Source organism: Brachyhypopomus gauderio, chromosome 6 (genome assembly GCF_052324685.1).
Source record: "Brachyhypopomus gauderio isolate BG-103 chromosome 6, BGAUD_0.2, whole genome shotgun sequence".
Taxonomy (NCBI): Eukaryota; Metazoa; Chordata; class Actinopteri; order Gymnotiformes; family Hypopomidae; genus Brachyhypopomus; species Brachyhypopomus gauderio.
In genome coordinates, this window is record NC_135216.1 from 33,071,064 (window position 1) to 33,215,242 (window position 144,179).

Below are 144,179 nucleotides of genomic sequence, written 5' to 3' on the forward strand. Positions count from 1 at the left end.
TTTGGTGTGAGTGTATCACAGTGGTTTTACAATGTTTTATTTTTATTTTGGCTTTAAGCTTTTTGCCGTGATATTTTGTGTGTGCACAGCTAGTACAGTCTGAAGATCATATTGTAGCGTCGGGCCAATGGGGGGTGCCGGAGAGTGATGCCAGTACCCATGAGCCTCTTCGGCTCCAACGTTGTTGTGTGTTCATGTATGTTTATGCTTATGTAAGGTTATTAGTAAATAGTGTTTATTTACATTGTTAGTCGAGTCATTCCTGTTTCCATTATGTATTTGTGTCTCTCCTAAGTTTACCCTCCGTGAGTGTGTGATACCGGTACACCTGTGATTTACCTTGTGCTTCATGTACAAGTTCTAGCTCAATAAAAGCTCCAGTTTATTGCGCCTACGTGCGGCAAACTGTCCTGAGACAAGAATAAAGCCTGTCATTCTTTATGAATGGACTTGTCTGCGACCTCTCTCTTCCACACCATGCCACAACTGGTGTCAGAAGTGGCTCTCCGCGGAGAGCTATTACATCTATCCGGAGAGCTCGAACGGCTAGAAACTGGAGCGAGAGAGAAGCGATGCCTCGCCTCGACCAGCCAGCCTCTGGATGTAGAGAAACACCTGCCAGAGGGTGCGACGGGATGTGGGAACTACCCGCCACGCGCGCGATGGTGCCTGAAGCAACGGCGACCGCTGCAACCACCCCAACACACCGGCTGAGCCTGCCCGGCTATGGCGGCGAAGCGGATTGGGCGGCGTTTGAGGCTCAGCTCGACGCCATTGCTGGCTACGAGAATTGGTCCGAGGCTGAGACGGCAGTTCAACTATGCTTGGCGCTCCGGGGGCCGGCGCTCAGGGTTCTGGTCGGGCTGCCCACTGAAGCCAGACACGCGCTAGCACCGCTCAAGGCAGCGCTCCGGACCAGGTTTGGGCAGCAGCCAGATGAGTCGACAGCAAAGCAGCTTTTGGTCGGATGCTAAATGGCCAATGGCAGCGGCCGGTGTCATTGAACCTTCGAATAGCTCGTGGTCCGCGCCCGTAGTTCTCACTAAGAAGGACGGTTTGTGGCGTTTTTGCGTTGACTACCGATGTTTGAACGCGGTCACTAAGCACGACTCGTACCCGATGCCACAGGTGGACAACACTCTCGAGCGGTAAGTGGGCTCGGATTGGTTTAACTCGTTGGACCTGCGTAGCGGGTACTGGCAGGTCCCCTTGGACGAGACAGCGAAGGAGAAAACTGCTTTCTCGATCGGCACAGGTCTCTGGCATTTCACGGTTCTCCCCTCTGTAACGCGCCAGCCACTTTTGAGCGCCTGATGGAGCGAGTGTTGTCTGGCGTTCCGAGTAGTAAATGCATTGTGTACGGATTACGTTTTGGTCCTTGCTGCAGGTTTTGAGTCTGCACTGGCTAGCCTAGAGTTAGTTTTGAGCCTCGTGGAGGGTGTGAAATTGTCCCTTAACCCAGCTAAGTGCAATCTCTTTGTGAGCGGGGAGGGCATATCTACTGACCCCAGCAAGACGGCCGCTGTTCGGGCATGGCCCACACCTCGCATGGTGCGATAAGTTTGCAGCTTCCTCGGGCTCGCATCTTACTACCGCTGTTTAGTGAAGGGCTCCGCGGATATCGCTGCCCCTCTTCATCGCCTGACGAGTGGTGGCGGTGCGAGGTTTAAATGGTCCGACGACGCTGAGCATGCCTTCTGTACCCTGCAGCAGAGATTGTGTAGTGCGCCTGTCCTGGCTTATCCCTCCTTCTCCGAATGGTTTATTGTTGACACTGACGCGAGCGACCACGGGTTAGGAGCCGTACCGTCACAGTCCCTATGGGGCTCTGAGTGTGTGATAGCGTACTTCAGCCGCCGCCTGGACAAACCCGAGAAGAACTATTGCGTTACGCGTCGCGAGCTACTGGCCGTGATGGAAGGGTTGCGGCACTTCCGGCCGTACATCTACGGCGTGCCTTTCTTATTGAGAACAGACCATGCGTCGCTGCAGTGGTTGCTGAACTTCAAAGAGCCAGAGGGTCAGCTAGCGAGATCGTTGGCAAGGCTACAGGAGTTTAGCTTTGTGGTCGAGCACAGGCTGGGCTGAATTCATGGGAATGATTCGACGACCGTGCTCCTCTCTTGATTGCAAACATTGCCAATGCGCCGAAGAAAAGGCTGAGACTGTCGATGTGTGCGCAGCAGTCGGTCGGGGTGCTCCCACCTCCCCTGTGTATATATATAGCTACAATATAGCTACATAATAGGCAACGCAATTCTATTGATATTTCATTGTGGTTACTGACTAGACATCGGTGGATTTATTTAATTGCCCACACACCGGTATATAAATACTGGTTTTATGTACATCTTTAGTATTATGCCTTATGTCTGATCATATTACTTTTAATATTTGTTACCGAATAAAATTATTTAAGTGTGGAACAGCTTGCCTAACTAATTTATTTGGGTATCTGTGGCGTGGGAACCTCTACCCGGTCACATATATATATAATATAGTGGGCCAGTTTGTCAGGAACTCCTGGGCCACTTTTTCTCCCCAGTCCGCCTCTGAGGGCACCTCAGTCATGGCCTCAGGCCTGGGAATCGAACCGACCTCCCTTCGGTCACAAGACATTCAATTACCTTTCAGTTAATTTGTCAATTTTACCATACAAGCTGCCAACTTCACATTAAAGACTACATAATACTACAATACTTTTGATATTTCAATCACATTTAAGTAAAATAACCAATTTCCCTCTAAATATAAACCATTCTTGTGTAAATAACATTCTGTCAATTCTTTCTCTCTACGTTTGTACATGGGGAATTATTTAGTTATGATACAATGGCTTCATCTGAGGACACGTCTTCCTGGTAAACTTTTATACGTGACAAGGTTTCTGTATTTTCTGATTAATTTTTTGTTTGTACACTTAACACGAAACTCATGTTCCCTCAATGTTAAACCTTTATCATTAAATAATGTTCTATAATAAATTATTATTATTTATTAATATCTGCAAAATATTTTAAAATAAGATGTGTGCTACCTTAAATGGCCACTCTTTCTTACATTTGTTTCCATCTCCGTTGGCATTTCTAAGCATAGCATGTGATGCTTTTTTATGAATTTTTAAACTTCCGGTCTCAGTTCCATCTTGACGTTTTTTTGTTTTTTTTGTTCACATACCTTCTGTTTTCTGCCGTCAGTGACATTTGACCGAGGGAACCGTCACTGTGCTTATAATAGAGTTACCGAACGTACCCCCCCCCCCTTCCCGTTTTACACCCATCAAGACATCATTTGGTGTCCATTCCAAAGTCAATCATTTTAACACCCCACTCGCGTGTAGGGTTTCCAGCGTGCTACAGAAAACACATGTGGGCTGTCGTCTATGCAATAGGTTTTCGCGTTTTCCGTAGTTACTGTGTTTATTTATCCTTAGATAGTTTTACTGGCACAGAAGAAAAGTTGCTTTATGGTTGAGAATAGAGTGACTGGCCCTACAGTTCCAGCTGGGCTCTTTGTGTCAGTGCTCACGCGCTCTAATTCATTCGGATCCGTTGCCAATATTCCTCACCAGCCAGACTAAAAATACACTGTTTCACACGCCCTGTTAATATTTATATATGTACATACATAAAATCATTTTCGTAAGCCGAACATTGTAATTGGCTTACGAAATAAGCCCTTTCCCATAAAGGGCCATTCTGTGAACGATTTTCATGATTTTTTTATAATAGATATAAAAACGTAATATTTAACAATACAAACTTGTACATAACGTGTATTGGCGCATATACCTGCCTCTGAAATGTGGATAATCTGAAAGAAAATGTCTGATCCTGTCTACAAAATTAGAGAATCACTAGAACTGGAAAAAACGCTACAAATACTGCAACGACTGACACCAGCTTACCGTCATTTCATGGCCCGTGACGCCGGACAGAAGAACTCATTCCGCAGCGATGACATTTGAACGTTGACATTTGAGTGTTGTATGTTATGACAACCGCATAGAACAACACCAAATTCATGTGTTCAGGAATATAGGTAGGTTACAATACACCACGTCGCTCTGCCATATGCAGAGAAGTAAAAAAGGTTTTAAATACATACGAGGCTGAAGTTGGTTACTTATTCGCAGTTTGAGATTCGTTTGGTTACTTATTCGCAGCTCCTTATTCGACGACTGAAGTTGGTTCCTTATTCAAAAAGGGTGTGTTCACGATGTGTTTGCTGCGCACTTTGTTTAAAAGCGATAGATTAAACAAACGAGCGTAGAAGAAAACATTTAAGAGGTTATTGTTTCCCATACTGATTTTGTGAATGTAGAAAAAAAATAAAAATTTAATGAAAGCATTCTTTTTGTAAATGGTTTCTATTTCAAGTTGTTCCAATTGTACGCGATTTGTACATGATGATTGAATTCGTCAGCATTTCTAACGTAAGGAAACATATTCTTAGATTTAAAACTAAAAACACAGAAATGCTGTTCTAGAACACAAATTAATCTCTTCATTTAACATCATTTAATACCTCAACTCTAACTCGAAACACGGCATATTCAGTAGGTAAGCGCACAGAAAGCGCACTGAAATGGTTCAGAGGGGCAATTTCAGAGGTCTGCTGTATGCCTATAAGGCGTCGGGCCAGACAAATAACACATGCATCATACATAACTAGTTCCTATATGTATGAGGAACCTGATTTTGGCCTGGCCCAGAATCATTTTATGCCTCAAATCTAAATGGAAAAACGACATATTGAGTAAAGTGCATAGGTGAAATGGTTCAGAGGGGCAAGTTCAGAAGCCTGCTGTATGCCTGCAATGTCTTGGGCCAGGCAAAACTCAATTGCATCATTCATAACCAGTTCCTATATATATGAGGAACCTGATTTTGGCCTGGCCCAGAATCATTTTAGCCCTCAAATCCAACTGGCAAAATGGCATATTGACTAAGCGCATAGGTGAAATGGTTCATGAGGTGGATTTCAGAGGCTTGCTGTATGCATGTAAGGCATTGGGCCAGGCAAATAACATATACATCATACATAACACTTTACTATATGTAAGAGAAACCTGGTTTGAGCCTGGCCCGACATCACTGTAGCCCTCAGATCTAACTGGCAATATGACATATTGTGTAGTTTTGCACAAGTGAAATGAAACAGTTCAATTGCAGATGCTTGCTGCTATATTCCTCTAATGTCTCAGGCCAGGCAAGATATATGCATCATATTAAACATGTGCCTATCTATTGGATGAACTAGACTTCAGTTTGTATAATAGTTAAAATATTATATAATGTTAATAGTGCAGTCTATTAATATTGTATTTAGATGTAACGTAGCTTGCGCTGCGTAGCGAAGGGATGGACACAAATGCTGAGAAGAGCGAGATTTATTAAGGGAAATTCCAAAATCAGGGTTGAAGAGGATAGCACGGGTCAAATCATTGAGGGAGTCCGAACATTGAACAAGCAACGACATGGTAACAAAAGGAGTACTCACAGAAACCAGGCAGGGAAAACGGAACAGGCTGAAACAAACGGGGAAACGCGAATACACAAACAAGAGAATACAACTTGAACAGAGAATACATGTAGCACAAAACAACCGATGACTAGACCTGGGAGATACAGGGACTAATATACACAGAACTGAGAACAAGGAACCGGTGATGACAATGACACAGGGGTGTGGTAATTAACAGGGAATCACAGAGACAAATGAGCAGGGCGGGATGAACAGGCAAGAAACACAGACATGAGGGAACCCAGAGTGACAGCTATGAGAGGGGGCGTAGCCCTATGTGACATTAGAGAAATTTAACCTACATACTTGTAGGCCTTATTCATGTAGAGTCACACAAATGAATTCTCAGACATAGAGACCAGGTTTTTCCCTAAAAGAAAATCATAACTCCACCAAATTCAATTTCCATTGGTATATTCAATGCCTTTTTCAGCTCTGGCCAGGAATAGCCATCTCTTCTCAAGAATCATATTTGTTTTAATTATCTTTGTAGATCAAAGCACATTTTAAATATTTAAGATTGTTTAGATATTCTCTTTAATAATGGTGTTTTAGACTGACAGGTGTATGTCAACCTGTTCTTATGCAGCACTGGGAAATAACTGCCTGTTAGTTATGCGTCTCTTTTTTCTGGCCCTGTAAAATAAATGAACCACTACCATTATTCCTTCTAAGGCTTCACACGGTGCAACTTTCAAGCCAGGTCTTCAAACAGTAATCTACTGGTGATTCCTAAAAGCCAATTAAAGATTGGCAAGGGTGCTTTTAGCCACGATGGCCCAAAGCTCTGTAACTCTCTTACTGAAGAGCTCAGAGGCATTTCATTCCTGCACAGCTCAAAAACTCTCAAAGTCTCAAAACCTTCCTGTATAGATTTGCATTTGGTTAAGAAACTCTAACTCAGTTCTAATTATTTTAATAGTTTTCCAGATTATTATTATCTTATTTACTTTTCTTTTTTTACTTTATTTTATGTAGTTACATTTTATGTTATTAATATTTATTTAATATTTATTTATTACATTATTATTATTATTTTATAATTTGTCATTATTTTATTATGTTTGTTTCCTTTTTATCTTCTATTAACATTTTCTTTTTGTCTTTTCTTTGCTTCCTTTTAATGTTTGTTTTTATTTATAAAACAAATAATAATCTATACAAATAAAGCAAATAATAATCTATACAAATAAAGATTATTATTATTATAATTTTGGTTACTTAATACATACCTAAAACTAAACTATACTTGCTTTGAGGATTGTAAACCTCCATCACCTTTCATGTTGCACAAAAATTATGCTGCATGAACTAGTTGCATCATCTTAAATAAGGAAATATGTAAGCCTCCAACTTGCTTCTTAAATGAGTAGCAACCCATTAAATGAATCAAACCCATAAGTAAAATCCAAATGTATTGCAATGACAGGAATCACTAATCAGTGATTATCTCAATGTTACATTGTAAGATTTCAATTGAATGCCCCCCCCCAAAAAAAAAATCTTTCACAATTAAAACCAAACCCAATGAAAGAAGCAAACCAGTGAACTTACAAATAAATATAGTTGTTCAAAGAATAAAAAATTAAATTATTTATTAAACATTTTAAGGAATAGAGCTTTACATTGCTTTAGTGACCAAAGTCAACAAGATAACAACAACAACAACAACCAAAGTCAAAAAGATAAATAATATAAATAAGTTGAATGACTAAATAAATAAATGATGTTTAATACAGTGCTAAAATATAGAAATAAATATTAAATATTACAAATATTACTAGTGTCACGGTGAGGGGGCCGGGTCGCCACCGGAGGGCGTGCATCCCGGCCAGCAGCCGATCCCAGCACACACCCCTGCGCACGCAACCACTCCCACCATCACATTCACCTGAATACTAAACACCTGTACACAATTATGAGCTACTGGCCGTGATGGAAGGGTTGCGGCACTTCCGGCCGTACATTTACGGCGTGCCTTTCTTATTGAGAACAGACCATGCGTCGCTGCAGTGGTTGCTGAACTTCAAAGAGCCAGAGGGTCAGCTAGCGAGATCGTTGGCAAGGCTACAGGAGTTTAGCTTTGTGGTCGAGCACAGGCTGGGCTGAAGTCATGGGAATGATTCGACGACCGTGCTCCTCTCTTGATTGCAAACATTGCCAATGCGCCGAAGAAAAGGCTGAGACTGTCGATGTGTGCGCAGCAGTCGGTCGGGGTGCTCCCACCTCCCCTGTGTATATATATAGCTACAATATAGCTACATAATAGGCAACGCAATTCTATTGATATTTCATTGTGGTTACTGACTAGACATCGGTGGATTTATTTAATTGCCCACACACCGGTATATAAATACTGGTTTTATGTACATCTTTAGTATTATGCCTTATGTCTGATCATATTACTTTTAATATTTGTTACCGAATAAAATTATTTAAGTGTGGAACAGCTTGCCTAACTAATTTATTTGGGTATCTGTGGCGTGGGAACCTCTACCCGGTCACATATATATATAATATAGTGGGCCAGTTTGTCAGGAACTCCTGGGCCACTTTTTCTCCCCAGTCCACCTCTGAGGGCACCTCAGTCATGGCCTCAGGCCTGGGAATCGAACCGACGTCCCTTCGGTCACAAGACATTCAATTACCTTTCAGTTAATTTGTCAATTTTACCATACAAGCTGCCAACTTCACATTAAAGACTACATAATACTACAATACTTTTGATATTTCAATCACATTTAAGTAAAATAACCAATTTCCCTCTAAATATAAACCATTCTTGTGTAAATAACATTCTGTCAATTCTTTCTCTCTACGTTTGTACATGGGGAATTATTTAGTTATGATACAATGGCTTCATCTGAGGACACGTCTTCCTGGTAAACTTTTATACGTGACAAGGTTTCTGTATTTTCTGATTAATTTTTTGTTTGTACACTTAACACGAAACTCATGTTCCCTCAATGTTAAACCTTTATCATTAAATAATGTTCTATAATAAATTATTATTATTTATTAATATCTGCAAAATATTTTAAAATAAGATGTGTGCTACCTTAAATGGCCACTCTTTCTTACATTTGTTTCCATCTCCGTTGGCATTTCTAAGCATAGCATGTGATGCTTTTTTATGAATTTTTAAACTTCCGGTCTCAGTTCCATCTTGACGTTTTTTTGTTTTTTTTGTTCACATACCTTCTGTTTTCTGCCGTCAGTGACATTTGACCGAGGGAACCGTCACTGTGCTTATAATAGAGTTACCGAACGTACCCCCCCCCCTTCCCGTTTTACACCCATCAAGACATCATTTGGTGTCCATTCCAAAGTCAATCATTTTAACACCCCACTCGCGTGTAGGGTTTCCAGCGTGCTACAGAAAACACATGTGGGCTGTCGTCTATGCAATAGGTTTTCGCGTTTTCCGTAGTTACTGTGTTTATTTATCCTTAGATAGTTTTACTGGCACAGAAGAAAAGTTGCTTTATGGTTGAGAATAGAGTGACTGGCCCTACAGTTCCAGCTGGGCTCTTTGTGTCAGTGCTCACGCGCTCTAATTCATTCGGATCCGTTGCCAATATTCCTCACCAGCCAGACTAAAAATACACTGTTTCACACGCCCTGTTAATATTTATATATGTACATACATAAAATCATTTTCGTAAGCCGAACATTGTAATTGGCTTACGAAATAAGCCCTTTCCCATAAAGGGCCATTCTGTGAACGATTTTCATGATTTTTTTATAATAGATATAAAAACGTAATATTTAACAATACAAACTTGTACATAACGTGTATTGGCGCATATACCTGCCTCTGAAATGTGGATAATCTGAAAGAAAATGTCTGATCCTGTCTACAAAATTAGAGAATCACTAGAACTGGAAAAAACGCTACAAATACTGCAACGACTGACACCAGCTTACCGTCATTTCATGGCCCGTGACGCCGGACAGAAGAACTCATTCCGCAGCGATGACATTTGAACGTTGACATTTGAGTGTTGTATGTTATGACAACCGCATAGAACAACACCAAATTCATGTGTTCAGGAATATAGGTAGGTTACAATACACCACGTCGCTCTGCCATATGCAGAGAAGTAAAAAAGGTTTTAAATACATACGAGGCTGAAGTTGGTTACTTATTCGCAGTTTGAGATTCGTTTGGTTACTTATTCGCAGCTCCTTATTCGACGACTGAAGTTGGTTCCTTATTCAAAAAGGGTGTGTTCACGATGTGTTTGCTGCGCACTTTGTTTAAAAGCGATAGATTAAACAAACGAGCGTAGAAGAAAACATTTAAGAGGTTATTGTTTCCCATACTGATTTTGTGAATGTAGAAAAAAAATAAAAATTTAATGAAAGCATTCTTTTTGTAAATGGTTTCTATTTCAAGTTGTTCCAATTGTACGCGATTTGTACATGATGATTGAATTCGTCAGCATTTCTAACGTAAGTAAACATATTCTTAGATTTAAAACTAAAAACACAGAAATGCTGTTCTAGAACACAAATTAATCTCTTCATTTAACATCATTTAATACCTCAACTCTAACTCGAAACACGGCATATTCAGTAGGTAAGCGCACAGAAAGCGCACTGAAATGGTTCAGAGGGGCAATTTCAGAGGTCTGCTGTATGCCTATAAGGCGTCGGGCCAGACAAATAACACATGCATCATACATAACTAGTTCCTATATGTATGAGGAACCTGATTTTGGCCTGGCCCAGAATCATTTTATGCCTCAAATCTAAATGGAAAAACGACATATTGAGTAAAGTGCATAGGTGAAATGGTTCAGAGGGGCAAGTTCAGAAGCCTGCTGTATGCCTGCAATGTCTTGGGCCAGGCAAAACTCAATTGCATCATTCATAACCAGTTCCTATATATATGAGGAACCTGATTTTGGCCTGGCCCAGAATCATTTTAGCCCTCAAATCCAACTGGCAAAATGGCATATTGACTAAGCGCACAGGTGAAATGGTTCATGAGGTGGATTTCAGAGGCTTGCTGTATGCATGTAAGGCATTGGGCCAGGCAAATAACATATGCATCATACATAACACTTTACTATATGTAAGAGAAACCTGGTTTGAGCCTGGCCCGACATCACTGTAGCCCTCAGATCTAACTGGCAATATGACATATTGTGTAGTTTTGCACAAGTGAAATGAAACAGTTCAATTGCAGATGCTTGCTGCTATATTCCTCTAATGTCTCAGGCCAGGCAAGATATATGCATCATATTAAACATGTGCCTATCTATTGGATGAACTAGACTTCAGTTTGTATAATAGTTAAAATATTATATAATGTTAATAGTGCAGTCTATTAATATTGTATTTAGATGTAACGTAGCTTGCGCTGCGTAGCGAAGGGATGGACACAAATGCTGAGAAGAGCGAGATTTATTAAGGGAAATTCCAAAATCAGGGTTGAAGAGGATAGCACGGGTCAAATCATTGAGGGAGTCCGAACATTGAACAAGCAACGACATGGTAACAAAAGGAGTACTCACAGAAACCAGGCAGGGAAAACGGAACAGGCTGAAACAAACGGGGAAACGCGAATACACAAACAAGAGAATACAACTTGAACAGAGAATACATGTAGCACAAAACAACCGATGACTAGACCTGGGAGATACAGGGACTAATATACACAGAACTGAGAACAAGGAACAGGTGATGACAATGACACAGGGGTGTGGTAATTAACAGGGAATCACAGAGACAAATGAGCAGGGCGGGATGAACAGGCAAGAAACACAGACATGAGGGAACCCAGAGTGACAGCTATGAGAGGGGGCGTAGCCCTATGTGACATTAGAGAAATTTAACCTACATACTTGTAGGCCTTATTCATGTAGAGTCACACAAATGAATTCTCAGACATAGAGACCAGGTTTTTCCCTAAAAGAAAATCATAACTCCACCAAATTCAATTTCCATTGGTATATTCAATGCCTTTTTCAGCTCTGGCCAGGAATAGCCATCTCTTCTCAAGAATCATATTTGTTTTAATTATCTTTGTAGATCAAAGCACATTTTAAATATTTAAGATTGTTTAGATATTCTCTTTAATAATGGTGTTTTAGACTGACAGGTGTATGTCAACCTGTTCTTATGCAGCACTGGGAAATAACTGCCTGTTAGTTATGCGTCTCTTTTTTCTGGCCCTGTAAAATAAATGAACCACTACCATTATTCCTTCTAAGGCTTCACACGGTGCAACTTTTAAGCCAGGTCTTCAAACAGTAATCTACTGGTGATTCCTAAAAGCCAATTAAAGATTGGCAAGGGTGCTTTTAGCCACGATGGCCCAAAGCTCTGTAACTCTCTTACTGAAGAGCTCAGAGGCATTTCATTCCTGCACAGCTCAAAAACTCTCAAAGTCTCAAAACCTTCCTGTATAGATTTGCATTTGGTTAAGAAACTCTAACTCAGTTCTAATTATTTTAATAGTTTTCCAGATTATTATTATCTTATTTACTTTTCTTTTTTTTACTTTATTTTATGTAGTTACATTTTATGTTATTAATATTTATTTAATATTTATTTATTACATTATTATTATTATTTTATAATTTGTCATTATTTTATTATGTTTGTTTCCTTTTTATCTTCTATTAACATTTTCTTTTTGTCTTTTCTTTGCTTCCTTTTAATGTTTGTTTTTATTTATAAAACAAATAATAATCTATACAAATAAAGCAAATAATAATCTATACAAATAAAGATTATTATTATTATAATTTTGGTTACTTAATACATACCTAAAACTAAACTATACTTGCTTTGAGGATTGTAAACCTCCATCACCTTTCATGTTGCACAAAAATTATGCTGCATGAACTAGTTGCATCATCTTAAATAAGGAAATATGTAAGCCTCCAACTTGCTTCTTAAATGAGTAGCAACCCATTAAATGAATCAAACCCATAAGTAAAATCCAAATGTATTGCAATGACAGGAATCACTAATCAGTGATTATCTCAATGTTACATTGTAAGATTTCAATTGAATGTCCCCCCCCAAAAAAAAAAATCTTTCACAATTAAAACCAAACCCAATGAAAGAAGCAAACCAGTGAACTTACAAATAAATATAGTTGTTCAAAGAATAAAAAATTAAATTATTTATTAAACATTTTAAGGAATAGAGCTTTACATTGCTTTAGTGACCAAAGTCAACAAGATAACAACAACAACAACAACCAAAGTCAAAAAGATAAATAATATAAATAAGTTGAATGACTAAATAAATAAATGATGTTTAATACAGTGCTAAAATATAGAAATAAATATTAAATATTACAAATATTACTAGTGTCACGGTGAGGGGGCCGGGTCGCCACCGGAGGGCGTGCATCCCGGCCAGCAGCCGATCCCAGCACACACCCCTGCGCACGCAACCACTCCCACCATCACATTCACCTGAATACTAAACACCTGTACACAATTATGTTTGCTCTTTTTAAGCCTGCAGGTCGTCCGGTCCAGTGCTGCACATTGCCGTTACGAGCCGTACAGGACCGTCAAGCTCTGCCTGAGAGTGTCAATTGCCTTGTCTTTTTCTGGGTCATCTCGTTGGCTAGGCTTTCGTTTGTGTTGTTTTATTATGGAGAATAAAACGTTCATTCCACCTGCGTCTCCAGCTGCCTCTGTTTCGACGTCTTCGGCGTCACAACTACAGTCTGTACCATCTTCTAAAAGTCATCATAAGAGTCTTTCATTATTTCACAACAAATTCTAAGCTTCATTTTGTCTCGAACATTTGCCAAAAACAAATGCATGTCCTCCATTTCCTTGAAAACAAAGGAAAAATTCACAAGGATGTCAGCTCTGTCATCGTCACTGACGATCTCTTCCAGCATGTCAAACTTTTGGAGAGCCTCTTCTGCCTCAGTTCTGCTCATGTGTAGCAATGGTGGTGGTGCAACCTCTCCCTTGAAATGGTGTTGGTTTTCATTATACCAACTGTTTGCCTTCAAAATTTGTTGGTATATGTTGTGATTCTAGAATGAGAAAAATAGTACATATTTAATTTGGGCAATGTACTTAAAGCAGCTCAAAATGGAAAGTACATCAATACACAAAAACACATTTACCATGTGTGGCTCATCTGTGTTTCTCATCTGTGGATTATCTACATCAGCCTGTTGAAGAAGACATATTTTTGTTAATATATATTTTGTTATATATATGTTGAAGAAAATATTTTTTTTAATAAATAGAATAGTTTCGAATATTTATAATTTTTTGCAAATATAGGTCCTTGTAGATCATATAAATGTTAAAGGTGTATTTATGTTAAACTTGTGATCATTCAAGTCCATCCAGCCAACAAAAAACTTTGCCATCACACAATAGCAAATATACTATTCCTTATTCTAAGGTTATTTCAGGTTACTTAAATACTCCAAGCTATGTTTGTCATAGAAGGCTGTAATAACATATATTTGCATGTTGCCTTGTATTATTTTGTAATATAATAAATATGGGTTAAGGAAACTATTATAACTTGGAGAGTTTTGTAGTATACTTGCATTTCCAGTGGTATCAGTGCAAACCATTGAGATAGGTTTTTGATAATCATGTGACAGAATTAGTCTGTGATATGCATACAATCATAACTTACTCGAATACACAAAAGATGGCCTAACTGGCAGTCACTGCACAAGATTCTTTGCATAACCGAATCTGTCGCTTTAACTTCTCCATGGCCTGGTCTACTCAGTTCTTCAGCACCATCATAAAGATACCATTGATTGTCTTCATGAAGTCGATGAAAACAAATGAAATGTACTTTGTTCCTGACGTAGTACGTTATTGCAGCAGGCTCGTACCTTTTTTTGGAAGACAAAATCACCACAAAGTCAAGTCAATCTGTCTTACTGTGCTTAATTTTTACAACTTTAAATTAAACAACTAACCTCTCTCCTAGAACTGTTATGGATGATGGCAAAGACATTGGATGAAGAACTGATGGCAAAGGTCCTGAAGTGGTGGTTACCATGGAGCTAACCATTAAGCATGGCAGGCCATTAATGAAATGCCTGGAATGTGTAGTTCTCACTCCCATACACGCCTCCTGATTTTTGCTGAAATACATATTTAATAAAGTTTTATACATGTGTGATATATGGTATTAGCAATATTTATTATATCTGTAACACTAAGACTTTAGAGAGATACTATTACCATTTTGGTTAGTTAAAATTTAGCAATAATTAAAAAAACAAACACAAGAAATCTTACTTTTTCCTTCCACATTCTCTTTGGCATTCTTCTGTCCAGGAATCAAATGAACTCTGCAGAGCCGTGAAGTTATCACATCTATAGACAAAAAACATGCATTTAATATACTTTTTTCACATTTAAAATCACATTTGTATTTTAAGAATCAGTAACAGAATGAAATACTGAATACTCACGGAATTTCTACAAGATTTGTTGTTCTTCTCAATGATGGCAACGAACAGCTCTGGGAAGAGCAGCTTATTTCCCACTCTGTTGCCTGGAGATAATCAAGGCGGCATGATATGAAGTCCTCCTCTGAGCCAAAACAGTCCCAATATTTCTTTCCTTGAAATCTTGGAAAGTTGCTAAGCCACACAAGTTTTCCCTTTGTCCACTGCCTCTCTGTGAAATAACCATGGACTTTAAGGAGGCAATCAATCCATTGGTCTTCATGGTGGTGTACAACGTTTGGATATTTTGTCATTGACAAGTGAATAGTGTATAAAAGGTTGTCCACAGTGCATGTATTGGTCAGTTGGACAGTAGTTTTCTCCAATTTACCCCTGCCAGACCAAGGAGGGCAATTTTTGGTTGTTTCTGCTATGCTTTTTGATAGTGGGGCAGTGAAGTATTTAGAGGTTTTTTTGGGCCTCTTTTGCCATTTTTCTTCTTGACTGAGGGGCTCCTGAAAGACGTCTTCTTCAGTCACAACTGCCTTTTGCTCTTTCTTGTTTTCTGGTTTTATTTTCTTTTGTTTTTTGGGAATCTTCAGTGTCACCCCCCGTACTCTACCTGCTACAAACTCATTCATTGTCTGTAGGAAGTCCCCAGGTCGGCGATGTAACTGGCTTCTTAGAACAACTCGTTTTGTTGTTCTAAACCAGTTCTCCACTGTAGCATTTGTATCGCGAGTTTTGCTGAAGCTTTGTAGCATCAGTCCTGACCAAAGTGGTATGGTGCCTGTGTAACGTTTCAACACATTCACCAACTCAGTGCAGAAGTTTGAATTTTCAGAAGACGTTTTATTGTCTTCCTCTCCCTCACATCTTTGCGCATAATCATACTGGAAAATGCTGGCCAGTATTTTGGTGAAAGGTGAGCTTTTTGTGATCCCCAACTCCACATCTTCATGTTGTTCTGCATCTGTGCAAGTGTCCCCCTCATTTGGGCTCAACAAATCTGTTGACTGTGTTTCAATTGCTTTCTTCAGGGCATTTACAGAAGTCTTGTATTCATGTGTCTCCTTTTTTGCCATAAAAACATACACAATTCTTCTGAGAAGGATCTTAACTTTGGTTAGTGATCCTGTATTTAGCAGAAGTGCAAAGGAGTAGAGAAACAGGTCCTTGCTTGATTTATTTGCTTTTATCTTTGCAGTCTTCACAGATATCAGTTTCATCATATGTGCAGAACAGATATGGACCACAGTGAAGTTGCTCAGTTCTTTTCCCTGGCAAAATGAAAAGCATTTTCTTAGGTAATCCTGAATGTTACACTTGTTAAAAACCTGTGTAACTGCATGTATCATAGCCCAGCTAAAATCAGTTTCTACCTTTTGTGGTTGCAGCTGAATCCTAAATCCATTGAAAAAATCTCTGCTCAAACAAGCTAACCAGTTCTGTATTGTGGGAGTGCTCTGATCAGAGCTAAGCATCTCTGCAACTGGAAGAGTGGTTTTTGTTGTGGATTGTGTTGATAAACACAAGGCATAGTACAGAATGTTATTCTGGCAGTAACTTGGCTTTGACACAACTGTACCTGTGGCATCCAAGTAAAGAAGGCATGCCTCTGATTTATGCAGGTCTCTCAATAGATGGAGTTGGGCATCAGTGTAAATGTGTATCACAAAAGGAGAAACACTTACATATTGCAAACTGCTGTGTTTGGTGATTGCAGGAGGTTTTGACGCATTTTGTAGTCTCTGTAAATACAGACATTCCTGGTATTGGTCAGGATCATAGCGATTTTGAAGTTTTTTCTCGCTGGAAATTTTTTGAAGAACATAAAGTGATGGGACATCTGTTATGTTTCCATGGGATATTCTGTCTTCATCAGCAAGTGCAATTTTCTTTGTGTGCACATGCATTGGTGTAAATTCTCCAAGTTGTGATTTTAATTGTTCTCTGTCCTGATTTTTGCAGTGCCGGCGATGGGATTCCCCAGAAGAATGGTGAATATTTCCTATCACCATAACCCTTATGGCAATTTTGCTTTGGTTCTTCTGTGGCCTTTTTTTAAGCACAAGCTTGTAAGAAGTGCAGTTTTGGAATTTACACAGAGCTCTTCCTTGCCAATATGGGCAGTTTTTTTTCCGTGAAAGGGATTTTCGAACTCTATTGTACTTAAAGGTCAAAACACAAAATTTGTTCACCTTTGAAATTTTATAGGCAAGGATGTCTGTCCATGCACCCTTAAGAGCATCATGTTGGTTATCTCCTTCTGGCTTTATTGCCTCCCATTCTGTTGGAGACAAGGCAATCCAAAAGTGTGACGAACACGTTGGTGTGACACTTGACGTCTCATTTATATTTTGTTTGTCACCATCATCATTTTCATCACCAACTTCTTTGACATCACTACTGTCATCATCACCATCATCGTTGTCATCATCACCATCATCTTTGTCAACATCACCATCATCACCATCATCATCAGCATCATCGTTGGCATCGTTCTCATCACCATCATCATAATCGTCATCATTACTGTTCTCACCATAATTTTCAGCTAGTTCTGCATTTCCATCCGTCTGAAATAATCGCTTCCGTGCGTTACTTGTATGTGGGGTTTGTTTTTTTTTCTTTTCTTCCTCTGAGCATTTTGGACAGTGCCATGGGGAAATCACACTGATGTCCTCTATGCTTTTAAAACCTACACACATTGGGTGAAACCAGTCTTTGCAACCATCACACTGTGCATATGGTTCATTCGGGTCATTTATCTTTTTACAGACACAGAAAACTGGCTCCAAATTATTAGAAGAAATAGTTTGTTCCTTGTCATTAAGAGAACTTTCCACAAGATCGTCTTTGTTATCTGAAAAGACTGCTCTGGATTTTAAATGACGCCTGTCCTCATGCCAGATATGATAAAGCCATTTTCTCGTTAGCAACCTGTTGGTTAAAATGTTAGCTGCTATCGTTCCCCATACAGAATTTGGATTTCTGTATCCTTCATCATCCAAAACTCTGAGATGTCTTTGAAACAGACTTATCACTTTCTCCTCAGCTTCATTTTGGTTTTTAAAAAGTTTCCACGGCATGACAAAGTGAACAATTGTCCACCTAGGATACTCGATAGCCAACGTCTTTATGATCCGTCTGAGCTCAAACGCAAAACTTTATAAATAGAAATATTCCAGCTTCCAGTCAATAAGAATGGCATTAAAAATTGCAATACGCTATCTGGTCACACGCTCACCCATTCACGGTGCCCTGTTTGTTTTCGTCAGCGAGCTTTTTTGTTTATGGCCCCCTTGTCGTCACCGCCCATTGGTGCCCAATGACGCTCTTCGCTTCTCCGTTATCCCGTCTCTCATTTGCTGTTTACTGTTTATGTCTTACTGGTTATTGCTTGTCACTGTTTTTGTGGCATTCAGTTTTCACTAAGTTTTCAAGTTTCAAGTTTCGAGTTGTGTTTTAGCTTGTTAAAAGAGCTTAACGTACTTGCGACTCGCGATTTTGTGTACTTCACTACAATCCTGAATATCTATCTATCTATCTATCTATCTATCTATCTATCTATCTATCTATCTATCTATCTATCTATCTATAGGTGGGGGGGCACAAATGGCTTGATAACTTGGGTGCGGGGGGTGGGGTGTCAATCGTTGACCGGTTGGGGGGGGGGGGGGGTGTTGGGGGTTGGTGTGTGTGTCGAACATTGACTGGGGGGTGGGGGGGGGGTGGGTAAGGAGTTTTAGCGTGAGAACTCGGAGCGGTCGTTTTCTGCGCTGCGTGATCCTAGCGCTTGATTCGTCGCTATTTAAATATTTGCTTTTGAGCGTAAATACTGCAGGGCACCAAAAGTGTCTTTTGAAAAAAAAAAAGGGGGGGGGGGGGTACGTCCGTCTGTCTGTCTGTCTATCTATCTATCTATCTATCTATCTATCTATCTATCTATCTCAAATCAATCAAATCAAATCAAGTTTTATTGGTCACACGCATGATCATACTTTGTACAGCTCAGGAGTAAAATGCTTTGTAGACTGTCCGTTCACATTGTAGGGAGAAAGAAATGGCGGGGGGGGGGGGGGGAGAGAGCAGCGTTATCAACAAGATAGAATAGACTTTTAAATTTGAAAATATAAATATAGTGCAAAAAATACAAAATATATGTGCAATTTAAATGTTCAATTAAAAAATGTGCAAGTGTGTGCATTAAATTAAATTGTTCATTAGTGCATAGTGTGTATTAATGTCTTTTAATGTCTTCTATCTATCTATCTATCTATCTATCTATCTATCTATCTATCTATCTATCTATCTATCTATCTATCTATCTATAAGCCTACCTACCTACCTAAAATATTTGATACAAAAAATCACTAGGCCTTTCATGCAAAGTGCACAAAACAGGTTTATCTGACCTGCCATGACTGGCCTGCCATCAGTGTGCGCTTACATATTGCCAGTTAGATTTAAGAGCTAAAATGATGTCGGGCCAGGCCAAAATCAGGTTTCTCGTACATATAGTAACCTGTTATTTATGAAACATTTGAGTTTTGCCTGACCCAAGACCTTACAGGCATACAGCATGCCTCTTAAATTGCTGCTCTGCATCATTTGACCTGTGCGCACCACTCGATGTGACATGTTTCCGGTTAGATTTGAGAGCTAAAATGATGTCGGGCCAGGCTCAAACCAGGTTTCTCTTACATATAGTAAAGTGTTATGTATGATGCATATGTTATTTGCCTGGCCTAATGCCTTACATGCATACAGCAAGCCTCTGAAATCCACCTCATGAACCATTTCACCTGTGCGCTTAGTCAATATGCCATTTTGCCAGTTGGATTTGAGGGCTAAAATGATTCTGGGCCAGGCCAAAATCAGGTTCCTCATATATATAGCAACTGGTTATGAATGATGCAATTGAGTTTTGCCTGGCCCAAGACATTGCAGGCGTACAGCAGGCTTCTGAACTTGCCCCTCTGAACCATTTCACCTGTGCGTTTTACTCAAAATGCCGTGTTTCAAATTAGATTTGAGGCATAAAATGATTCTGGGCCAGGCTAATTTCAGGTTTTTCATACATATAGGAACTAGTTATGTATGATGCAGTTGAGTTTTGCCTGGCCCAAGACATTACAGGCATACAGCAGGCCTCTGAACTTGCCCCTGTGAACCATTTCACCTGTGTGCTTAACTACTCAATATGCCATGTTTACGGTTAGATTTGAGGCATAAAATGATGCTGGGCCAGGCTAAATTCAGGTTTTTCATACATATAGGGACAAGTCATGTATGATGCAGTTGAGTTTTGCCTGGCCCAAGACATTACAGGCATACAGCAGGCCTCTGAACTTGGCCCTCTGACCCATTTTACCTGTGCGCTTTACTCAATATGCCATGTTTCAAATTAGATTTGAGGCATAAAATGATTCTGGGCCAGGCTAATTTCAGGTTTTTCATACATATAGGAAAGAGTTATGTATGATACAATTGAGTTTTGCCTGGCCCAAGACATTACAGGCATACAGCAGGCCTCTGAACTTGCCCCTCTGACCCATTTCACCTGTGTGCTTAAGTACTCAATATGCCATGTTTACGGTTAGATTTGAGGCATAAAATTATTCTGGGCCAGGCCTAATTCAGGTTTTTCATACATATAGGAACTAGTTATGTATGATACAATTGAGTTTTGCCTGGCCCAAGACATTACAGGCATACAGCAGGCCTCTGAACTTGCCCCTCTGACCCATTTTTACCTGTGCGCTTTACTCAATATGCCATGTTTCAAATTAGATTTGAGGCATAAAATGATTCTAGGCCAGGATAAAAACAGGTTTTTCATACATATAGGAAAGAGTTATGTATGATACAATTGAGTTTTGCCTGGCCCAAGACATTACAGGCATACAGCAGGCCTCTGAACTTGCCCCTGTGAACCATTTCACCTGTGTGCTTAACTACTCAATATGCCATGTTTACGGTTAGATTTGAGACATAAAATGATGCTGGGCCAGGCCAAAATCAGGTTCCTCATACATATAGGAACTAGTTATGTATGATACAATTGAGTTTTGCCTGGCCCAAGACATTACAGGCATACAGCAGGCCTCTGAACTTGCCCCTCTGACCCATTTCACCTGTGTGCTTAAGTACTCAATATGCCATGTTTACGGTTAGATTTGAGGCATAAAATGATGCTGGGCCAGGCTAAATTCAGGTTCCTCATACATATAGGAACTAGTTATGTATGATACAATTGAGTTTTTACTGGCCCAAGACATTACAGGCATACCGCAGGCCTCTGAACTTGGCCTTCTGACCCATTTCACCTGTGTGCTTAACTACTCAATATGCCATGTTTACGGTTAGATTTGAGGCATAAAATGATGCTGGGCCAGGCTAAATTCAGGTTCCTCATACATATAGGAACTGGTTATGAATGATGCAATTGAGTTTTGCCTGGCCCAAGACATTGCAGGCATACAGCAGGCTTCTGAACTTGCCCCTCTGAACCATTTCACCTATGCACTTTACTCAATATGTCGTTTTTCCATTTAGATTTGAGGCATAAAATGATTCTGGGCCAGGCCAAAATCAGGTTCCTCATACATATAGGAACTAGTTATGTATGATGCATGTGTTATTTGTCTGGCCCGACGCCTTATAGGCATACAGCAGACCTCTGAAATTGCCCCTCTGAACCATTTCAGTGCGCTTTCTGTGCGCTTACCTACTGAATATGCCGTGTTTCGAGTTAGAGTTGAGGTAATAAATGATGTTAAATGAAGAGATTAATTTGTATTCTAGAACAGCATTTCTGTGTTTTTAGTTTTAAATCTAAGAATATGTTTCCTTACGTTAGAAATGCTGACGAATTCAATCATCATGTACAAATCGCGTACAATTGGAACAACTTGAAATAGAAACCATTTACAAAAAGAATGCTTTCATTAAATTTTTATTTTTTTTCTACATTCACAAAATCAGTATGGGAAACAATAACCTCTTAAATGTTTTCTTCTACGCTCGTTTGTTTAATCTATCGCTTTTAAACAAAGTGCGCAGCAAACACATCGTGAACACACCCTTTTTGAATAAGGAACCAACTTCAGTCGTCGAATAAGGAGCTGCGAATAAGTAACCAAACGAATCTCAAACTGCGAATAAGTAACCAACTTCAGCCTCGTTAAATACATTGACATCAAGTTTTACTCCAGCTATTATTGTAACTACCTTGATATTAAAACTATTTCCAACGAACCCTTAGATGTCTCGGCACCGCTGACACAGAAACTGAAAGTATTATCGCGAGACCCCGTGCCAGCATCTATTTAAATGACAGTCTCATGTAAGCCAATCTCAACTGTGTGGCAGCACAGAAGAGTGCGAATCAACCTAAGTGAGTTGAAAGAAACTGTATTACCTTTTAGACATGAATTAATGTTATAAATAGTTTAGTAATGGGTATCAATGAGCCCTGCGTAAAATCCTGTTCAACATGGAATTTTAATTTTGAATCTTTTGTACTTTTACTAATATTGTACGTTGTGGCATTTTATTCGAATTAAAAAACTGAATGTTAACGGCCGCACAGAAATTATTTTAATCGACGATCAGAGTCCGAGTGATGTTTTCTTTTGAAAAAAAAAATCCCAATTACATCCGTCGGTGCGTACGGTGAGTTTTATTTTTAAGCGGTTTATATTTGTTTTTATGCCAGTCGTATCATTTTATTTCGTCGTATGTACCCCCCACACTTTAAAGGCCGGTCCTTGAAAATATTGTCTGACATGTAACCGGTTCGTGGCGCAAAAACGGTTGTGGACCGCTGATATAGACTATTCAATGTTCTTACGATGTTTCCATGTAAACTATGCTGTTTAACGGTTGCTTCTTCTTAAAGTTTGCGAGTAGTTTGCAGTTGCAGAATAAAAGCAGACTAATGAAAGAAGGAAATAAATACTCAACATTACCTGTTGAATAAAAAATTATGTTTCTTCTTCTATCAGGTTAATATGATGTGCATCTTTTCATCTGGGTAAGCAGGCTACTTAAGATCCCGATCAGGTTTTACACAGAAGTAATAAAGGAAATGTATTCTAATAATATATTTTGATACAGTAGGTCTTGTCTTCTCCACAGGGCGTTGTTGAAGGATACAGCCAAGGCCGTTATCATTCCTCTGAAAAATGGCATCATCTCCGTCACCAGAATCTATGAGTCCCTCATAGATGCAGATGTAGATCCCATTAGTGGACAGTGCTCCAACTACACCTCCATCAGACAGCAGATAGTGCAGACCCAGCAGAGTCTGGAGGAGTCAGAACAGGCAGCCAGTACAGGACTGAGGGGTCTGGATCAACACCTTGAGAAACTTACAGCATATGAGAGAAAACTTCAACAGGAAATAAGAGATACAGAAACTACCTTATGTAACTTCAGAACAGAGCAGATGTCTAATGAAAAGTTACTGAATTACTCTAAAAGTGCTTTAGAGCAGGCCAGACACAATCTGGGCTCAGCTGAAGAAACTAAACGCAATCAGGAGAAGAGGAGACGTGATGCTGAGATAGTAACAGGAGTTGGAGCAGGATTGTTCGCTATACCAATTATTGGATGGATTGCTGGTAATAAATACAGTAATTATTAAATAAACTATAATGCATGAAGATTAGATATTTATTTATTTTTAACAAGACTACACTTAATATGTGAATGTTAGGTTCAAATATTTCTCTCTGTTTAGGGGCTGTCATGGTGAGTGTTGGTGCAGCAGAAATGTCTCAAGCGTCAGAAGCTATCAGAGTGGCAGAAGAGGAAGTAAGAAATTCTGAGTCCCAAGTGGAAACATACAAAAGTAAAGTGTCTGACTATGAACATGAGATTTACCAGTTGGAGCTCAGCATCAGACGGAAATATGATGAGTTGACGCAGATCCATAAAGAAATCCAGCAGGTGAAGGAGAAGAATAAGGGTGTAGCTGAGTTCCAGTGGAAAGTTAGAAGAGTCGTCCAGTTACTGAGTGACCTGAGTGGGAAGAGCAGAGTAGTTGAGTGTCAAACTCGCAGATTCATCCTCCAGGAACCAGTGATGACGATGATGGAGGAAGTGATGAAGGCAGCAGAACAAGTCACAGGAAATGAGCTCCTATGTACTGAAGATATACCACAACTCATCTGGACCATGAGAGAGACTTACCAAGTCTGTACCTTATACAGTAACAATGAAGAGGAAGACTATTACTGACAGATATGCAGTATAGCATCTGATCTGTTAAGAGCTCATGTAAATATCATCGCTATATTATACAATACACATAAGCCCAGTTCAGTTACTTCATAGTCAGATATGAGTAGGACTATTGTTGTGATTTTGGGTTTATTTTTGCTTAGCAATAGCACTAGCAACAATATATTTTGCTTACCTTTTAAACATAATCTAGGAATTAAATGTAACTACTGTTTTAGATGTGTCTGAGCTGTGAACCCTGAAAAAGGCCTTGCGAAATCATACTGTGCAAAGAGTGAAAACGAGAAGATGATTGCACAAGCAGAAGTGATGACCTAACAATGCTGACACGGGTGAAATACAGGGGTGGAAAGTAACAAATTACATTTACTCACATTACTGTAATTGAGTACTTTTTATGAGTAATTTGTAATTTTCTGAGTACTTTTTGAAATATGTAATTTTTACTTTTACTTGAGTACATTTTGACCCAAGTAGTTTTACTTTACTACATTTGAACACCCTCACATTACTGAGTAAAAAAATATTGATGGTGAAAAATTAAATGCGGGCAGAAATTTAAACTTCTGAGTCCCAGAACTGAAGGCCAATTGCGTGGCCTTGCCTTGCGCGCACCCTTTCCATTGTCTCATAATCAGGTCATAATCTGGTGCACTTATTTCCAAAAGGATGAGATTGTTCTATCTATCTATCAGGTTCTGTGGGATCCTGTGGACATTTTTATTGTGAAAAGTGGAATCCTGTGGGCACTGTATTTTGAATAGTTGGATCCTGTGAGCACTTACTTTTAAATTGTGGGATCCTATGAGCATTTTTTAATTTTTGATGTGGGATCCTGTGCGCATTTTGTTTTATTTTGAGATGTGGGATCCTGTGGTCATTTTATATTTTATTTTGAAATGTGGCAAACTGTGGGCATTTTATTGTGAATAGTGGGATCCGGTGGGCACTGTATTTTGAATATTTGGATCCTGTGAGCACTTACTTTTAAATTGTGGGATCCTATGAGCATTTTTTAATTTTTGATGTGGGATCCTGTGGGCATTTTATTGTGAGTAGTGGAATCCTGTTGCATTTTAGTTTGACATGTGGGCACTTAATTTTGTGTGCATTTTGTTTTTTGAATAATTTGTAATTTAAATTTCTTTATTCTTATCATAGTGTTGTCCGTTGGACAATAGGACTGAAAATTGTTTGCACTTTATGGTACAGGTTGTGACTGTCCTTGTGCTGTGAGGAAGTATGTTCCTGAGCCCAGCTGATCTTTTTGCAAGTGTGGATGTGCACTTAAATATACTTTGAAATCGATTAAAACAACTGGTGCTGAATTTGGTTCATGATTCATCCATGCATTAAATAACTGAAAGTAACTAAGTAACTTTTACTCAAATTACATTTTTAATGAAGTAATTTTGTACTTTTACTCGAGTAAATTTTGAGATGGGTAATTTTACTTTTACTCTGAGTAGATTTTAGGCAAAGTAATGATACTTTTACTCAATTACAATTTTTCAATACTCTTTCCACCTCTGGTGAAATATGAATGTATGACATCCTGATGTATGGTGACCGCATGGCGACCTCAGGTCGAGCAAACAGTCCAGAGACAGGAACCATATGTATAAGAAATGTTGGGTTTGGGGCGTGGAGAAATGGTATATAAAGACTGCTTGAACCAACACTTGTTGGATCTCTCTGATGCAAATGTTAGAATGTGGGAGATCCCCAGAGATATCTCTGTTTTAATAAAGGCCTTTTTGGTATTGCTATAATTTTGGTATGTGGTTCCTGCTATCTCTTTCCCATCAAACGAACACGCTGGGCTATAGTGGTTGATAGAAGTTTCCAGCCCATAACACTATATACACAGAAAGCTAACTTTAAGGCATAATTGACAGCTGCAGTGTATCATTAGCAGTAATATCTGACTAGTCAAACTAGCATTGCAGTTCTCATCTTAACTATGCAGCTGAAAGTGTAACCTTTTATATTAATCTGTTAGAATTTCCTACAAGGAGAATCTCTTTCTGCACATAGGACTGGTAATCATGAGTTATGTTATCCTGTCTTTGTTTTAGCCTAGCTAGCCTAGCAACAGATTTCCCTGTTCTTGTCTATACTGTTGTATTGCTAACTCTGCAAAACATACTATATATCTGGTCTTGAACATATTGTATGATATCCCGAAACCCTTAACTCAGACCATGTGACCCGTCTACCTTCACACACACTTCCCATTTTTCATTGATATATAGTACGTCTCTTTAACGTGCTTGTTTAATAAAGTTTTAATAAAGTGTGTGCTTGCTTCTGTGTGTGATCGACGTGTGTTCGAATGCACCCCGGGTCCTGAAGTAAGAACAACCAGCACCCTGAGAAGTGATGGTGAGACCACAATGCAAAGTTCATGATGTTTTCTTGAAGACACAGTGAGGAAATAGAACCCTTAAATCTGTTTTTATGTTTATTTAAATATCAACACAACCTCCACATTTGATCATTACAACCCAGCACGTTCACTTCGTTCGCAGGACGCAGGGTTATTAACTGTTCCTAGGATAAAAAAGATCTCAGCAGGTGGAAGAGCCTTTTCTTTTAAAGCTCCAAAACTGTGGAATAATCTTCCTGCCTTTATTCGGGACTCAGACACAGTCTCAATGTTTAAAACTCAACTAAAGACTTATCTGTTTAGTTTGGCCTTTGAATAATTTGTTACATATTTACCACATCACATCTTTCTTCTCCGAGGTTCACCTGAGGAGTAACACTGCAGTTGGAGCCTACATTACCGGTGTCATCGCTCCGACACGGAATGAAAACTTGGCGTTCATCACAAGACATTTATACTGACAATATCAACACCCAGAACTTTAATTCTAGTTACCTTATACTTAACCTGATTGTGTAATTTGTTTATAACTTGTGTATTTATCTGTATAATTTGTTTTTGTGTAATTTGTGTGTTAACGGGCCGCCCAATGGAGGATGGGTTCCCTTTTGAGTCTTGGTCCTCCCAAGGTTTCTTCCTATTCCCCACCATCTAGGGAGTTTTTCCTTGCCACTGTCGCCTTTGGCTTGCTCATTAGGGATTTGGACCCATAGTATTGTTAACTTTGTAAATCCTGTAAAGCGCTTTGAGACAACATGTGTTGTGAAAAGCGCTATACAAATATATTTGATTTGATTTGATTTGATTTGACGCGAGTGAGAAGGCAGGATGCCAAGACTTGCCTGCTCTCACAGATGTTTATTAAAATATATTATAGCAGAGATCGCTATTCACACATTTAACACACAGACTATCAACATCTGACAAAGAACGACAAGTTACACACTTAAATACAGAGAAAACAACAATCAACAAGTGCAACATATAACGAGACGAGGGGCAGGTGCCGACATAGTAGAGCCACACACACACAAACAAAGAAGTACAAATACTTCGTTACCATACTTGTCACAGTACGGCGGGACCCCTACTGGTCGCCCCCATCTACAGCAGCAGCTTGTCCTGTGGGTGTGGTGTTGTGTTCGTCCCTCAGGTGGGCGGAGCCCGCGACCCGTTCCACCTGATGGTCGTTTGTTTGTCTATATATGTCTTGTCGTTGTACCAGTTGACCGCTGGTTATTATATCCTTAATTCGGATCAGTTCACGGGTTTTGGTTTGCGCACTTTACATATTAAACCACCCTTTTTCCCTGAGACTTGGCGTGATCGCTTCCATTTATTTTCGCTCACCCTACCCATCACAATACTTAAGTAGAAATTTTGGTTATTTATACTTTACTGGAGTAATTCATTTTCAGCTGACTTTTTACTTCTACTCCTTACATTTTAAAAATAGCCTCGTTACTGCGATTTCATTTCGACTTGTTTTTTATTCGTGTCGACTTGTTTCATCGTTTAAAAAACCCCTATCCTGACTAATCGCACCATCCGGATAGAGTGAATTTGATTGTGGTTGGATGAGAAGTATAAACATATAATATTCCGACATATAATATTTCCTCTTAGTGAAATACTCCTATCCTCTGTTGCTCGTGCCCGCGGCACTTGAGCAGCTGAGGGAGGTGCGGTTCTTCACCAAACTTGATCTATGCAGTGCCTATAATCTCATCTGCATGTGCAAAGGGGATGAGTGGAAGACCACCTTCAGTTCCATCTCTGGCCATTACCAATTCCGAGTCCTGCCGTATGGCCTCACCACAGTGCCCTCGGTGTTCCAGGAATTCATTAATGAGGTTCTCATGTAATTTCTGGGCAAATCTGTTGTTGCTTACATCAACGACATTCTGATTTATTCCAAGACCCAGGACCAACACGTTTGTGACGTACATGCAGTCCTTGGCACTCTCTTGTGCAATCCGTATTGCAAGCTTGAGAAGTGCAAGTTTCACCTCTCTGAGGTGAGCTTCCCATGTTACATCATTAGGCAAGGCTTTATGCATGCAACTTGGCAAGGTGGAGGCAGCGATTGGGTGGAAACGACCACAGACGCGCCGTGAGCTCCAGCAGTTCCTGGGGTTCGCCAATTTCTATCTGCGTTTCATCCGGTTACTAAGTGACCTGGCTAGGCCTCTCACTGACCTGCTCCGCGGAGGAGCCCACAAATTGAGATGGGGCGATGAGGCAGAGAAGGGTTTTGCGGCCCTTAAGGAGGCCTTTTCATCTGTCTCTATACCGCAGCAACCTAATCCAGATTACCATTTCTTTCTTTCATGGTGATTACCGACCACAAAAACCTGCGTAACACCAAAGTATCTGCATAACACCAAGAGGCTCAACTCGAGGGAGGCTTGGTGGTCACTCTTCTACCGGTTTGCGTTTACCATAACGTATAGGCTGGGATTGAAGAACACTAGGGCAGACGCGCTCTCTCGACAGTATGACTGTCTTACTAAATCCACCGGCGAAGAGCCAGTCCTCCCTCCTCAATATAACACCTTGAATATTATAACACCTTGAATTCCTGTGTTAACACCCAGAACTAAAGATGCAATATTTCAGAAATCTTTGTAACTCCAAATCTGAACTGTACACAGAATTGGAATTCAGCCTACAGGAACCAGCTCGGTGAATGCAGTCTAGAGACACCAAACTTGACTACCTTTCAACCAAGGAAAGGATAATTATGCGTGGAACCAACATCCAGCTTTCCAGCCTCATGGAACCAGGACAAAGTAGTTCTGAATTGAACATTATGTGATCGGTGGTTGATATAAAGACACAAATCGTGATCTTTCATGTATTCAGCATTAAGTAATGTTATCAGAATCTCTGTGGTTATATAATCACACCACAGTGATGCATATCCATGTATTACTATAATTTCAGTAGTTAGATACACCCATCTTTGTAGCTGTGAATTGTATTGTGAAGGCATGCATGCATATATATATTCCTGTGTGTTATGCTGTTTAGATATGCATGCTCATTAAGTTCTGTGTGTTAAGGTCATAGAGACCTGCATATTCTCATATCCATGTACTACATTATTAGAGATCTATCAATACACTTGTAGTACAGTGTAAGGTCTAATTAAGATTTATATATATATCCGAGTGTCAACATGTAATGTGCTATAGTAGGCATATACATATACATGTATTAAGTTGTGTCACTTACCAAATGTAACCATGTTCATATGTTCTTGTGTGACCTCATATTCATACCTGTCTATGCATTATGTGTCATTCAGTGTCCAGGAGTGGAAATTAAGAATGGCGCAAGGTATAGGCTGGTAGAATCAGATTAATACTTATTTAGGCAAAGCATACAAGTCAATTTATTTAGGAATAAGAGAATTCCAATTGTCTTGAAATTGTAATAGTCTGCTTTTGTCTCCCATTAACTAAACCTATGAGAGACGGGCAGGGTCACAAACCCCCTTCTCTCCCTCTTTTCCCTTCTCCTCTCTCTCTCCCTTTCTCTGATTACCTCCTGTCCGGGCAGAGATTATGCATATTCAGGAATCGGAGTCCAATGATCACCAGAATAGCAACTCATGGGGAACTACAGTCACGCCCCTAAATGTTGCTTAAAAGGTGTCCCTCGAGAAGTGAATTCTAGTAGTGATGGGCAAAACAGTTCTTTTAGATGAACTGAATCATTAGAATCAGTTCACTAAAAAGATTCGTTCAAATGATTCGTTCGCCGAATCGTTCAGCGGGGGGGGGGGGGGGGGGGGGGGGGGGGGGGGTGTAAAATGGATTATATTATATCGCGATCGATCGCCAGTGGTTGGCGCCAGAGCAAACTAGTAACTCATTGAATCATAGATGTGGATCAGAGGTAAATAAACTAGATTGTGTGAAGACAGTCAAATGCATGTGTCTCACGCTCATTGCGTGTCAGTTGGCAACCCTGCAGATAGCTATTTGTTGTGAAACGAAGTAATTACAAGTTCAAGCATTTTCAAGTACTTTAGCCTAAATTCCAGCACTTTCAAACAGAACACAATGCAACATTAAAATTCATCAGGTAAATGTTCATTCCCCTGTTTTTGAGGGGTGTTTCTTTATACATATCGTTTCGGACAACACTGTAAAGAATGTGAGTGTCAAGTTTAAACGCCTCCGCCGTGGTGTGCGGAGTCGCGCGCTATGAATGAATGAATGAATGTTCGATTTATATAGCGCCTTTCCAAATTCCCAAGGCGCTTTACAATTTGACACAGGTACAAGTCACAGACAACCATCACACGCACACCGGTGAGAAGCGGCAGCCAATTGCGCACAGCGTACTCTCTACCGGAAGCCACAGCCCCCTGGGGGACTGAATGGGGTGCAGGAAGGGGAGAGAGGACAGACCCTAGTGGCAGAGCACCATCCACCACTGGGCGCACACACACACACACACACACTACTGTTTATTGAACATAGAGACACAGACACACACTCAGGGAGAATTTGTCAGGGACTGCCAATTTACCTATCCTCCATGTTTTTGGATTGTGGGAGGAAACCGGAGACCCCGGAGGAAACCCACGCAGACACGGGGAGAACATGGAAACTCCACTCAGATAGGGACTTGAACCCAAGACCCCAGTGCTGAGAGGCAAACGTGCTAACCACCAAGCCACCGTGTTGCCCCGATCACTATGATCACTCACGAAAGTATCCAGCCTTAACTGATACACGACTGAACGGTTCATGTTTCAGTTTAGTTCACGGCCTCATGGACCAGGAGACGAGAGTGTTGTAGAAAATTATGAATAAAAAAATTGCAACTAAATGTTGGGTTTATAAAATATAAATTATTATAAAATATAAATTACATTACAAATACAGTAATCCTGCCTTTATCGCATTCTGGAGATTCCAGAACTACCTGCAATAACCGAAAATAGAAACGGTATTTAAGTATTTATTGTCAGGAATGGCCGATGACATATCCAGTTCACCTGTTACACCACCACGCCCACATTCCATGCATACTTAAGCACCAGAACCACACTTCCTGGTTGCGAAGTATTGCCTCCATGTTGTCGCGTACCAAGCTGTTATTCCTGACTGTCTTCCTGTGTGCCGAACTCTGCTTGTCCCCTAGACCACGTCTCTCGTCTGATCCCTGGATACCTCCCGGACTCTGCCCTCGCCTCTCGACCCTGGACCGTTCTGACTACCGCTACTACGCTACAGCCCTACACCTGCCCGACACCACTGATCTTGCTGTGTTGCTCGTTGTACAGAGTTGTTGCAATAAAGAACGCACTATTCCGCATCAGGATCTCTCTCTGCGTGTTCCATTCGTTACATTTATACACTATATTAGGGCTTTATAAACCCTCCCCACACCTTTACCTTTCCCATTCCCTTATACCAGGGGTACTCAACTAAATTTTTCCACGGTCCAATTTTGGCAGATAGCTGTGACCTGAGGTCCGGGGCGGCGGGGGTGGCGAACGTAAGTTGTTGAGCGGGGGTGGCAAACGTAACACTCGTGACGGAGTGTTTTGTCAATAGCCCTGAAATAAATGCTCCGGTTTAAAATTAATTCTCCCGTCAAAATTAATAAATATGGGTTTTTTGTCCGTATCCAGTTAATCAGGAATGACATTGGGTCCGGACAGGACTGCGTTCGGGTCCGGATCCGGATCGCGGTCCGCCAGTTGAGTACCCCTGCCTTATACCATTCCCACACTGTTCTGTGCATGTGTGCTTGTCCAGCGAGCAACCAGTCGTGTTGTATACAATCTCATGTAGGCGAGTAGTCTCAGGCAAGCGATGCTGGCAGAGGCGGTCTTTGCATAGAGGCGTGGCTAGGTAACTGCCTTGGGCCCCTCCCACTGCAGCCCACTGTAGGGGCCCCCTAACTAGCTAACTTATTTCTCGCATATTAATGTTGATGGGCCCCCTAGCTAAATTTGCCTTGAGCCCCCAAATTGCTAAGTCCGCCACTGGATGCTGGTTCTCGTTTCCGAGAGTAAATATGCACTATTTACTGTAATTCGTACTATTTTATTATTTATAACATTCCTTGTTAATTTTTAGAATTAATACTTATAATATATTTTTATACATTTTGGGATTTTGTCATGTAAAAAATCATAAAATATATATTTTTTCCGCTGATAGAATTCCGCAGACAACCGGCGAAAAAGTGATGACCCGCAAATTATTTTTCCCATTAATACCTTATAAAAAACCTGTGAAACTGGCGCAGGATCACTGTAACATAATACAAAAAATAAGTATTAACTAACCTACAAAAGTGCAAAATAAATATTAAATTAAGAACAACATTAAGATAAAAACTGTACATTCAGATGAAAATATCAAACGCGCAAACGTGAATCACGTCCTTAGCAACAGTTCTCTGGGTGACATTACGTTCAGTGAACGAATCAGAAAATGAAGGAGAGCTTTCAGTTCATGAACGAATCAGAGAGTGAACGAGAGCTTTCAGTTCATGAACGAATCAGAGAGTGAACGAGAGCTTTCAGTTCATGAACGAATCAGTGAGTGAACGAGAGCTTTCAGTTCATGAACGAATCAGTGAGTGAACGAGAGCTTTCAGTTCATGAACGAATCAGTGCGTGAACGAGAGCTTTCAGTTCATGAACGAATCAGTGCGTGAACGAGAGCTTTCAGTTCATGAACGAATCACTGAACGAATCACTGAACGAATCACGGAGCATGCGCAGTTCCCTCGGTGATTCGGTGATTCACAGACCACACTGCAGTTCCCCTGACGGCCTGCACGGTCGCTGTTGAGCTCAATTACTGAACTGAAAAAGGAACGAATCATCTGAGGTAGTGATTCGATTCAGTTCGTTCACTCAAATGTTTCGTTCATTTGAACGAATCGTTCGCGAACGACACAACACTAAATTCTAGAGTTGGAGTGATGCCAAGATACCACAATTAAGTTCGAACTTTGTCCAACCTCTAGAAGATCTTCGTTATATTTTATTTCTCGAGAAAGTGTTTTCGAGCCATCTTGAGACACACTCCGCTGACCCAGCCACCTCGGGAGTGAACGAACCTTGAACGCGCGTCGGTCGACACGCCTTCCTCCCCCCAGACACACGCACGGACGTGTCGGGCTAAGACCCAGAGTTCAGGTGCTGTTTTGGGGTTGCCAGTTCCGTCTGTTAGCTACCAATTATATCTCTACCTCTCAGAGTCCGATTTAATAGCTGTTACTAGTAATCTATGCCCGGATCTTCTCTTCATACTCTCCTACTTTCTTTCTAAAACCTCTATGATCCATTTAAATTCCATGACCGTCAATAATTGCTGATTATTTGCTGTTGTTGCTTAATGTTCTATTCTTTGTTGTTTACTATTATATATCTGGTTAGATTAGTAGATTCACCTATAGGTTTAGTTTCACTTTGAGCCTAATCATTCCATATGCTATTCTTTATATCAATTGTCATATTAACCATTGAATAAATTTTGATATTTGTTCATTAAACTGGTCACGGTGGTAAATACATATTTTGGTTGATGGTATTAGGTCACTGCGCAGAATCAGAACTTAACCCTTTGTTAATGAGACTGATTAAACCATATTCCACCTATCCACCTGAGCAATCAGGATGGTGCCCCGTTCATAATACATAAACTAACATATGTATCTGCTACACCAATTAAACCAGTGACAATGTATCAGAGGGCCTGGTGCAGTGTAACAGTGAAACAGTGTAGGACTTCAGCCTGTGTAACAGTGTGTCATGCCAGACCACTTTTAAAGTGAGAGGAACAAGACCTGAACTAAGAAAAGCATTGGCAATCGTAGTGATGAGCAAACAGGGCAAACCGTTGACCAAGGGGCACGGCAAGGGGTCTAGAAGGCTCAAATTCTGAGTAGATGTTGCTAACCTTCTCATTAAATTACATTAAATAATTACATGAGAAAATCATCAACAATTGCCAAAGAAGGAGTTAATGGAGTAGCAGGCCAGAGCCATTTATTAATCGAGAGCTCTTGGATTTCCCTGGTGATGTTAGTGGAGTTACACAATTCACACTGTACAGGGAAGCATGCAATGCTTTTAAGTAAACTGAATGTGTATTCTGTATTGGCATGGACTTGCACAAACTTACTGCTTTCCTTATTTAGACTTTACTTGCAGTAATTGTGTTTCTGTTTTGTTCATTTTAAAGATTTAAGGTTTTAAAGGTTTTCCATCAGAGGGTTTAGTGCCGTGCAGCAGTGAAACAGTGTAGGACTTCAGCCTGTGTAACCCTCATGCCAGACTGTGTTGAATGCTGTAGTAAGATCAAGGAGAACAAAATGTTCACGAGACCTAATGAGTAAACAGGACTCTTTGTGAAGTTATGTAAACTTTGGTAATATAAGTTGCACAGAAATGAGAAGTTAGAGTTACTATGCTATTTAAAGTCTGTGCAACTCAACTAAACTGAGTAGATACAGCCGTTTTAGTACACTTAAGTAGTAGACAAAACTTTTTCAAGGCATCTGGTTTCCTCAATTCCTTTAAGATCAACTTAAACTTTACAGTGAAGATCATTCACTGCTGTGGAATGTTCCAACAGAGTTCTTTGTTCTACAAATACATTAGATCACACAGTAAGTGGCTAGTGGTTGTGTTACCAGAGCCATATCCTAAAGGCTGAGGAAACTCAGTCCTCATTTGGGGGGGAAGTAAGGGGGTGGGGGCAGAGTCTGGCTTGCTCTGGCCAGAGTTCAGAGTGACACATGCACACAGAGAGCAGCTGGGTACCTCACTCAAGGGCATTTCACATGCTGCCCAGTAACTGTTTCTAACTCCCAGACGCCCAGAACTCCTTTGCAACATCATATTTTACTTTTGTGAGTTCAGCGCATTGACGAATAAGGACAAACTGATAGTGAACTGTCAAATAGGATTTAAACCAAGAGAGACATTGTCCTCAAATGTCAGTGAGTGTTCCAGTCTCTAGTCTATGCTATAGAGATGCGTTCTTAATCAGTGGATATTAAAAGAACACATACCTTTGTTAACACTGTTTTGTTGCTGTGATGTCATCTGAATGCATATGTATCTGCTACACCTGAGACTTTGCCTGAGACTAGCCACCAAATCTGCCTTTTCTAGCATCTTGGCAATAAAGGGCATGCTCACAATTGAGGGGGATTATGACTAGATGGTGTTTAAATTTGATGACTTAGGAATGTAATCCACACCATGAGAAGAGTTCATTATACTACACATAGGTTATATTGTAATTGTGATGCTGTGGCGCTGGAGGAAGGATGAGACACGAGTCCAGTCTTCAGAGATGAACGACACGTTTAATGATGCAAAAGCGCAGTAAGCGCACGTAGAACACAAAACAGGAACGTGAACGACTCTAACAAAGACGAGCACGGGACACTGCGCGAACGCACACTAAATAGACAGACCACATAATCCCTGCGTGATGACGAGACGAGTCACAGGTGAAACCCAGGGGTGTAAAGTAACTAATTACATTTACTCACATTACTGTAATTGAGTACTTTTTATGAGTAATTTGTAATTTTCGGAGTACTTTTTGAAATATGTAATTTTTACTTTTACTTGAGTAAATTTTGACCCAAGTAGTTTTACTTCACTACATTTGAACGCCCACACATTACTGAGTAATAAAAATATTGATGGTGAAAAATTAAATGCGGGCAGAAATTTAAACTGAGTCCCAGAACTGAAGGCCAATTGCGTGGCCTTGCCTTGCGCGCACCCTTTCCATTGTCTCATAATCAGGTCATAATCTGGTGCACTTTTTTCCAAAAGGATGAGATTGTTCTATCTTTAAATCTTCTATCTATCAGGTTCTGTGGGATCCTGTGGACATTTTATTGTGAAAAGTGGAATCCTGTGGGCACTGTATTTTGAATAGTTGGATCCTGTGAGCGTTTTTAAATAGTGGAATCCTGTTTTATTTTGAGATGTGGGATCCTGTGGTCATTTAATATTTTATTTTGAGTTGTGGCAACCTGTGGGCATTTTATTGTGAATAGTGGGATCCGGTGGGCACTGTATTTTGAATAGTTGGATCCTGTGAGCACTTACTTTTAAATTGTGGGATCCTGTAAGCATTTTTTAATTTTTGATGTGAGATCATGTGGGCATTTTATTGTGAGTAGTGGAATCCTGTTGCATTTTAGTTTGATTTGTGGCATCTTGTGAGCATTTAATTTTGTGTAGATTTTGTTTTTTGAATAATTTGTAATTTATATTTCTTTATTCTTATCATAGTGTTGTCCGTTGGACAATAGGACTGAAAATTGTTTGCACTTTATGGTACAGGTTGTGACTGTCCTTGTGCTGTGAGGAAGTATGTTCCTGAGCCCAGCTGATCTTTTTGCAAGTGTGGATGTGCACTTAAATACACTTTGAAATCGATTAAAACAACGTGTGCTGAATTTGGTTCATGATTCATCCATGCATTAAACAACTGAAAGTAACTAAGTAACTTTTACTCAAATTACATTTTAAATGAAGTAATTTTGTACTTGTACTCGAGTAAATTTTGAGATGGGTAATTTTACTTTTACTCTGAGTAGATTTTAGGCAAAGTAATGATACTTTTACTCAATTACAATTTTTCAGTACTCTTTCCACCTCTGGTGAAACCAGGGCTGGACTGGTAATCTGGCGTACCGGTGAAGACAGCAGCAGCCAGAGATGCAGGCTTGTGAAAGAGAAACCGAGAGACAGACTGAGCAGGAAAGTGTAGTACGTAAGCAGGTAGTAACGTTAGGATAACACAGGGACTTTATTACATGTGAATGATGAGCCATGGTGAGTGATTAGTATCAATATTTATTGGTATTTGCATACTTCCTAAAATCTGGCAGCCACGCGTCCTTATTCTGATAAAATAGCAAATGGTCAAGACTGAGAAGTGTTGGATGAGCAGCAAGTGTCCATTTTAGGATATCATAGCATTTTAGATATTTAGGTTAAAGGTGTGTTGAAAAGCTGCATAGTAGTTTAAATTTGTAGCCTCTAAAAGGGGCAAACTCAATAGACACAGGCATAGCTGACATTATGACATAATTCACAATTCCACAAGTCACAATATGACGGAGGTCATAACACATAGCATCTTAGATATTTAGATTAAAGATGTGTTGAAACGCTGCATGGTAGTTTGAATTTGTAGCCTCTATGCTGTGGTTCAACATGTTTTAAAAAGCACCCAAACAAGTAAAATGACAGATTTTAAAACTTATAAATGATAAATAAAAGCATTGCAATTTAAGCATGACTACTGTAAGTGTAAAAAAATATAAAAGTAATATTAGCAAAATATATGCCCACACTGAATAAGAGTAAAACTGTGTCAAATCCTTTAGACATGTTTGCGTTGCATGAATTCATAAAGCAGCTTTGTTTGTAGCCAGATACAAATACACGTTATAGCTGTTTATAGGAGGGAGCACCTTTAACCTGAAGAATTAGAATTGAGCTGTTAAATCGGAGAAATTCTGAAAATACATATTAGAGATGATTTCAATAAAATCATAAAAGTGATTGTGATATAATAATGCTAAGATTGAATCCAATTACTTTAACCAGTAATTTTTTTTTCACACCATACCCCACATACATAAATTACAAGTCGGTTGTGCTCCGCTAATTATGAGGGGCCGGTCTAAACCAAAAATGCCAGGGCCGATGTTTTGTCCCAGTCAAGCCCTGCCCACAATGATACACAGACGCAGACGACTGGATGTAGACGACATAAACACACGCCCAAAGGGAGGGGTCAGGGGCTGTACCGTGACAGTAATGGACCATAGTTCTTTGAAATACAAGTTGGGCCTGGATTTAATAGACTACATCAGCAGAATTTGGAAGAATTTATCAATTAAATTATCACTTCAAGAAAAATTATGGAAAAAGATTCTAATTATTTAATGTTAACCAAGCAGCTGCCAAAATACATTTGCAGATTAGCCAAGTCTGAGGAAGCACAATTGTTTTCCTTTAATTTTCAATTTCATCATTGGAGAAGCTAAGAGTGCATCCTCTGTATCAGTTCATCCAATCATTCAAGATAATGTTTAAGACAGAGGAATCTGAATCAGATCTAATTATAATTAAAAATTCAATTCAATCATTTGTCCCGCAGTAATGTAGCAGTAAAATATTAATGTTAAGATGTTAATGTTAGATGTTAAAAAGAGCCTCACTCTTGTTTATTAGTGGAGATGTTCTCTTACAGGGCAAAAAAAGGCAGTTAGAAGTGTCAGTTTGACTTGTGTGTATCCCTGAGTGGACCAGTCCCCACGACACCCAGGACGTTCAGTGTTTAGCTCTTCAGAGGAGTGATGGTGCTTTCAGTAGAGGAGATGAAGCTCTCTGCTTCTCCTGTTGTCTTCCTCAACTTTACTTTAATCATCTCACACTTTCAAACTTTCTTTCTGGAGAACTTTAATAAGACCTGCACAGAGAAAGAGTAAAATTTGGATATATTCCTCACGTATGAAGAGTCACGTTGTTAAAAACTTTTGTAATGGATACATATGTTATTTATGGATTATGAACGGGGCACCATCCTGATTGCTCAGGAACCAATTTTGTGATAACGGAGATGGGTAGAATATGGTTTAATCAGTCTCATTACTAAAGGGTTAAGTTCTGGTTCCGCACAGTGACCTAATACCTGTGACGGGCAGGGTGAGCGAAAATAAATGGAAGTGATCACGCCAAGTCTCAGGGAAAAAGGATGGTTTAATATGTAAAGTGCGCAAAACAAAACCTGTGAACTGATCCGAATTAAGGATATAATAACCAGCGGTCGACTGGTACAAAGACAAGACATATATAGACGAACAAACGACCCTCAGGTGATACGGATCGCGGGCCCCGCCCACCTGAGGGACGAACACCACATGACCACAACAGGACAGCTGCCGCTGTGGACGGGGGCGACCGGCAGGGGGCCCCCCCACAACGTGACAATACCATCGACCAAAATCTGTATTTACCACCGTGACCAGATTAATGAATAAATGTCCCAATTTATTAAATGGTTAATATTACAATTGATATAAAGAATAGCATATGGAATGATTTGGCTCAAAATGTAACTAAACGTATATGTAACTCTACCAGTGTTGCGAATAACGCCGTTAAAAATAACGGCGTTAGGTAACTGCGTCATTTTGTCAGTAACGGGATAATATAATTAATTACTTTTCCTGTCGTTACAATGCCGTTGATGTTACTGGTCATTAAAAGTGGTGCATTACTATATATTGATATACTAACAGTAATCCGAGCGGACCCCTGCCCAGGCCAGCTCCAATGACCTCTTGAAAGTTTCTGCAACATACGAAGCAGGGCATCCACATTCAGGGACCACTTCTTCTCCTGGCCATCTTGCATTGCGTATCCATACATTGAATGTACTGTACATATAAATCAACATTTTTAGACTTTGTCAATCAACAATACACCACATACATTGAATGAGATGGTGTTGTTTGGTGGTTCAGACAAAAAAAAAAGGTTCAGTAAGCAACAAAGGAAAATAAATAAGCATTATAGCAATATAATAAAGGTAGTAAAATGGTTAAATGCAAATGTTTAAATGTTAATGCATTGAGCTAAACAGATAGATGGCCAGGAGAAGGAGTGGTCCCTGAATGTGGATGCCCTGCTTCATATGTTGCAGAAACTTTCTAGAGGTCAACATAAAACAGTCATTGGAGCTGCTCTGGCAATTCAGCAATGAAGCAAGATGACGGTTCCTGATCTTCTCTACTGCCCACAACACATCTGAAGATTTCTGGACAGAGGCCTTCTAGACAAAGATGTGGTTGATCTGCATAAGGGAACATTAAGATCCTCATACATCTCTCAACAGAAGCTTTGATGTCATCCAGAAACTATGCCTTCTCTGTTCCCCCTCACCTCCTGTACCTTCTGTACTCCAACATCATCCAGCCCATTCTATTGTATAGCTATAGTTAAACACGTGCTTAACGTCACGAGCGCACCTGTCACGTGTTTAACTATATGTCTCCGCTACATCTTAAAAGGTTTAAAAGCTACATAGTGCACCTAATAGTGTCCCAACTTGTTCCAGTGTCTGTAGATCGTCTCCTAATCCAAGGTCAATCTCTGATTAACTGTCCATCTGTCCTGCTCATCAGTCACTCAGTTTCTTTTAGTTAGCTACATATCACTGTCCTAGAACTCAGATCCCATTTCTTGGCTGTTCTCCTGAAGTAGCAAGAGTGTAAACATAGCAACTGTGACGCCGAAGGCGTCGGGACAGAGGCAGCCGGAGGCGTGGGTTGAACCAAAGGAAGTTTATTTTCCATGTTGACCACACAGTACAACTCTCAGCGTATATACCAATACGGAAGCTCGGTTACGCTCGCAGCGTAACCTAGTATCGCTCTTAACGCGTGAACAGCACGCAAGGTAGACAGGAACAGAGACGCTCTGGTGACGGCAATGCGCAGCACTCGACTAGACGACCTGCGGGCTTAAGAAGAGCAAAGTAAACTAGATGTAAAGTTTGTAAACAAACTTTAAGTTGGCTTGACAAAGCCTGTTGTAACAGCATGAAGACAATGTTAAGTATGTTAAATGAAAATAGTTGGTCCCAGCAAAGCCTAGTAGTTCAATAAGGACAGCAAATATAGTTGTTTTATCTTAACAGCTGAAAAAGATTTAAAAATCAATGGTTTCCTATGGGAGGATGGAGGGATGAAAACGAATGAACAGAAGAAAAAACTGTTTAACACCATGTAAGACCATATTTAGTATATTTACATTTGAGACAGTATATCAGATTTAGTTGTTAAATCTTTACATCTGATGGAGTTATAAAAATCAATAAAATCCTATGGGAGGATGAAGGGATGAATGAAATGATAGAAGGGGAGGATAGACAAATTGCATCAATATGATTTTCAGTGCAGTGCTAGGGATCAGCTACTGAGTCATGTCACAAAGTTTGATCACTGTATCATGAAAATTAAGGGATTTATAAAATCAATGGAGTCTTATGGGAGGATGGAGGGATGAATGAAATGATAGAATGGGAGGATAGACAAATGGCATCAATATGCTATTCAGGGCAGTGCTAGGGATCAGCTACTGAGTCATCTCACAAGGTTTGATCACTGTATCTTGAAAATTAAGGATTTAATTAAATCAATGGTTTCCAATGGGAGGATGGAGGGATGAATGAAATGATAGAATGGGAGGATAGACAAATGGCATCAATATGCTATTCAGGGCGGTGCTAGGGATCAGCTACTGAGTCATGTCACAAGGTTTGATCACTGTATCTTGAAAATTAAGGGGTTGATTAAATCAATGGTTCACTATGGGAGGATGGAGGGATGAATGAAATGATAGAATGGGAGGATAGACAAATGGCATCAATATGCTATTCAGTGCAGTGCTAGGGATGAGGTAGTGAGTGATTTCACCAAGTTTGATCACTGTATCTTGAAAATTAAGGGATTTATAAAATCAATGGGATCTTATGGGAGGATGGAGGGATGAATGAAATGATAGAATGGGAGGATAGACAAATGGCATCAATATGATATTCAGTGCAGTGCTAGGGATGAGGTAGTGAGTGATTTCACAAAGTTTGATGACTATATCTTGAAAATTAAGGGAGTTATGAAATCAATGTAATCCTATGGGAGGATGGAGGGATGAATGAAATGATAGAATGGGAGGATAGACAAATGGCATCAATATGATATTCAGTGCAGTGCTAGGTATGAGGTAGTGAGTGATTTCACCAAGTTTGATCACTGTATCTTGAAAATTAAGGGATTTATAAAATCAATGGAATCTTATGGGAGGATGGAGGCAGAGGTGGGACCAAGTCAGTGTTTTGCAAGTCTCAAGTAAGTCCAAGTCTTTATACCTCAAGTCCCGAGTCAAGTCTCAAGCAAAGACACTCAAGTCAAGTCAAGTCTCGAGTCAAGACAGGCAACAGTCAAGTCAAGTCCCAAGTCTGAAACTTGGAATTTCAAGTCCTTTCGAGTCTTTTTTTTTTTTTTTTACCAATGTTGCAGGTATATTTTAAATGTAAATAATAGACATGCGTTCTTTTTTAAATCTGTATTCTCCTCAAATCTTGATAAAAACATGTGCAACTGAAAACACGAAGTATAAAAAAAATTAAAATTACACCTCTTTATTGCACAGTTCAATTTGTTAAACTTAGCTGCAAAAATATTCATACTTTAAACTACAATTTTCCAGAAATAAATATTCTGTGAAAAAGTCATAAGTAGAACTCCATGTTCAAATAAAAAGTGCTGATATTTTCACAGTACAATACAAAGAACCATAACAGCATTTTCCCTCTCTTCTCTTATCTGGTTTCTTGGAGAACATGTGTGAGTGACACAAGACAAACAAATATAAGAACTGAACAATTAACAGGAATCTACAACTTTAGACATTTCAGTAAACTATTCTGCATTGCATTTGCTGGCCAAAAGTCTGTATGTCATTTGTGCACGATGAATGATGTCCCCATAGCTGAAAACTCGCTCCACTTTTGTCAATATATTTTTTTCTCAACGTAGATGTCTTCAAATACACAATCCATGCTGAGATAGAACTGGATATTATGATGGTGACAGAGAGAGGCTCTCTTCCCCGAGTTCAGATACAGAACCCAGGGTTGCCAACTCTCACGCATTGAGCGTGAGACACACGCATTTGACTGTCTTCACACGCTCTCACGCCACACATCCGATTTCTCACGCCGGAAACTAATCTAGTTTATTTACCTCTGATCCACATCTATGATTCAATGAGTTACTAGTTCGCTCTGGCACCAACCACTGGCGATCGATCGATCGCGATATAATACTTAATTTGTGTCAATTTTACACCCCGCCCGGTAAAAATTTACGTTCGCCAACCCCCCATTTGATTGGTTGTGCTGCAGCTCATGCACACACACACGTACAGAGTGTGGAAAAGCAGAGGACCGGTCTGCGTCAGAAGGACGGAAATGAAATTAATGGGGCGCACTTTATAAATATTAATATGCGCTTTAAAATTTAGATTTGGGGTAAAAAAAATCAAGTCTTTGCAAGTAAACAGGTTCAAGTCCAATTCAAGTCCCAAGTTATTGGTGTAAAAGTCCAAGTCAAGTCTAAGTCTCTGAATATTTTTTCAAGTCAAGTCAAAAGTCTTAATATTAATGACTCGAGTCTGACTCGAGTCCAAGTCATGTGACTCGAGTCCCCACCTCTGGATGGAGGGATGAATGAAATGATAGAATGGGAGGATAGACAAATGGCATCAATATGATATTCAGTGCAGTGTTAGGGATGAGGTAGTGAGTGATTTCACCAAGTTTGATCACTGTATCTTGAAAATTAAGGGATTTATAAAATCAATGGAATCTTATGGGAGGATGGAGGGATGAATGAAATGATAGAATGGGAGGATAGACAAATGGCATCAATATGATATTCAGTGCAGTGTTAGGGATGAGGTAGTGAGTGATTTCACCAAGTTTGATCACTGTATCTTGAAAATTAAGGGATTTATAAAATCAATGGGATCTTATGGGAGGATGGAGGGATGAATGAAAGGATAGAATGGGAGGATAGACAAATGGCATCAATATGATATTCAGTGCAGTGTTAGGGATGAGGTAGTGAGTGATTTCACCAAGTTTGATCACTGTATCTTGAAAATTAAGGGATTTATAAAATCAATGGGATCTTATGGGAGGATGGAGGGATGAATGAAATGATAGAATGGGAGGATAGACAAATGGCATCAATATGATATTCAGTGCAGTGTTAGGGATGAGGTAGTGAGTGATTTCACCAAGTTTGATCACTGTATCTTGAAAATTAAGGGATTTATAAAATCAATGGGATCTTATGGGAGGATGGAGGGATGAATGAAATGATAGAATGGGAGGATAGACAAATGGCATCAATATGCTATTCAGGGCGGTGCTAGGGATCAGCTACTGAGTCATGTCACAAGGTTTGATCACTGTATCTTGAAAATTAAGGATTTGATTAAATCAATGGTTTCCAATGGGAGGATGGAGGGATGAATGAAATGATAGAATGGGAGGATAGACAAATGGCATCAATATGCTATTCAGGGCGGTGCTAGGGATCAGCTACTGAGTCATGTCACAAGGTTTGATCACTGTATCTTGAAAATTAAGGATTTGATTAAATCAATGGTTTCCAATGGGAGGATGGAGGGATGAATGAAATGATAGAATGGGAGGATAGACAAATGGCATCAATATGATATTCAGTGCAGTGCTCGGTATCAGCTACTGAGTCATTTCACCAAGTTTGATCACTATATCTTGAAAATTAAGGGAGTTATGAAATCAATGTAATCCTATGGGAGGATGGAGGGATGAAAGGATGAAAAAAGAATGAATAGAAGAAAATAAAAGGCTGTTTTAGACCATATATAACACCATATAACAGCATATTTATCATATTTACAGTTGAATCATTACAGTAGATTTAGTTGTTCTATCTATACATCTGATGGAGTTAAATTAGTGGTTTACAATGGGAGGATGGAGGGATGAAGGGATGAAAAAAGAATGAATAGAAGAAAATAAAAAGCTGTTTTAGACCATATAAGACCATATAACACCATGTTTAGCATGTATACAGTTGAATTGGTATAACATTTTAGTTGTTCTATCTATACATCTGATTGAGTTATATCAGTGGTTTCGAATGGGAGGATGGAGGGATGAAGGGATGAAAAGAATGAATAGAAGAAAATAAAAAGCTGTTTAAGACCATTTAAGACCATATAACAGCATATTGATCACATTTACAGTTGAATCAGTACAGCAGATTTAGTTGTTCTATCTATACATCTGATGGAGTTAAATTAGTGGTTTACAATGGGAGGATGGAGGGATGAAGGGATGAAAAAAGAATGAATAGAAGAAAATAAAAAGCTGTTTTAGACCATATAAGACCATGTAACATCATGTTTAGCATATATACAGTTGAATTGGTACAGCAGATTTAGTTGTACTATCTATACAGCTGATGTAGTTGTAAAATCAATGTATTCCTATGGGAGGATGGAGGGATGAAAAAAGGATGAATACAAAACGAGTGGTGAAAATTAGTTTTATCTTTACTGATATCAGACCAGATGTACTATATCTAGTGATTTTGGTGGTAATATCTTATAAATCATACGAGCTAGAAGGCAGTGAAAAATGAATGGAAGTGAATGGGTGAAAAAGAAGGGATGAAAAAGAAGGGATAAAAGAGTGGTATAGTTGTGAAAAGTTGTTGAATCATTTATATCCATCAGTGGACCATGCATATCGAGTTTGGTGGATTTATCTTGAGATCTGACAAAATGAGAGCAGTTTGAAAATTGGCCCCATGAAAGTCTATGGGAAAAATGGCTCGGTTGGAGGCATAAAAAGGGTGGAGGCAGGTGGTGTATCTTTCTAAAAAGCAGTAGCACACCCCTCTGATATAGGGCGGAGGTTCCTACAAAGTTTGGTGGTTCTATCTTAAAAGCTGTGGACGAAATAGCGTTTGAAAATTTGCAGCGGAAGAATAATAATAATATTAAGAAGAACTAGAAAATAAAGTTTGTGAACAAACTTTAAGTTGGCTTGACAAAGCCTGTTGTAACAGCATGAAGACAATGTTAAGTATGTTAAATGATAATAGTTGGTCCCAGCAAAGCCTAGTAGTTCAATAAGGACAGCAAATATAGTTGTTTTATCTTAACAGCTGAAAAAGATTTAAAAATCAATGGTTTCCTATGGGAGGATGGAGGGATGAAAACGAATGAATAGAAGAAAAAACTGTTTAACACCATGTAAGACCATATTTAGTATATTTACATTTGAGACAGTATATCAGATTTAGTTGTTAAATCTTTACATCTGATGGAGTTATAAAAATCAATAAAATCCTATGGGAGGATGAAGGGATGAATGAAATGATAGAAAGGGAGGATAGACAAATGGCATCAATATGATTTTCAGTGCAGTGCTAGGGATCAGCTACTGAGTCATGTCACAAAGTTTGATCACTATATCTCAAAAATTAAGGGATTTGATGAAATCAATGGTTCTCTATGGGAGGATGGAGGGATGAATGAAATGATAGAATAGGAGGATAGACAAATGGCATCAATATGATATTCAGTGCAGTGCTAGGGGTGACGTAGTGAGTCATTTCACAAAGTTTGATCACTATATCTTGAAAATTAAGGGAATTATAAAACCAATGGGTTCTAATGGGAGGATGGAGGGATGAATGAAATGATAGAATGGGAGGATAGACAAATGGCATCAATATGCTATTCAGTGCGGTGCTAGGGATCAGCTACTAAGTCATGTCACAAGGTTTGATCACTGTATCTTGAAAATTAAGGATTTGATTAAATCAATGGTTTCCAATGGGAGGATGGAGGGATGAATGAAATGATAGAATGGGAGGATAGACAAATGGCATCAATATGCTATTCAGGGCGGTGCTAGGGATCAGCTACTGAGTCATGTCACAAGGTTTGATCACTGTATCTTGAAAATTAAGGATTTGATTAAATCAATGGTTTCCAATGGGAGGATGGAGGGATGAATGAAATGATAGAATGGGTAGAATGGGAGGATAGACAAATGGCATCAATATGTTATTCAGTGCGGTGCTAGGGATGAGCTACTGAGTCATCTCACAAGGTTTGATCACTGTATCTTGAAAATTAAGGATTTGATTAAATCAATGGTTTCCAATGGGAGGATGGAGGGATGAATGAAATGATAGAATGGGAGGATAGACAAATGGCATCAATATGCTATTCAGGGCGGTGCTAGGGATCAGCTACTGAGTCATCTCACAAGGTTTGATCACTGTATCTTGAAAATTAAGGATTTGATTAAATCAATGGTTTCCAATGGGAGGATGGAGGGATGAATGAAATGATAGAATGGGTAGAATGGGAGGATAGACAAATGGCATCAATATGCTATTCAGTGCGGTGCTAGGGATCAGCTACTGAGTCATGTCACAAGGTTTGATCACTGTATCTTGAAAATTAAGGATTTGATTAAATCAATGGTTTCCAATGGGAGGATGGAGGGATGAATGAAATGATAGAATGGGAGGATAGACAAATGGCATCAATATGCTATTCAGTGCGGTGCTAGGGATCAGCTACTGAGTCATTTCACCAAGTTTGATCACTGTATCTTGAAAATTAAGGTAGTTATGAAATCAATGTAATCCTATGGGAGGATGGAGGGATGAAGGGATGAAAAAAGAACAAAGAGAAGAAAATAAAAAGTTGTTTTAGACCATATAAGACCATATAACACCATGTTTAGCATATATACAGTTGAATTGGTATAGCAATTTTAGTTGTTCAGTCTTTACATCTGATTGAGTTATAGCAGTGGTTTCTAATGGTAGGATGGAGGGATGAAGGGATGAAAAAAGAATGAATGGAAGACAATAAAAAGCTGTTTTAGACCATATAAGACCATGTTTAGTATATATACAATTGAATTGGTATAGCATTTTTAGTTGTTCAATCTATACATCTGATTGAGTTATATCAGTGGTTTTCAATGGGAGGATGGAGGGATGAAGGGATGAAAAAAGAATGAATAGAAGAAAATAAAATGCTATTTTAGACCTTATAAGACCATATACCACCATGTTTAGCATATATACAGGTTAGTCAGTACAGCAGATTTAGTTGTACTATCTATACAGCTGATGTAGTTATAAAATCAATGTATTCCTATGGGAGGATGGAGGGATGAAAAAAGGATGAATAAAGAATGAGTGGTAAAAAATAGTTTTATCTCTATTGATATCAGACCAGATGTACTATATCTAGTGATTTTGGTGGTAATAGCATGTAAAACATATGAGCTACAAGGCAGTGAAAAATGAATGGAAGTGAATGGGTGAAAAAGAAGGGATGAAAAAGAAGGGATAAAAGAGTGATAGAGTTGTGAAAAGTTGTTGTTTTCGTTCTTTCCATCACTGGACCATGTATATCAAGTTTGGTGGATTTATCTTGAAATCTGACAAAATGAGAGCAGTTTGAAAATTGGCCCAATGAAAGTCTATGGGAAAAATGGCTCGGATGGAGGTATAGAAAGGAGGGATGCAGGTGGTGTATCTTTCTAAAAAGCAATAGCACGATATATGGGTATAGGGTGGAGGTTCCTACAAAGTTTGGTGGTTCTATCTTAAAAGCTGTGGACGAAATAACGTTTGACAATTTTAGGAGGAGGAATAATAATAATAACTAGAAAGTAAAGTTTGTGAACAAACTTTAAGTTGGCTTGACAAAGCTTGTTGTAACAGCATGAAGACAATGTTAAGTATGTTAAATGATATTAGTTGGTCCCAGAAAAGCATAGTAGTTCAATAAGGACAGCAAATATAGTTGTTTTATCTTACCAGCTAAAACAGTTAAAAAATCAATGGTTTCCTATGGGAGGATGGAGGGATGAAAACGAATGAATAGAAGAAAAAACTGTTTAAAACCATGTAAGACCATATTTAGTATATTTACAGTTGAGTGAGTACAGCAGTTTTAGTTGTTCTATCTATACATCTGGTGGAGTTATAAAACCAATTGAATCATATGGGAGGATGGAGGGATGAATGAAATGATAGAAGGGAAGGATAGACAAATGGCATCAATATGATCTTCAATACAGTGACAGGCATCAGCTATTGAGTAATTTTACCAAGTTTGATCACTATATCTTGAAAATTAAGGCAGTTAGTAAATCAATGGGTTACTATGAGAGTATGGAGGGATGAATAAAATGATAGAAAGGGAGGATAGACAAATTGCATCAATATGATATTCAGTGTAGTGCTAGGGATCAGCTACTGAGTCATTTGACCAAGTTTGATCACTGTATCTTGAAAATTAAGGGATTGATTCAATCAATAGTTATCTATGAGAGGATGGAGGGATGAATGAAGTGATAGAATGGGAGGATAGACAAATGGCATCAATATGATATTCAGGGCAGTGTTAGGGATCAGCTACTGAGTCATGTCACAAGGTTTGATCACTGTATCTTGAAAATTAAGGATTTGATTAAATCAATGGTTTCCAATGGGAGGATGGAGGGATGAATGAAATGATAGAATGGGAGGATAGACAAATGGCATCAATATGATATTCAGTGCAGTGTTAGGGATCAGCTACGGAGTCATTTCACCAAGTTTGATCAATGCATCTTGAAAATTAAGGATTTGATTAAATCAATGGTTTCCAATGGGAGGATGGAGGGATGAATGAAATGATAGAATGGGAGGATAAACAAATGGCATCAATATGATATTCAGTGCAGTGCTAGGGATGAGGTAGTGAGTCATGTCACCAAGTTTTATCACTGTATCTTGAAAATTAAGGATTTGATTAAATCAATAGTTATCTATGTGAGGATGGAGGGATGAATGAAATGATAGAATGGGAGGATAGACAAATGGCATCAATATGATATTCAGTGCGGTGCTAGGGATCAGCTACTGAGTCATGTCACAAGGTTTGATCACTGTATCTTGAAAATTAAGGATTTGATTAAATCAATGGTTTCCAATGGGAGGATGGAGGGATGAATGAAATGATAGAATGGGAGGATAGACAAATGGCATCAATATGATATTCAGTGCAGTGCTAGGGATGAGGTAGTGAGTCATGTCACCAAGTTTGATCACTGTATCTTGAAAATTAAGGATTTGATTAAATCAATGGTTTCCAATGGGAGGATGGAGGGATGAATGAAATGATAGAATGGGAGGATAGACAAATGGCATCAATATGATATTCAGTGCGGTGCTAGGGATCAGCTACTGAGTCATGTCACCAAGTTTGATCACTGTATCTTGAAAATTAAGGATTTGATTAAATCAATGGTTTCCAATGGGAGGATGGAGGGATGAATGAAATGATAGAATGGGAGGATAAACAAATGGCATCAATATGATATTCAGTGCAGTGCTAGGGATGAGGTAGTGAGTCATGTCACCAAGTTTTATCACTGTATCTTGAAAATTAAGGATTTGATTAAATCAATAGTTATCTATGTGAGGATGGAGGGATGAATGAAATGATAGAATGGGAGGATAGACAAATGGCATCAATATGATATTCAGTGCGGTGCTAGGGATCAGCTACTGAGTCATGTCACAAGGTTTGATCACTGTATCTTGAAAATTAAGGATTTGATTAAATCAATGGTTTCCAATGGGAGGATGGAGGGATGAATGAAATGATAGAATGGGAGGATAGACAAATGGCATCAATATGATATTCAGTGCAGTGCTAGGGATGAGGTAGTGAGTCATGTCACCAAGTTTGATCACTGTATCTTGAAAATTAAGGATTTGATTAAATCAATGGTTTCCAATGGGAGGATGGAGGGATGAATGAAATGATAGAATGGGAGGATAGACAAATGGCATCAATATGATATTCAGTGCGGTGCTAGGGATCAGCTACTGAGTCATGTCACCAAGTTTGATCACTGTATCTTGAAAATTAAGGATTTGATTAAATCAATGGTTGCCAATGGGAGGATGGGGGGATGAATGAAATGATAGAATGGGAGGATAGACAATTGGCATCAATATGCTATTCAGTGCGGTGCTAGGGATCAGCTACTGAGTCATGTCACAAGGTTTGATCACTGTATTATGAAAATTAAGGTAGTTATGAAACCAATGTAATCCTATTGGAGGATGGAGGGATGAAAAAAGAATGAAAAGAAGAATATAAAAAGTTGTTTTATACCATATCAGACCATATAACACCATGTTTAGCATGTATACAGTTGAATTGTTATAGCATTTTTAGTTGTTCATCTATGCATCTGATTGAGTTATATCAGTGGTTTTCAATGGGACGATGGAGGGATGAAGTGATGAAAAAAGAAAGAATAGAAGAAAATAAAAGGCTGTTTTAGACCATATAACAGCATATTTATCATATTAACTGTTGAATCAGTACAGCAGATTTAGTTGTTCTACTTATACATCTGATTCAGTTATATCAGTGGTTTTCAATGGGAGGATGGAGGGATGAAGGGATGATAAAATAATGAATAGAAGAAAATAAAAAGCTGTTTTAGACCATATAAGACCATGTAACATCATGTTTAGCATATATACAGCTGAGTCAGTACAGCAGATTTAGTTGTACTATCTATACAGCTGATGTAGTTGTAAAATCAATGTATTCCTATGAGAAGATGGAGGGATGAAAAAAGGATGAATAAAGAATGAGTGGTGAAAAATAATTGTATCTTTATTGATATCAGACCAGATGTACTATATCTAGTGATTTTGGTGGTAATAGCATATAAAACATACGAGCTAGAAGGCAGTGAAAAATGAATGGAAGTGAATGGGTGAAAAAGAAGGGATGAAAAAGAAGGGATAAAAGAGTGATAGAGTTGTGGAAAGTTGTTGTTTTCGTTCTTTCCATCACTGGACCATGTATATCGAGTTTTGTGGTTTTATCTTGAAATCTGACAAAATGAGAGCAGTTTGAAAATTGTCCCCATGAAAGTCTATGGGAAAAATGGCTCGGTTGGAGGCATAAAAAGGGTGGAGGCAGGTGGTGTATCTTTCTATAAAGCAGTAGCACACTATTCTGATATGGGGCGGAGGTTCCTACAAAGTTTGGTGGTTCTATCTTAAAAGCTGTGGACGAAATAGCGTTCTAAATTTTTCAGCGGAAGAATAATAATAATAATATTAAGAAGAATAAGAAGAACAGTAAGTTGGCTTTGTCAAGCCAACTTAATAATAATAACTAGAAAGTAAAGTTTGTGAACAAACTTTAAGTTGGCTTGACAAAGCTTGTTGTAACAGCATGAAAACAATGTTAAGTATGTTAAATGTTATTAGTTGGTCCCAGAAAAGCATAGTAGTTCAATAAGGACAGCAAATATAGTTGTTTTATCTTACCAGCTGAAACAGTTAAAAAATCAATGGTTTCCTATGGGAGGATGGAGGGATGAAAACAAATGAATAGAAGAAAAAACTGTTTAAAACCATGTAAGACCATATTTAGTATATTTACAGTTGAGTGAGTACAGCAGTTTTAGTTGTTCTATCTATACATCTGGTGGAGTTATAAAACCAATTGAATCATATGGGAGGATGGAGGGATGAATGAAATGATAGAAAGGAAGGATAGACTAATGGCATCAATATGATCTTCAATACAGTGACAAGCATCAGCTATTGAGTAATTTTACCAAGTTTGATCACTGTATCTTGAAAATTAAGGCAGTTAGTAAATCAATGGGTTACTATGAGAGTATGGAGGGATGAATGAAATGATAGAAAGGGAGGATAGACAAATTGCATAAATATGATATTCGGTGTAGTGCTAGGGATCAGCTACTGAGTCATTTCACCAAGTTTGATCACTGTATCTTGAAAATTAAGGGATTGAATAAATCAATGGTTTCCAATGGGAGGATGGAGGGATGAATGAAATGATAGAATGGGAGGATAAACAAATGGCATCAATATGATATTCAGGGCAGTGTTAGGGATCAGCTACTGAGTCATTTCACCAAATTCGATCACTGTATCTTGAAAATTAAGGATTTGATTAAATCATAGGTTTCCAATGGGAGGATGGAGGGATGAATAAAATGATAGAATGGGAGGATAGACAAATGACATCAATATGATATTCAGTGCGGTGCTAGGGATCAGCTACTGAGTCATGTCACAAGTTTTGATCACTGTATCTTGAAAATTAAAGATTTGATTAAATCAATGGTTTACAATGGGAGGATGGAGGGATGAATGAAATGATAGAATGGGAGGATAGACAAATGGCATCAATATGATATTCAGTGCAGTGCTAGGGATCAGCTACTGAGTCATGTCACCAAGTTTGATCACTGTATCTTGAAAATTAAGGGATTTAATGAAATCAATGGTTCTCTATGGGAGGATGGAGGGATGAATGAAATGATAGAATGGGAGGATAGACAAATGACATCAATATAATATTCAGTGCGGTGCTAGGGATCAGCTACTGAGTCATGTCACAAGTTTTGATCACTGTATCTTGAAAATTAAAGATTTGATTAAATCAATGGTTTACAATGGGAGGATGGATGGATGAATGAAATGATAGAATGGGAGGATAGACAAATGGCATCAATATGATATTCAGTGCGGTGCTAGGGATCAGCTACTGAGTCATGTCACCAAGTTTGATCACTGTATCTTGAAAATTAAGGGATTTAATGAAATCAATGGTTCTCTATGGGAGGATGGAGGGATGAATGAAATGATAGAATGGGATGATAAACAAATGGCATCAATATGATATTCAGGGCAGTGTTAGGGATCAGCTACTGAGTCATGTCACCAAGTTTGATCACTGTATCTTGAAAGTTAAGGGAGTTATGAAATCAATGTAATCCTATGGGAGGATGGAGGGATGAAGGGATGACAAAGAATGAATAGAAGAAAATAAAAAGCTGTTTTAGACCATATAAGACCATATACCACCATGTGTAGCATATATACAGTTGAAATGGTATAGCATTTTTAGTTGTTCTATCTAAACAGCTGATTCAGTTATATTAGTTGTTTCCAATGGGAGGATGGAGGGATGAAGGGATGAAAAAAGAACAAAGAGAAGAAAATAAAAAGTTGTTTTAGACCATATAAGACCATATAACAGCATGTTTAGCATATATACAGTTGAAATGGTATAGCATTTTTAGTTGTTCTATCTAAACAGCTGATTCAGTTATATTAGTTGTTTCCAATGGGAGGATGGAGGGATGAAGGAATGAAAAAAGAATGAATAGAAGAAAATAAATATCTGTTTTAGACCATATAAGACCATATAACACTATGTTTAGCATATATATGATTGAATTGGAATAGCATTTTAGTTGATCTATCTAAACAGCTGATTGAGTTATATTAGTTGTTTCCAATGGGAGGATGGAGGGATGAAGGAATGAAAAAAGAATGAATAGAAGAAAATAAAAAGCTGTTTTAGACCATATAAGACCATATACCACCATGTGTAGCATATATACAGCTTAGTCAGTACAGCAGATATAGTTGTACTACCTATACAGCTGATGTAGTTATAAAAGCAATGTATTCCAATGGGAGAATGGAGGGATGAAAAAAGGATGAATAAAGATTGAGTGGTGAAAAATAATTGTATCTTTCTTGACATCTGACCAGATGTACTATATCGAGTGATTTTGGTTGTAATAGCATATAAAACATAAGAGCTAGAAGGCAGTGAAAAATGAATGGAAGTGAATGGGTGAAAAAGAAGGGATGAAAAAGAAGTGATAAAAGAGTGATATAGTTGTGAAAAGTGGTTGAATCATTTCTATCCATCCCTGGACCATGTTTATCGATTTTGGTGGATTTATCTTGAGATCTGATAAAATGAGAGCAGTTTGAAAATTGTCCCCATGAAAGTCTATGGGAAAAATGGCTCGGTTGGAGGCATAAAAAGGGTGGAGGCAGGTGGTGTATCTTTCTATAAAGCAGTAGCACACTATTCTGATATGGGGCGGAGGTTCCTACAAAGTTTGGTGGTTCTATCTTAAAAGCTGTGGACGAAATAGCTGTCTAGTTTTTTACGAGGGGGAATAATAATAATAAGAAGAAGAATAAGAAGAACAGTAAGTTGGCTTTGTCAAGCCAACTTAATAAGAATAAGAATAACAGCAAGTTGGCTTTGTCAAGCCAACTTAATAAGAAGAACAGTAAGTTGGCTTTGTCAAGCCAACTTAATAATAATAATAAGAAGAAGAATAAGAAGAACAGTAAGTTGGCTTTGTCAAGCCAACTTAATAAGAAGAATAAGAAGAACAGCAAGTTGGCTTTGTCAAGCCAACTTAATAATAATAAGAAGAATAAGAAGAACAGTAAGTTGGCTTTGTCAAGCCAACTTAATAATAATAAGAAGAATAAGAAGAACAGTAAGTTGGCTTTGTCAAGCCAACTTAATAAGAAACAGGTGTTCAGTATTCTGGTGATTGTGACCGTGGGAGTGGTTGCGTGCGCGGGGGTGTGTGCTGGGACCGGCTGCTGGCCGGGATGCGCGCCCTCTGGTGGCGACCCGGCCCCCTCACGGTGACAGCAACTTTATATTTCTGTATATTTATTTATTTAGCTTTATTACAGGTGTTCTTGAATAAAAAGTTGTAATAAAAATAATATTGTATAAAAGTATTTAGTGTAATATAGAACAGACTAGTCACTGTTAACACACCACAGATGGGCATAAAATTTAGGGGGTGTCTACTAGTGGGCTGCTTATAGCCAGCTGTTCTAAAAGGGGAGGATTTTATGGGAAGTGACACTGCTTATCCGTATGAATAATAACGCTCCTAATGTAGTTCCAATAAGAGCTGAGACAACCTAGTTCACTCGGCCACATCATATCGATTGCCAAGGTAGGTACGTCGTTAACATTTGCTGTAGGCTATGTACTTTAACTCAGCTGGTATCCTTTTTAATTTCCAAAAAGTCCAACCATTGCAGAAACTGGCGACTAGGGACACTGCAGAGAATACTTGTACTGAAATAATGGTAGTTCTGAGAAGCACCCATTACGCACTTCTTGCGGACTTGAAGTGTGGCGGTTATTTTCAGGTGGTTGTTTGTATTTTGATTCACGGCGGTGGGGGACAGTGCCTATGTATATTTGGCAAGACATTACTGAATAGTGGATGAGGTTTCTTGTGTTGCTTTGTGTGCTTGCAGCACACTATGGGTCTGTCTCAAAACCTAGTGAGCTCTCTACGTAGGCATTGACTATGTAGAGAGCTGTCTAACTAGACAACGTTCTAACCGCCATCCAGCCTCATAAGGCACATTATTGGGACGCTCTAGTTAGACAGCGACTGCGTCACGACTTGGCCCCGCCCACAGCACGCGCCCGCTGTTTACTCACCTCAACTGCGGTAAACACCTCGGGTAATCGCTATACCGGCATTATGGACGAACCTGTTGCAGTTTTTATTGCAATTTTAATTGTTTTTGCGCTGGAGGAAGAGCGACGGAGACGTGAAAGCCGACGTGCTGCAGCCAGACGACGAAATTTAAGAAGACGAACGCTGATTTCTGTCCTTGAACGGGTAAGATCTGCTCAGATTTTCTCGGAGGTAAAAACTTTCCTCCTGTACTTGATTTCAACAATTAATCCCCCCCTATTATAATGCTGTCTTTTAAGCATAAAAGGTATGTTTTTAAAGGATAAAACTCATCTGCAAATACGCATTTTATACATTTTATTTTATGCAAAGTGATACAAATATACATATGTAGACAATTCATTTTAAATAAATAGATCGATCAAATTAGAACCTGCGTGAACAGTTAATTTACAAAACAGATAAGTGATATTCTTTAAACACGAAGTAAATCACTTTTCTGTTTCGGAAAATAACTTCACACACACACACACTAAAAGTTATTTTTCCATTTCTTGCAGGGAGAAAGACCTACAAGATACTGTGCTCTGAACACAAGTGTACCACTTCTGAGAATATTACTGGACGACACCCAAATCAAATCAAAGTTTATTTGTTTGTATAGCGCTTTTCACAACACATGTCACAAAGCGCTTTACAGGATTTAAAAGGTTAACAATACTATGGGTCCAGAACCCTAATGAGCAAGCCAAAACACCCAAGACACCAAGCCTGACTTTCGCCTGAACCGTGAATCCCTGAAAGTGCTTTTACAACTCATCAACCATGAGAGCACCCATGGTTGGGGGGGGGGCCATCGAAGTGTTGGTTTCTTTTTTGGTTGGCCTGTGGCACATCATACCGCATTGTATCCCGTGATTTTTCTATGCCCCGTTCTACAGTGCACCATGTAATTCACAGAGTGGCCAATGAAATGCGGCGAATCCTTCTGAAAGTTATCCGGCACCCAAAACCAGAAGAACTGCAGAGCATCTCTGATGGCTTTGTGAGGCTGGGAAACCATGGAGCTTTCCACTCTGTAGTTGGTGCAATAGATGGGTGCCATGTGCGAATCAAAGCCCCTGCCTGTGTCACTCTGCACAACATCTGCATGGGAGCAGGAGATGTTGTTCAGCCTGAGGAGGAAGCAGATGAAGATGAAGCTGTTATGCAGGAAGACGACGACATTACAGCTGTCAGTGGCCACCAATTACGGGAGCAACTTTGTGCCAACATTGCTGGTGTCCAGTGATTTTATTAAACCAGTAACAAATAAATCAGTTTTGTTTTCATTAAATGTTATACATTTGCACTGCCAGCATTAAGATGCTTTATAATTCAGGAAAATACAACATTTTAACCTCAGTGTTCTACACAAACGCTTCGAGTGTAATCAAACATTTTGCAATATCTACCTAATTTTAAATAGTTTAGAAAGATGCCTAAATGCATGAATATTAAGCAATTATTAGCTTAATGTTAGCTTATACTGTAACTGACAATGCATTAGTTACGTATTAACTATTTAGTTTTCTAAAGCAGGTTTTCTATCAACTTATTTGCCACAAACCTATCATTTTATTCGAGCCTTTATAAAGGCTTCGATTGCTGATCTGGTCCCTAAAAGAGTGGAAATCATTTGTATATCTGAACACTGGCTATCACGTTAAAAAGCCCACATACATGTCTTATTAACCCAGCAGGGCTAACAAACTATACAAGAAAGGAATAACTAAGATAACTAATAAAATATTACAGTGACTGATAAAAAACGCTTTTAGATGGGCTGTTAGCATCAGCTGTTCGCATCAGCCCATCTAAAACAGTGCTCTGACGCTTCAAAACCCGCTAGCATAAATGCTAACGCATCGATATATAAAAAACTAGAAAAAGGCCACCGACTAACCCAATAAATCGCTAATTTGTGTTCTGTTATGCCAAGAAAACCCATAAAATACCACACTTACGCTATAAAACTTAAATAACTTACATTTGAAAACGACTTCGCCGCTGGCCATCCTTCTTCCGTCCGCCATGATGAAAAAAGTTTTTCTGCGCCGTGCTGCCCCGCGTTGCATCATGGGATTGCCTTACCGGCTGAGGACGGGTCTAAAGGCCCATTCACACCCTACGGTAATTACGGATACGGACCCTTTCGTCCGGTTCCGGAGGTCGTTTCATCCGTCAGTGGGTCCGTTGCCAGAGCGCTTACGAATCCGTAGTAACGGAGCAATATAAACCGCAAATCAGGGGGCAGTAGAGAGTCAGAAGCATCGGGCGTACACCAATTCGGGAAAATCAATGAAGAAGAGTACTGGACTTTAAAAAATGACGCTCGAGTTAGAAGAGAAACTTTGCGAGTTGGTTAGAGGCTACATTCTGCTACGGTGCCAGGTCATCGCGATAAACAGCGATGCAAAAACAGCTGGGAGGAGATTGCTGGTGCGCTGGTGCCGGAAATTTGACTATACTGCCCTCTAGAGGATGTATTTAAAAAAATCATAACAACGTTGGAAACGGAAAGAGGTATAGTGGCCCCCTACGGAGGCTACGTTTGGTACGGACGGACGAAATTCGTCCGTGTCCGGAGGTATAAAGCAGGCCTAATGCTCACTTATTACAGGGTCAGATTAAGATATCTTAGTAGACAGCATTTTAAGGTATCTAAGAATTGAGACAGCCTACTTCTCGGGAACGCGCATCCTATGACGTAAAATGCTGTCTATGTAGAGAGCTCACTAGGTTTTGAGACAGACCCAATGTTTCCTGTGTACCGTGTTTGGCTCTGCCACTGGCATGAATCCCTTCCTAAGTCCAAAGGGGTGGCAAGCAGAGGCAGCCCTGACCAATGTGGTGCCCAAGCCGAGATTTTGGTTGGTGCTCCCTGCATCATCAATCATTATTTCATTATTATCATTATTATTTCCTAAGTGCATCTGAAATGAAGAGGAGCATATGTGTTTTAATATACATTTCTTTTTAAAACTTGCTGAGCTAAGCTAATAGCACCTTAGGCAGTATATTAACCTTGCTTATTTTCACATTTATTAATTGTTGTAAAATTAATTTGTAAAAAAAAAAAAAAGCACGTGAGCACCCTCCTGGACAGACGGCGCCCCTAGCATTTGCCTATATTGCCTAATGGAAGGGCCGGCCCTGGTGGTAAAGGTGGCAATTGCCACCCCCAACAGAGCCCTTGCTACCCTCACTGCCACCCCACTGGAAATGGTAATTTTAATAGAAATGTTTGTTTCCTTTCATTCATCATTTGTATATGGACCCCTCTGATAAAGCCTTTGGCCACCCCTTGAAAAAAAGTCTAGCTCCACCACCGATTTATGCGTGTAGTGCAGCTCGCAATTTAATAGATCTTTTTACTACAAATGGCACCAATTCAAACCTCAATTCAAATATCACAGCCCTTGTGAGTTTGTCAAATACATGGTGTTCCCTTGTTACAACCTACCCCACTACTGGGGTAGGTTGTAACACATGCTGGGGTAAGTTGTAACAATTATACAAAATAAGAAAAAACAGAGGCCACACCATGCAAAATGCTTCAAAAATAGGTTTATTGAAGTAAAATAACAATACAGAACAATGTCTCTCTCTGTGACTGACCATAACTCATACACTTTCTGTTTTACTCAGAAGTGTGTGTGTGTGTGTGTGTGTGTGTGTGTGTGTGTGTGTGTGTAAATTAGGGTACTAGAACAAACTTATTTAACAATATGTATGCTTAATGAACACTAATACAATGTGCCTGTGTAAAGAACATGTAGGTCAAATAATAACCAACGTCAATGTGTGTGTGTGTGTGTGTGTGTGTGTGTGTGTGTGTGTGTGTGTGTGTGTGTTACATGGCAGATACCATGTGCCTTTGCAACTGATCTGACTGACTTGCCCTTATTTGTGACCTCTTCAGATGCTTTTAAAAAAAAAACATTTGCAGGCACACCTCTGTCAGTCTTTCTTTAAAATTATAAAAAATCAAGAAAGTTTTCTTAGTTGTATGTAAGGTGATGGCTGTAACACGTTTTAAAGCTGTGTTACAACCATCCCCACCCCTGTCAGCCAGTGTTTAACTAGCTGTATTAGCAAGGGGATTTGAAATTAACAGGGGAAAAATGCATCACAATTTACCTGAGAAACTACAGTTTAGTGTACATGTGCCTGTTTACAGCCTTGATATTCACCATGTGGTATCAGGGAGGAATTGGGTAAATACTGAAATGATCATATGACTCCTAACTTATCCGTGATGGGTGGAACTGATGGTGTTACAACTCTCCCATTGTTACAACCATACCCGGTCTCCCCTAACGTTATATAGCGTTATATTTGCCCCTACATTTGTGCTTTGGTTGTGGAGACAGATACAAATATTCACAACATTCCCCATACAGGCTACTCCATGACGAACTTAGGAAAGTTTCCTTGACTAAAACTTCAGATTAACTCAATTTCCTTCGGGATCAATAAAGTACTGTATATACAATTCAATCAATTAAATTCAATTTTGACTACCTGATATTTTCTTTATAAGTAGCATTAGTATTGTAAGATTTAAATTTGCAGTTGACATGCAGAATTTTATAGTTATAAAAATGTTTCTTTGATGAAATGCTTTTATTTTGAAAAGAGGAAAAAAAACAAAGACAGACTGCTAAAGAACCCATCTCCATCCCATTTCCCATTTTAGTCAGGAGTGGTCCAGTCGCCTATACCAAATACCCACGCTTACATTATTATGTAGGAAGCCACCCATCACTAGCAGATTATTCACATATGGAACTTTATTTTAGCATTTTATTTTTAAAATGTTGAAGCTTTAATCTAAGTTAATACTTTGTCTAAACATTGTTATTTCTCAACTTTTTTTAACTGTAGAAATGTTAAAATGTCTTTTCAATTCCATGTTTCCCAGAGGGAACAAACATAATGGATTCCCAAATTGCAAAGATCAATCAAAGCCTCACCACAGCTGAGGAGATGAGAAACCAAACCAAGCTTATAATGCAGCCCAATGTCAACTGGGAGAGCTACCTGACTCCTGCACCACTCTCCATAGCCATCATGGGAGAACTGGTCTTCATCTCTTCACAAACTGATTTCTCCATCAACAAAAACCCACCCAAGGATGGCTACCAGTACATCAAGTACCCAGAGTCCTTTCGCGCCTGCCTCATGCAGGTGTGTAACTCCGGCTGGTGGGCGTTCAACGAAGCCCATAAGAACATGGATCAGATTCGACTCCACACCCTCACTGTCCCAGATTACATGAAGAGTGCTGTGAAGATTCTGTTCCAAGGTGATGATGAGGTTGTTAAAGCTCTTCTGCCTCACCAGCTGCACAACATTCATGACATTGCAGATAAGTGCCTTACTCTGGCTTCTGCAACAGAACAGAAGTTCAACGATGTGATCATGATAATCGAAGAGTTGGCGCAAGCATGTATGAATGCACAGCACTTATATGGAGTGGAACTGGAAGAAGTGAAGAAGAGACTAGAAGAGAACAAAATGAGGAAAGAGTCATCAGAAGAGGCTTTAAAACGCACTAAAAAAGCAGCGGAAGTCATGGAACAGCAAATGAATGAAGCACATGTGAGTTACAAAAGTGCAATGGCGTCACTTCCCAGTGGATGGGAGATGATGGGGATGGATTTCGTTTCAGGTCTTTCTGAGGCTGTCACAGGTCTACTGAGTGGACTGACATCTCTAGTTAACCCAGTGAACATGATTTGTAATACTGCAAAAGAAATCTCTCAAGCAAGAAGTGGATCAAAAGGCCAGGACAAAACAGATGGAATCGATGAAATAAACATTTACAGCAAGTCTGTAGAAATCCTGAAATGTGCAGAGTTTATTCAGGATTATGTGAAGGAAGAGAACATACAGTGGACTGAGCTGTATGATCAGAAGAATAAATGTCCAAAATCAAATTTCGCATTAGAACAATTGAAAAGAATCAGTAATAATTTTGATAAATCCCCACAGTGTGAACCAAAGAATCGTGCCCAAAAGATATGTGAACAGGGCATCAACATCTATACTGAACTGGCAAAATATTCACCAGATAAAACATTTGAGGAAGCCAAAACAAAGGAGCTGGTTGAAGAAATAAGAAAGCTGATTGAATCAGCACGTGCATTTGACAGCAAAAGTAAAGCTGTCACACATTCTCCTGCAATGGTCCCAAAACCACCCATGATGTATAAGGAAGGAAGTCATTCTAAGAAGGCGTCAGAGAGAGCCTCAGAGAATGCTCGGTTCCGCATAGAGCAGAGCAGAGCTCAACTACACAAGTCCAGAGAGATGCATGAGAAGAGTGTAGAGAACATGGAGAAGAACCAAAAGGAACTGACTGAAATCCTGATCGCCATGAGGAATTGTGAAATCAAAGAGATAGATTTTCAAACCACCATCAAGATGCTGGTGAAAGGTATGGATGCCATGGGCAGAGTGCAGGAGCAGTGGAAGAACATGGTGCACTTCTTTCAGATCGTGTCCAACATTGTGGAAACCAGCCTGACCGTGAGTCTCAAAAACTTTCACTCTACATCTGAAAAGACTCAGTCACTTTCCTATAATGGAAAGCTCTTCTCCAAAGACCTTCTCTACAGCCAAGCCTTTTATGCCACTAATATTGCTAATCTGGTTCACATGATCTCAGCAACCTACACTGAAGTGTCTGTGAAGCACATCATGGATCGGATCAGCTCATTGGGGAAACTTATGGTCATGGACAAGGAAAAGCCAGAGTTTGAACAGGAACGTCTGCAGTTACAGAATGACTGTAATACAGCTGAAAAAGCCATTTTACAACTAGTTCAAAAGAACAAGGCTGAGTTTGAAAGGAAGACAAAGTCAAGACTGGAGAAGATTGATAAAGAGCTGCTGGCAATTCTGCCCTCTGCTGCCCCTGAAGAGATGAAGAGCATTCAAGCAGCTGTTAAAAGTGGATTCACAGGGGAAGAGGAAGGAGACTACATCTGAACAGAGGAAGAGGAAGGAGACTACATCTGAACCAGAAGAAGAGGAAGGAGACTACATCTGAACCAGAGGAAGAGGAAGGAGACTACATCTGAACCAGAAGAAGAGGAAGGAGACTACATCTGAACTAGAGGAAGAGGTAGGAGACTACATCTGAACTAGAGGAAGAGGAAGAAGACTACATCTGAACCAGAGGAAGATGAAGGAGACTACATCTGAACTAGAAGAAGAGGTAGGAGACTACATCTGAACTAGAGGAAGAGGAAGGAGACTACATCTGAACTAGAGGAAGAGGAAGGAGACTACATCTGAACCAGAGGAAGATGAAGGAGACTACATCTGAACCAGAGGAAGATGGAGACTACATCTGAACTAGAGGAAGAGGAAAGAGTTAACAAAAGTAAAAAAATAACTATTATCATTCAATTATATCAAAACTCCTAAATCATATAAAAGCATGATATAATGTAATGTGCTTTTCCTCCATGTGCTTTCACACTTTATCCCTGCTGCTTTTGCAGCATTGAATGATTTGCTTTTGCAGTGCTGTTATACACACTGAAGCAGCAACCTGAAGAAATTCATATGCCTCTTTAAATTATTTTGTGATTGTTTTCTGCACCATGTGCCTCTGAAAGCAGCATCAGGGTCAGAGGGTGATAACGAGCTCAGAGTTGAAGTCTCCCAACATTCTCCACATCCCTCTGCCCGTCCTGTCTCTCCTCATCCTCTCTCTCCATCTCTCCCCATACTGTCTCTCCCCATACTGTCTCTCCATCTACCCTCCCGTCTCTATTTCATTCTCTATTATTCTTGGATTTGCTCTCAGATGTTAGATTAGCATCCTTTCATTAAAAAAATTCTCCATAAGCACAAAATAAACAACAATCTAATCGTCAACACGGTCTCCTGACTTTTCATAGCCACATTTACAAATGTTATGCAGTACAGTATTAGTATGAAGAAGAACTTATAACCAGCCAGCAGAGGGCAGCACAGAATTGCAATAAAACAGCAAATCCTCGACAGTCCGAGGAGGACGAAGACTGACCATACTACTGTTGTTCAATCGAAAACTTACAGCCACCAGATGGCAGCATAGAGTTCCAGAGCAAAGGCTGACTGTCCACACTTTCCATTCCAACATTTCAACCATTTCTAACTCAGTTTAAAACTAATTTTATCGCAAAACTCATTTAACCTCATATTACCATGTTATTATGAACACAAAAATTCTAGTCAGTTCAATGAAACCCAAATGCTTTTTTTCAGCATTTCAGTCTTGAATACCTGAAGCCTGTGTCCTTAGTGCAAAAAACTCATGCACTATCTGTGGCGGCTGGTGCAAAAAAAATAAAACATTGAGGGGGGCGCAAACAAATTAAAAACAAAAGTCTTAGTGCCCTTTATTTATTTGAACATGAATTTTGCCCTAGCATTCTTCAAGTGAACGCTTTGTGAAAGGATTTTTTTGTAAAGGTTGAACTGAATTTTCTCTCATTTTGTAAGAGCTGCTGCTCCAGCCTGCTGATATTCAAGGTGAACCGAGTTAACGAACCGCAGCTGACTGACACTACCAACAAGAGTGGGTGTGTCCAACAAGAGTGGGTGTGTCCAACAAGAGTGGGTGTGTCTAAGGGGCAGTCTAACGGTTATAAAAGAATAAAATAAAAATGGTACACAAAACACAGGAAAAGCAGCCAGCACTCCAGTTGCTGTTTCACTCCTGAAGAATGCACACAGACACAAAGTTTGGTACATGTTCACATCACAAATCATCAATTGTGGCCATATAGGAGGAACATACCAACGTCAAGGACCAGCAAAATACTCATACCTCTGATCTATATTTATATTTCGCTGTGGGGCCAACCACTGGCGATCGATCGATTTTAACAAAAGCATTTTGTAATTTAGTAAAAAAAAAATTTTTTAATGATTTTGTTTAAATTTAATTTCCTGACAAAGTAAAAAAATCTTGATGTTATAAACAAGTTTATGTAGTAGTTATAAGCATGTAAACTATACAAACGGGTCCGTCGGGACCCTAACACCAGAGAAAGGTTGTTTTTCAGGAAAGCTGTGAGAAAGCAGAAGTGAGGAGGTCACAGGGGCCTTGAGGAGAACAGAATGGGCCTATTCAGTGCAGGATGTGCAGCAAGCAGCTTTTAGATAACCAGGCAGACAGGCTAGGAGAGAGGGGCAGGTGGGTTTCATGGAGAGCAGCTAGGATTGGGGAGTTATCGAAACTTAGAGAAGAATCGAAAATTAGAGAGAAGGGGTATGAAAGAGGGGACACCGCCCAGGACAGGGGGGCAGGGTTAGGGTTAGGGACATCAGTCCTACCTTGATATACACACAATTTGCAGCGAACGTGTTGATCTCTCATCAGCACTGAAAGCAAAAACTAAAACTGTCGTCGCGAGTCCAAGCCCCCTCCCACCAGACCGTATCCTACAATCCAGATATTATAAAAAGTCTTCGGGAGGGAGTCTTATGTAAAGCCAGGTTCACACTACACGTCTTTTCAGTCGTCAGGTTTTTGTCCCGTTTGCACTACATGACTGGTTGTGCTGTAATCGCGAGTCTTTCAGTTGTTGTGGCTTTCACACTACATGACTGATTGGCGATGCGGGCTCACGAATTAAACGACTGGGGAATCGCCGACTCATCTGGCTGCCGTCCAAAACACGAAACACGAGAACCAGCAACACCACGTAGAAGAAAAAAACAATGTACATGTACTTCACATTTTCGTTATTATTATTATTTTTTACCATTTAAACACTCCATAGTATGGAAGCCCAATCCCGCCACCTAAAATAAAAAAAAATAGCACATATATATATATTTTTCTCATTATTAAGTAAATTGCTATCTCATTATTTCGAGATACTAAGTCATTATTTCGAGATAGTATCTCGAAATAATGACTTAGTATATCGAAATAATGACTTAGTATCTCGAAATAACGACGTAGGATCTCGAAATAATGACTTAGTATCTCGAAATAATGAGAGAGCCATTTTCTTAATAATGAGAAAAAAATATATTTGTATTTATTTTAGGTGGCGGGAATGGGCTTCCATACCATAGTCCCAAGCAGTGTTGTATAAAGTATTAGAGACCCATACTTGAGTAAAAGTACTCTATCAAAAAAAAAATTGACTTGAGTAGAAGTTGAAGAGTTCTTTAAAAACTTTACTTAAGTAGAAGTACAGAAGTATTCAGCATTTTTTGTACTTAAGCATTGCAAGTAGTTTATTCTAAAATGTATTACTCAAGTACTAAAAGTAAAAAGTACAAGTATTGTGTTTTGAATTAATTAAAGAAAGCCGTCAAATTTTGATTATCAATTGTTTTTATATATCACTTACAAATCAAAGATGTCAAAGCCCACAAATACAAGTGTTCTGTATGTACAATCAAATAGCAACTTAAAAAACTGGGCTTAACACTTCGTACACAAATGTATGTATTTTGGACATAAAATCCGTCCGTCGGATTCTAAGGGTGAGCCTACTACCCTGCGTTTACCCTCAATAAATGCCCTTACCCTATAAAAACACTACACTATAAAAATGGGCACATGATTAGTCAGCATGAAAAGAGACACCGCTTACTGTTGCTAAAAACACAACTCAGCGGGACATCGCCTTTATGATTGCCAGCTAATGTTAAGTGAATACTGCAGCACGTCGTAAACATAATTAGGTTAGTTAGCTAGGAGTGTGTCTCCTGTGCGTTATATAACTTACATTGATGTGTTTCTTCAAGTTCGAAGGTGAATTTTTGAAGGCCAATATTTCACCCTCTTTAGGGAGGCAGAGATGGCACTTCATCCTATAGGAATTTACTTTCACTCCAGCAAACTCAAACACTGTGTCTAGGTAGGGCCAGGGTGGTCTCCTTCCTCAAACACTGTCTCTAGGTAGGGCCAGGGTGGTCTCCTTCCTCACCCTCACCGCCACGATCACTCGATGTTGAAGGTGTGGAAGGTGCCAATATATGTCCATTAAAACACCAACAAGGTTATTATGCAGCTCTTATGCTGCTCTTCTGCTGTTACCAAACACGGTACCATCTCTTTTAATGAGATAAAAAGCGAATTATTTGGAATAATTTCGAGTATATGTGTATTTGTATAAATATGTCAATTAAGCTGAAGGTGCTGGAAAATACTGACAATGGACCTTCAAAGTGCCGTACAAGTGCACGAATTCCACCTTGTAACTTCGCACGCACAAAAATCGAGAGGTGCACGACCTCGCACATATATGTAATGCTGCAGGCCGGAGCCCTGGTGGGCGTGAGTAAAGGGCGGAACCAACCCGGTCTCATTCTCCATGCGTATGAAATCGTACGCAAAACTTTGCACTGAAATGCGTACTCTTCGGTACGCAGCTCACTGCGTACAAATATTACGCCGCTATCAAATACATGTAAATCGCGCCGATTCCCGACCAAAACGATCCCTAGGCTATAGTAGGTGCCCAAAATGATCGTAGTATCTACTCTGTACAGTATATTAAAGCAAATTCGCTAAAAAAAGATTAGACATTTGACGTTTTGCGAGGTGAGAGAGAGAGAGAGATAGAGAGACGCACTTCTTGAGCGTAATGCCCAGTGGGATTAGGTCAGAATTCTTCACTAAAAAGACCAACATAGTCGCTTTATTAATTTTTTTATGTATTTAATTTTTTTCTAATTTTCTATTAGTGCATTTTATGTTTAGGTTTGTTCTTAAACTGCTGCAAACAATTGTTAAAATTGGCCGTGCCAATAAAGCAATCTTTAAGTGAAGAGAGAGAGAGAGAGAGAGAGAGAGAGAGAGAGAGATGTTTCATAGTTTAAGGATTGTCTTTGACTACTTTTCTCTGTGTAGAGACAAACGTAATTTTCACCTAAACGTATTCATTCTTTTATTCTCTGTTTCTGGTTCTTCTCGGGTTCTGTTACGCCTAAATGAACTGATTAGTATCCAAGCTTAAATAATGATGGATTAAAAAAAGATTAGACATTTGACGTTTTGCGAGACCGTATGGAAACTTCCCATGTATGTATTATGTGCTCAAAGACTCTTACTGTGAAGTTCTGCACACATTGGCAAGGTTGCGACCATCGATATCAAGGGTTTGAAGCAAAGATTGTTTAAGGGCACTACATTTCATACAGCCTGAAGTGAAAGTGAGCGCCCAGCTGTCGGACTGTGCACACTTCCGCCCGAGCTAGTGGACACAGAATCACAGCGCGCTTTCCCTCCACACGGTGAGTGTCTAAGCAGTCCGGTGCTTAAACTTGCTTAGTAAACTAGCTTAGATTAGCTAGCATGCCTTTAATTAACTTGAGATTTGATTAGTGTTGTGTCTTATGCTTTTATTGTGAAACAGGAAGTATGTATACGAAGTTGTATTTACGACACTGCTGAAAGGCTACTCGTGTTAAGAATCGTTTTACGTTACGAGTAAAGTGAATAGTGGATATACAACTGTGTCACCGTCATCCTTTACACTACAACATAACAAAATTGGCGACGAGATTTCAAGTTTGCAACGATGACGGCCGCTAATGTGCCTTTTCCAGCGCTTTTTCTACCGTGCCCTGGTGAGCCAACGGTACCATTCAAGACGTGGTTGCGCATTTTTGAAAACTACTTGCTGGTTATCAACGCGTCGGGAGATGATTGGCCTGATGCCAGAAAAAGAGCGGTACTTCTACACTGCCTCGGTACAGAGGGTCAGCGCATCTTTTACTCCCTGCCTGACACAGGTGATACTTACGATTCTGCTATTACTACATTAAAAGCGCACTTTAATCCAAAAACCAACATAGTGGCGGAGCGCCATGCTTTTCGCAAACGCACTCAAGCTCCACATGAATCGATTGTGCAGTATATGGCTGCGCTACGTGACCTTGCTTCAACATGTGAGTTTGGTGAACAGGCAGATGAAATGTTGCGTGATCAGTTGATAGAACATGTACGTAACCCGAGAATACGTGAAAGACTGTTGCTAGAAACTGAGCTTACACTGACAAAAGCTATAGCATTATCTACTCAGATTGAGACAGCAGCACACCAAGCCAAGGCAATCGTTGATACACAAGTGGCTCCAGTGCAGGCCATACAGCGCATTCCAAAACGAAAAGAGAGAGGGCGCGCAAATGCAGGTGGCGCCAGTGCTTCTGCCAATCAGGACAAAAGAAAAACATGTTACCGCTGTGGGTCGTCTACTCATTTAGCTAATGCACTAAACTGCCCAGCAGCTACAGCTACTTGCAGGCAATGCAAAAAGACTGGACACTTTGCTAAAGTTTGTCGCTCTTCTCATTCTAATACACATGAAGTACGGGAAGTTGAGCTCCCTGAAGTTTTAGTACTGTACACTGAACATGCTACTAGTGCAAACACTAAAATTACATGTACAGTGGAGATTTCAACTCCCAATTCACAACCCTGCACACTGGATTTAGTCGTTGATACGGGGTCTTCTGTTTCCATCCTACCCCAGAGACTCTATGAGCGCCATTTCAACCATGTTCAGCTGACTCAGCCCAAGGTCAGGCTTGTGTCTTATTCTAAAACCCACATTCCTGTCCTCGGTTGTTTGTCCGCGAATGTGTCACTGCATGGCCATACAGCTCCGTGCACATTTTTCATCATTAATAATGGGACTCCATTGCTTGGGAGAGACCTAATGACTTCACTACAAGTGCGCATAGAGCACAACAAGGTCCTACCTTCTACTGCACCTGCACCAGTGCTGGAATGTGCTGACACACCTACACCTGTCATTGGCTGTGCAAGAAATTTTGTGCATCTAGTGAAAATTGATGACACCATCAGACCAGTGCGCCAAAAGCTTCGTCGTCTGCCATTGTCTGTTCGAAATGCTGTAACAGAGGAACTTAATCATCTGCAGGCACAAGGCATAATTGAGCGCATCGATGCTTCAGCGTGGGTGTCACCAATTGTCGTTACTCAGAAAAAGTCGGGAAAAATTTGCATGTGCGTAGACCTGCGCGAACCTAATAAAGCAGTCATTGTGGATGCATTTCCATTGCCCCATATGGATGAACTACTGTTCAACTTAAAAGACGCCACTGTTTTCTCCACAATAGACCTGGCTAATGCTTACTACCAAATGCCACTACATGATAAGAGTCGTGACCTTACAGCATTTATCACCCACGAGGGGTTATTCAGATTCTGTCGCGTACCCTATGGACTTGCTTCAGCTCCTGCAGCTTTCCAGAAAATGATGAGTGTTGTCCTAGCTGGTCTGCAAGGGGTAGGGTACTACCTGGACGACATAATCATACATGGCCGTGACATGCCTGCTCACGACAAGGCTTTGGAATCTGTACTGTATCGTCTGAAGTCGGCTGGCCTACAACTTAACAAAGAAAAATGTTTTTTCCGCCAGCCTAAACTGCCTTTCCTGGGACATATTGTTTCGGCTGAGGGACTGCAACCAGATCCTGGACGTATACGTGCCATTGCTGATGCTCCTGCTCCTACTAATGCTTCTACTCTCCGCTCCTTTCTTGGCCTGCTCTCATGGTACTCCAAGTTCTTACCAAACCATGCTACAGTGGTGGAACCCATGCGAGCATGCTTGAGGTCGACGGACAGTACTTTTCAATGGACAAACGAAGCACAGGTTAGTTTTAACACTGTGAAGACAACGCTGATCAATAGCCAAGCTCTAGCTTTGTTTGATCCCACACTGCATACGATAGTGTCGACAGACGCATCAGACTACGGTCTAGGTGGCATACTTTCACAAGTGGGCCCAGACAAAGTCGAAAGAACTGTAGCGTTTGCTTCTCGGACTCTTTCTGCCGCTGAACGTAAATACGCCACAGTGGAGAAGGAAGCCCTAGCGTGCGTATGGGCTGTGGAACGATGGCGTACATACCTCTGGGGACGCCGATTTACTTTACGGACTGATCATCAGGCATTGACGACCCTGCTGACTACAAAGGGCATTGGGCGGGCTGGTCTACGTGTGGCCAGATGGTCTGCTCGTCTCATGCCTTACAATTATGACATCATCTACCGCCCAGGTGCCGAAAATGCTCCAGCTGACTGTCTGTCTCGCTTGCCCTTACCTGCTGCTCCACCCTCTGAGGTTGCCAATGCTCCTCTACAGTCTGACGACAGTGACCCTGAACTGGTTGCTTTGCTCTCTACTGTTCGTAATGCTCTGTCTGCCACTGACCTGGACTCTGCTTGTGCTTCATGCCCTGAGATCACTAAACTTTGCACACAGATCACACGGGGTTGGCCTTCTTCACCCAAAGGCCTTGACCCAGACTTGCTACCATACTACAAGCTTCGCTTGGAACTATGCGTCAAAGATCATTTTGTATTTCGTGACTATCGACTGATTGTTCCCATAGCCTTACGACCTGACCTGATCTTCCTTGCGCATGAGTCTCATCAAGGTGTGGTACGGACAAAACAACGCCTACGTGAACTGTACTGGTGGCCAAAGATGGATGCCGATGTGCTCAGCGCAATCCACTCCTGTCAGCTGTGCCAGTCAAATGACAAAACAGCAAGGCCACGTCCAGTACCGCTACAGCCAGTACCATTGCCCGATGGACCATGGCAGAAGGTTGCTGCAGACATAGTGGGTCCATTCGAATCTGCTCCTCTAGCTTGTAGGTACGCCATTACACTGACTGATTACTATAGTAAATGGCCAGAGGTTGCTTTTACTCAGTCCATCACAACGGACACTGTTATTGCATTTCTGTCATCTGTGTTCAGCCGACATGGCAACCCTTTGAGCATTGTGACAGACAATGGTGTTCAGTTCACTTCCGCTGCCTTTGCTGCTTTCTTAGAGGAAAGACAAATATGTCATCATCGTTCATCTCTCTATTATCCTGCTGCCAATGGGCAAATTGAGAGGTTTAATAGAGTTCTTAAACAGACAATACAATTGGCCATCCAACAATGCAAGCCGTGGAAGCCAGCTGTTACGGATTTCTTACATGTGTATCGTGCTACACCTCAGGCCACGACAGGGACTTCACCTTTTCAGCTGCTGTGTGGAAGGCCAATGCGCACAAAGCTTACTGTACTGCCGCCCACTCCGGTGCCTACACACCTTGACATACGCGACAGGGTGAGCCGGCGCCAGAGCAAAATGAAGGCTTACACTGATGCCAAACGTGGTGCTCGTCCTCCTCCTTTTAAAACAGGGGACAGGGTGCGCGTGAGGAAACCATTGCATGTGCCGAAGGGACACAGAAAATTTAGTAATCCTCTTACAATTACAAAAAAGGTTGGAGAGGGTACTTATAAGCTTAGTAATGGTAACACCTGGAATGCTTCTCATCTCACTGGATTCCCTGATCTGACAACCATACCAAGGCCTACCGAAGAGGACACTGAGCCAGTTAATTGTCCTTCTGAACCAAGGCCTGTGCGAGTAACTCGTCAGCCTACCTGGCTGAAGGACTATGTTACCAAATATTAACCTTAACTGTAATATTCTATACATGGTTACAAGTTAAATTACTCTTAATGTACTTTTGTTCATGTACTGTATGTACATTTGTTAATGTAGTATGCATTAATGTTGTACTCATCAGTTAAGAGTGACTGTTACATATTTAGTTAGATGTCATATTTGGTTGTTGACCAGGATTACAGTTAAAATGATACTCACCTGAGTTATATGATTTTCTACTCTGTATACTTAAGTAATGCTTCTTGTAATGCATTTTCTAAAAAAAGGGGAAATGTTGTGTCTTATGCTTTTATTGTGAAACAGGAAGTATGTATACGAAGTTGTATTTACGACACTGCTGAAAGGCTACTCGTGTTAAGAATCGTTTTACGTTACGAGTAAAGTGAATAGTGGATATACAACTGTGTCACCGTCATCCTTTACACTACAACATAACAATTAGTATCACAACTTCTATAAAGTTATGTCGACCTCAAAATAAGTGCACCATGTAGAAGTTTACTTTTGACATACTAAGAATGCGTGTCGGCATGGGCGCAGATAGAAATTCTGAAGTGAGGGGGACCAAGCTGTACAATATATACGTTTATGCTTGTAGATCATGAGTAATCAACTATATTTTTCCGCGGGCCAAATTTGGCAGATAGCTCCGACCTGGCGAACGTAATTTGTTGAGCGGGGGGGGGGGGGGGGGGGGGGGTGTGTGTGGCGAACGTAAATTGTTGAGCGGGCGGGGGGGGCGACGTATCCAGTTAATCAGGAATAAATCTGGAGGGGGGGACACGAAATCTAGATGCTATAATATAATATATAAATCAATATAAATCTGGGGGGGACATAACCCTAACCCCCCGTCCCCAGTGCCATCTGCGCCCCTGCGTGTCGGTGTTTAACAGGTGAAAATGTTCTTTACTAGCTAGCGTTAGAGCTGGCCTAATTATGTGCCTCTATGTATACCTAAATAATACACAGGTCTAGACTAACATTACTCAAACTGTATGTCTATTATTGAATGATATAGAAATGACATTTCAGCTAGAGCTGATTGATATGTGAATTGTGAAAACATGAGTTAAATTTTTTTTCATGATACGTGGCAGTATTTAATAAATATGTTAAAATATTATCAGAGTATAAAAGCACAATGATATTTTTTAACATTTCACACACTATGCACTACCAAATCTAGTTGGAGTGGCCTAATTATACTCTCTTTTTAAGCAAATGTGAAATACATCTGTTTTATTACTAACAGTATCTGCAATATGCTCAGAAAAGTTATATGTTAACATTAAATGTTTTGACATCTTTTTTTTTCTTTTCACAGACCTTTCAGATCCCTCCTCACATCCACCTATCCTTTATAGCAACCCAACGGCACTTTTAAGAGCCACTCGTCTATCCATCCATCCATCTATCCATCCATCCATCATCTATCTATCTGTCTGTCTGCCTGTCTTGCTGTTTATCTGTCTGTTTGTCTTCAGTGTCTGTGTGTATCTGTTGTCTCTCTGCATATCTATCCATCCATCCATTCATCCATCCATCTATTTATCTATCTGTCTGGTATGTGTACTAATTTTTATTTTACAATCATAGGCAAAGAAAATAAGGTCGGCAAAACCCGTATCTGGTGGTGATAGGTGGAGACAGAGGGATAATTCAGGACAAATTATTCCAAAATTTCCCCCAAAGACTCATAACTCGACTACACGTAATAAATGTTCTTTTTGGTCTCCAAATTTGAATTGTACAGGTCTTCTGATAGTTGAATAATGAAAATGTACCTTGGTCTCACATTGCTTTTTGTTCCAAACTCCGGTAAAAGGAGCAGTTCTGAAGTGGCTGAACCAGTATTTCAGCAGCCTGAGTCAACACATTATGGTCAGTAGAAATCTGTTACACAGATTATACATACATAACTGTAAGTCACACATTTAATAATTTAGTAATTTTTTTTGTCTTACATTTACAGATAGTGCTCAAGAACTTAATGCACTGCAAGACCTTCTCAGGGACGTTCCTCCACAAGAGAAGGGCACTGTTCCACTCAGCTGGGCTGAACGGCAAGCTCAAAGCTCAGAGAAGTGGAATGCTTCTGTCACGTAGGGCTACGCCCCCCTCTCCTAGCTGTCACTCCGGTTTCCCTGTTTCTCGTGTCTGTGTTATTCCCAGCCCATTGATCCTGCTTTTCAGATGTTTGCTGTACAGAGATTGCTTTGTCTACCTCAACAGTGTACCTGTTCTCCCAGTCAGCTAAAGCTGACCTGTGGCAAAGAGGTCGTTCTTGTTGGTAAGAACTTGATTCAGTTCAACTAAATGCAAAAGACTGAATTCATAATACTTACACGTCTTTTTGATTTCAGGACGGTACCAACTAAATTTGCCAACACTGAGCTGTTCTCAGTGCATGAAAAGCTGGACCACTGGACTTGAACTAGTACAATATGGATATTGGCCTGCTACCATCAACCACCAGACCATCTTCCATGTAGACCTGTTCCAGTCTTTACCTGCTGCCATCAACCACCAGACCATCTTCCATGTAGACCTGTTCCAGTCTTTACCTGCTACTATCAACCACCAGACCATCTTCCGTGTAGACCTGTTCCTGTCTTTCCAGGATCTGAAGCAGCTGGCTCCTGGGCTTTCTCCTCAAGCGTTTATTGGAATGCTTGATGAAGGAACAAAGTCTTTTGGCAGAGTAAGCGTGCATCATATTTCTTTGTTGTAGATCAGGGCCAGTCTTATCCACAAAGGGCCACTGTGGCTGCAGATGGTCTTATCAAGCAGAACTTATTTCTATTTGTTTAAAATGTGCTGTAGAATACATATATCTTGCATTTTAAAGTATTCTCTAATTTGTGCATAGAACCTCTCCTGGACCACCAACTCAGCATCATTAGCCAGGAAGGCTAATCAGCGGCTCTACTTTCTCCGCAAACTAAGAAGAGCTGGTGCCCCAACCCCCATCATGAACACCTTCTACAGTGGGGCCATAGAGAGCATCCTGACCACCTGTCTCACCGTGTGGTATGGAGCCTGCACGGCATCCTGCCGCAGGACCCTCCAGCGCATCGTGAGCGCAGCTGAAAAGATCGTTGGTACGTCTCTCCCCTCACTTCAGGACTTATACAGCTCCCGCCTCACACGGAAAGCCCTCCGCCTGGCGGGAGATCCAACTCACCCACTACACAGCTTCTTCAGCCTGCTGCCATCAGGGAGGAGACTGCGGAGTCTCAGGGCCAGGACCACCAGACTGAAGGACAGCTTCATACACCAGGCTGTGAGGATGCTGAACTCTCTCCCAGCTCTACCCCCCCTCCCCCTCCTAACCCCAGCACACACTCATACAGCATCCTGACCAACACAGTACTGAAACTGTACTCACAAGGACTGTTATGCACATACACATCTCATACATGCACTACCGCCCACATTGCACATTGCACTTTCTTACCCCTCTTGTGAGCTGCACTAAACTTTTCAACTACCAGCCATAAACTATTATATTGTACAATGGTTCATTCTTTACACTGGTACCGTTATTCCCTCTTAATCCCCCATCACTACCCTTGTATTGCACTATTGCACTAAAATCCCATTTCATGTCTTTTGTCATATGTTTACTCTGTACAGTTATCGGTGCACAGTATTGTATCACTCGTATTATTGATAATTTAATTTTTTACTTCAGTGTACATTAGTGTTGTTTTTGTGCTGAGAATTGGGAAGGAGAGTAACGTAATTTTGATTCTCTGTATGTCCTGTACATATGCAGAATTGACAATAAAAACTACTTGACTTGACTTGACTTGAAGGTATGCAACCTTGGTTGGGGTGAAAAATGCCCACATGAAGTTTTTACATGCCCATTTGCAGGTTAAAATGTGTTGGTGGTTCTTGTTATATTTTGAGGTAAGGAACTCTGGAGATGGCAAAATTCTGCAGCAGGATGGCGTTCCTTCTCATACTTCAGCCTCCACATCAAAGTTCCTGGAAGCAAAGAAGGTCAAGGGGCTCCAGGATTGACCAGCCCAGTCACCAGACATTAACATTATTGAGGATTGACCAGCCCCGTCACCAGACATGAACATTATTGAGGATTGAAAGATGAAACCAAAAAATCTTGTTGAACTCTGCAAGTCCTGTGAGACTGATTACTTTGCCATTGCAGATGACTTCATCAATAGTTTGAGTCATTGCCAAGATGTATGGATGCAGTCCTCCAAGCTCATGGAAGTCATATTGATATTAGCTATTTTTCTAATGTTATTGTAACATGTTTGTGTTTTCAAAATAAATTATGTGTATAATTTCAACATTATTTTGTATACATGACCTAATTAATGATAAAACTCAATGAATGATACAAAACGTCTTTTGGTATTATAAGCATAATCTAGAGGGCTTTGCCTTTCATATAAGCTATTTCTGATTTAAGTTGATCAACAACTCAAGTTATTTGTTGTTGTTCCTACAACTTGGCTAAACGACAAGACATTTGCCAGATACTGTGTGTGTGTGTGTGTGTGTATTTATATTATATATATATATATATATATATATATATATATATATATATATATATATATATATATATATATATATATATATATATTTTGACCATGGTTTGTTACATTACTCATAAGGATATTGGGCTAAAGCTGGAGCTTGGCCCCCTAGTTCCTGTGAAGGTAATTTCACAGTATACAAAAACATTTCACACCATTATATGATTCCACCTTTGTAGCAACAGTTTCAGGAAGACCTTCCCCAGTTCCATGACTGTGCACAAAGCCAGCTCCATAAAGGCATGGTTTGACAACTGTGGTCTGCACAGAGCCCTGAACCCAATTGAAAACCTTTGAGATCAACTGGAATTAAATTGTGAGTCAGAAAATTGTGTGTCCAATATCAGTGCCCGATACCACAAATGCTGTTTTGAATAAATGGCCACAAATTCCCACCGTCACATTCCAAAATCTTGTGGAAAGTCATCTCAGATGACTTTTGCCCCAAAAGCAAATATTTAGGTCAGTTAATTTGTCAGTGCCATCAGAATATCTAGTCTGTGTGCCATTGCCTATGAACAAAGCAGTCAAAATACTTAGTCATGTTGTCAGTGCAACTATAAGTCACAGTCAGTGCAGACTGTATATTCTGATGGAAACTAGCTAAGCTTTTTATTTCAAAAACACTGCACATTCTGTGGTATATCCAATACATGTTACACACATACATACTTACCGGTACATGGAACACACCGGTACACATGACTGTATGTGAAAAACTAACTGGCCAGGGTCAAACCCTAACCCTAACCCGGATGATGAGACCTCCATGATTTCCTTATTTACTTCTGAAAGACTCTCTGGGATACTCTTTTATATCCAATCATGTTACTGATCTGTTGCCACTTAACCAAATAGTGAGATGTTCCAACAGGTGTTTTTTTTAATAATTACACAACTTTACTGTTTATGTTGAAGTACACAGCCAGTATAGAACAGGGCCATGTCTATAAACCTGCGCAATGCACTTCATGGTACAAAAATAAAATCCGAGATGACTTTCCACAAGATTTTTGCTTCTGTTTGTGGGAATTTTCATACTTAGCAATAATAGCCTGATCGAGGACTACTTGGGCTACGCCAATGACATATTGGGTCTTTTTGTGTCTCATTTTGGAGAGCTGTATGGCCCTAAATTTGTCTCCTACAATGTTCACAATTTAGTGCATCTTGCACAAGATGTAAAAAACCATGGCGCTCTCGACAGCTTCAGTGCTTTCCAATATGAAAACCACCTGAATAAAATTAAAAAGCTCATTAGGAAACCTAGCTGTCCTCTGAGTCAGATTGTAAAGAGACTATCAGAGAAGCCATGGAGTGACAGCATGGAGAAAAAGACAAGGGTGACAAAAGAACATACCTCTGGTCCTCTTTCACCACATTTCTGTGGTGCAACACAGTACAAAGAACTGGCAACCTCACTCTTCACTGTCAAACTTGACCAAGCCAACAGTCATCTTTATTTGGGAGGAAAAGTTGTCAAGGTTAAAAATATTGTGTCTTACAGGAATGAAGTATATGTTGCATACAGTACATTTGAGCAGCATGAACCATTCTTTCAATATCCACTGTCATCATCGACATTTGGCATACATTTGGTCCATGGACAGACAAGAATGATAAATTACTGCTAAGTAAATCAAATAGAGGGGAAGGCCTTTGTTATTCCATACAAAGACAAATTTGTGTCAATTCCACTTTTGCATGCAAAAAAGCAGTAAATCACCCTTCAGAACTTGGAATCATATGTTATATACTGTATATACAATTTTTTTAAGGTTATTTGTAGATAGTACTGCAAGCTACACATCAAAAGGTTCTGATATGTTCTAAAATGCTAATATACTTTTAGTACTCAGCTCCAGCTCAAACTACGACTAAATCGCAGGGTTTAATCGCAGAGAGTTGGCTCGTGGAGCTGCTTCAACAGTGCGATAATGGTACTGCATTTGACTTCACAATATGAATCACAGATTTCAAATGAGCATGACATGCAAGAGATATGCAACAACATACTGAATATGACTGCTTTAATGTATCTATCATTGCCATTTATCCAAAATAATATGGTGTCTTGAAATGAGGGGGGACTGGGTTAAAAAGAGTTCTAATTTCAACATAGTGAAACCGAAATGTAAGTCTGGAATGTGTACTTTAATTACATCTGATTTGTTTGAGATCATTTTAACTGTGGAGCAACAACTACATTACGTCTTCAACTTTTAATTTATTCTGCATCCTCAGCATTGGGCAGCACCTTCCAGTCAGGAGCAAGAGCAGAGCAAGAGTGGTGCAACAAACCATCAGATGTTCATGGTATAATGCAGGATGTATTTAAATAAATACTACAGCATCTATAGCACATGGCCAATTGCCATGAACAATCATTTAAACAATTTCCTGTAATTATAAAAAGCACTTTAAACAACTAAGCAAACAATGTCAATTTATTGTATGGCAGTTAACTTACCAAAATTGTTTCATCTTTAGCCCAGGACAATCAGCAGGGAGACAAGATTTATGCAGATTTGTTAAATATGCAAGGTAATACCAATCATTAAGTAACACTAGAAATACTGAGATCATCAATTTTAATCTGTACATGTTTGGAGTGTAGTCACTAAAATATTACTTACTAACAATATATTTAACATTATATTTAGGAAGTCCACTTTCTCCATGGGAGGAACACTCAGGCCATCATATGTCACAGAGTAAGTTTCATAAAATGTTAAATGCGTTTCAAAAGTTGTTGTCATTGTTCCTTTCCATTTCATGTTCTATCTCTCCATCTGTAACCCTTATTCCTTAACTATCTACCAACCTATCTATAACTCTAACCATCTATCTACCTATTAATCTACCTACATCTCTCTATCTATAACCATTGTGTCCTATCTATCTATCTCTATCTATATCTATCTGTATCTCTCTCTGTCTGTATCTCTATATCTCTATGTCTATCTCTATGTCTCTCTATCTATATGTCTATCTCTATCTCTCTCTCTCTCTCATTTCCATGTTAACAGCACCTACACCACAACAAGGGCAAACAAGGTGGAACATGCCCAATACATACACATGGCCATCTCAGGACACAAGACAAGGGCAGGATGTTCTTCATCATACAAATGGTGAGTTTACCTTCAACTTTACAAGCCATATACACACATGCACCTCCTTGTATCTATGCTTACTGTCTATTTTATCAGCTCCATTTTGGAGCATGGTATAGTTTGTATAGATATTTGTCAGTATGTATAAATAAACGCTCATATTTACAATCACTTCTTAGATTACTAAAATTAATGTTTATTTAAACCTTGTACTGTAAACAGCACCCACTGCACAACAGGGACCCTCAAGGCGGTTCATCAATAATCAGTGCACATGTAAGTTTGGTCTTTAAGACAAAGTAGTTTATAAATTGCTTACAATGAGTAAAAGGATAACTTGTATCTTATTTTTGCAGCTGTAGACAGAACAGTGTTAGAGGCAGTGAGAGAGATGGACCTGAAGATTACTTACCTCACATCACTTGTTGAGTCTCTTGTGGGTGGCCGGCGAATTTTGCCCCCACAACAGGTCCATGATGAGGAGGAAATTAATGTTTTCCCACTAAATTCAATGGAGGCCCTAGAAGATTTAGAGAAAAGACTGTTAGACAATGCACTGAAGCAGAGGATGGTAAGTTCATTTATAGATGATTTCCCATTACAGTTTTTCTCAGTCGATTTGGTTCATTTCTCAGATCAGAATTGAAATTCTCAAAACTGTTCATTCAGTCTCCACATCTCCTTGTCACTTGTGCACATCATAATTGCATTTCTCATTGTGTTTCACATTTTGCAAATGCTTTTGTACATTTTGCAAATGGACATGGACAATTGTCTGTTGTTTTTTTACATCATCAATTGCTTATGTCATGTTTATCAAAATGTGTTGTACGGATTGTCTGTTGAATTGTCTTACTCTCCAAAACATTTAGTCTTTAGGTCATTGCCTTGGTCATTGCATGCAAAAGTGCTGAACATGTTGTCATAAGGCATCATTTAACTTTTTTTTGTTGTTACATTTTGTTAATTTTATCCTAACTTGATTAAATGATTTGCATGTGAACATTCAGTTAAAGTAAGAAAGGGAATTTGTGAAGGTTTAGATCAACCAATGGTCTCAACCACAGGCCAGAGGTGTGTCTCATGAACCTTTACTGTAATTGGCAAACATTTATAGATGCTAAACACTGCAGTATCACAAAGTCTCATAATGGAAACACGAGGCCATGTACAGGGTGAACAGCCAAAAAGAGGACTAAGACTGTGGTGTAAGGCTGAGGGGACAAAACAGTGAAATAGGGGCAATAATTGTGGACCATGTTTTACATGTAAGTCATGGTCTCACAATGGCTGAAGCTGGTCGCTGGGTGCAGCTGAATATTGGAAGAACAACTGTGTCTGTGTTCAATCGTTCAAACATTTCATAGAGAAAATGTATGTAAATTCAGAAATGTGCGCTCTGCTGTAATGCTGCACACTGACATTACAGTAATTCTGACATTATTAAATTGTGTATTGCATTTTTGCATTCTTATACCATATAGGACATCAAAATAAGCTCATAGGGGTGGCAGAGGTTCCATTTTCTGTATTTTCTCTGGAGGTTGTATGTGCTCAGGTTGTTTTGAGTGTGTAGAGTAAGTTCCTAATTTTGCAGTTTTTCCATTCAGTTGTCGGTCTTTTCTGAATTTCAATCAGATTTGTTTTTGTCAACAAATTGCAGTGCAAACTATACAGTCAAACAATATTGCTATACAAACTTGATTGCAGGCCAATTTCTTTCTATCAGTCTCCCACATACAGTCATGTGTAACTTTTGTGTTCTGTGTAACATGTATTGTTTCATTTGATATACCACAGAATATTGACTGAGAAAAACTGTAAATCAAATCTAGCTACCACCAACTCTCTGTCTCCACAAATATGGACTTGTGCTAACTGGCCGTCCAATGTAGAATGCGTTACCTTTTGAGTCTTGGTCCTCCCGAGGTTTCTTCCTAATCCCCACCATCATATGGAGTTTTTCCTTGTCACTTTTGGCTTGCTATTTAGGGAATTGGACCCATACGATTGTAAAGCTGCTTTGTAACATGTTTTGTAAAAAGTGCTATATAAATAAATTTGACTTGACTATCTATCTAGCTATCTATCTATCTCTATCTATCTAGCTAACTATCTCTATATCTCTGCAGAATATCTGTCAATATCTAAACATTTTATAAAAAGTGCAAATATTTTTAGCCAAGATTGTATACAGTTTTATATTATTAGTAAAAAACGTCTAATCACTTAGTCAATACAATAAATAAGATATTAACTGATTTTAAATAAGAACCCTGATTACTAAATGCAAAACATAATGCACATGTCCTAGGACATATGTTATGAAGTGCAGTTAGTGCAGTGAGATTGCTGTTTATCCATTTATATTCTTATTGTGCATTATTTCAGACTAACACGCTGTCACTAAGTGGAGGCCACACAATTAAAAAAACCATATGGCGGATTGCCAGCAAGGTCTTCACCCCAAACCTGGCAAAAAGCCTTAACTGGTGTGGCAGGGGACACAAGCGAGGGTTAAAACAGACAGCTTGTGGACAGCTTATTATTGGTGAGTATATCGGAACGACTTACATATGTTACATTATTAGCTTGAACATGAAGTGCATATCGTTTACGGACGCGTATAGGTCATGTGGTTTGCACGCGTTTTAAGTTTTATGACGAAATGACCGGTAAATAACACCTTTGTATATTTTGGAAAATACTAGTCCCCCTCCAATTAATTACTATGCTTGTAGCCTAAAGCTGGGCGTACACTACGATATTTTAAATCGTGTACTCAGCTCCAGCTCAAACTACGACTAAATCGCAGGGTTTAATCGCAGAGAGTTGGCTCGTGGAGCTGCTTCAACAGTGCGATACTCTCACGAGGATTTGAATTTCAAACATTGTAACTCCTTCTCAAGTCGAGATCACGAAACCAAGTTGTTCTTTGTATTTAATCACACAAAGTATGATAGTGTGCCGTGAGAACTGTTAGGAACTGATATACGAAAAAAACTTATTTCCACACAAAGACTTCAAAGAAACAACGCAACCGTACTGTTACATGAAATTCGTCGCATTACATCTTTAAACTCTTACAAAATTACAGTAACAGAAAAAATACCTCATTGGCCGCTTTCCCTTGGGAAAGAATTAAATCTTCCTTAATCACCGCTGATCTTAAACAGATGAATCAGCGAGGTGTCTGCCTGCTAGCATCTCACAAGTGTAACCCTCAAAAGTAACACCCCATCAACCCGCGGCAGCAAACTTTGGTTCCCCCTTATCAAAACAAACAACATACATTAAATATATGAAATTATGCTTAAACTATCTTATTTAACTATCTTACTAGAAACTTATGTATTTATGAACTCCATACTTTTTAACCTAATATTTATTGATCTATTATTTATTTATTTGTTCTGACTTCGATGGCAGCTACAAACATGTTTGATATTCTTGCGACGCTGCGATTTCTGATCGGGAGTTGGTCGTGAGGTGTGAATCGCTCCTCGTTTACCTGTGTAAACTATACGATGCAAGTATAACTCGGCCCGATCGACAAAAAAGTCGCACGAGTGAAAAATCGGCTGAAAATGGGCCAAAAATCGCACAGTGTACGCCCAGCTTAATACCTTTCTTACATGCAGTTTAATGTATTCAGGGTAATACAGCTGATAAATGTGTAGCCCTTATACGTCTTTAAGAATAGTAATAGAATATTCTACATTTTGACACACAGCTGCCGCAGTGAAGAACCCGGCGCTACCAGCTCCCACGGAAGCAGAAGCCGAACGATGCCTAAAGGACTACCTCCGCCTGGCACCAGCAAGACGCTAATCTTTTAATTTGTTAATTCACGTTTGTTGCATATTGTTGATTTTCTGTTAAATAAACATGTTAAAGGAAAATCCCGTTCACTTAATTTTGTTTTGGGGTAATAATATTAATATTAATTAATTACATAAAATATATTTTTATATTATCATAATTTTTCCAGTGTAGATTTCTGTTTGAGTCTAGGCTTCTTAATGGCTCATACGATCTCGCTGTTTGTGTATTTCATAGCTTTAACTTAGGGAGGAAGAAGAATATAAAATCTAGCTTTAAATGTAATTTAATCTAAGAAGGTTTGATTTTAAATGCCGCATTCAAGTATTTTCAGATGCTCCATTTTATCTATACTGTACATATAAGTCTGGAATGCAGCGTATGAACGTCATTTTGGCATCCAAGTCTGCCGTTTAAAAGACGTACTGCAGATGAATAAACGCTGTATTAAATAGTCTAGGAGAGATCTCATAAGCGTCTCCGAGACGCAGGCGCGATCATGACGCAACCAGATGGGTCTGGAATGCAGCTGCTGAAGGTCTTTCACGATCCACCAGAGACGTATTAGAGACGTATTGCCGATGAGCACACGCTCTATTAAATACGTATTCCAGACGAACTGTGTTACATCCAGCAGACGTCTCTGAGACGTATATGTGCTATCAGGGAATCCTTAAACTATGAAACATCTCTCTCTCTCTCTCTCTCTCGATTCACTTAAAGATTGCTTTATTGGCACGGCCAATTTTAACAATTGTTTGCAGCAGTTTAAGAACAAACCTAAACATAAAATGCACTAATAGAAAATTAGAAAAAAATTAAATACATAAAAAAATTAATAAAGCGACTATGTTGGTCTTTTTAGTGAAGAATTCTGACCTAATCCCACTGGGCATTACGCTCAAGAAGTGCGTCTCTCTATCTCTCTCTCTCTCTCAACTCGCAAAACGTCAAATGTCTAATCTTTTTTTAGCGAATTTGCTTTAATATACTGTACAGAGTAGATACTACGATCATTTTGGACACCTACTGTAGCCTAGGGATCGTTTTGGTCGGGAATCGGCGCGATTTACATGTATTTGATAGCGGCGTAATATTTGTACGCAGTGAGCTGCGTACCGAAGAGTACGCATTTCAGTGCAAAGTTTTGCGTACGATTTCATACGCGGAACATGTGTCAATCATTTTCGAATGCAGCCAATCAGATACTAGATTTTCGTTGTCAATCAATTTCTATTAAGCCAATTATCAGGCAGAGTTAGCTGTCAATCATTTTTTAATGCAGCCAATCATTTTAACAGATCTGCCAAAAGAAGGCGGAAACTGCACGGAGAAGCTCTTTAAACAGAAGTATATGCCGCTCTTACACAAGTAGCTGAATAAAAACATTAGAAGAGCCATAGGGTTGCCAAGTTTTCAAGATCACTTGGAGTGAGATTTGATCTTGGTTTGAACTTAATAATACTTAACACAAATTAAGTATTATATCGCGATCAATCACCAGTGGTTGGCAACTAGTAACTCTTCGAATCATAGATGTAGATCAGAGATAAATAAACTAAATTTTTTTTCAGCATGAGAAATTGGGTGTATGGCGTGTGAGCGTGTGAAGACAGTCAAATGCATCTCTCTCTCTCTCTCTCTCTCTCTCTCTCTATATATATATATATATATATATATATATATATAGATGAAAAAGTAAATAGAATATATATATATATATATATATATATATATATATATATATATATATATATTCTATTTACTTTTTCATTTCACTCTGTAAAGTTTTTTAATTGCCTTGTCTTTTGTTCGTTCATAAATATTCCAACTTTTAAAAATCATTCTAAAAGATTGTGTACAGGAAACAAATCTGACATAGTTTCTTTTCATTGTAGCCTACAGCGATTTTGCAAATAATTTTAGGCTGTGGTAGGGTCTAGGTCTCCACGGGCGATGGGCGTCTGGGACCTCGAGGTAAGCTGGGAGATCGATACGCAGGCCCTTATGTCATTACTAAACGTGTTAACCCAGTGGCATACAAGATCAGTCTGCCAGAAGACCGCCGTGTATCCTGGGCCTTCCATGTATCGGCCCTCAAACCCTTCCGCGAGGGGCTGCTGAGCGACAGCGAGACTGCTAGGCCGCCCTCGCCTCTGCATCTTCTGGACGATCCAGCGTACCAACTGATGGACTCCAGACGCAGGGGTAAGGGGCTCCAGTATCTGGTGGACTGGGTAGGCTACGGGCCTGAGGAGCGTAGTTGGGTTCTGGTCTCCCAGGTGCTGGACCCCTCCCTTATCGCCTCCTTCCACCGGGCTCATCCCGACCGACCTGCGTCTCGGGGTCCTGGAAGACCAAGGATACATCGGCCGTGGGGGGGGGGGGGGGGGGGGGGCTCTGTCACGGTGGGCCACCAGAGTGTGTACCCACTCGCACACACACAATGCCCACGCCTCCTAGCCCCAAGCCACTACCCCAGTCTCAATCACCTGATTACTAACACCTGTCCCACACCAGTGTGCACCCCTTTATTACCCCACAGGTCATGCAGTCCAGTGCTGGACATTCCTTGAGGACTACGCGTCTCCGTCGGAAGCCGGCCACTTCTGTTGTGACATTAGAGACCGCTTATCTTTCATTTATTTTTGTTGCTCATTTGAGTGTGAGCTCTTTTCTAAGTTGCTGCTTCGTGCTCTTGTGTTCATTCTCATGAAATAAAGAACATGAAATACAACCAGTGCCTCTGGCCGCCTCTCTACCCCCGTCACAATGTGGATGGGTCATTACGTCGTAATCATCACTGGAGTTGGTTGTGAGCACAATGTTGCAATAACTTATCTGAAGTCCCTTTCAGTTAAAACCTGACACCATATCAAAAACCTTAGTGTCACATTTGACTATGATATAAGCTTTAAACACCATGTTCATAATGTGTTTAGATTCAGTCATTCATTCAATCACCTTCTACAATCACCGCATTTTTTACTTTGACCTTTTTCCTTTATTTTACTTTTCATTACAAGGTGAAGGTAGGCACACTGTATTATCTTCCATTAGCAAATGTGAGAGGTTATGTACTGGGGTGTGTGTGTGTGTGTGTGTGTGTGTGTGTGTGTGTGAGAGAGAGAGTTTCTTCCCATAAAACCCTGTGACTGTTCCATCTTACCTGTTCAAACTGACACATGTAAAAGTGAAATAAATGTGCCATGCTTGTCAATTTTCTTTCACCACAATCAAAATTTGTCCTCTGCTTTTTACCCATCTGTGCAGTTAGAACACACACATATACACTAATGATTACTAGGGGGCTGTGGTGCACACGTGCCCAGAGCGGTGGGCAGCCCTAGCCCAGCGTTCGGGGTGCAGTTGGCATTAGGGGCCTTGCTCAAGGGCACCTCAGTCATGGCCTCAGGCCTAGTAATCGAACCCACGACCCTCCAGTCACAAGACCAGTTCCCTACCACCAGACCATATATATATATATATATATATATATATATATATATATATACACACACACACACACACACACACACACACACACACACACACACACACACAACACATACTATGGAAATATAAAATTGAGAGTAAAATATAGATAAAGAGTGGCATTAACATTAACTTTATAATATAGAGGCTGCTGCTGCTTTGGAATCATAAGATTAGACATCTGGGTAAGATTGTGAGATGGACATCGCTGACAAACAGGAATAAAATAGATAGCGTTACATTCTTTAAACTGTCCTGCAGCACAATTTATGGTTTGTATGCATGTTACCCTATTATAAGCACGAGCGTTTCCTTCGTGTACATCTCCCATGAAAATCAAACTTTAAATCTGTCTGTCTCTAACATCTCACATTTTAAGCACTGAAAGTATTAGTTAACATGTGTCTAGTAAAGCTTAAATCATCGCTTACAGTTTATAAATAAGTCAAATAAAATCTAATATTATTATTATTATTATTATTATTATTATTAATAATGCTTGATGATATAACTAAATATTATTATTAAAATCTAATCTCTTATATCTAATAAAATGGAAGCTTATCCAGTATGCAATGTGTGGCGTACCCAAAATATCCAGACACGATTATTCAATGCAAAAACATTTATTTTAACTCAATGTTTTCCAAAATAAAAAAAATAAAAAAAAATAAAATTTAAACAAACAAAATCTCTCAAACTCTCACTCACTCGCACACTATTTGCCGCACTTTCTGGAGCTGGAGGTGCCGTGTTTGTCTTTATTCTTCAGTATATACACATGTCGAACTCTTCTCTCTCACTATTTAAAGAAATCACTGTTAAAAATAACTGAATGACTGAAAAAACTGTTTCAGCATAAGTCAGGAATGACTTTACAACTAGCATTAAGCATTACCATACCTTTGAGTATACACTGGTCCAAAGATGAACTTGTTTTCTGCCTCATCCAAAGAAATGTTGTGTAAAACTGACAAGGCAAGAGTAATGGCCTACCATAGAAGAAGAAGAGAGATAGCATAAGAAACAAATACTTGCTGACTTTCACTAATACCATATTCTTAAAAATTCACCTCAGGCATGAGTACATCCAGGATAAATTTGATCCTATCCAGCGAAGACAAGACAGTGCATCTAGTTAGTAGGTCATTCAGGTAGCTATAGAGCGAGTCAATCTGCTCTTCGTCTTCAATATAGGTCATGACTCGTTGTCCTCTAGGACTCCTGAAATTGTCCATCCACTTGTCCACTTATGACATTCTACAATATAAAAAAAAACACCAAAAGGGGATTAATATTTTTAAAAAGTACTGAAAGATCAATACCTTATCTAAACTTCACATGCTGAACAATATGTTGGGCTAAAACATACCATCAAATGTTCATCTGCACCGTGGATGTTTGTGATGAAGTCCAGTAGCGATGCATTTTCAGAATTTCATGCAGCCCTGCTTGCATCGGCAGCCTCACAGATTTGCTTCTCTCTGGGGAAAATGTTCACTTTCCTTGAGTGAAAAGAACAACTGACAATGCATCTTTCACACAGGTGTCAAACCTGTCCACAGAGGGCTGGTATGGCTGTAGGTTTTCATTTCAGCAAAATAGGAGCTCAAGTGAACAGTGGTTTAAAGATTGATACTGACTTTTACCAGTGGAATAAGGTGTGTTCTTGTTTTGTAAGGAAACCTAGAGACACACAAGCCCATTGAGGAGACTTGATGCCCGTGACCTACTAAAATGAAATTAATGTTCATGATCAAAACCTGCATTAGTTATTCCTGTAAAACAGACTAAATGAATACTCTACTAAACAACATCCGATATTATGTTGACCTTTTAAAGTTTCATGGTTTTACCTTGGAGCTGAGGATGCATCACTGTCTGTCTCCATCTCCTGGTCTTTGTTTTCGACAGTCAGCCCACTGGTGCCACTGAAAAATCTACATTGACAAAAATACAGCATCACAATAGAACAGTACTACAGGACTATACAGTACAGTACTACAGTTCTATACATATTAAAATGTGAAAATTTATTAGGATAGCAGATTAAGAAACATATGCTGCACCTCGTGTCAGTTTTCCAGAAGTAGTAAACACCACCACTTCCTTAGGTCTGCAATATCTTCAGATGGGTTACAAACAAGTTTTTTTGCATTATTGTACTACTGCAGTTTAAGCAATGATAGTGTGTTCCATTACGGCATCCTAAAGTACACCTATATATTTTCTTGACTATAGTAGGGAAAACAATGTGTATATATAAAAATATATTAACACAATCCTTGCCAATCAAAGTTATCACATTGTTCTGTATTTTTAAATGTGAAAGATGAGAATCCATTAACAAATAATGTCACTTTCATACTCACCTCCATATTCAACTAAATGTTTTTGATGTCCCAGCAAATGCTCATTGGCATACACCACTGATGTAGTAGAACATGTGCAGAAAGGACATTGGTAAACACCACTGATGTAGTAGAACATGTGCAGAAAGGACATTGGTAAACACCACTGATGTAGTAGAACATGTGCAGAAAGGACATTGGTAAACACCACTGATGTAGTAGAACATGTGCAGAAAGGACATTGGTATACACCACTGATGTAGTAGGACATGTGCAGAAAGGACATTGGTAAATACCATCAGGTCCATGCACTGTGACTGGATGCTCATAATGCTCAAGGATAGTTTTATGAATCTGGAATAAAGATCATATGGAAATACTAATATGAGTATTGTCAAGATATGGAAATACTAATATGAGTATTGTCAAGCAAACTGTACAAACAAAGCATCTACAAACTTCATTTCTTCACACTTTAACCAAAAATATAATAACTTATAATACACAAACAGGATTATTTATATAACCCTGCCTCCTCTTATAATAGCCATGTTCCCCATCTTACTCTGTTATAAGTTCCTCATCCCTTTACATTAACAGACAATGGCTTGGACAACATTTATTTTCTCAATAACTATGAAGTGAATAATTTATTTTAACCGGGGAAAAAAACTTCCAAAAGATGTTGTGATTGTACATGTTTTAGTTTTATTCTGATGAGGCAGAGAAAGAAATACAACTGTGCTGACTCCCCAATATCATGGCATATGATGTTCACAAATAATGAGGTTATTACAATATGTTAAAGTTTACTGAACACTACCGTGTCTCACTGAACAACTTTCATAACTAGCTAGATTAAATAGATAGTTTAGTTATCTAGTTATGCTAATAATAACACTGGCATTATCAGGGCATGAATCTCTTTTAATCGGTTAAATAGCTAAACTAACCTCGCTACCAAGTTATAGTGGTACTGACTGTTCCAGAAGAGTATCTGTGTAAATAGGTTCTTAATCCCAGTTTAAATTACTTTAAATAAATAAAAGCTGTAAAATCAAAACTTACTTACATTTCGCCTGCCCGACATGTCTGTGCTGCCACAAAACAAACCCCTTATCTAGTTATGCTAATAATAACACTGGCATTATCAGCGTGCATGAATCTCTTTTAATCGGTTAAATAGCTAAACTAACCTCGCTACCAAGTTAGTGGTACTGACTGTTCCAGAAGAGTATCTGTGTAAATAAGATCTTAATCCCAGTTTAAATTACACTTTAAATTAAGCTGTAAAATCAAAACTCACTTACATTTCTCGTGTCCGCCATGTGCCGCCACAAAACAAACCCCTAGGAGAGAACATTATCGCTGTAACTCCCTCCAAGTCGAAAAACGGACACAAGGCGTTCCTTATTTACTGGCATTTAATCGGACACAGGTGTAATCAAACGATGCCGTGAGAACTCATTGGCCGCATTAACTTGAAAGGGTTAACTTGAAACAAAATCACATCTCCGGAATGTCTTCTAACAAAGTTAAAAACTTCGCTGCGCGCTTCTCCAGATCTCTAGCGTACGGGGTAAGAATCGCCTCCTAGCGGACGGTTATTTCTGTTATTGTTTAAATCGACACCGTCGTGTAGAGAGCGGCGCGCGCGACCAAAAATATCTGCATGACTGCCACTGACGGCAGCCACACTCCCACCAAATCACTAGTGATTTCTAACTAAACCTGAATGCAAAAGAAAAAGAAGAAAAATAAATAAATAAATAAATGTGAATGATGTCTTAGATCTAACATAAACTATTGTTCTGCACTATTCAGTTTCAAGTAGAGTAACCGTCTTGTGAATAGGCCTCTCAATGTATACTGGCTTGTTAACTCTTTTTCCTTGGTCATCCAATGCTGCATCACTCATTAACAGCTCAAGTTTCCTAATGACTCCATCTTCACCAGGGTATACTTTAGTGACTTTAGCAAGCTTCCACTCATTTCTGGGTAGACTATTGTCTATCAGAATCACAATATCATTGATCTTGGCATTTCTCTGTGTCTTGTACCATTTGTTTCTCTGCTGAAGATTCAGCAAGTATTCCCTTTTCCATCTGGTCCAAAATTCATTGGCCAGGTATTGTACCTTGCGCCACCTTTTGCGAAGATACATGTCTTCTTTCACAAACTCACCAGGTGGTGGCAAGACCACTGAAGACTTCATGGTCAGGATGTGATTTGGTGTAAGAGGTTGTGGAGAAATGGGATCATTGAGCAGGTGAGTTGTTAAGGGTCTACTATTTATGATCGCCATAACTTCGTAAAGGTATGTACGCAAGGATGAAGTGTCAAGTCTTTTGGACGAATGATCTAGGATGGACGTTAGCACACTCCTTATCGTCCTGATCTGTCTTTCCCAGGCTCCACCCATATGGCTAGCAGATGCTGGGTTCATAACAAATTCACAACCTACTTGTTTTAGGCCTTCTTGGTCCATTTTCTTTACAGATTCCAAGAACTCTCGTCTTGCTCCAGCAAAGTTGGTTCCCTGGTCTGATCGAAGCTGCCGAACATTTCCACGAATGGCAATCAATGTTCGCAGAGCATTAATAAAGGCGTCAGTTGTCATGTCATCAAGTAGCTCTATATGCACAGCACGAGAGCACAGGCAAGTGAAGAGTAGACCATAGCGTTTAAGTTCCTTTCTTCCTTCCTTAACGTAAAATGGACCGAAGCAGTCCATTCCACAATAGGCAAAGGGAGGCGCTGGTTCAACTCTTTCACGTGGTAAATCTGCCATTCTTTGAGCTTCAGCATTTCTTCGGAACTTTCTACATTTGACACATTTGTGAATGTAGGAGGACACTGCATGACTGCAGCCTACTATCCAAATGCCGTTTGACCGCAACTCATTCAAGGTCATCCCACGTCCCTGGTGCTGAACCTTTTGATGGAAGTGTCCAATCAGTAATTGTGATATGTGGGCTTTGCTTGGCAAGATAGCTGGATGTTTAATGTGTGCATGTAAATCAGAGCGCTCCAGCCGACCTCCTACTCTGAGCACACCCATTTCATCCAGGAAAGGATTCAGTTTATGCAGCCTATTTGTGCTGTCCCTCGTCATCTCCTTCTTGGAATTTAGATCCTTGATTTCTTCAGAAAACACTTCCCTTTGGACGGTAGATATGATGAAAAGCTCAGCCTCCTTTCTTTCCTCAAGACTGGTGACTTCGTTGGTTCTAGACACCAGACCCTTGACCTCCTTGACGCATCGCATGAGTCGTGAAATTGCCTTAACTAGTCTTGTCCAGCTTGAGAACCTTAAGAAATTATTAAGCAGTGAATCTTCTGTCGTCAGTGTCTTATGAACGAAGGTCTTGCGAAGCTCTGGATCTTCAGCTCCCAACTCTCCCGCTTTGACATCATAAGTAGGAAGTTTGTTATGCCAGAGAAAATCTGGACCAGTGAGCCAGTTGGAAGTAATCAGCCCCCTTGCTGTCAGACCCCGTGATGCGTGATCAGCAGGGTTGTCCTCGGAGGACACGTATCTCCACTGATCTGGATCGGAACCTTCTTGTATACGTTGAATACGATTGGCCACAAATATGTGAAACCGTCTAGCATAATTGTTAATGTATCCAAGAACAACTTTCGAATCCGTCCAGAAGAATTCTTGGGCTTGAACTTCCATCTCCCTTTTAAGCAGGTCACTCGTTCGAACAGCAATAACAGCTGCTGACAGCTCAAGCCTGGGTATTGTGGTGACCTTTGTAGGGGTCACCCTGGCCTTGCCAGTAACTAGGGAACAGCAGACTTGGTTTGATACACTGATTGCTCTCAAGTAAGAACATTCACCATACCCTTTAACACTTGCATCTGAGAAATGATGCAATTCATATCTTTCAACTTTCTCAAACCCCTTTGGGAGATAACATCTTTGAATCTTAATGTCAGTCAGATTCTTAAGATCCAACAGCCAAAACTCCCACCGTGGTTTGAGAGCTTCTGACAATGGCTCGTCCCATCCAATCTTGTCTCGACACATCTCTTGGAGTATTTGCTTTCCGACCAAAATAAATGGTGCCACAAACCCAAGAGGGTCATAGATGGATGCCACAGTTGATAGAACTCCTCTTCTAGAGAGTGGGCGTTCATCCACAATCACTCTGAACTGAAACTGGTCTGAAGCAACACACCACTTAATTCCCAAAGCTCTCTCAATTTGCGACCCTCCAAGCGCTATGTTGCAATTTCTTACTGAATCTGCACGTTCCTCCTCCGGAATGGATGCAAGGACATCATGGTTGTTGGTAACAAACTTGTGAATTCTCAGTTTGCCAGCACTGCAGAGTTCCCTTGCTTCATTCACCAACCTTATAGCTTCATCTTTGGTTACAACACTTGTCAGTCCATCATCAACGTAAAAATTTCGTTCGATGAACTGAATAGTTGTTTCACTGTAATGACCTTGCCCTTGGGCAGCAACATGCTTCAACCCAAAGTTTGCACAACCAGGCGACGACACAGCTCCAAATAGATGTACTCGCATGCGATAGACTGATGGTTGAGCCTGGAAATTTCCATCATCCCACCAGAGAAATCTCAAGTAGTCTTGGTCCTCTGGTTTGACGTGAAATTGATGGAACATGCGCTCGATATCGCACATTATGGCGACTTGTCCCTTACGAAAACGGCAGAGAACACCTATCAGGCTGTTTGTTAATTCTGGTCCCGTGAGCAGATGGTCGTTTAATGACACACCATCAAACCTTGCCGAGCAGTCGAACACGACCCGTATTTTTCCTGGCTTGTGTGGGTGGTACACTCCGTGATGTGGAATGTACCACGCAGGACTGCTGTTGATTTCTTCTTCTGGGACCTTTTCTGCATCCCCATTCGTTATGATTTCATTCATAAAGGTTGTGTAGTCCTTTTGGTATTGTTTATCTCTTTCAAATCTCCGTTTCAAGCATCTGAGCCTGTGAACTGCACACACCTTATTATCTGGGAGATTTGGTCGATCCGTTTTGAAGGGGAGTGGCATTTCACAGTGGCCATTCGCTTTAATTTTGATTCCTTCTTCCATTATGGTTATGAAACGCAAATCTTCCTGAGACAACTTTGCGTCTTCAACTCTTCTCTCACTGAAGTCAGACTCCAGCAATCTCAACACATCTGGTGGAGAAATGAACTCTCTGACCTGAGTTCGGTATATGTATTTCACTTCGGTTGTGAGGTTCTTAGATGTTTGAAGTTGAGGTTTCACAAACTTCGTGATGATCTTGTGGCTGCTCCCAATGGCATCACCATAATCGACACATGGGCTAACACAACCAACTATGCTCCATCCAAGATCTGTTTTTTGAGCAAACGGCTCATCGTCTTTACCTGATACAACTTCTCGGGGTAACAACGCCTGTGGGCAGTTGTAACCTATGAGCAGTCCTACATCACACTCGATCAATGGCGCAATCTCCTCCGCAAGATGCTCCAAGTGTGGCCAGGCTCTTGCAGTTTTTGGTGTCGGAATATGACTTAGATTAGCGGGAATGAACTCTCTTGAGTAGGTTACGGGGAGAGAGATCTTTATTGATGAATAGAAGCCTCTCACCTGCAGTCCAACTAACCTCTGGCTTGGAATAATTGTATTTCTGGATGAAAGTGTGGAGAGTTTTAACTGCACAGGTTCTCCTTTCATTTCCAGAACTTCTGCCTTATCTTGCATGATGAATGTGGTATCGCTTTGGTTATCAAGAAGCGCATATACAAGAATTTCATTGTCTGGATTATTTGATGTGGATAACCACACTGGAACAACTGTAGAGGAGTACATGCTGTCCATGCCTTGCACCACTCTGTTGGATGTAGCTTCATTTGAGGGTTCAGTGGTGACTTTGCGTTCTGTTCTTTCCCTTGACTTATTATTTTCAGAGTGTTTTACATTTTCCCTGTGTTCATCACTGCCCCTTTCCTTTCTGTTTGTCCTTTCACGATCTTCGTGTAAACATGTTGGATGTTTTCCTTTACATGTTTCACAAAAGCTTCTTCTTTTGCAGTCCTTTGAACGATGTCCTGGTTGTAAACATCCAAAACATAATTTTTTTGTTTGGATAAACTTGAGACGTTCTTGAACTGGGTTTTCATTGAATTTCCAACATTTCTGAATGCCATGATTTTGTTTTTCACAGAAGACACACCCTTTGAGTTCTGCGCTTTCTTCAGAATTGCTTAAAAGCACCTTCGCGCCGACATTTCGTGTCTTTGTTGTCTTTACCTTTTCACCATCATTAGACTTCAAGGCATGAAGAGAAGTCACTGGATTGCAAGCTATTCTTGCTTCCCTTGTGATGAATTCCACAAACTGACTGAATGTAGGAAATTCATTGGAAGTTTCTTCGATCTCGATCACCTTTCTGTTCCAACTGGCTACCAGCCAATCAGGAAGCTTTGTGAGAAGCTTTTGATTTTCATCACAGGTGTTCAATACTTCTAGACCTTTAATCTGAGACATTGCAGCCCGGCAGCCCCTAAGGAAGTCTGAAAAATCCCTCAGCTCGACACTGTCTCTGGATCCTATTTTGGGCCATGATGCAAGCTTGTCTTTAAAGGCTTTGGCTATCACAAATGAGCTTCCAAATCTTTCTTCCAGGATAACCCATGCGGAATCATAAGCTGCATCTGTTCCCAATAGAAAATAACTTTCAATGGCCTTTCTTGCAGGTCCACCAACGTATTTACGAAGGTAATAGACCCTTTCGTTTACTGGAATGTTTTTCCTGCCTATTAGAGTTTGAAATGACATCTTCCAGTCTTTGTATCTTAGAGGGTCTCCAGTAAAAACAGAAGGTTCAGGTACTGGAAGACGGCTCACATTAATAGACTCTGCTATTGCTTCAGCAAGGACTGCGGTACTGTCTGCTTGGTATGCTACAGGAGGCTCATGAGGACTTCCTTTAGCTCTTGTCGATCGGTGTTGCTCAACTGAACAGTTATGAAGCAACTCTACTATTTCTTCATCTGAGTTTACTTCTTGTTCATAAACTTCTAGTCGAGCCCTGGCTGCACTCAACTTCTTAACAGTCTGAAGGCGTTCTATTTGTCTGCGTTTCTCTTCCAGTGCTTTCATTCGTATCACATTTTCTTCCTCTTGTAATGCAATCTTCTTTCTATTTTCTTCTTCAAGGCTTTCAAGTTCTCGTTGTTCACTTTCTATCTCTTGCAGGACCTTCAGAGCAGCCTGTGTAGCAGCTACCTCTGCTGCAGCTTCCTGTCTCTTAACAGAGGACAGGCTTGATTGACGTGACTTAATGCTTGAACCCCATAAACCTCGAGAGCCTTTACTTGTGCCTGAAGAAGCTGATGAAAACACAGAACCAGGCTCCGGCCAGACAAAATCCTCTGTCTGGACATCTTTGGCATCCTTGTTGTGAAGATAAGTGGATGCATTTTCCAAGATTATTTTTGATACAGCGTCACAGGTGTCAACTCTGCGACGGATCTCACTGCCTGGGGGAGCACATTTGCGCAGTTCTTCATAGCTATATTTCACATCTGCTGATACACAACTTATCTCAGTCATCAACTCCTGTACAACCTCAATAGAGGGAGTTCCTTTTATCACTTTCTTAGCTTGCTTGGCAGTCACTTTCCATTTATCGTAAGTAATGGTAAAACGATTCTGCAGTTTTTTTGATTTATTATCATACTGTTCTTGAGCCTTTTCAGTAAGCCTTCGAGCTCTCTGGCTTCTTCTTAACTCCTCTTCAGTTTCAGATGACTGCTGTGTGTCTGCGCCATTACTATCCTTAAATAAGTCGCCATTTTTAGTTTCATTCTCAGTCATTTGCTCCATTCTGCAATGTTTACTTCTTACTTGGACCCAAATAATTTATAGCTATATTTTGTCGGACTTGTGGCTTAACGACTGACCAATCTAACCAACAAAAATATTAATAGCTGCAAGCTTAATCTTGCCCTTAGTCTGAGAGCATTAAGAATGGATAAAGATAAGGATTTTCACAGAACCTTACGCCTTAAGAAAACATCCAAATGAGTATCAACTTAAATAACAAATGAGATGCACTGTTTCTAAAACCAACACCATATAAAAACTGAGCACTTAATTGTATAACACCTTTAGCATTCAAATGACAAAAAAATGCCAAATGACTTCACTTACAAATCTTAGACAGAACCTTGAACTTGAAGAAAATGTGCAAAACACCAGATTACTTAATTTCAGCAATTACAGCAATTAACAAAGCTGATCCACTTCTTAAACATTTAACTTGTTTTAAATGTATCACTTGTTGAACCATCAATGTAAACTTCAAACTGCTCGCTGCTTAGTTTGCTTATGTTGCACAGTCTTATCTGTCTGATGCTAAAGTGCGATGAATCTTCTTTGCTGCTCAGTGGATGGAAGGTACGTTGTCTCCTCGCCTCATGTAGAGCAGACTGAGTTCTCACTGTAACTCCCTCCAAGTCGAAAAACGGACACAAGGCGTTCCTTATTTACTGGCATTTAATCGGACACAGGTGTAATCAAACGATGCCGTGAGAACTCATTGGCCGCATTAACTTGAAAGGGTTAACTTGAAACAAAATCACATCTCCGGAATGTCTTCTAACAAAGTTAAAAACTTCGCTGCGCGCTTCTCCAGATCTCTAGCGTACGGGGTAAGAATCGCCTCCTAGCGGACGGTTATTTCTGTTATTGTTTAAATCGACACCGTCGTGTAGAGAGCGGCGCGCGCGACCAAAAATATCTGCATGACTGCCACTGACGGCAGCCACAATCGCCATTGGCTGCATTAAAAAATGATTGACAGCTAACTCTGGTTGATAATTGGCTTAATAAAAATTGATTGACAACGAAAGTCTAGTAACTGATTGGCTGCATTAAAAAATGATTGACACATCCTCCGCCCTTTACCCACGCCCACCGGGGCTCCGGCCTGCAGCATTACCCTTCTCACCTCGCAACGCGACCGCGCGTGTCCAACGTGCATGGGCGGAGCCACCGCGATTGCGTCATTTTTGCCGCGCGAACCCTTGCGGCAGTCACGACGTGTCAAGTGAACCTAGATTACGAAGCTCAAGAGTGTTGAGTGAAGGCAGCAGCAGAGTAATCAAGACGCGACCGGAGCATGCGCAGTTTTCTCATAAGACAGCCTGATCGCTTGACCCGGTGACGGCGCCAGCTAACATGTTTATAATTGTAACGAGTAACTATACAGCACGTAAAAATGTATCGGAGTAAAAGTATTAAACTGATGGAAAATATGTAGTGAAGTAAAAGTGGAAGTAGGAGAAAAAAATTATACTCCAGTAAAGTACAGATACAGCATTTTAGTACTTAAATACAGTAGTGAAGTAGTTCTACTTCGTTACTATACAACTCTGGTCCCAAGTTGCCAGAATTATTTCATCTCTCCGTTGCAGTGAACATAGATACAATCAATCGCACTATTTCTCCAGTGCTGTCACAATAACTTAAACACAGTGTTGTAGTAAAGTTGTAAGAAAGGTGAGGATTTTGTGTGTTTGCTGGGTTACTGTTTTGAAAGCATTCTTGAAAGTTTTTTACATTCTTCAGAGATATCTTCAGCGGTGCCGCGGTGAGATGCATCCAATTGCACAGCCGGAGAGCCAACTGCAGTTCTAGACCTGCAGTTTTAGACCTGCAGTTCTAGACGTGCTGTAGTTTTAGACATGCGCCACCTAGCGGCTCGGAATGTAGCTAACGACAGCCAACTGCAGTTCTAGACCAGCAGTTCCAATGCATGCCGTAGGCTCAGGGGCTTGTATATTGTAATAATCCATTGTATAAAGAGTTTATTTGTTAAATATGCCCATTGATTCTCAATTGTTTTAGCCAAATCTCTAACATTTGACAAGTTTTAAACGATAATCTACACCACATTTTGTATTTAAATAGAAGTAGTACGCCTCATTTTCCCTGTTCTTTTAGGGAGTTTGGATTAATTTTGTCATTTACACACACAGCTTGTCTCCTGAAGATATTTTATTTTTAATTAAACTACTGGATTACTGGCATAGGCTATTTTATATTAAATCAGCAAAAATTGCATAATGTCCGGATGCTTTCAGTGAGTAAGCATACGTTTCCAGAATGTTAGGAGTGATTTATTTTACTTGTATACCTTCATTGGCATGCAACTAGCAAATATTATGTGATACTTGGGGTTTTTCGCTCACACGCCACACATCCGATTTCTCACGCCGAAAAAAAATCTAGTTTATTTACCTCTCTCTCTCTCTCTCTCTCTCTCTATATATATATATATATATATATATATATATATGATTCAATGAGTTACCAGTTCGCTCTGGCGCAAACACTGGCGATCGATCGATCGATCGCTATATAATACTTAATTTTTGTCCATTTTACGTTCGCCACCCCCCCCCCCCCCCCCCCCCCGCAACAACTTACGTTCGCAGGACTAGCATTTCTCTCAAAGTCGAAGTAGCTATAAAGTAGCCATAAAGGTAGCCAGAGACACACTAACGCTAGCCAGATTCATCCTTCATGACATAAACATTGCGATAACACAAAAATGACCTTCAGACCGATCATATTTACATTTACATTTATGGCATTTAGCAGACTAAATATATGTCTATCATATATTAATATGCTCAATTGTATCAATATTCAGAACATAGTCTGGGTTCTTATGGGTTAATAATGATGGGGAAATGCTACTTTAGCTTGCTTACTACTTTTAGTATTAATAGTAGCGTAGTACGTGCTAATTTCCTTCCTTTAAGTTGTTTCAAATTTAATCAAAGCTACTAAATAGCCATAAAGGTAGCCAGAACTAATGAACTAAGACACACTAACGCTAGCCAGATTCATCACATAAACATTCATGACATAAACATTACGATAACCCAAAAATGACCTTCAGACATTATCATATATCTATCATATATTATTGCTGCTTATAAATATCATTCTTCCATCTGCTCCCGCGACATACTAAAACACTATCTGGATATTACGTTACATACATCTAAAACTACGGCACGTCTAGAACTGCAGGTCTAGAACTGCAGGTCTAAAACTGCGGTTGGCTCTCCGGGTGTGCAATTGGATGATGTAGGCCGCGGTTCTCTCTCCGCGTTCCCATTGGCTGTAGCTAGACGCTGCTGTTGACTCAGTCGCCCACTGCTAGATGGGCCATTTTATGTCCCAGTGATATTATGCCTTTAACCATGATGCAAAATAGCTGTAAAATAGCTGATAATTGCATGTGATAATAAATTAAAGTGTTGTGGATAAATATTAAACTAAAAAACTCAAATAAATATCTAAAAACATTTTTAAAAGCTACCCAGAATACTGAAAAACATGCATTTCATACCTGTCCCAATGTTAAAACGCTACACTTAACCATGAAAAAAGTGAATAAAATCCTTCAGAATTAAACTTTTTAATTTTTTTTGTGTAATTCCATATCCCCATTTACTTTAAATACATTTGAAACATTTGAAATCTATAGTATTTTACTTACAATATCAGGGTTCATACACTTTTTTGACAATTAATTTCCATGACTTTTCCATGACTTTCAGACAAATTTCAATGACTATACATTCTGTAAACATATGTGTAGACATGAAAAATAAGAAAAAATCCAGGCCAAAATTCCACAGTATATCATAAATTAATGAAAAGCCACGTGGGTTAATTGAAAAAATAAACATTTACCGTATTTTCAATATCAATATAAGTCGCATCTACAAAGTTTTTTTTAAATGGAAAATGTTGTAGCTATAAGCCGTATCCGGGCTAAAAGCCGGTGAGTCCCCACTTAATGACTTTTCTTAATTTTGCGTGGTGCGCGGAGGTGCAGTGGCAGCACTGTTGAGTGTTGTGGAGTGTAGTGAAGTGGTGTGTACGATAAGCTGAGGCAGCACGATCGCTCTCTCACACTGTATGTAAAAGAACATTGTTAGTTTTTTTCTATACTGTATTTACGATTAAAGCGTATCTAAATCTAGGTTTGCGCTTAACGACGAAAACTGCTTTACGACGGACTTTTCAGTCTCTAACCCCATCGTTAACCAATTGGTTAACCACACAGTGCACATTTTGCACGAGTCCTTGTCTTTCTCAAGCCACAGCTTGTATTTGTCCAACTGAAGCAGCCATTGTTGAATTGGCATTTACCAGCATTACGTGATTTACATCAAAGCACAATCTACAGCTCCGCTTGGGAGTCCGACGCCAACGCAGTGAACTAACGAGTGAAGTTACGTTAGTGGTCCGCACAATGAAAAAAAATGGCTATATTATATATATTTATTTTTTCTTCCAGTTATCGGAACGACATACATTTATTGTGTCAAGCAAATTTCCATGACTTTTCCAAAACATTTGAGTATTTTTATTTTTTCCAAAACTTATCCAGGCCTGGAAATTGCTATTTTCAAATTCCATAACTTTTCCAGGTTTTTCATGACCGTACGAACCCTGCAATATGCATTTTAGTCCTGTCCCCTAGTTATCACTCAGTACTGTTACCCAAACACATCGTCGCCCTGAAAATGTAGGGACCACCCACAATTTATATATTCAAGAGGAAGTTACATCACTTCTGGTGATCTGAAGACATGGGAAGACCAAAAGTAAGTTCTCTGATGCTCTGGTCAATATTCTTGACAAAACTGTAGCTAAAGCCATGACTGGTCACTCTCAGTACTTAATCATGTTACCTAAATTATGTCTCTGATATTTTTGTTGATTTTTAAAAACATTTACTTTAGTAAATCACTACAATGTGCAGATTGACCTTGTACTGCTAGCTAGTGATGGGTAAATGAGGCGTCATGAAGCGTTTCGACCCATAGGGAAACTGTATTGATACTGTGTCAATACTGTGTCATTGAATATTGACACCTACTGGACCTTAAAAATCACTACAGGCAACCTAGTTGATGGACTGATGTGATGACCTAGTCTATACAAAATGTTTTAAGTCATTGTATTTTATTATGTATTATAGTATTTCATATATATTGTTACATAAAATAATATTTGATATTCTTAGATACAGTCAATAAATAATGTGCAAAAGTGAATGTGTTTGGAATGAGGATGCTTGTGGACTGTTTTTTTCACAAATTTTTATTCAAAAAAATAAGTTTTTCCAACGTTTTGAATTTTAGTCTGTTACGCTTTTTTGAAACAACTTCTCCAGCTGTAGAAAATACTCGCTCACACGGGACAGATGAGGCTGGAGTGCAAAGATATTGTAAGGACAGCCGGAAGAGATTTGGATAAATAGACTTTTGGTTTTGCCAGTATATTAAAGGATTCTGAGACCTGGCAATATTGCCCTCTGCCAGGTATTTCTGCACCTCCTGGATGGCATCAGCAGTGGCACTTTTGGTTTGTCTGCTTATTTCAACATCAAGATGGTGCCAAAGGTTATCTAAAAACAACAAATTGGCATTTAAGTACATGATGTCCAAACAACAACAAACAAATAATGCTGAATAACATACCTGATGTGGATGCAGACAGCTGTTGTGAAGACGGTCCAGGCTGGGGCTCACTTGTGCGTCCAATTACAGATGCACATTCTGACAGTCTACTGATGGCCTCATTGCCCTTGGAGGAACTGCGGAACCCGAGTGATTTAAATCTGGGGTCTAGAAGTGTTGCTAGGGTCACTTTACTTTATTGGTTATGGCCCAGTCCTCCATTATGGCTCTTTTGACTTGGGCCAAATTGTCAGCAGTGTGACTTTGTGGGAAGTATTGTACTCCCAACACAGATGTACACAACTGCAGATTCTCATTAATGTAGTGACAGGTAAGAGCCAAATAAGCCTCCATGTTCACAGATGTCCACATGTCAGCTGTTATACTCACTGCCACAGCTTGCTGTACTTCCATTTTCACTCGTTCACGTTCCTCCTCGTACTTTTTGGCCACCATTTTTTTGATGGTCTGAAAATTAGTCAAATCAAAAATACATTTAAATGAAAGATGACATAAATTGGATTTATCAAGTACTACTTTAGATCATTTCCACACAAACCTTTCTGGTTGGCAAAACATATGAGGGCTCTAGGACTTGAACCAGTTCCTTGAACCCTTCACTCTCCACAATGCTGAGGGGCTGGCAATCCGTCAAAATGAAATTCAGGAGAGCCTCATCCAGCATCTGCTTCCTGGAAGCTTGATTGTTAAAAATGAAGTAAAGAATACATTTATAAAAATGTATTTTTAAAAAGGCAGCTGTGAGTAATTTGTAAAATGGTTGTATACCTGAGTTTATCCTGGGTGTATCTGGGATTTCATTCTCATGTTTGGCCCTATAATGCCTCAGCATTGAGGAGGTGGATTTGTTTAACAGTTCTGTCAAACAAATGCAACATTTAACCTGCAGAACAGAATATGAATAGTAAACTAAGAGCCGATTTGAGATGAATTTGGATTCAGAAAGATCGAGTGGAAGCTCTGAAAGAAACCAGATGAAACAACAACGGAATTAAAACAAATACCTTATTTTCCGATGTAAGATCAAAATGGTCCCACACAGCAGAAAACTTTCTCTTTCCTTGATGCTGTTCCATAGTTTTGGATTAAAAAGATGTCGTACCGCTAAAGTTTAGTGATTTTTTTGGCAGATGCATCCCGACACATGCGCTTCCTTATAAACACAGTTTGGCGCGTAAGTGTCATTTCGAAACAGTTCCTGTATCGGTCATGTGACTTGCTGAAAGCGAGTCGCGCACCGACGCAGGGTTCGCTCTGAGATCGGCGCATGTGCCGACGCATCAGTGTTGCCGAACCCATCACTACTGCTAGCATAACCGCTACATTGCTAAGTTTCATGTTTTTGCTAGCTTAATGCTAAAAACTCTTTACTGTTACTTTAATTCCTGTTACTTAAATGAACACTGGGTAACGGTAACATGACTGAGTAATAGTAACAGGAATGAGGAGAATTCTCTGGTTTATTGTAAAATTGCATGTACATCTATGAATGTAATACTATAGAGCTAGTTTTATCATTTACAGTTAAAACAATATATGCCCTTGACATAGTAATCATGTTTCTGATATGAATGCATGATTTTTGGGAGCCAATCCACCTCTGAGTGCTGCTGAAAAGCAGCGGCGCTATCGTGCTCGGCGCGATGCTGACCCAGAACGTAGGGCAAAATATTTAAAGCAGGAACAGCAGAAGTATAGGGAGGACCTAGAGTCAGGCAGGAAAAAATCCATCAAAGACGTCAGTGCCAGAGAGAAGGAGACAGCGCAAGAAGTGGAGGGAGACGTATCATAGACTCAAGGACAGGAAAGCCATGAGCGCTGAGCCAAGCACTTCCAGGTCTAGTTTCAGTTCTGGTGTACTTATGATGTAGCAAAACACATATGATTCCATTGGACTCATTAATTATGCAGTATATATGGCTAAGAAAGGTCGCAGGTTCCAATATGATGACACCATTGAGCAGGATATTGCCCCCAGGATATAGCCCCCACAGCTCCCACAACCTCAGTGGCAAGATCTAGAAGTTGTTGGTAAATGGTGTGTGGTAAGGTATGAGGGAGACCTGTACTCCGGAATCATCACTGACACCAGTGAGACACATGTTGAGGTCCGATGCATGCAGAAAATTGGCCAGAACAGATATTTCTGGCCAGCTCGAGAGGACATCCTCTGGTATCTGTTTGAGGATGTTGTTTGCCATATTCCACCCCCAAAGCCAGTGACAGGTCGCCATATGGAGATCGAAAAAGAAACCTGGGCCAAACTGGAACTAGCCTTATAGATCCTAAACCACGTCTCAATTTCTGCTTTAATCAGATTCTTGAATGATCTGTGTAAACACAAACACATCCATTTGCATATTTACATTCATACAAGATACACATTTACACACAGCCTTCTCATACGAACACGCATGCTGTAAATGAACTTTTCTGTTCCATTTTTTACCTTTTCCGCCATGAGTCTGCAACACACACACACACACACACACACACACACACACTAAAGCTACTGTACTTATATAAAGTTTGTATAAGTAAATTAGATTTGTATGTTTGTTTCATATTATAGTTGTTCAATAGCTCGTTAATAATTAAAGCAGTTTATGCTGGGATTCCTTATCCACTGGAGCACTCCGGTAAGAGAGGTGACACGGAGACAGGGAATGCAGTTTTGGTCTTTACTTTGACTCGTAGCTCAGCAGGAGTGTACAGAGTTACAGTGGAATGGTTTTCTGGAATAACAAATACAAACACTAAGTCCAAGAAAGACACAACCATTCTTCATATATGAACTTTCTTAGTTACAAACGCTAATAATGTGATTAAATCGCACATTAATTAAATAGTAGTGCATTTTACATCTCGGCTGCTAAGCTCATGCAATATCTATAACTTTAGTAAATATAGTTAACTGTACTTAGCGGTAGGATAATTAAAATAATTAGCACAGCTACAAATAACAACACAACCAGAAGATATGTGACTAAAGTGTCATGAGCTGTAAACTGACCTCTTCACGAACACATTAACTGAACTCTTTCAGTGAGGAAACAGAAAAATGTCTAGCTTGCTGCTGCAGCTAAACACCGGGTGCTGAGGACCTCCTCAGCGCTGCCCAACTATCGCCTGAACTAAAACCCATTCTATGCCTGTCTTAGTGTGCCCCCTAGTGGCGCCAGAATTAAAGTCTTAGAAACTGAAGGGAATTCGCAACAAAAGTAGTCTGGTGAAATGTTATTCCTATCACCCAATTCTCATTCCTGTTACCCAGTACTCATTCCTGTTATCAACAGTTCATTCCTGTTACTGAATCATTTTTTGACAAAAAATAAAGAAAAAATGACCTTCCTCTAACTATGTTTGGTCCCCAAAGGGGAGGGGCCGGGGTCCTCAATGTGACGATTAACATAATTTATAGTTTTGGTTACTTTTGTGAATTGTTTAAAAGTTTATTCTTCTTGGTTGTTAATAAAAGGAATTAATGTTCATGTTTTAGTAAAATTTTGGTTTCTATCATTTGGGCTTATTCATAATGGACATTATGTGATTTATACCCTATGACTTTAGAAAAACTTTAAACTTTAAGTAACTGTAACGTCCGGGCTTAGGAGGCAGGCACCCAGACGATTACGGTGTAACACAGAACATTTATTGAAACGACACGAGTAAGCTCCGTGCGAAGCAGGAGTTGCATACATACACTCATACAGACACGCAGCTTTAGACAAAAGACGAGCACAAGACACCGCGCGAACGCACATTAAATAGGTGAATAACACAGACCCACGTGACCTCGAGACAAGGCACAGGTGTAACAAACGAACACGCTCACAAACAACCCACGCCCACGGAAGTACAAACATGGACATAACGACACGCAGACAACATAACGGCAAGCCCACAGGGAAGGGTCCGGAGCTGAATCGTGACAGTAACTCAGTATTCTAAATTATTGTTTCACTATTTTAGTGGAGATGCATGGGAGTATTGTGATGCCCCCCTTATCAATATTTGTCTATACATTATACAAATAAAGTTACTGTTGGTCTTATAATATTTTAAGTTTGGTGGATCTTTTAATATTTTTTGAAGATACATTAAAGTCACAGATCCAGTTGGCAGCTGTCAGAATGGGTGACCCCTATGCCACGGTCAGTCTGTCCACTCCATTCATGAATGTTTTTCTTTGGCTAACAGGTGTAGGGATGGTAAGTCACCTGAAAACATTTGGTTGGGTTTTAACTAGTTTGTATAGGGATGGACAGCAGTCACATATTTAGACAGCAGCCATCAGAATCGGTGACCCCTATTCCAAAGTGCACTTGTCCATTCCAGTCGTGATTTTTTTTCCTGTCTAATAAGGTGAAGGGATGGTAGGTCACCAGGAAAGACATGGCTGTTTTCAAAATAATCATAGGTGGAAATTCAGTGGGGTCACATATTAAGAACTGGTGACCCCATGCCAAGGTACATCTGTCACATCTGCCATGGAAACATATCACCCACTGTGACTCCACAATAACAGAAAACAGTGATAGCAAAAACGTTTTAGTAGACTATATTTAAACATTTTATTCAGAAGTGTATAATTACCATTCGGAATGAGGTCCAAATGACAGCAGCTTACATAACTTACTTATGAAAAGTTTGCTATTGTCAGGCGTATGTATTGGCTGACTTTACTCCTGTCGTCACGTGTAAAAATGTTGTAATGTATGGAACGCCAAAGTGGTCAAAATTAGTCTCAAACTAAACGTGTTTCATTTGTAAAACGGCGGAAAAAGCGGCGTTTTGGAGGTTTTTACGCCGCAAAATACGCCGTTATATTTCAGAACGCCGTAAAATACGCCGCAAAAAACAACAAAAACGCCGTATTTTGCGGCGTTTAAATGTTAGTTTAAAACGCCATACAAGACGCCGTACAGAACGCCGCTCTAAGTGCTCTGAAACGCCGTTTTTTACGGCGCTTTTGTGTCCATCCAAACGCGTTAAAAACGCCGTTCTGTAGTATGATAATGAGCTCCTCCTGACATTTTTGACAACCAATAGAGTTCAACTTTTTTCCACCAATCGCTCACGAACATGGTCAGACCAGAACCGTTCATTACAGATCTTATCGTTTGATAAACCAGTGATCACGTTTCTGTTCATGTTTTTATTCAAACGTGACGAGTATCCGCACAAGTAGCAACTGTAGTAGTCAGTTACTACTGGAAGATGGCGAGGAGAAATTTCATCTTGCGTTGTCGACGGACAATTAACGACTGCACTCGACTGCTGTTAGCGGACAACCCCGGACCTGATCTACTTCCATCCATATTAACCAGGTAAGACACATTTTAAAAGGATAAACATTAGTTAGTCAAATTCAAACACTACAAATGGACTACAAATTAAAGTTCCAGTTTGTCTAATTTAATTAGCCAGTTAGCCTGAATTAGCCAGTTAGCCTAATTTAATTTACTTGGGTAGCTAACCTAATCCAATTACGAATAGGTGACTCGACGCAAGAGGTATTTCAGTGATAAATTACTGAAAATGAGTTTTTTCATCTTTTAGCTTTGTACACGATGGACTTTTTTGTTCATGATGGTAGCATAACTACCAGAGAAACTGACCGATAACACAACCATGACACTTGGGAACTCCTAATTTAGTTTGATTGCCAATGTTTAATTAAAAAAATGCTACTCTTTGTCCTCTTTACACAACTTATAATGGAAATTATTGCAATTCTGTACATCGGTGTAGGCTGGAAACAATGCAAAGGAGTCTTGAATGGGCAAAAGGAAGACTTCTAAATATCACTGCAGAAGATCAGCTGTTTAATGATATAAGACAATACTGCCAAGAAATTCGGACATATATTCAGCACCCACGAGAAGGTATTGTTAACAATACTGCTCCGAACACTTAGATTTTTACTTCTGAAAAATGTAATGGGGGTTTATAACTTCAAGGGGAATGGTGGTGTAATTGTAGGGTTTTAAATGCTTTGTTAGCATATCTGAAGACTCTGCTTACCATTTCATAGTCTATATTAAAGGAGACTTGTACTATTGTTACAGCCAGTTCAGGATATCAGGCACCGCTGAGCTGGAGTGGCACTAGGGGTCGACCTCAGTACTCTATCACTAGAGGCCAATTATCATTTTTGAAGTCATGTGGCTTTACAGCGCCACAGATAGCAGACATTCTGCATGTGTCGTTGTGCACCGTTAGACGACGTTTGAGGTATGTTCATTCTTGTGTTTTGTGGTGAATTGACTTGTTTTAGAAATAATTAATTCATATAAAACTTGAAATTGAGAGATTTAAATATTGATTCATCACAATAAAATAAAATCCATATTTATATCCAATCCAACCTAGATGCATACCTAGATGGGATTTCAGCTTATATAAACTCAATAAGATGAAAACATTTAAAACATTAGTTCATGAAACTTAATTCCCATGGTGTCTGGTGTGACCAGCCTTTACCTCTTATATTTTTTTATCAAACTACTGCAAAAAAGGGAGCATAGACTTTTTTTTATGCTTTTTTGTTTTTCAGTTAAAAATAAATTGTTAGTTTGTTTTTCTGTTTTTCAGACTCTTCAATCTCTCTCATTCTGCATTGTATGCTGATATGACAGACTCTGCTCTGGATGAAATGATAAGGGAACTGGTGGCTGGAAATAACCTGCTTGGACCTGAGGCTGTTCGTGCACAGTTACGTGCAATGAGAATTCGTGTTCAGAGACACAGGGTGCGGGCCAGTATGTGTCGGCTAAATTCTACAGCAGCTGCACTTAGAGCGATGTCTCAGACTCTACATCGCCGAGCATACCGTGTGGCTGGACCCAACTCTTTGTGGCACCTTGATGGAAACCACAAATTAATAAGGTAAATACCCATGACTAATACCCATGGCATTTGGAGAAAATTGAAAAAGAAAATATTAATTCATAAACTCTAAAGCAGGGGTCGGCAACCTATGGCACACATGCCACTGCTGGCATGCCGAGGCATAATCACTGGCACGCACCACGTTGGACCAGCATCTGCAAAAAATAATAATAAAAAATCTCAGACAGAGAGCACGATCCTCCAATCGAAATCGCTCCTCAACGCTCTGCACTCAGCTCCCGCCACAGACCCATGTTTAAATTTAGCCTAATCAAAATCAGTTAGCCTACCTGATAGCGTTACAAGAGATGACAGAGCCTCTGGTCCGAAGCCGGTAAACGTGCCGTGGCTCAGTATAGCAAACAGTCTGGCTCTCTTAAAGTAGGGTGACTAAACGTCCACGGGATTGTCCATATTTCACGTCCTGTCCCGGGTTTTTTTTTTAAGTGAGGAAATGTCCTGGTTTTTAAATTACCGTCATTGGTACATTAAAATTTTAATTTACAGGCACTACGGCCGCACGGCACTGCATGTGACGTAATCCCTGAGCCGCATCAAGGCTGGATTATTTATTATGGATTATACTTTCGTGAGTGACCGTAGCGCGCGACTCCGCACACCTCGTGTGAACCTGCCTAGTATAAAGAAACACCCTTCACCTGTTTTTGAGGGAACATTTACCTGAAAATAAATGTTGCATTGTGTCCCAGGTTTGAAAACTGCTGGAATTTAGGCTAAAGTGAGGGCAGCCCTGTTCTTAATCAGAATGTAGACAGAGTGACTGTCAGTATGCACACACCCCCACTGCACCAATTTTTTGTTGATGGTGGCACACTCATTGACTAGAAATGTTGAAGTTGGCACTCCATGTCTCAATGGTTGCCGACCCCTGCTCTAAAGTAAAATTAAATAATAGTAATAAAATACAATAGATATCCATATAGATGACAAGTTGTCTGTCTGCTATATTAAGTGTATACTATCTTTATTACATGAACTCTTTTAGATGGAGGATAGTTATCCATGGAGGCATTGATGGTTATAGCCGTCTTGTTGTCTTCCTACATGCTTCCAATAACAACCGGAGCAACACTGTGATGGACAGCTTCATACGTGCTGTGGCCAAGTATGGTGTGCCTTCTAGAGTCAGGACAGATTGTGGTGGAGAAAACAATGCAGTATGCATGCTCATGAACATTTTCAGAGGCTCTGAGAGAGGCAGTGCCCTCAGAGGAAGAAGCACACACAATCAGCGTATTGAGAGACTTTGGGGTGACCTGTGGAGAAGGTTAACAAATGTGTACTACGACCTCTTTGGTTTCTTGGAGAGTGAAGGAATTGTGAATGTAGACAATGAGCTCCATCTATGGGCTCTGCATTATGTCTACTTGTCAAGGATCAATAGAGATTTAGATGCTTTTGCCCAGCAATGGAACAATCATGGTTTAAGGACTGAAAGACACCAGAGCCCAATCCAGATTTTTGTCAGAGGTTGCTTGGAACAGCATGGACAGGCAACTACTGCAATGCGTGACCTCTTTGGAGCCAGCAGAGAAGGTGTGAGAAGGGTTTGTGGGCAATGTTTAAAGTTTCTCAGACTAATTGCCCATTGTGCATGTGTGTGAAAGTGTAGGTGGGGGTGAAAGATTTTAAACATATCGAAGTTATGAGTTTTTCCTGTAAAACATAGCTTGCCTCTTCCTTTCTCCATCTTGCTCCTCAGAAGTTCTTATCTTCTGTGTTTCTGTCGCTCAGAAGGTGATCTTGAAGCCACACCAGCTGCTGAGAGTGGAGAAACCTCTGTTTCAGGTGGCGCACCTGAGATAGACTGGCCAGAAAGGGTTGCTGTACCTCCAATCCAGTTCAACTTGGATCCTGTATACATGGAGCAGCTTGTTACTCAGTTCAATCCATTAGCAGGCCCCAGACAACATCTTGGAATAGATCTCATTCGAGATGTTATCTCTTTTTTAACATCCCTAAACCCGACTCTGCAGTAGTCACAAAGAATGGATCAGGTAAGCTCATCACACATTGTTACGGTTAGGGGTTCTGTGGTTTTGTTTTGGTGTTGTGTCTGGTGTGCTTGCAGGTTCTCCAGAAGAGGGTGCAACGACGTGATCGACATCTGGTGCCAGTGTCATGTGTCACGAGACGAGATTGGATGGCGGGTCTTTAAAAGCGCGTCTTGAGCAAGAAGCTGGACCTTGTGGTGTCTTGAATAGTGGACTCCACCTGGTCCTTGAAGGATACTGAGCTGTGTTTGGCATTTATTGTGACTGTTCTGAGATCGTTCGGACCGATGGTTTATATCATTCGGGTCTATTAGGAGATATATCGCTATGCGATTTGAGATGTACTGTTACGAGATATATCGCTATGCGATTTGAGATGTACCGTTATGAGGAATATCGCTATGCGATTTGAGACGTAATGCTTCTATCCTCTGTCTATTTGTTGTGTTTGTGTATGGTGTAAAATATAGAAGATAAGTGAAGATTTTGGGAGGGGGATGTTTTGTTTTGTGTGGATGAAAATTCAATATTTTTTCGTTCGTTAAAAATTGTTGGCACTGTATACAGGATGTACAGTATTTATGGTGTTTGCTTTTCCTCTTTAGACACAAAATCACACAACAGGAGGCATGGACACGATGGCTAAACACCTCTAGTATGCACCGGAGAGGTTGTGTGGTGGTTCTCGGAGAAGAAATTTACAGAAAGAATAAAAATAATAAAATTATTATTTTTTCATTATGGCATACAGTTGTTTTTTTTCCTCTCTCTCATGCAATTTTGAGCATCATGAACGTGAGTTTTGTGGCTTATTCAAGGTTGAATGTATGACATTGAAACAACGTTGGCATATCAACGTTGATTCACCTTTCAAAATCGACACCAAATCCAACTTTGATTCAACCATCACATGTGACGTTAATACAACGTTGAAATGCCTGCTGGGTTGCTTATTGTATGTTTTATGTGCACCTCGTGGTTCCGCTAGCATGTGCAATCCAGAGCTCAAATTGAGCGTCCTCATCATTTGCAACACCACAACGCAGACCAGTAACATTGTCTTAGTCAGGTAATTGCACAGGTAATTCTTTAAACTTTGAGACAAGGGGTCCTGAATACCCAGGTGTTATGTTTCTCACTTACATAACTCTTAAGGCTAAAATATACTTGCTGTTAACTACGCGTACGCGTACGCATCATGGCTGCTTCGCGTATCCTGCGTCGGTTTGGCGCGTAGGTCGTGCACGTCCTCCAAAAGTTAACGCGACGCGTACGCGAGGTGCAATACACACAAAACCGCTAGGGGCAGTGTAGCCGCTAACCAGCATTGGAAGTACCAACGACACAAACTCGCCATTCTCACAACGTCTTTGATTTAACGGCCTTACATACCACCTACAAAGGTATCGCTGTCGTCGTTTCTTCTGCCGTGACCGTAAAATTATCCAAAGGCTAATCTCTTCAAGTGTTGCCATGTTTGCATCATTGACTGGTTTGCATCGTTAAAATACCGAAGCCCTTTCTACGTGCTGCCCTCTAGTGGTAGCCTCCGGTTTCACGCGTTGCACATAGGCTAGTATGTTTTCAGTAACGTTCACAACGCAGCCGGTTGTCTACGCGAACGCGTGGGCAAACAGCAAGTATGTTTCCAGCCTTAAAGGGAATAAAAGGATAGAACTCTGATAAGGTTCTCTTTCAATGTCCTTCACTGTGCAACAGGGTATATCACAAAGACAGGTATCCATTCGCAGTACATGTGCATGTAAACATCCGTAACATAAAATAGTGCTATTTAAGTAAGATTAAATAAAGTCAATTCATAACACCAGGGCTAGAATAAGAACTCAAAAATACCAAATAGTGTTAGTATGTTGGTTGTCTGGCATTCTGTTGTGATGACCCCATCCTCTTCCAGGCTTAACCATCACAGTAGTATGAAGTGGGCAGTCGCTATGACGACACTACCTACCTACACTTCAAGTCACGTTAATAAGTTAATGTTTTAGCAAACTCAGCGATTAAACCGTTAGACCTAACTATTGCCAGGTCTAAAATCTTCTTACAAGCTAAGAGCTGTATGAATTCAATTAATGAATTATCGAGTTCATTAGTTAACACGCGTTTGAATAAAAACATGAACAGAAACGTGATCACTGGTTTATCAAACGATAAGATCTGTAATGAACGGTTCTGGTCTGACCATGTTCGTGAGCGATTGGTGGAAAAAAGTTGAACTCTATTGGTTGTCAAAAATGTCAGGAGGAGCTCATTATCATACTACAGAACGGCGTTTTTAACGCGTTTGGATGGACACAAAAGCGCCGTAAAAAACGGCGTTTCAGAGCACTTAGAGCGGCGTTCTGTACGGCGTCTTGTATGGCGTTTTAAACTAACATTTAAACGCCGCAAAATACGGCGTTTTTGTTGTTTTTTGCGGCGTATTTTACGGCGTTCTGAAATATAACGGCGTATTTTGCGGCGTAAAAACCTCCAAAACGCCGCTTTTTCCGCCGTTTTACAAATGAAACGCGTTTAGTTTGAGACTAATTTTGACCACTTTGGCGTTCCATAGTAATGAAACATTCTTGTTAACAGACGACATAAAATGTAAATACACGCATCTCTCATATTTTGGCTCGTGGACAGCAGCAAAACGAGAAAAGAAAGCGCGAGACGACATAAAATGTAAATACACGCATCTCTCATATTTTGGCTCGTGGACAGCAGCAAAACGAGAAAAGAAAGCGCGAGACGACATAAAATGTAAATACACGCATCTCTCATATTTTGGCTCGTGGACAGCAGCAAAACGAGAAAAGAAAGCGCGTCGGCGTAGCTTACGCAGCATTCGTAAAGCGCTCGTGCCTGTGAACTGAAACTAACTGAAACTGCGAAATAGCGCCCTCTGCGGTCACAGAATTCGACGGTCGCAGATTTCGGTGTAACAAGTATCACAACTTAGAAGAGGACAACTCACCAAAGCAAGTAAGGCGAAAAGTTATTTTATAAACTGTGAGCGTGTGAGCGTGTGAAGACAGTCAAATGCGTGTGTCTCACGCTCAATGCGTGAGAGTTGGCAACCCTGCAGCTATTTGTTGTGAAACGAAGTAATTACAAGTTCAAGCATTTTCAAGTACTTTAGCCTCAATTCCAGCACTTTCAAACCTGGAACACAATGCAACATTAAAATTCATCAGGTAAATGTTAATTCCTCTGTTTTTGAGGGGTGTTTCTGTATACATATCATTTCGGACAACACAGTAAAGAATGTTTAAACGCCTCCGCCGTTGTGTGCGGAGTCGCGCGCTATGATCACTCGCGAAAGAATCCAGCCTTAACTGATACACGGCTGAACGGTTCATGTTTCAGTTTAGTTCACGGCCTCATGGACCAGGAGACGAGTGTGTTGTAGAAAATTTATAAATAAAAAAATTGCAACTAAATGTTGGGTTTATAAAATATAAATTATTATAAAATATAAATTACATTACAAATACAGTAATCCTGCCTTTATCGCATTCTGGATATTCCAGAACTACCCGCAATAACCGAAAATAGAAACGGTATTTAAGTATTTATACACTATATTAGGGCTTTATAAACCCTCCCCACACCTTTACATAACCATTCCCACACTGCTCTGTGCATGTGTGCGTGTCCAGCGAGCAACCAGTCGTGTTGTATACAATCTCATGTATGCGAGTAGCGTCTCAGGCAAGCGATGCTGGTTCTCGTTTCCGAGAGTAAATATGCACTATTTACTGTATTTCGTACTATTTTATTATTTATAACATTCCTTGTTAATTGTTAGAATTAATACTTATAATATATTTTTATACATTTTGGGATTTTGTCATGTAAAAAATCAAAATATATATTTTTTTCCGCCGATCGAATTCCGCAGACAACTCTCTGCGCCCCGGACACTCCCACTCTTGTTGGTAGTGTCAGTCATCTGCGGTTCGTTAACTCGTTCACGTTGAATAGCTACAGGTTGGAGCAGCATATCTTTCAAAATGAGAGAAAATTCCGTTTTAGCTTTACAAAAAAATCATTTCACACAGCGTTCACTTGAATAAAAAAAGGATAAAGGAGCTTGGCCCGGATCGACCAAATGCCCACCCAGCACCAGACGTCCTATGGACGTTGTAGCTGACAGACGAGTTGTTTACTTTTGTGCGGTTGTGTTTAGTGTTGCTATAGAGACGAACGGTTTTTCTTGGGGTCCGGGTTGCTTGTAGACAACTGCTGATTTTACACTCCACTTCACTGTTTTTCTTTCTTTCTTTTCTTGATTTGAAGAGCACATGTGTTTACTTTAAGTTGTTGTCGTGTTGGTGTTTATATTCTCAAGTTCATTGTCTAAGATAAAGTAACTACTACTGAAGAGAAGTTCATCTGACTTTTCGTCAGACTACGAGATGTTATATTTCCTCTCCTTTAGCGAAAGCAGTTAACGAGGTTTGTTTAATATTTGTTTCTACGTGAATGTTAGTCTGCTAATGCAGGTATATGTATCGCATTTCTTAAAGACGTGAATCCCAGCTAACAAAAAAACGTCCCGAGGACGTCCCACGAACCAACACTGCTTACGTCCTCTGGACGTTTTTTTGTAGGGTCGCCAAAATGTGACAGGGGACGTTCAGTGGACGTTACAAAGGACGTTTGTAGGACCACCTGGAAACATCCAGAGGACAATGAGCGGACGTTTAAGGAACGTCCTTTAAACGTCTCTTATGTGTTAAATTGTTTAGGTCTACTTCTTATGTTACTTCTAAAACAACTTAGATTTTATTGATTTAGTAAATCGCGGTATTGAATATGGAATAAAGATGAACACACAAGAAGTGATAAGCTGTAAACAAGTTATTATTTTTAATTTGAAATGCGAAAAAAGTGTGATGTGCGCATTTTGAACGCTGTTCCAAGCCTCCTTTTCACACGTTTCTTGGGGTGAAGCCTAAAACAAACAAAGATACACGTTTGTTAACATTTAATTTTGTGACCTCTGGTTATAATAAAGCGTTCGGTAGCTATAGTTGGCATTAACTTGCTAATGTAGCTAGCTACTTAGCAAACGCTATCGTCGGCTGTTATCTGTGGCTGAGACCATCAACATCAGTTAACGTTACTATTTTAGTCTTAATGCGGTGATTCATATAACTTTATCATTTGGTAGCGTAGTGATAATTTAACTCTAGCCATGACCATATAATTAATGTCCAGCCACAGATGGACATCCGCTTTAGGTCCACCTGTTTGATTTTGTTGATCGGGTTTTATTATTATCCAGAGGGGTTAGTTGAGGGTTTATTAAAATCACCTCATACATTCGCCGCAACTCAGAAGATACATTTACTAAGATAAGGTATTTACTAGCTAACCATATTTTAATCAAATGTAGGTGACTCCCCTTGAATTTAAAATAACGGCTTCTGTCAGAATATTCATGTTAGATAACGTTCCTACGTCGCGAGAACACGGCTCGTGCGTTTATGTTCCCGCCTCTAATGAGTAAAAATTGAAATCAGCTGACTGCCTTTCACGCACGCACCTTGACAATGGGGACCATGTCCGGACGTTCTCAAACGTTCTCTAAAGGTAACAAAAATAACGTTATTTCAACGACTATACGGGGACGTCACCGAACGTCCTGTGAATGTGTCTGTGGGAACGTTCGGCCAGGACTTCGAGGGGACCTGCTGGGAACGTCCGTTATGGCCTAGGAACGTCATATGACGAACGTTATAAAAAACCTCTAATAAGGACGTCCGCGAACGTCCCCGGGACGTTCGCTGTTTGCTGGGATTGTATCGAACATGTTACATTTGCTTTAGTTACATTAATGAAGTTAAAGGATAAATGTCATGATCTTTGTCATTTATAGCAAATATCTTTGCAATCCTGTATTTGTAATTCTCACGATGGGAAATGAGTTTGTTACACCATAAACCATCCGTCTTCGCAAAGAACTGTTGCTGCTTGTGGTCATTAAGGGGAGGCACAGTGAGAACTCGACTGCGTGGTGCAGGCAGTGAACACCCAGCGAAAGTCGTATGCCATCTCCAGGCTTCATCCACGTCATGCAAGAGCGGCGCGCACTACGGAGTACAAGAAATTAAGTGCTATAAGTTTGTCAAACTGCTGTTAAGAGACGTTAATATTGTGAATAAGGACTTCATTCATTTTATCGTTAAAATCGAATGCTGGTGTACATTCATGCTCGTCTGTTAGAGTGATTGTAAAAATTAAGATAACTAATTGTTACAGTTAAGTGTTGTTCGTTGTTCGGTCGTAAGCATTTCGATTTATCATATTTTATTCAGGAAACTGTTCGTTGCAGTGTTTTATTCAGATTATTCTGTGTTAAAGGTAGTATATTCTACAGTAGCAGTATAATTAAGACAAAGGATTAAATTTAGACTAATGGCAGAAAATAGTGAATCCCTCAGGAGTGACGGTCAGAATGAGATGGTGGTAGCTGCTCTCAAACCTTCATCTCAGCAGACAGCGCAACAAGAAAATCCCCAAGTAGAGGCAGAAATGCACCCAAAGACCGATGATGCGTCGCATATTGACGAGCAAAGTGAGCCTCGTAGAAGTCAAAGAATCCGAACCTTAACTGCAAAAGGGCAAGAACTGCATCATAAAAGATTCATGGAACTTGAACGTCGTTTTAAGGTAAAGTACGAGAAGTGGGGAGTTCTTGTAAAGGATGCCATGCAAACGGTGAGCGGTCCTTGCACAGACAATGTGCTGCAAGACTTAATTTCCCAGGTAAGCAATGCTGCAACAGAGTTGAACCATGTGTATGAAGATCTGCGCAGAATTAAGGTTCCAAATAATGACATGCGCCGTAGAATGGATAAATGTGAAACTGTTACAAGAAAGGTTGCATCAAAAATATTGGATTGGATAGAAAGAAAAGAAGAGGCAGAAGGGGAGCCACTGGATTTGAATGACATTAAGTCAGTCATCTCATCCATTTCTTCAATTGGGTCAAGTTCTATTTCCAGACGGTCAAATTCTACTTGTTCTCAGAGCAGTTCAAATGTTACTTCCATATCTTCATTTTTAAAGCGGCAAGAGGCAGCTGCTGAGGTTGCTGCTAATCAGGCCACCTTACAAGTCTTGCAAGATCAAGAACGCCAATTATGAGAAATTCAAACCCTTGAAGCTGAAAATAAAAGGATAATAGCTCAACAAACAGCAGATAGTTTAAGATGACGCTTAGAGAGAGAACAGGAAGAAACTAAACTACAAGCCCAGTTAGAGATTGAAAATGCAGCAAGACAGAAAATGTTAGATGAAAAGCGTAAAGAGCTGGAGCGTCTAGAAGCAGTCAAACAGTTAAATGCTGCTAAGGCATGAATGCAAGTATACTCACAGAATTATGCTTGTGAAAGGGAATTTGAAGATGTAAGATGTAAATGTGAATCAAAGGATTGGAAAGAGGTACCTGGACACGGTAACCACCCTTTCCAATATCATCCTCCACAGCAAGTCGTAGTAAGCCCACAGCATGACAGCATTACATCCCTCACAAGGATGCTGGCCGAATCGATCAGCATGAGTCGTCTGCCAATTCCAGAGCCAGCCATTTTTACTGGTGACCCACTCTGTTACAATGACTGGAAAGTATCCTTTCAGACACTAATAGATCGAAAAAATATTCCCGCCACTGAGAAACTTTATTATCTTCGTAAGTATGTGAGTGGAGCAGCAAAAAGGGCTATTGAGTGTTATTTCCTAGTAGGGACCGAAGCTGCCTATAGTGCTGCCTGGTCTGTCCTAGAAGAGAGGTTCGGAAATCCATTCATCATAGCCAAATCCTTCAGAGACATTCTCAAAGCATGGCCCAAGATAGGCCTAACGGACAGTGTGGCACTCAGGGATTTTGCAGACTTCCTTCGTGGTTGTGAAGCTGCCATGCAGGACATCAAGAGCCTTGAAATTCTCAATGATTGCAGTGAAAACCAGAACATGCTTTCTAAGCTTCCTGATTGGTTAGCATCAAGGTGGAATAGGAAAGTGATAGAAATTGAAGAAGAAACAAACATGTTTCCTAGTTTTAGTCAATTTGTTAAATTCCTCACGAGAGAAGCCAACATCTCCTGCAACCCAGTTACTTCCCTTAACGCATTGAAGCACACTTCAAATTTCAGTGAGACTGAGATGTTTAGAGCGTCGAGACCACGGAGCCAAGGGATAAGAGCATTAGCTGCTCACACTGTTGAGAGTTCAGCTGTCACATGCACATTCTGTGAGATGTTAGGTCACAGTATGCATAAGTGTCGTAATTTCAGTGCAAGACCTGTAGCAGAGCGGCATAAATTTGTCTTGGAGAACAAATTGTGTTTTGGGTGTTTAAGGTTAGGTCATCGTTCCAAGAACTGCAATCATAGGAGCATCTGTGAGGTATGCCAGAAGGGACACCCAACTTGCTTGCACGAAGACCGTGCTAGAGATGATAGGAAGTACACAAGGCCAAGCAATGGAGAACTTGAAGGAGCACAACTATCACAAGAGAGGACACCAAGCACATCTCCACATGCTTTGTCCAATAGAGTCATAGTAGACAACGGCCTTACAAATACTTCCACAATAATTCCTGTATGGGTATCAGCCACAAGTGAACCACATCAAGAAATTCTAGTGTACGCACTTTTGGACACTCAGAGCGATTCAACATTCATTCTAGAAGAGACAGCAGAAGCTCTCAGTGTTAGGAAAGAACCAGTCCAGTTAAGGCTCTCCACGATGACTTCAAAGAGTATGGTTGTAGCTTGCCACAAGTTGATGGGTCTACAAGTTAGAGGTTTCTATTCAGATAAAAGTATTCTGCTGCCAGTGACTTACTCACGAGAATTCATCCCTGCGAGTAGAGAGCATATTCCGACACCAGAGACTGCACGAGCATGGCCTCATCTTGAGCATATTGCCGGAGAAATTGCTCCACAACAGAGCTGTGAGATCGGGCTCTTGATTGGTTACAATTGTTCTCAAGCTCTCCTCCCGCGTGAAGTTGTGTATGGTGAAGAGAACCAACCCTTTGCGCAGAGAACAGACTTGGGATGGAGCATCATTGGATGTAGCAACCTTCACATTGACTATGGAGATGCAATTGGAGTAAGTCATCAAGTTATGGTGATGCCAGTGATCCCAAGCCTTCAGTCCTCTTCAGAGTTGAAGGGCGAGATTCACTTTGTCTGCAGAACACAGGTTAGAGAGATGGTTGCTCCACCAGACATAATTAAGGCACTTGAGTCTGACTTTTGTGAAACAGTTGCAGAAGATAAACAGATCTCCCAAGAAGACCTACAGTTTCTAACACAACTGAAAGAAGAGATATGTATTAAGGATGATGGACACTATGAGATGCCTCTACCGTTTAAGGAAGCAAGGCCCAGTCTACCTAACAATAGGATATGCGCTGTACACCGTTTAAAATGCTTGGAGAAGAAACTTAGAAGAAGCAAGCAATACTACCTGGACTATACAAATTTTATGAATGACATCATAGCCAACGGTGATGCAGAACAGGTTCCAGAAGACGACATTAATAAGCAACCAGTGTGGTACATCCCACATCACGGGGTTTACCACCCAAGAAAACCTGGGAAGATACGCGTCGTCTTTGACTGTTCTGCGAAGTTTCAGGGTACGTGTCTGAACGAGCATCTCCTGACTGGTCCTGAGCTAACGAACACCTTGGTGGGCGTACTCTGCCGTTTTAGAAAGGGTCAGATAGCAGTGATATGTGACATAGAGCGCATGTTCCACCAATTCCATGTGAAGGCAAAGGATAAGGATTACCTGCGATTTCTATGGTGGGAGAATGGAGAGTTAGATTCTCAACCTTTAGTTTACAGGATGAGAGTTCATTTATTTGGTGCTGCCTCTTCACCCGGCTGTGCCAACTACGGTCTCAAGCATATTGCTGCTGTGGGACGAGGATGTTTCAGTGATCTCTCAGTCAGATTCATTGAAAGGAACTTCTATGTAGATGATGGATTATTGAGTGTGTCATCCTCAGAAGCCGCCATTCAAATTGTGAAAGAAGTCAGAGAAATTTGTAAGACAGGCGGACTTCGACTGCACAAGTTCATCTCCAATAGCAATGAAGTCTTGGCAACGATTCCCAAGGAAGAGCATGCTGAAAAGGTTGAGGATCCATATATGATGTTAGATAAAACACATGTAGAAGGAGTGCTTGGTGTGTCATGGTGTGTTACATCGGATGAATTTCAGTTTAGAGTGACACTGAAGCAGAACCCACTGACAAGAAGGGGAGTCTTGTCAACAGTAGCTTCAATATATGATCCACTTGGGTTTATAGCACCTTTAATCCTGACAGGAAAGCAAGTCTTACAGCATATGTGTGTTGGAAAAGTTAGTTGGGATGATCCACTCCCTGTTGATCTCCAACCTAAATGGGAGGCCTGGCTCCACGATCTTCAAAATCTGTCAGAGGTGAAAATCCAAAGATGTTACATGCCATCAGACTTCAAGGATGTTCAGCGCTATGAGCTACATCATTTTGCTGATGCCAGTCTTTCTGGCTATGGAGCATGTTCATATCTGAGAGAAATCAATGCAACAGGGGAGATTTACTGCTCCCTAGTTATGGGGAAGTCTAGAGTTGCCCCCATGAAATTTATGACCATCCCAAGACTTGAACTTTCAGCTGCGGTTGTCGCTGTGCGAATAAGCGATATGCTTAAGAGGGAGTTGGAGATAAAGGCACTACAAGAATATTTCTGGACAGATTCGAAGGTTGTACTTGGTTACATAAACAATGATGCCAAGAGATTCCATCTTTTTGTGGCAAATCGAATCCAGCGCATCAGACAAAGCACAAAGCCTGAACAGTGGAGGTATGTGTCCTCAGAACAGAATCCAGCAGATCATGCCTCCAGGGGGCTTACAGGAGAACAGCTTCTAAATTCCAACTGGTTCACAGGACCGGAATTTCTTTGGAACAGAGAACTTCCTAGAGAAGAAGTTATGGTGGGAGAGTCTGTGGACAGTGACCCAGAACTACGGAAGGTAACTATTCATGACACTCAAGCGACAGAAGAAAGATCCTTACAAGATCGGCTCTGCAAATTCTCTGACTGGACAAGAGCAGTGAAAGCAGTTGCCAGGCTTAAGCGATGGATCAAGGAAATTAAACACTTACAATCTAGGTCTGGAGAAGCCACCAGCTTGGCTGAGAGAAGTGAAGCAGAGCTCACCATTATCAAGATGTCTCAGGAGAAGGCCCTTTTCAAGGAAATTCAGCATATCAAGAATCAGAGCATGCCGAATGTTCGGGATATGACTAAGTTGCACAGACTGAACCCATTTCTTGATGAGCAAGGCATTCTCAGAGTGGGAGGTCGCTTATCACATGCTACTCTTCATCCACATGTACGACACCCAGCAATCCTTCCAAAGGATAGCCATACTTCAATGTTGCTCATCAAGCATTATCACGAGAGAGTACATCACCAAGGACGGGGAATGACCATGAATGAGCTGAGGTCTAATGTCGTGTGGATCCTGGCATGCAGTGGTGCAGTTTCTTCTTACATCTACAAGTGTACTAAATGCAGGAAATTTAGAAGATGTGCTGAGGAACAAAGAATGGCTGACCTTTCAGAAGAGCGTACAGAGGCAACTCCTCCCTTTGTATATTGTGGGATGGACTGCTTTGGACCATTTCATGTGAAAGATGGGAGAAGAGAGTTAAAGCGCTATGGCCTGCTGTTTACCTGCATGTGTTCTAGAGCAGTACACATTGAGATGCTCGAGGATCTATCCACTGATTCTTTCATTAATGCCTTACGCTCATTCATTGCTATAAGAGGTGCTGTTCGTCAAATTCGGTGTGATCAAGGTACCAATTTTATGGGTGCAAGAAATGAGTTCATTGAAGCTGCAAGGGGAATGAACCAAGAGCAAGTGAAAGCACTAGGTTGTGAGTTTCTCATGAACACACCATCTTCAAGCCATATGGGAGGTATTTGGGAAAGGCAAATACGCACAGTAAGAAGTATACTGATGTCTGTTCTCGATCATTCAGCAGGGCGACTTGATAGTGCCTCTTTACGCACCTTCCTATATGAAGTAATGGCTATCATAAACAGTAGACCACTCACTACTGAACATCTGAACAACCCACACGGTCCAGAGCCTCTCACACCGAACCATATCTTGACAATGAAGTCCAAGATCATTTTACCCCCACCGGGAAGGTTCATTAAAGAAGATCTTTACCTTCACAAGAGGTGGCGCAGGGTGCAATACTTGGCCAATGACTTCTGGTTTCGTTGGAAGAAGGAATACCTTCTTAATCTTCAAGCTAGGCAGAAATGGAACAAGGATCGGAGGAATGCAGAGGTCAACGACATCGTTATTCTGCAAGATGACTCTGCTCCACGGAATCAGTGGAAGTTAGCAAGAGTACTGGAAGTATACCTAGGACGTGACGGGAAAGTGAGGAAGGTGAAACTACTTGTTGGTGACTCAAATCTGGATAAATATGGCAAACGCACTGCCAAGCCTATCTTCTTAGAGAGACCCATTCATAAAACGGTGATCTTGCTAGAAGCTACTGATAGGATTTAGATAGTGGTTATTCTCTACCACATCTAGTTTGTTAGTAGAGAACATTTGTCAGCTCTTGATTGAAAATCATAAGTGATTTGGTGGGAGTGTAGCTGACAGACGAGTTGTTTACTTTTGTGCGGTTGTGTTTAGTGTTGCTATAGAGACGAACGGTTTTTCTTGGGGTCCGGGTTGCTTGTAGACAACTGCTGATTTTACACTCCACTTCACTGTTTTTCTTTCTTTCTTTTCTTGATTTGAAGAGCACATGTGTTTACTATAAGTTGTTGTCGTGTTGGTGTTATTCTTTATATTCTCAAGTTCATTGTCTAAGATAAAGTAACTACTACTGAAGAGAAGTTCATCTGACTTTTCGTCAGACTACGAGATGTTATATTTCCTCACCTTTAGCGAAAGCAGTTAACGAGGTTTGTTTAATATTTGTTTCTACGTGAATGTTAGTCTGCTAATGCAGGTATATGTATCGCATTTCTTAAAGACGTGAATTGTATCGAACATGTTACATTTGCTTTAGTTACATTAATGAAGTTAAAGGATAAATGTCATGATCTTTGTCATTTATAGCAAATATCTTTGCAATCCTGTATTTGTAGTTCTCACGATGGGAAATGAGTTTGTTACACCATAAACCATCCGTCTTCACAAAGAACTGTTGCTGCTTGTGGTCATTAAGGGGAGGCACAGACGTTGTTTTTTGGGCTAAATCTGGTCGGCCCGTCATGGCCTGCATTTAGCCCAAAAACAGACGTTGAAAATTGGGCTGTGTTTCGTCCGTCAGATTTGGTTCAAATTTAACCCAAGATATGACGTCTGTTTCAGACCAAACGTAGCCCTAACACAGCCGTTAAAAATGAGACTGGTGAAAACGTGTAGAAACCTAAATTAGTCTTTCTGAAAACTTTTAAACTATCATTGTTGTTCGAAAAATTCAAACATTGTAGGAGTTTTGAGGAAATCCTCGTTCGTGACAGAATTTCAGGAGAGAGCACGCCAGAGTGGCTTGTTTTGACTGACCGGTCACTCAAAAGTCAATGTTTGGGCGAGGAGCAGAAGAGGGCGGGGTCTTCTGGAAAAACAGCTGACCGGTTCCAACGCGTTATCCATTATTTCGACGGAGCGCCTTCGAACACAACTGTGAGTAATTATATAATTTATTTTTATATAATAAATAAGAAATATGTGTTTGACTGAAGTTTTTGCTAGTGATTTTAATATATGTGACGTGTAGTTATTAAAATGGTTCACTAAGAAAGTGAGTCTGTGACGGTTTTAGTAGGGTCCGTTGCAGCATTTGTTAACCACTTGGTGGAGTCTGAGGTAAATTAGCATTAGCTAACCTAGCTAGCTAAGTTAGAAAAAGTAATCATAGCTGACAAAAACTGAATATTTGGGGCTCATATTTCTGAAAATTGACCTGAATTTACATGTTTAATATTCCAACATTTTTATTTAGTCTGCCTTTGAAGATAGTGTTCAACTACGTAAGTGTTACAGCACAACTGATCCAAATCTCTTTATGTTTCAGCTGCTGTCAAGAAATGGGATGGCAAGGCCACAGATTTTGAAATCCGCAGAGCTGTGGGAGACCACCTAAAACATTCTCCTGGCAGGGCGGGAGGTGGGGGCTACCAGACAACAACACCCTGATTTTACCCTAATTTATTTCTTAAGTGTGTTTGGTTGTGCTTTCATGTTAGTTTGTTTCAGTGTTAGTGTTATCGCGTGTTATCTCCTGTTGTGTTTTCGCCAATAAATATTATTTAAACTTGCAGTTGTCACGCCCTCCCTGTTCCCAAGCGTTACAGCCTTGATTCTATGCCCTTGTTGTATTTCTTAGTATTGAATAATTTGTCTTGAAAATGTACGTAGAATATACGTTCTCACGTCAACGTCTTTTCAACCACTTGAAAAAAGACGTCTTTTCACCTTTCACTTTCTACCAAAAATGTACGCAGAATATACGTTCTCACATGAACGTCTTTTCAACCTCCTGAAAAAGACGTCTTTTCACCTTTCACTTTCTACCAAAAATGTACGTAGAATATACGTTCTCACATCAACGTCTTTTCAACCACTTGAAAAAGACGTCTTTTCACCTTTCACTTTCTACCAAAATTGAATGTAGTTTCAACGTATCGCATTGACGTTTTTTCAACGTCTTTTCAACGACGTGTTGCTGGGTGGGTGTTGTCCAGTGCTTGATCAAGGTAAGCTGAAAACAGAGCTTATCATCTACAGCAAGGAAGAGTTCAATTCCTGTTGTGGTGCTGTGGGCCTATTCCAGCTGTTTATGGAAAATAATCTAGAAGTCTTTTCAGAGACTGTCACACTCCTGAAGATCCTGATTACCACAGCAGAAGCTGAACGGTGCTTCTCAACACTAAAAAGGATTAAGACTTTTCTGAGAAACTCAATGATCCAGGACAGGCCATGTTGTCAATGGAGAAAAGACTAGTCACAGAGATGACTAAATTTAACTAAAATGCAATAGAAAAATTTGCAAGCCAGAAGGAAAGGAGGGCAAAATTCATGTTCAAATAAATAAAGAGCACTAAGACTGCTTTATTTGTTTTAAATTTTTTGCGCCCCCCTCAATTTTTTTTGCACCAGCCGCCACTGGTATTAACTAACCTACAAAAGTGCAAAATAAATATTAAATTAAGAGCAACATTAAGATAAAAACTGTATATTCAGATGAAAATATCAACTTAAATGTGCAATCAAAAAGAAAATGTCAGTGAGTGGCAGCGCAAACGTGAATCACGTCCTTAGCAACAGTTCTCTGGGTGACATTACGGTCAGTGAACGAATCAGAAAATGAACGAGAGCTTTTAAATCCGTGTATCATTCGTTCATTTGATATTCAACTGAAAATCAAAATCGGAAAATCAAAAAAACAATTCATTATTTTGTTTTTCGTTTTGAATATAAAAACAAAAAAACAAACCAGGCTTGTTTTTTTTTTGTTTTTTATTTGATGATCCAAACAAAAATAGCAAAATTAAAAATCGTATTCGGAGCCGAACTTGATTTAGATTTTTTAACTTGACCCGTTTGGGTGCCCACACACATGTTTTTTGATTTCTCAAGTGCTTTTAATACCATCCAACCTGGACTTTTGAGGGACAAGCTGGATTTAATAGGTGTGGACTCTCACATGTGTGACTGGATTTTGGACTATCTTACACATCGGCCACAATATGTGAGGTCGCGGGACTGTGTGTCGGACTTGGTGGTATGTAATACAGGGGCCCCACAAGGAATTGTCTTAGCACCGTTCCTTTTCACCCTGTACACTGCAGACTTTAGGTATAGCACACAGAACTGCCACCTCCAAAAGTTCTCAGACGACTCAGCTGTTATCGGTCTCATCAGTAATGAGGATGATCGAGAATACAGACTGGTTATTCAGAACTTTGTGGATTAGTGCCAAGCTAACCGCCTCCAGATAAATCCTGGGAAAACTAAGGAGCTGGTGGTGGACTTCCGGAAGCGCAGTCACCCTCACCCAACACTGGTGAACATCCAGGGAACGAACATCGACATGGTGAACTCGTACAAGTACCTGGGTGTTCACCTAAACACGAAACTGGACTAGCGACAAATTAAAATTATGGCTGAGGCGGGCATAATCGAGCCTTCGCACAGCCCGTGGTCGTCGCCGGTTGTGCTGTCAAAGAAGAAAAACGGGGATTGGAGATTTTGTGTGGACTACAGACGTTTAAATGCGGTGACAAAATTGGACGCGTACCCGCTGCCGCGTATAGACGAGTCCCTAGAACTGCTTGCGGGGTCAGCGTGGTTTAGCTCCCTTGACCTACGCAGCGGTTACTGGCAGGTCCCCCTAACCGAAGCGGCTAAAGAACGTTCTGCGTTCACTATCGGTAAGGAACTATGGCAGTTCAACGTGTTGCCCTTCGGGCTTTGTAATGCACCCGCGAACTTCGAGAGATTGATAGATGGTCTATGCAAGGGTATTACAGGGGGGTCCCGTGCACTAAGTGAATCGTCTATCTCGACGATGTACTGGTGTACGCAATTTCATTCGAGGCGGCCCTATCGAGCTTGGAGCTAGTTTTAAAAAGAATTAAGCACGCTAACCTAAAGCTTAACCCCGAAAAATGCAATCTGCTGCAAGAGCGCCTGAGTTTTTTGGGCCACATCGTCAGTAGCGATGGGGTAAGCACAGACCCAGCTAAAACGGAGGCAGTCAAAAACTGGCCTAGGCCGAATAGCGCCAAGCAGGTCAGGAGCTTTCTGGGGCTGGCTTCCTACTATAGGAAGTTCGTGCAAGGTTTTGCAGAGATAGCGGCGCCTCTCCATGGCCTTACTGGGGGTAGGGCGAAATTCGCGTGGTCGGCTGAGTGCGAGAACGCGTTCACAGAACTAAAAAAAAAGGCTGTGTTGCGCACCCATACTAGCCTTCCCTGTGTTTAATAATGAATTTATTATCGACACAGATGCGAGCGACCACGGTATAGGTGGCGTACTGTCACAGGTGCACGGTGACACAGAGCACATTGTGGGATATTTCAGTCACGAGCTGTTGGCCATGATAGCGTGTCTAGAGAACTTTAGGCTGTACGTATATGGTACTAAATTCTGCCTACGTACAGACCACGCATCTCTACAGTGGCTCATAAACCTCCGTGACCCCGAGGGGCAGCTGGCCAGGTGGCTGGCCAGGTTGCAAGAATTCAACTTCACTATCGTGCACCGGCCGGGTAAAGTTCATGGCAACGTGGACGCGTTGTCGCGCAGACCGTGCCAAAGCACGGACTGCAAGCACTGCGTGAAGGCCGCGGGGGAGCACGCCTGAGTCCAGGTGCTGCGCTGCACTCGGGCCGGCAGACGGGACTTTGCAACGGAGTGTAGACACGGTGGCGACCAACCAGTTTAGGGAAGGCCAGTTAGCCCTGGGGGCTAAAACATTTGGAGGCCGGCTCCACGCCCAGTTGGAACGTGGTATGCCCGCTGGGTCCAGTAGCAAAGGCGGTTAAGTCAAATTGGGCCAATATGCGCGTGATTAATGGACTACTTTGTAGGGAATGGTCCGAACCCAGTTCAAATAGGCGCACCCTACAAAACGTGGTTCCGGCACAGTTAAGAGGGGTGGTTCTCGGCTCGGTGCATGGAGCGCTCGGTAGCGGACACTTTGGGGTGTCAAAGACGCTACGCGTCTAACGAGGAGTTGTACGTCCACTGTTGTGATCAATGTGGTGCTAAAAAGGGTCCGGCCACTAAGCCTAGGTCACCGCTCATACCGATGCGATCAGGCTCACCCATGGAGAGAGTTGCCGTAGATGTGATGGGTCCGTTCCCGGTAACCGAAGCGGGTAACAAGTATGTCCTGGTAGCCATGGACTACTTCACTAAGTGGCCTGAGGCCTACGCCATTGCCGACCAGAGCGCGACCACTACTGCTAGGGTGCTGGTGGATGAGTTTTTCTGCCGGTTCGGGGTGCCAGAGACGCTACATAGCGACCAGGGGCGAAATTTCGAGTCAGAGGTCATGAGTGAAGTCTGTAGGCTGCTGGGGATCAACAAGACCAGGACCACCCCACTGCACCCTCAGGGGGACGAACTCGTCAAGCGGTTCAACCGCACGCTGGCGACCCAGCTTGCCATGGTTGTGAGTAGGCACCAGAGGGACTGGGACGTGAGATTGCCCACGGTCCTACTTGCGTGCCGTTCGGCAGTCCAAGAGTCGACTGGGTTCACCCCAGTGTGCCTTATGTTCGGTAGAGAACTTCGCACGCCCGAAGACCTAGCCTTTGGGCCGCGCCCGGACGCGGATTCACTTTGTGTGCCTGGGCCAGCTTTCGTCAGGGACCTGCTGGGCAGGCTTAGGGACGCTCACAGGGACGCTCAGGGGTCCGCGAGCCGGAAACAAAAGCGGGCATACGATATGGGGTGTAGTGGTGGACCACTAGCTAATGGGCAGGGTGTGTGGTTATACAACCCAAAGTGAACGAGGGGCCTCTGTCCGAAACTACAGTCAAACTGGGTGGGGCCGTGTTTCGTGGTGGCTCGCGTTAGCGAGGTGGTTTACAGGATCAAGATGGGCAGAAAGCATGTTGTCGAACACAGAGATCGGCTGGCACCGTACAGGCCCAAGGGCTACTTTAGCGGGCCGGGCGGTCAGGAGGGCTCACCGCGGTTTGTCCGGTCTCACCCACAGGATGCTGACAGTACCGGCGTGGAGGGTCCTGTGGACTTGCACGGTGGCGCAACGGAGAGGTGCCTGGGGTTGGATGATGGACAAATGGACGCTGAGGCGCCTCTGCCTCCCAGCCCTCCCGTCGCGCACGGGCTTCAGACACCACCGTGTGCTCAAACTACTAGACCGCAGAGAGTCCGTAGACCACCCCGTCACCTGGATGATTTCACCACCGGACTTGAGGTTGAGAGTCACCGGGATGGCTGACTGTAGGGGGGGGGGCTATGTGACGGCGGGGGACTAGTGGACTGGTGGGCTCCGCCCACCTGCTGTGGAGGATGCTGGGAAGTGCATAATTCTTGTACATAATTCAATAATAATGTTTCCTAAAGTGTTTTATAAATGTGTGTTTAAGTCGGTAGTTGTTTAGATAGTTGGTGGGAATACTTTGGGGGAAATGTGTGTTCAGGGTGTTACGTGCCCGTCCTGGTCTTTTCCGCGTTCTGTGTGTGTCTGCGTGTGGGTGTGTTTTTCTTGTGTTTCTCAGGTTCCCGTTGGACGCTGTCCGCTGCGCCGCGGGAGCACGGGGCGGTGCTTCGAGTACTTATGCGGGTTGCGCGCTGCTCGCGGGAGCGCGGATGAGAGAGAACCGAGAGAGAGAGAGAGGGAGAACTTTCACCAAGGAGGAAGCGCAGGACACTGTGTTTGGGTGTTGTTCGTATTGGCCCGTTTGTGCAGTTTTGTAACATACAATGTTGACGTTGAGTCCCATGTGTACCTGTTACGACGGGCGCATTTAACGCCTTTTCCCACTCTTGAGAGAGAGCTGTGCCGCAAGGTTTGGGAAACAGGGAAGTATGTGCGCGCATTTACATCGTGCAACACGTAGGCTTACCTCTGTATAGAAACATTATGTAAGCGGAGGTCGCCATCCCCTGTAATTTCAGTAGGAGGAGTAAGAAAGCGGCATGTGTCTATGTGTGGGAGTAGTTAGGGATTTAGTAGTTTTTTTTATTTCTTTTCTTGGGTGGCCTCCTTCGTTTTCATACCTGTGTGGCACCAGCGTATGTATATATATATATATATATATATATATATATATATATATATATATATATATATGTATAAGTTGTACATAGAGAGAGTTGTTGTGGGTTGTGTTTAGTGGGAGAGTGGTTGAGCATTGTAGTATTGTAAATAAACCAGGTTTAAAAAGGATCTCTCTGGTGTCATGCCTAGTATCTTGCCGCCTAGGCCAAGTCATAGTTGCTGTTCTTCCCCTGTAGCCTAGACAAGAGCCTAACATATGGGAGGGGCGTAACAAGTGGGGGCTCGTCCGGGATTGGTCTGCCCTGACGGTCTGGTCTTGGGTGGTGTGGTATTAAGGTTTTGTTGTTGGTTTGTTACAGCTTGTTGGCTGTAAAATGGCGTCATTCGATTTGGCTTTGTTTGTTTCCTCTCCTAGCGTGGATGAGTTGGACAGTTGTAGGAAGGATGATCATCTGGCCATTGCCACCCACTATAACCTCCAAGTAACAAAGGGTATGCTTAAGAGGCATATAAAAACAGCCGTGTATGACAGACTGGTTGCTTTGGGGGTGTTGTGTGGGGAGGATTGCATAGACCAACTTGGTCCAGCCAAGTTCGTTTCCAAGTTGGATCTCCTCAAGGGTTATTGGCAAGTGCCACTTACTCCTCGGGCTTCAGAGATTTCCGCCTTTATTACCCCCGACGCGTTGTTTCAATACACGGTAATGCCTTTTGGGTTCAGAAACGCACCAGCAACGTTTCAGAGGCTCGTTAATAAGGTGCTCGCTGGAGTCCCTGATTGTTCGGCTTATTTGGATGATCTAGTGATTTATTCCACGGATTGGCCTTCGCACATGGAGACTTTACGCACGGTGTTTAGCAAACTGCAGGGCCCGTCCTTAACGCTTAATCTCGCTAAGTGTGAATTCGCACAAGGCACAGTGACCTATTTAGGAAAGAAAGTGGGCCAAGGTCAGGTGCGCCCAGTAAAAGAGAAAGTCGCTGCAATACAGGCTTTCCCCGTGCCCACCACTTGCCGCGAGTTACGCAGATTCCTGGGTATGGCAGGCTATTACCGCGGGTTCTGTAAGAACTTTTCGGCTGTCGTGGCACCGTTAACTTCTTTGTTGAGCCCATCAAGAGAGTTTGTTTGGTCTCCTGAGTGCCAGGTGTCTTTTGAGAATGCTAAGGGTTTGTTGTGTGCTTCGCCGGTGCTGGTTGCGCCGGATTTCACGAAACCCTTTAAGCTGGAAGTAGACGCGAGTAAGGTAGGCGCGGGTGCTGTTTTGCTACAGGTGGATAGCGCGGGCATTGATCATCCTGTCTGTTATTATTCGAAGAAATACAATAAACAACAGGTGAACTATTCGACAATTGAACAAGAGGCTTTAGCTTTGTTGTTGGCCTTAAACCATTTTGATGTTTATGTTGGATCGAGTTCCCTGCCCGTGGTAGTATACACGGATCATAACCCTTTGGTATTTTTACAACAAATGTACAATCACAACCAGAGGTTGATGAGGTGGTCTCTCTTGTTGCAGGACTACAACCTGGAGATCCGCCACAAAAAGGGTTCTGAGAATGTAATTGCGGACGCCCTTTCTCAGGTATATATATGAGTTGGGGGGCGGTAAGTGTTGTGAGTTCGCAAAACGGGTTTGCTCTTTAGGGGTGGGCATGTTACGTGCCCGTCCTGGTCTTTTCCGCGTTCTGTGTGTGTCTGCGTGTGGGTGTGTTTTTCTTGTGTTTCTCAGGTTCCCGTTGGACGCTGCTCGCTGCGCCGCGGGAGCACGGGGCGGTGCTTCGAGTACTTATGCGGGTTGCGCGCTGCTCGCGGGAGCGCGGATGAGAGAGAACTGAGAGAGAGAGAGAGAGAGAGAGAGAGAGAGAACTTTGACCAAGCAGGAAGCGCAGGACACTGTGTTTGGGTGTTGTTCGTATTGGCCCGTTTGTGCAGTTTTGTAACATACATTGTTGACGTTCAGTCCCATGTGTACCTGTTACGACGGGCGCATTTAACGCCTTTTCCCACTCTTGAGAGAGAGCTGTGCCGCAAGGTTTGGGAAACAGAGAAGTATGTGCGCGCATTTACATCGTGCAACATATAGGCTTACCTCTGTATAGAAACATTAGGTAAGCGGAGGTCGCCATCCCCTGTAATTTCAGTAGGAGGAGTAAGAAAGCGGCATGTGTCTATGTGTGGGAGTAGTTAGGGATTTAATAGTTTTTTTTATTTCTTTTCTTGGGTGGCCCCCTTTCTTTTTCATACCTGTGTGGCACCAGCGTATGTATATATATATATAAATATATGTATAAGTTGTACATAGAGAGAGTTGTTGTGGGTTGTGTTTAGTGGGAGAGTGGTTGAGCATTGTAGTATTGTAAATAAACCAGGTTTAAAAAGGATCTCTCTGGTGTCATGCCTTACATTTACATCTATTTGATTTTATTTAAAAACTCATATATTTTATATTTATGCATTAAAATTTATTATTATCTACATAATCTAATCAATTCTAATATTTATTGAATATAATTAGTTAATTTATACCTACACAGTTTAAATAACTACAGTTGTAAAACCAACAAGATTCTGTTATATAAGATTTATGTGACTGGTTTTCATTGAAGTTATGAGAAATTAAATGCACCGCTCTTCCGCAGGTCTCCAGCAGGCAGGTTCATGTGGGGAGCAGTCCATGCAACGGTAAGCAATCCGAGACATCCTATGTTTTATTACTTTCAAATGTGTCCTAATCGTGCAGTTTATATCACATCACATCAATATAAATGTATTTGTATAGTTCTTGATTATTTTAAGCAGTTTTGTGTCAGTCATGTTGCTGGACAAGACAAATACCAGCACATGCTAGCATGACCGCTAACAAGCTAGCTTTTTCGCGACATCTTAGCTAGTTCGGTAATACAGTTTGATACTGGATTAAACTAACCCATTGCGGTTGGTTTTCATGCCTGTTAAAATTACTAGTTATATCAGTTGTAAAGCGAGCCGGAAAGCATTCTCTTTGTCCACAATATTTAGCATATTCATTTTGTAATAAGTTAGGCGCTGTCTGCTTATTTAAAGGTGAACTTGAGAACTCCATGCCATGGAGGTGTTTTGGTAGGTGCAAACTCATTACATTTTGACGAAATTCTGTGGTGTGAATGCACAATATGGCATTTCTGTGATTCGTGCAAATCTGCAATATAAAAATTTTTTTTTGGGGGGGGGGGGGGGGGGGGGGGTGTCAATGTCAACTGAATTTCCCCTCGGGGATCAATAAAGTTTATGTTATGTTATGTTATGTGCTTCGCAAGCTTAGTCATGAGTACAAATCACTTTGTTGGAGTGTTTTACAGACTCTGACACACGCGTAAGCCTCTTTTTTGCCTTTTTTTTTCGTGATGCCACTTTCCTGGGGTAAAACAAGGTGATGGGGTGATCAACTAGGGAAATGTCACTGACTTTGTTAGCCACAGCACCTGTGTTTTAGTGAGTCTCTGACACTAACAAGCATGAATCATATATGTTTGTTTGTTTTCCCAGAATGAAGACATCAATGTGATGCGTGATTGTGTGCTGAGTTGTCTGAGCATCTACCTCAATGAAGACCTGGGCACACTGGTTAAAGAATATGTGGTATGTCAGCCTACTGCCTTTTGTGCCAGATGTAATTTCCATCCAGATGTGCCGGGTAACGTTCATGAGAATGGGTTAGACATGAGAACACATTGACCTTGACCACCAATAGTTTATCATTAAGTCCAATGGGTTGTTTGTTTAGAATGAGAAATTCCCAAAAGGAAAGTGGTGGTAGTGTTGTGGCTTTGTAGGAAGTAAATCCACTTGGTCCAGAGGAACCTGAGGATAAAGTGGGCCGGGTTGGGGCACCTAAACCTAAACGCCTTCACTATGCCAGGGACAACAATTCTCACCAAAACAACAAGGTGAGGACACCGGCACTTCATATTTCTTATGACCCAGCAGCATGATTTGGAAGTGTTAAGTAAGAAATGCCTTTCAAATAACGTCAAGTCATTTTGTTTCTTGGTTCTGATCAGCTGGATTATAATGTTTGTGTGTGTGTGTGTGTGTGGTGGGGGGGGATCACTAGGATGCATGTTGTGGACTATCTGCTTATGAACTCCAGTGCCTTGAGAACATCACACAGAAGGAAGCCTTCTTGTCTTCTTTGAACATATACCAAGTACGTGGACATGTTAACTGAAACTATAACCAATACAAGCCTGATTAGCTGTTGTCCATTTCACACTGTCTCCCTCTCATACTTTGTCTTCATCTACCATCCTCTCAGTCTCTCCATCCTGCTCTTTTCACTGTTGTCCCCTACTGTCTTCTCTGTATCGTTCTTTCTCTCACTTGCTCATCTCCCACCAGTGTAACTTCACACAATTTTGCATGGGAATTTAAAAAGGTGACAAATTTGGTCTTAATGGGTTATTCCCAATTTTTTTCCTTCTACAATGTAATTTATAAATATGTCATTCCTGTCTTCCTTGTAGTATGTTTAGCATTGCTGTTCATGGAGAGAAACAATGGGATAATAATTAGTGTTTTTCTCTGTGAAAAGGCAGCTGAGGATCTGAGGCAGTCAGAAAAGCCAAAGCCAGATGTCAAGAGGTAAGTCATAAAGCAGTGTAGTTGGAAGCATTCATTATTTTTACTCTTGGGGCTGAATATTGACTAGAAGGGGGTGTTTCCAACAGTGGAGGAGTAAAGGGAGAGACAAGGGAAGGTTAGGGAAAGGTTGGTTCTTTCTCTTCTTTATCGTCCTCCCTCCAACCTTCCTCTCACTCATACTGTCCTCTCTTAGGCCAATACAAGACAGCTCACTTCTTTACGGGTGCTGAAAAGTTGAATCATTTCAGCTTTTCAATGCTGCTCAGCACCTCTCTTGTTTATTACGTCACAAGATAAAGTTTTGTGACCAATTTGCAAAAAACGGGCCAAAACACAATGTGAGTCAACTTTAGACATAACAGGCATGATGCACACACGCTACTACTTCCTGACTGGAAGACTGCATCTTTATTTCCTCTACCATACTATTGTTTTAATTGATTTATCAGGTGCCCAGGCTCAACTCAAACATGTGAGAACAACACTACTCCTTCATATGATCATTGTCAGATTATTTATTGTCACCTTGGCAGAAAAGTGCAAAATATTCAAGAGTAGTACTCCACACCTGATTAATCACTTAAACTTATAGTATACGCAGGAAATAAAGGTCGTCCTGTCAGGAAGTAGTGGAGCTTGTGCATCAAGTCTATTATTCCAGTCATGAGAGTAAGAAGGAGAATAAACTACCCCTACAAGAGCTTAGGAGAGAGAAGAGGTGAGTAGAGAAGGAAGACGGTAGAAGAGAGGGAGAGGTGGTTGGAGAGGTTTGCCTCCTTTTCTTCAATCCATTTTCCCTGCACCAAAGAACAGTTTCTTATTTGGCTCTTAAGGCTACTGGCTACGTATTTACATCGCTGATCTCTGAATAAAATCAGTGGGGGGGGGGGGGGGGGTCCTGGTTCTGTATTGTTAGATGTATTTTAGTTGGTGTTTTGTTAACTGCATTTTTTTCTAGCAGGTCAAAGGCTTCATTGGGAAAAGAGCAGGCTCTGCAGTCTCCCCGGAAATCCTTCCATCTTAAAGAAGCACAAGGCCTTACCCTCGGTGGTGGATCAACCCTTAAACACATGAGAACAAGACTACAACTGTAAAGTATAATTGTCAGAGTTTTTAATTGTTATTGTCATAGATTGAAAAGTCCACAATTCGAGAGAAGACTGTATATAATCTAATGTTAACAAAAACACAAAATGCATCCTTATGACTTTTTCTTTTTTTTCCAGGCTTTTAGGAGGTGATCAAAGGTCTTAAGGTCATTGTTACCTTGAACATGCATCCATCTCATTCTCATGAACGCATATGCAGTGCTTTAAAGAAAGATCTTCAAATTAACATTCAATTGGCCTAAGGATGAGCTGCTTAGATGGTGGTCTGGGTTAGGGTCACACAGCTCATCATCCTGTTCTTTCTGTTCCAGGACATTGAATCCAGAGAGGCTGAGGCAGATGTTGCAGAGCAGAGGGTCATGGTCCTGATGGTCCTGGTAATGGACGCTTTGCTGATGTTGGTGTTGTGCTGGAAGGCGTGGACGTTCTTCATACCCTGCAGAGTGTCGGCCATGCATGTGTGATGCTTTATGGGCTGATCTACGTACTCAACTTGAGTTATCCAAAAAGCATGCGTACATTCGAGGTGTACCAGAAAATCCTGATGGACCTGGACTCAACCAAGCTTTCACCAAAAGTACAGGCACTGAAAATCAAATTGCTCCAGTGATTTGACTGGCAGTAATGCACTTAAACAACCCCTACCTGATTTGTCTTTTTTCCTCAGTCAGAGAGGATCTTGTGTTTAAATGATCCCTTAGTTCTTGAAGGGTATATCGGGGAAATAGCTGTTTTGTTTTGTTTTCTTTTAGTGTTGAAGCATTTAACGGGAGTGTTGTGAGAGTGTAGGTGGGTTCATGGGCGGTTTCTGAAGTGTGTTAGCTGGCAGTGTTGTAGTGGCTCAGCTCAAACTATATTTGTCATTGTTTCCGAATTCTGTAGGATCTGGTTGCCTTTAAAAGATATTTAATCTACATAAAAGATCCTTCAGATGTTATAATTTCACGTGTTTAATGTGAAGTTCTAATGTTAATAAAGCTGTTGAATCAACAAGATGGTCTGATTGTTCTTATGCATCATGGAAGGAAATTGCATAAATTTGATGCATTTTGATTAATTTGGTTTATTACATAAGCATAAATGACATGTCATTCAAAGAAATATATGCTATTTATTTTGTATAGGTAACCTGATAATTACGCAATTCAAACAATATACTTTATGTATTTGAAATAAATACAGATATTATTATTCATTTAATTTAATTATACTTTAATAATAGTAAATACATAGGATTATGTATTTTGCATTTGGATTATGCATTTGAAATAAATAGGCTTTATTACACTAATGAATATGTATCACGTAAGGTTTATTTGATAGGTTTGTGTTAAAATTATCTAAAAAATTTGTCATGTAATAAAATTACATAAATCTTAAAAGTTAGGGTTAAATATTTCTGTGAGTGTAGGAATTGGAACGGAAGGGTATAAGTATGTTAGGAATGTGGGCATGGTGATGGGGAACAGCTGAGCAGAGTGGCAATCAGGTGACATCCCTGACAAATGTATAAAGAAAAAGGTCTGGATACATTGATTTTAAACAGGTATATTTTTACAGAATAAAAATTCATCTTTAAATCAGACACACAAACTACATCATAAATTGCCTGTGTGAAGAATACCATGAATTTCTGTTTGCTTGTTCATGGACTGATGGTGAGGGGTAAAGTTCAGACTGATTCAGGCCTCTAGTTGGTTTCAAACTGAAAAAGAGCAGAGTAAAGATGTGAAGATCACAACATCACAACATCAGGCATACTAAACCAGACCAGACAGAGGTGCACAATACCACAGTCCAGAATCACCAACAGTCCAGAATCACCAACAGTCCAGAATCACTAACAGGAGCTACAGCCAAGTTCAGAAGCCACAGAAGCCACAGAAGCATGTTGTTTTATAGGTTAATTGATATGAAAGTAAAACTACTTTGCAGTGTTTTATCATTGAAGCTATGTGGATCTGACATTAATCTGTCACTAGGTTGTCACTAAATGCTTAGAATTAAACAGTACGTTGTTATAATACAAACAACTTTGAATAGAAATACATCAAAGAACTCCATAAACGACCATGTTTTGCATGAAATAATGTGTCCTGTAAAATGTGCTTTGAGAGTAGCCCTGAGTTAGGTTGTTCCTATTGGGTTTTCCACCTGGGAGGAGACAGGCGATTAGGCAGCTAGCCGAGGCCTGGTGAATCAGGCATATATAGGAGCCCCCTGAGGGCCTTGGAGCAGTTAATGCAGTGTGGCCAACCTCAGTCACTAGGTTTCACTAAATGCTTAGAATTAAAATGTTTTTTTTTTATAATACATAAACTTTGAATAAAAATACGTAAACAGAACTCCATAAATCACCATGTTTTGCATGAAATCGTTTGTCATGTAAAATGTGTTTTGAGTTTTTCTACTAAGGACACAGGCTTCAGGTATTCAGGACTGTGTATTAGCATTAAATAACAATGCTGAAAAAGCATTTGGGGTTCACTGAATTGACTAGAATTTTTGTGTTCATAATGATAAAATGTTAACTTGAGGTCAAATGTACTTTGGGATAAAATTTGTGTTTTATACAAAAAGACTTTAACTGACCGACAATTTGTGTGTATCTGGTAAATATTGCCTGATGTTTTGTCAAAAACTTTCCTTTGTAGCTTTATTTGCCCTGTTTAACGGTGGTAAATGTTGGAATGGTTTTACTTGTCAGCCTTTGCTCCTGGAACTCTATGCTGCCCTCTGGTGGCTGTAAGTTAGCAAGAGCAAATCCAACAACAATAGAGAGTGAAATAGAGATGGGAGGGTAGATGGAGAGACAGTATGGGGAGAGATGGGGAGAGACAGGATGGGGAGAGATGGAGAGATGAGGAGAGACAGGATGGGGAGAGATGGAGAGATGAGGAGAGACAGGACGGGCAGAGATGGAGAGATGAGGAGAGACAGGATGGGGAGAGATGGAGATGAGGAGAGACAGTATGGGGAGAGACAGGATGGGGAGAGGGATGTGGAGAATATTGGGAGACTTCAACTCTGAGCTCATTATCACCTCCTGACCCTGATGCTGCTTTCAGAGGCACATGGTGCATAAAACAATCACAAAATCATTTTAAGAGGCATATGAATTTCTTCAGGTTGCTGCTTCAGTGTGTATCCACTTTTAACAGCTGCTTGAATGCTCTTCATCTCTTCAGGGGCAGCAGAGGGCAGAATTGCCAACAGCTCTCTATCAATCTTCTCCAGTCTTGACTTTGTCTTCCTTTCTAACTCATCCTTGTTCTTTTGAACTAGTTTTAAAATGGCTTTTTCAGCTGCATCACAGTCGATCTGTAACTGCAGATGTTCCTGTCTGAACTCTGGCTTTTCCTTGTCCATGACTATAAGTTTTACCAGTGAGCTGATCTGGTTCATGAGGTGCTTATCATACACTTAAGTGTAGGTTGCTGAGATCATGTGGACGAGATTAGCAATGTTAGTGGCTTGAAAGGCTTGGCTGTAGAGAAGGTCTTTGGAGAAGAGCTTTCCATCAGTCCATGAAAGTGACTGAGTTTTTTCAGCTGTAGAGACAAACTGTTTGAGACTTACGGTCAGGCTGAATTTCACAACGTAGGACACCACCTCAAAGAAGTGCACCATCTTCTCCCACTGCTCCTTCACTCTGCCCATGGCATCCATACCTTTCACCAGCATCTTGATGGTGGTGTTAAAGTCAATCTCTTTGACTTCACAGTTCCTCATGGCGATCAGGATTTCAGTCAGTTCCTCATAGTACTTCTCCATGTGCTGCACACTCTTCCCATAAATCTCTCTGGTCTTGTCTAGCTGAGCTCTGCTCTGCTCTATGCAGAACCGAGCGTTCTCTGTAGCTCTCTGTGAGACAGTCTGCTTCTCAGATTTTGATTCTTCTTTATTCATCATGGGTGGTTTTGGGACCAGAGCTGGAGAATGGGTAACAGCTTTACTTTTGCTGTCAAATACATTATGCATATCAGTTACTGGGTTAGATAGGGCATACCTCAGTTCAATAAATAAACTGATGGTACAGTGAGTCAGACTTAAAACAAAATCCATCTCCTTTCTTGTTGCACAAGCCAGATCAATGCAGCCATCTGCAATGACACAAATATTCTCCAGCTGGTCAGGCAGGATAGTTTTAGTGACCTCATCATCACCTTGGAACAGAATCTTCACAGCACTCTTCAGGTAATATGGAACAGTGAGGGTGTGGAGTCGAATCTGATCCATGTTCTTATGGGCTTCGTTGAACGCCCACCAGCTAGAGTTACACACCTGCATGAGGCAGGCGTGAAAGGACTTGATGTACTGGTAGCCATCCTTGGGTGGGTTTTTGTTGATGGAGAAATCAGTTTGTGAATAGAAGAAGACCAGTTCTCCCATGATGGCTATGGAGAGTGGTGCAGAAGTCAGGTACCTCTCCCAGTTGGCAAAGGGTTGCATTATAAGCTTGGTTTGGTTTCTCATCTCCTCAGCTGCGGTGAGGCTTTGATTGATCTTTGCAATTTGGGAAGCCATTCTCTTTGTTTCTTCTGGGGGAAAAATGGAAATGAGAAGACATTTTAGAACACTAAAATTATTTTAAAAGTTGACATTCATCATTTCAATGGTACAAAGGATTAGTTCTACTGTTACATATATAAGATTTTGAGAAATTACAATGTTTAGAGCAGGGGTCACCAACCTTTTTGAAACTGGGAGCTACTTCTTGGATACCAATTATTGCGGAGGGCTACCAGATTGATACACATTAATTGTGAGCGGTGGGGGGGGATATCCAGTGTCGATTGCTAAGCGGGAAGACTGCTACCAAACGCGGACAATCTCTAATAGTCTAATCTCAGATGGTCTCTTTTATCTGATCATGTCCCTTAGCAAAAAGAAGTTTATTCAAGTGTATTATGAGTATACTTATTTTTTTTACTAAAACTGAGGAAGTATACTTGAAGGTGACTTTTTACAAACTATTATAACGCTGGGGCGAGGCGACAGACAAGACAGGAATCCTTGCTTTCGCTTTCCAAAAAGTTACTTTTATTTACCAACATAAAGCGCAATAGTGCACGGAGAACACATAAACATAAACTCACATGTACGACTCAGACAACGACGAGCACAGGACACTGTGCGAACACACATTAAGTAGACAAACCACTGGCATAGGGGAGGGGCACGCAAGGCATGCACTGCGGGGGGGCCCCGAACACAGGTGGGCCCCGCCTTAGGACGAGTTTGTCGTTTAGTCTTGTTCTCAAGTCTCACACATTGTGACCTCCACTGGCGACCGATCGCGATATACAACTTACGTTGCCCCCCCCCCCCTCCCCGTTCAACAACGTACGTTCGCCACTTGTACATAGTATAGTGAAGTATACTTGGCTTATACTGAAAAGTGTAAACAGAAGTCTGAGACTAAGTACATTAATACCAAGACTTACACTTGTATTTTAATACTAAAACGTATACTTTAGTATACTTTTTACATCTTTCTGCCACAAAGTACTAATACTTACTATATCTTGCTCCAAGTGCATAATAAGTAATTGACTCATGCTTAAAATTTAATTTATATATTAATAATTTAATGCTGGAGTTTAAAATGTTATGTTTATGTTTACGTTTTTACAAGCATATGCACAAGTTTTGCTTTACCTGTCACAGTACAGCTCCTGACCCCTCCCCTTTGGGCATGTGTTTATGTT

The 144,179-nt window shown here is 40.5% G+C and overlaps 4 protein-coding genes, 5 long non-coding RNA genes and 1 pseudogene across 15 annotated transcripts; 4 read left to right on the forward strand and 6 right to left on the reverse strand.

The window, feature by feature from the left end:
- Positions 1-13,252: 13,252 nt before the first annotated feature.
- On the reverse strand, positions 13,253-14,867 carry LOC143516326 (uncharacterized). The gene is made up of 5 exons (XR_013131656.1): positions 14,790-14,867; positions 14,465-14,632; positions 14,170-14,377; positions 13,640-13,687; positions 13,253-13,546 (listed from the first exon to the last, which is right to left on the reverse strand). It is a non-coding gene; the product is annotated as an uncharacterized LOC143516326 (long non-coding RNA).
- A 7,410-nt stretch (positions 14,868-22,277) lies between these two features.
- Positions 22,278-25,874, forward strand: LOC143516327 (uncharacterized). Its single transcript, XM_077007881.1, has 4 exons — positions 22,278-22,343; positions 22,954-22,982; positions 23,087-23,571; positions 23,691-25,874. The coding sequence occupies exons 2-4, from the start codon at positions 22,960-22,962 to the stop codon at positions 24,188-24,190; spliced, it is 1,008 nt and encodes a 335-aa protein (XP_076863996.1). The 5' UTR covers positions 22,278-22,343; positions 22,954-22,959; the 3' UTR covers positions 24,191-25,874.
- Positions 25,875-56,004: 30,130 nt separating this feature from the next.
- Positions 56,005-64,525, forward strand: LOC143517740 (uncharacterized). 3 transcript variants are annotated; one of them, XR_013132037.1, is made up of 3 exons: positions 56,037-56,116; positions 56,714-56,800; positions 57,157-57,296. XR_013132037.1 is itself a non-coding variant. In XM_077010526.1 (2 exons), exon 2 carries the CDS (start codon positions 61,577-61,579, stop codon positions 63,632-63,634), a length of 2,058 nt encoding a protein of 685 aa, XP_076866641.1. In that variant the 5' UTR covers positions 56,005-56,116; positions 61,563-61,576; the 3' UTR covers positions 63,635-64,525. The 3 variants fall into 3 exon arrangements, 2 of the variants coding, with proteins under 2 accessions (XP_076866641.1, XP_076866642.1); XM_077010526.1 differs by lacking the exons at positions 56,714-56,800; positions 57,157-57,296 and adding an exon at positions 61,563-64,525 and having other exon boundaries at positions 56,005-56,116; XM_077010527.1 differs by lacking the exons at positions 56,714-56,800; positions 57,157-57,296 and adding an exon at positions 61,563-64,525 and having other exon boundaries at positions 56,033-56,120.
- LOC143517741 (uncharacterized) lies at positions 56,939-59,230 on the reverse strand. Its single transcript, XR_013132038.1, has 2 exons — positions 58,626-59,230; positions 56,939-57,771 (listed from the first exon to the last, which is right to left on the reverse strand). It is a non-coding gene; the product is annotated as an uncharacterized LOC143517741 (long non-coding RNA).
- A 10,189-nt stretch (positions 64,526-74,714) lies between the features above and the next one.
- Positions 74,715-75,399, forward strand: LOC143517744 (uncharacterized). The gene is made up of 3 exons (XR_013132041.1): positions 74,715-74,830; positions 74,945-75,000; positions 75,092-75,399. It is a non-coding gene; the product is annotated as an uncharacterized LOC143517744 (long non-coding RNA).
- A 23-nt stretch (positions 75,400-75,422) lies between these two features.
- LOC143517742 (uncharacterized) lies at positions 75,423-76,848 on the forward strand. The gene is made up of 2 exons (XM_077010528.1): positions 75,423-75,820; positions 75,989-76,848. Exons 1-2 carry the CDS (start codon positions 75,527-75,529, stop codon positions 76,478-76,480), a joined length of 786 nt encoding a protein of 261 aa, XP_076866643.1. The 5' UTR covers positions 75,423-75,526; the 3' UTR covers positions 76,481-76,848.
- On the reverse strand, positions 76,789-84,027 carry LOC143517743 (uncharacterized). Its single transcript, XR_013132040.1, has 6 exons — positions 83,919-84,027; positions 82,712-82,790; positions 81,219-81,326; positions 80,161-80,174; positions 79,051-79,947; positions 76,789-77,112 (listed from the first exon to the last, which is right to left on the reverse strand). It is a non-coding gene; the product is annotated as an uncharacterized LOC143517743 (long non-coding RNA).
- A 4,792-nt stretch (positions 84,028-88,819) lies between these two features.
- Positions 88,820-90,258, reverse strand: LOC143516328 (uncharacterized). 2 transcript variants are annotated; one of them, XR_013131658.1, is made up of 6 exons: positions 90,193-90,258; positions 89,980-90,063; positions 89,496-89,607; positions 89,197-89,383; positions 89,027-89,115; positions 88,820-88,925 (listed from the first exon to the last, which is right to left on the reverse strand). It is a non-coding gene; the product is annotated as an uncharacterized LOC143516328 (long non-coding RNA). The 2 variants fall into 2 exon arrangements; XR_013131657.1 differs by lacking the exons at positions 89,980-90,063; positions 90,193-90,258 and having other exon boundaries at positions 89,496-89,884.
- A 13,411-nt stretch (positions 90,259-103,669) lies between these two features.
- On the reverse strand, positions 103,670-107,111 carry LOC143516329 (E3 SUMO-protein ligase ZBED1-like). 4 transcript variants are annotated; one of them, XR_013131660.1, is made up of 7 exons: positions 107,018-107,111; positions 105,009-106,739; positions 104,773-104,887; positions 104,543-104,682; positions 104,374-104,451; positions 104,005-104,120; positions 103,670-103,931 (listed from the first exon to the last, which is right to left on the reverse strand). XR_013131660.1 is itself a non-coding variant. In XM_077007883.1 (6 exons), the coding sequence occupies exons 2-6, from the start codon at positions 105,078-105,080 to the stop codon at positions 104,103-104,105; spliced, it is 423 nt and encodes a 140-aa protein (XP_076863998.1). In that variant the 5' UTR covers positions 105,081-106,739; positions 107,018-107,111; the 3' UTR covers positions 103,670-104,102. The 4 variants fall into 4 exon arrangements, 2 of the variants coding, with proteins under 2 accessions (XP_076863998.1, XP_076863997.1); XR_013131659.1 differs by having other exon boundaries at positions 104,005-104,451; XM_077007883.1 differs by having other exon boundaries at positions 103,670-104,120.
- A 34,447-nt stretch (positions 107,112-141,558) lies between these two features.
- On the reverse strand, positions 141,559-142,995 carry LOC143516414 (uncharacterized; annotated as a pseudogene).
- Positions 142,996-144,179: the final 1,184 nt, after the last annotated feature.

Bases quoted from the DNA above. Each gene is read 5' to 3' on its own strand.
- LOC143517742 (XM_077010528.1), top strand. From the start codon at position 75,527: ATGAAAAGCTGGACCACTGGACTTGAACTAGTACAATATGGATATTGG. The intron at 75,821-75,988 runs GTAAGCGTGCAT...ATTTGTGCATAG, and splicing joins GAACAAAGTCTTTTGGCAGA to AACCTCTCCTGGACCACCAA.
- LOC143516327 (XM_077007881.1), top strand. From the start codon at position 22,960: ATGATGTGCATCTTTTCATCTGG. The intron at 22,983-23,086 runs GTAAGCAGGCTA...TCTTCTCCACAG, and splicing joins ATGTGCATCTTTTCATCTGG to GGCGTTGTTGAAGGATACAG. The intron at 23,572-23,690 runs GTAATAAATACA...CTCTCTGTTTAG, and splicing joins AATTATTGGATGGATTGCTG to GGGCTGTCATGGTGAGTGTT.
- LOC143516329 (XM_077007882.1), bottom strand. From the start codon at position 105,080: ATGGAACAGCATCAAGGAAAGAGAAAGTTTTCTGCTGTGTGGGACCAT. The intron at 104,683-104,772 runs GTATACAACCAT...TTAACAATCAAG, and splicing joins TACACCCAGGATAAACTCAG to CTTCCAGGAAGCAGATGCTG. The intron at 104,452-104,542 runs GTTTGTGTGGAA...ACTAATTTTCAG, and splicing joins ATGTTTTGCCAACCAGAAAG to ACCATCAAAAAAATGGTGGC.
- LOC143517740 (XM_077010526.1), top strand. From the start codon at position 61,577: ATGGATTCCCAAATTGCAAAGATCAATCAAAGCCTCACCACAGCTGAG.